The sequence below is a fragment of the Melospiza melodia genome, chromosome 22, assembly GCF_035770615.1.
Source record: "Melospiza melodia melodia isolate bMelMel2 chromosome 22, bMelMel2.pri, whole genome shotgun sequence".
NCBI classification, from domain to species: domain Eukaryota; kingdom Metazoa; phylum Chordata; class Aves; order Passeriformes; family Passerellidae; genus Melospiza; species Melospiza melodia.
Genome location: NC_086215.1, coordinates 2,146,743 through 2,255,557, shown reverse-complemented (window position 1 = coordinate 2,255,557; position 108,815 = coordinate 2,146,743). Strand labels below are relative to the sequence as shown.

General features: G+C 58.2%; 8 protein-coding genes across 16 annotated transcripts; 5 read left to right on the top strand and 3 right to left on the bottom strand.

Moving 5' to 3' along the window:
• The first annotated feature begins 6,007 nt into the window (after window positions 1–6,007).
• On the top strand, window positions 6,008–29,252 carry NPDC1 (neural proliferation, differentiation and control 1). Its single transcript, XM_063174465.1, has 9 exons — window positions 6,008–6,131; window positions 19,528–19,671; window positions 24,729–24,836; window positions 24,963–25,136; window positions 25,252–25,318; window positions 26,236–26,320; window positions 26,471–26,550; window positions 26,651–26,747; window positions 27,697–29,252. Exons 1-9 carry the CDS (start codon window positions 6,038–6,040, stop codon window positions 27,772–27,774), a joined length of 927 nt encoding a protein of 308 aa, XP_063030535.1. The 5' UTR covers window positions 6,008–6,037; the 3' UTR covers window positions 27,775–29,252.
• A 3,983-nt stretch (window positions 29,253–33,235) lies between these two features.
• LOC134428163 (POU domain, class 5, transcription factor 3-like) lies at window positions 33,236–37,925 on the top strand. The gene is made up of 5 exons (XM_063174605.1): window positions 33,236–33,739; window positions 35,285–35,396; window positions 35,798–35,928; window positions 36,439–36,603; window positions 37,352–37,925. The coding sequence occupies exons 1-5, from the start codon at window positions 33,236–33,238 to the stop codon at window positions 37,601–37,603; spliced, it is 1,164 nt and encodes a 387-aa protein (XP_063030675.1). The 3' UTR covers window positions 37,604–37,925.
• A 2,662-nt stretch (window positions 37,926–40,587) lies between these two features.
• FUT7 (fucosyltransferase 7) lies at window positions 40,588–43,740 on the bottom strand. Its single transcript, XM_063174495.1, has 2 exons — window positions 43,439–43,740; window positions 40,588–41,931 (listed from the first exon to the last, which is right to left on the bottom strand). The coding sequence occupies exon 2, from the start codon at window positions 41,885–41,887 to the stop codon at window positions 40,844–40,846; it is 1,044 nt and encodes a 347-aa protein (XP_063030565.1). The 5' UTR covers window positions 41,888–41,931; window positions 43,439–43,740; the 3' UTR covers window positions 40,588–40,843.
• Window positions 43,741–46,012: 2,272 nt separating this feature from the next.
• ABCA2 (ATP binding cassette subfamily A member 2) lies at window positions 46,013–81,060 on the top strand. Of its 5 annotated transcripts, none has more exons than XM_063174592.1 (49): window positions 46,013–46,253; window positions 54,139–54,232; window positions 56,531–56,642; window positions 57,064–57,230; window positions 57,433–57,560; window positions 57,729–57,833; window positions 58,302–58,487; window positions 58,569–58,787; window positions 59,400–59,734; window positions 59,974–60,133; window positions 60,345–60,473; window positions 60,754–60,921; window positions 61,654–61,750; window positions 62,101–62,274; window positions 62,355–62,457; window positions 63,007–63,121; window positions 63,456–63,646; window positions 63,878–64,028; window positions 64,327–64,531; window positions 64,988–65,152; window positions 65,457–65,640; window positions 65,909–66,121; window positions 66,437–66,633; window positions 66,714–66,896; window positions 67,318–67,496; window positions 67,585–67,705; window positions 68,442–68,729; window positions 69,769–69,987; window positions 70,140–70,242; window positions 70,583–70,908; window positions 71,364–71,577; window positions 71,756–71,861; window positions 72,157–72,268; window positions 72,690–72,750; window positions 73,006–73,180; window positions 73,266–73,381; window positions 73,829–73,976; window positions 74,180–74,303; window positions 75,132–75,264; window positions 75,426–75,543; window positions 75,663–75,841; window positions 76,146–76,287; window positions 76,626–76,760; window positions 76,938–77,041; window positions 77,308–77,400; window positions 77,689–77,791; window positions 77,927–78,064; window positions 78,273–78,479; window positions 78,699–81,060. In XM_063174592.1, the coding sequence occupies exons 1-49, from the start codon at window positions 46,080–46,082 to the stop codon at window positions 78,732–78,734; spliced, it is 7,635 nt and encodes a 2,544-aa protein (XP_063030662.1). In that variant the 5' UTR covers window positions 46,013–46,079; the 3' UTR covers window positions 78,735–81,060. The 5 variants fall into 5 exon arrangements, with proteins under 5 accessions (XP_063030662.1, XP_063030663.1, XP_063030664.1 ...); XM_063174593.1 differs by having other exon boundaries at window positions 46,014–46,253; window positions 65,460–65,640; XM_063174594.1 differs by having other exon boundaries at window positions 46,014–46,253; window positions 68,442–68,648.
• A 344-nt stretch (window positions 81,061–81,404) lies between these two features.
• On the top strand, window positions 81,405–84,790 carry CLIC3 (chloride intracellular channel 3). The gene is made up of 6 exons (XM_063174683.1): window positions 81,405–81,515; window positions 82,403–82,512; window positions 82,872–82,997; window positions 83,137–83,243; window positions 83,540–83,715; window positions 84,047–84,790. Exons 1-6 carry the CDS (start codon window positions 81,405–81,407, stop codon window positions 84,206–84,208), a joined length of 792 nt encoding a protein of 263 aa, XP_063030753.1. The 3' UTR covers window positions 84,209–84,790.
• A 282-nt stretch (window positions 84,791–85,072) lies between these two features.
• PAXX (PAXX non-homologous end joining factor) lies at window positions 85,073–87,447 on the bottom strand. Its single transcript, XM_063174684.1, is given in 6 exon segments — window positions 85,073–85,652; window positions 86,113–86,184; window positions 86,659–86,849; window positions 86,959–86,993; window positions 87,125–87,185; window positions 87,268–87,447. Coding segments are annotated over 6 exon segments (741 nt in total). The 5' UTR covers window positions 87,354–87,447; the 3' UTR covers window positions 85,073–85,356.
• On the top strand, window positions 87,393–89,060 carry TMEM141 (transmembrane protein 141). Of its 3 annotated transcripts, none has more exons than XM_063174688.1 (5): window positions 87,393–87,473; window positions 87,583–87,649; window positions 87,764–87,847; window positions 88,000–88,125; window positions 88,752–89,060. In XM_063174688.1, the coding sequence occupies exons 1-5, from the start codon at window positions 87,420–87,422 to the stop codon at window positions 88,829–88,831; spliced, it is 411 nt and encodes a 136-aa protein (XP_063030758.1). In that variant the 5' UTR covers window positions 87,393–87,419; the 3' UTR covers window positions 88,832–89,060. The 3 variants fall into 3 exon arrangements, with proteins under 3 accessions (XP_063030758.1, XP_063030757.1, XP_063030755.1); XM_063174687.1 differs by having other exon boundaries at window positions 87,994–88,125; XM_063174685.1 differs by having other exon boundaries at window positions 87,955–88,125.
• Window positions 89,061–90,577: 1,517 nt separating this feature from the next.
• ENTPD2 (ectonucleoside triphosphate diphosphohydrolase 2) lies at window positions 90,578–101,653 on the bottom strand. 3 transcript variants are annotated; one of them, XM_063174681.1, is made up of 9 exons: window positions 101,523–101,653; window positions 95,770–95,887; window positions 95,141–95,291; window positions 94,351–94,510; window positions 94,031–94,258; window positions 93,446–93,712; window positions 93,136–93,255; window positions 92,724–92,858; window positions 90,578–91,713 (listed from the first exon to the last, which is right to left on the bottom strand). In XM_063174681.1, exons 1-9 carry the CDS (start codon window positions 101,631–101,633, stop codon window positions 91,513–91,515), a joined length of 1,491 nt encoding a protein of 496 aa, XP_063030751.1. In that variant the 5' UTR covers window positions 101,634–101,653; the 3' UTR covers window positions 90,578–91,512. The 3 variants fall into 3 exon arrangements, with proteins under 3 accessions (XP_063030751.1, XP_063030750.1, XP_063030752.1); XM_063174680.1 differs by lacking the exon at window positions 101,523–101,653 and adding an exon at window positions 96,019–96,102; XM_063174682.1 differs by lacking the exons at window positions 93,446–93,712; window positions 101,523–101,653 and adding an exon at window positions 96,019–96,291.
• Window positions 101,654–108,815: the final 7,162 nt, after the last annotated feature.

The window sequence follows — 108,815 nt, the reverse complement described above, 5'->3', positions numbered from 1 at the left end:
TGCCACGGCAGCCATGCTCAGGCACTCCAGCCTTGGACTGGCTGCTCACGCACGCCCACCCAACTGCTGGGCACCAGGACAGACCCAGAGCCCCCCAGCCCTCTGCCTTGTGGAGCACATCCACAGTTGCCCTGTTCCCCCTCAGAGGGCCCTTGCAATGTTGTTTGAGGGTGCTCAATCCTCTCAGCCTGGCACCCACCTTCTCTTCACTCCTGGCAGATGTTCCCATTCTTCTCTCTGGAAGGACCTGAAGACAACTCTGTCAGCACCAGTAGGTTCTTACAGACTCATGTGAATCACTGATCGTCTCCTGGCCTGCTCCTCTTGCAAATTCAGTAGCTTTAGTTTCACAGTCAAAATATTCTGTGTCTCATCTTCATTTATCCTTAGGCTCCAGTTTCTTGTTATATCCAGAGCCTTTCCTGCAGGCCGATGTCTCTGCTTTTCCTTGCCACTCTCAAGCCTGCTGGAACCACAGTCACCTTTGGATGCCATTCTGGTCCTCCACACTCTCAGAGGTACCTGCTTCATGTTGTTTTCTCAGTGCAAACATGAGGTGACATCCCCAGTGCAGTATTGGCCAGCAGGCACTTTGTAACATTTAAAGATTCTTTTTTGTTTTAATGTCTGTTTCCACAATCTGTGATGGAGAGGGCAAGCCAGACACCTTTCTGTATCTTCACTAAAGGTGTAAAACCAATTTGTTCCCATGAAGGGCAGCAGCTTTTCATGTAGGGTCTGGCCTGTCACATTTTGTGGGATCTTTCAACCAATCTCCAGTTGCAGGCCAGGAAACCTGGAAGGAGGAGAGGAGCTACTGCATCTGTTCCCTGATCTCCTCCTACTACTGCAGTTGTTCTTGTTTAACAGTGTTTGGGACCATCAGGAGAGCCCTGTCTATGTCCACAATACAGTCCTGCTATGTTCTCAGATGTTAGAGATGTCACTTGTAGGAGTGACGGGGGTCACGCACGGTTGAGACGGACAGAGACGAGAGATCTCTGCAGCCAGGTCAGGAACTTGGGGTTTATTGCAAAGGGCCTGGGTGCAGGGCCCTGCTGGGAGCTGCCAGCCACAGCTCAGAGCTGTGAGAAGCTTCTCTCAGGGCTGAGAGAAGAGAGGGGGAGAGAGGATGAGAAGTAAGAATGTAAAAGCATAAGAGGGTAAATGGAAAGTAAGTAGGTGAGTGAGTGCGAAAGTAAGAAGAAGTGAGTAAGAAAGGGAAGAAGAAGAAGAAGAAGAAGAAGAAGAAGAAGAAGAAGAAGAAGAAGAAGAAGAAGAAGAAGAAGAAGAAGAAGTGAGCAAAGTTCCCGTTACAATATAATAAATCTTCTGTGTTGAATATTCTGATTCTCACTAACCAATCCAGTACAAGATACAAATCCTATAGCATTTCCATACAGCCTATAAGAATCACTACATTACATTTTAAACCCTAAGAACTCCTCTTTGGGCCCCTTCTGCCACGCTGGCAGGGTCTGCTGTGACCCTTGGACCTGCCTGCTTGCAGAGGGTATTGTTTCATCAAGAGGGGATTACCTTCAGCTGGCCACACCATTGTTTTCCAGTTGTTCAGTAACTAAGGGATCTCAAAACTTGCTTTAATTTCAATCTTGTTTATAGTTTCTATATTCTCAAAATCTTTTGCCAGGCAATCATATTTGTAAGGCTTTCCTGTTCCATCCTCCCCAACAGTCACTGAGGAAGCAGCTGAGTGACCTGAGACACTGAGCGACCCCCACGCTCGGAGCAGCAGGGACAGGTCTCTCAGTGACCCGGCACAGAGGAAGAGCCTGGGGGTGCTGGTCAGGCAGTGCTGGTGGGGGCACAGCTGGCAGCCTCTCACTCCCCCTCACCAGCACATCCAGACCTCTTACTGCCTGGGAGGACCCAGGGGCTGGGTCCCTAATTCACAGAATCCTCTCCCTGTGTGACTGAGAGCTGCCCACTGCTGGACGGTGCCAGCTCGAGAGAGCGCAGCTCTGCAGGCACAGCCCTTGATGGGTGAGGTGGGTCTCATCCCATCCATAAAGCCGGGCATCAGTGTGGAGCACTGCACAGCTCCTCATCCTCTCAGAGGGGTGGCAGAAGGATGGCATGTGGCATCCTCTGCGATAGACTAGGGGGGATTCTTTAACACTGCTAATTCTTTGGCCACAGGAGGTCTCGCAATAAACAATTCTGGGAACTCTTTCCATAAGAAATAAATACTGCCCAGATGGACAAACTGTGCCGGCTGTGCGCACATTGCTTTGGCACGCCGATGCCCTTGGTTAAGCCTTTTTTCTTTAATCATTTATCTACATGATGACTTTGTCAGGCTCCCTGGGAAGAGCTTTTATTCCCAAGCAGAGCCCTTTCTGAGGTGAGACAGTGCAAAGCATAGCAGTAATACTCAGCTGTTTGCACTTCTGGTAAGTGCTGGATAATCTTGTCGGGGCTCCACTTGCAGACACGGCAGAGCCGGATGTCTTTCCCTTAATGCAATAAAATATGTATAAGTAGGAAACCCATTGTCAGTGGACTGATCTTCATAGTTTCTGGAGTCGAAAGTTAATCCTGGGAACACGAAGCTGCTTCTACATGTGAAATGTCAATGAAGCAGGAGTGCAAGTGGGAGAGCAGATGGATCTGGTTCATGACGTGCCTTCAGGAAGGGTTCAGGGACTCTCAACACATGGAGCCAAGAGGGTACCTGGTGACTGTAAATAAAGGGGTGGAAATGGATGTTTTGCTCAGTGTGTGCAGGGAGATCCAGCCACAGATAAAGTGACATCTGTCCTCCTGGGACCTCAGCCCAGTGGGGATCACTTTACAAGCAAAACTCTGTAAGAATCCTACTGAGGAAAAATGATGGAAACTAGTGTTTTGTGATTGATGGAGCCAAGATTTCCCAGTGGGAACCCAATGTGCTTTATCCCACTCAGGTGAGGCTGCACTACATCCTCCCAGAAGACATGGACAAGGCAAGGCTAGGTGAGGAACCCAGATTTTAAGACACCTACAAAATCAGCAGCTCCTTTGGAAATAAAATAGGAATTTCCCATCCCTTTTTACCCATGATTCCCAGGGCAGGGGTGAGTCAGAGCAATCTGCAACCCCTTTGCTCTCCTATTGCCAGGGAAACGTGAGAGTTCATTGGTCATTCCTGCCAAGTGTAGCAGCTTTAGTACTGGGCTGGGAATGCACCTCTGGAGCCGATGGAGAATCCTCGTGGCAGGGAAGGACTGGGGACCATGAGTGCCGGCTGTGTCTGTGCTTAGCCTTCATCAACTCAAGACACTGACGGATGAGACCACACCACAGTACAGACCGGTGGAGCTTGCTGAAAGGACCAGCAGTGTCACCAGGGATAAAATAATCATGAATTCCTGTTCTGAGAGTTCAAGGGAGACCCCTGCTTCCTCCAGAGAAGCCAGGGTGCATGCAACTCCAGGGGTACACAGGGCAGCCCATCAGGGTGCAGGAGGAAAGTATATTTGGGCAAATATACTTTGGTGTTATATATTTAGTGCAAATATGTACAAATTAATAAACAAAATAAAATATTTTGAATGAGTGTTATTAAATCTTTATCTTATCCTTTTACAATGTCTATTCATGTGTATGTTCTACATTCTACATGTATATAACTTATGAATAAAGGGAGATGCCCCTGCCAGAGGGCAGGAAGTGCCTGCAGTCAGGGTAGAGGCACAGGTGGCTTCCCAAGTTTTCATCCACCAGGGTCTTGCAGGCCCCCAGGGTGGTGCCCATGGCTTTAGGGGGTCTCTGTCTAGCTCTCCCAGGAGATCAGGTCCCACCTTGCTGCCAGCCCTGCTTATCCTTGATGGATCAGTGCTGGAGGATCCAACTCAGCCCCACTGTGGTCGGGGCTCCCATGGCCTCATCCATCTTCCCACCCACCACTTGCTCCCAGATGAAGAAATAGTGCCCCTGTCCCATGGCTCAGTGTGATGCTGGGGAGTGCTGAGGTCCCTTCCCTAAATTCCTCCTATGTCGAGCTACGACAGGTCTCTACAGAAGTGCTGTGTCCAGTAAATGGTTTTTATCTCAACTCATATTTTTGTGCCTCCAGTTCTCAACTCCATTTCCATGGCAGGAAGAAGGCCATAGAAGTGGGAGGGGGAAGGGAGCAGGATCTGGTTTGGGAGAGTCTTGGGCAGGGGGCACTAAATTGAGGAGTGCCATTCCTAAACCATGACAGCAGCTTTTTCTTGGGGAAGTAAAATCTCAGACAGGGATTTTTTTTTTCACAATACCTTTCACAGGAGCAAAGGGCCAAGGAAATTAAGCAATAAAGAAAAATTAAGAGGTAACAATTCTGCTGGGAGCAGATGACATGGCTGGCCCCATGGCATGCTGTCACCCACCTCTACCTGGCACCTTCCTGCTCAGCCATGGTGGCAGGGGGAACCATGAGCAGGTGGCAATTCCTTCCAGAGCCACGCCTGACATCCCTGTCACACCACACCATGGCAGCTTGCTCTCAGCATTCCTTGGACAGTCCTGGAGCGGGCTGACAGCCTGCCAGGGCACCACTGAGGCTCTAATGGGGCTCCCACTGTGAGCGCCTGGGCTGGGGCTGAGCCCAGCCAGGCAGCAGAGCACAGCCACGGCAATCCCTACCCTGAGAATCAGGCAGGGCACAGGCACGGCAATCCCTACCCTGAGCCCAGCCAGGCAGCAGGGCACAGCCACGGCAATCCCTACCCTGAGCCCAGCCAGGCAGCAGGGCACAGCCATGGCAATCCCTACCCTGAGAATCAGGCAGGGCACAGCCACGGCAATCCCCACACTGAGAATCAGGCAGCACATGCTGGCTGGCAGGATCCCAGACAGCAGGTCCCATTCAGCATCATGTCATTTGTGTCTGTGCCAACGCCTCAGGTCTGTGCCCAGAGCATGGGGCCAGAGACTGGATGCCAGGATTTTGCAGAGCATCCCCTGACTCCATGGGGGAAAACCTTGGGTGGCCTGGGAGCTCTGCAGCAAACAGAGACAACCTAGCATCCCTGTTGGACATGGCTGTTGGTGTGACTGGGGTGTCCATGTGGCATCTCGGGGCCTTGTGGCTGTGGAGGCACATCACCACCAAGCATCCACTGTCCTGCAGCCAGATGGGACATTTGTACTTGAAGGGGACATAGGGGTTGAAAAGCAAATCCTAGAGATATGAGACTAATCCAGGATATGGAAAGAGGTTTTGCAAGGGAGTGGCCCAGGAATGTGGCTCTCACTGGGAAGGGAGGGGGTGCTTTGGCAGTGTACTCCTCTATCCAAAGCCAACGGCAGATGAGGTCTGACAAACGCAGCACTCAAAGCCAGGTGCCACAGCTGCAGAGCAGGCAGGGATGAGATACCTCCAGCCATCAGCCTAAACATTACCCCAGCAGCCACACGACTGACAGATGACATTCCCCAGCTCATCACTCCCAGAGTATGCCATTCATGGGGGACTGGGGGAATAACCAGACCCTAACACAGCATCACAGACTGCACTGGGGAGGAAGGGACCTTTCAAGGTCATATAGTCCAACACCTCTCTCATGGCAGAGACACCTGCCACTTGCTCAGAGCCCTGTCCAACCTGGCTTTGAACGTTTCCAGGGATGGGACAGCCACAGCTTCTTTGAGCAAACTCTGCCAGGGCCTTTCCCCTCTCATAGGGAAAAACTTCTTCCCAATATCCCATGTAACCCTGCCCTCTGGCAGTGGGAAGCCGTTCCCCCTTGTTCTGTCACTCCAGGCCCCTGTCCAAGGTCTGTGTCCAGCTCCCTGGAGCCGCGCTGGGCGCTGGGCCGGGCTCCGCAGCCCTGGGGGAGCCGCCGGCCCGCTGAGGCCCGAGCGCTCCCGCGGCGGCTGCGGGGCCGGGCCCTGGCGGCGGGGGTGGAGCCCAAACGGGCTGGAGCCCCGCCCTCCGCCTGGCCCCGCCCTCCGCCTGGCCCCGCCCCGCCGCCCGCAGCCGCCGCGGCCCCGCGCCCGCCCGTGTCCGTGTCCGTGCCCGTGTCCGTGTCCGTGTCCGTGGACGTGGACGATGGTGGCGGCCCGAGGCGCTGCCGCCCGCCGCGGAGCGCTGCTGCTGCTGCTCACCGCCCTCGGATCCTTCCGTCTGCGCCTCGCCCGTGCCGGTGAGTACCTCCTCGTCCCCCCCACTCCCGTCTCCGTGTCCTCTCCCTTCCCCCGCAGATGCTCGTGTCCTCTCCTACGGCGAACCCTGGTGCGGTTGCTCCCCTTCTTCTCCCTCATTATCCCCATCCCCACCAGAGATCAGCATCCGTGAGTGTTCGTGTTCTTGGGTGGAGCAAGACAGGAGATGCCCCCGTCACAAAGCTCCACGGGGGTTTCTCCCACCCCGCAGCGCTCCCCGGGGACCTCCCCGTCACTCTCCTGCCCGCTGCTGCCGGCAGGGGCCTGGCAGCGGGTGGCAGCGCCGCGGGGCTGGTCCCCAGCGGCTGTTTGAGGGGGCTGGAGGGACCCAAAGATGTGGATCCTGGAGTGGGGAAGGAGCACGTAGTCATGGGAGCGGCCTTCATGAAGCACCTTTATTGGGAGGAAAAAATTAAAACAACATCAAAAACCACAAAGAAAAAAATAAGGGCGCTGCAGTGACCCGGGGAGCCTCCGGGGCTGCGCTGGAGGGAGCCCTGTTTGTCCAGCTGCCTCATTGCCCCGGGAGCGGCCTCAGCACCGCCCCGTTACACCGGTGACGGTGACATTTCTGCTCTCCGCCGTGGCAGAAGGAATGGGTGGCCTTCGCGCCTTCCCGTGCAGCACCGCCCTGCTGTCTGCCGAAGGGTTGTTTCGGGGCGTTCAGGTTTAATTTGCTTGAGGTTCGGGGTCTGGGTTAGGACATTTCCCCTCCTGGGGCGTGTGGCACCGGACGTGCTCCGTGTCCCCTTGCGCCGTGCCCGCTGCTGGGGTGCGCAGAGCTGTGCTGGGCACCAACAGCGGCCCCACAGCCCCGGGCAGCCCCAGGCCCCGCTGCTGCCTGCGGGGAAGGCTGTGGCTGCCCGCTCCGGGAGGTGCCGTGTTCCTGCCTGGGTACGGCCTGTCTCGGGCAGGTGCTTTCCGCCTGGCTGGCGCAGGAGCCGGCAAGGGCCTCCTGGCTCCCAGCATTGTTTGCGAATCCGATATTGTTTCCCTCGTCGGGCTCCCGGCAGCGCGGACGCCGGGCCGGCGGACGCCGGGCGGGCAGCCTGCTGTCACCGGGACGGGGTGGCCTCTCCGTGCTTCTGAGGGGCGGCGGGAAGCTGCAATATCAAAGCGTCTGTGTGTTTCCACGTCGGAGGGCTGGAGGCAGAGGTGGGGATGCTCCTGCGCTCCCCCTCTTCCCACGAGCCAAGGCTGGGGGGGCGCAGCCAGAGGTGTTGCTAACACAGGCTGAGAGGAGAGGAAGGAGATCCGGGCTCAGATGAGCCACCAGTGATCCAGCATAATCTCTGCTCCTCCTGAATTTAGGGGTTAGTGTGGGATCATCTGGCCTGGCAGTGCTGGTTGGCTGGGTCACTTGAGGGGCTGCTGGGGTGGCTGTGCCCAGGTGCTGTCAGGGAGTGATGACAATTTCCTCTTCCCTTCCCCTCCCTTCCCAGCACTAGGAGGATGCTGGAGATGAGGTGAGCATGAGGGGCCTGGCGCCACATCAGCAGCCTGTTCCAGTGCTGGGATATTGCATGCTCTTGGCAGATGTGGGATTGGATTTTCAGCTCAACCTCTTTCCCCTGAGAGAAGCTGGGGATGGTGTCTTTGCACTGTTCCCGACAGCAGCATCCCATTGCCAGGAGTTTGAGGTTGTATGGCAGGTGGCAGTGGGGAGCTCCAGATAGGTTTCTCCTGAGGATGGCGGAAGAAAATGTCCCTAGGGTGCTGGGCAGGCAAAGGAGTCTCTGTCCCAGCCCCACCACCTTTCTGTGAGTGCAGTGGGGCACAGGAAGCATTGGCTGTTTCTTCTCACTTTATAATTGCCTTTCTGAGCAGATGGGGCCAAGATTGGCTTTCTCTGGGGGTGGCTGCAAGTGGAGGTGGCAAGCCCAGGAGCAGCTTCTGTGGTATGCTGGTGAAACTGGCTCCTGGCAAGGAGGGATCCAGGGAGAAGTCCTGCACCACCATACTCATGTCCTCCTGCCTCTGCAGCTCCATCAAAGCTTCTTCAGAAAGCTTCAGGAGGTTGGCATCTCCTCCTCCTCCTCACTTTCCTTGGCTGGCGCTGCGACCCAGAGCCCCTGCAGCAGATGCCATCTCCTGGGATGCAGCTGCACGTGGCTCAGTAACATCCTCATCTTGCTGTGAGCCTGATCCAAGCTGGAGAAAGGGCAGCAGTGCTTTGGAGGTGCTGCAGGTGGTTTAGGTTTGCTTGCTACTCCTCAGCTGGGCTTTTTTCTCCCACATGTCTCTATGCATCACACCAGGCTTTGGGCAGAGGGCCTGCCTTGCTTCGTTTTCTGGCTTCATTTCCTGGAACATGAGTGACAGCCATATTTCTCCCCACTTCTTGAGTAACTAGGTTGCCAAATTTCATCTATTATTATCATTGTTATTATTGTAAACAAAAAGACCCCAGTTTTCCAAAGGGGATGACAGGCTAGAACCCCATTTTTTTAATAATCCTGAACCCCGCTGCCGCAGCCACCCCACATCCCAGACATCTGGAGAAGATGCTCAGCAAAATCTGAGTTTTGTTTCCAGTCCAAGTGACCCATTTGGCCACGTTTGACCTGCTGGCTCTGCACTGCTGCTCCTCCTCATGCTGCTCTGCAGGGACGTGGGTGGGAGCACAGATGCTGCTGTTGATACTGGCTGCCCCTGCTCTGCAGTGGTGCAGGTACTGCTCAAAATTCCCAGCTGGGCATGGCTAGGCAGGAGCCATCCCCTAGGAAGTTCCCAGGCTGAGCCTGTGGTGGGACTGCCCATCTCTTAGCTTTTCCTCCTTGCCTGCTCGTCCATCGCTGCACTGGGAGCAGGGTTGGGACTCAGTGGGTGCAGTAGCCCCAGGGACCCCCATGCTGACCCCTGAAGCTGCTGCAGCTCCAAGCCACTCTTGGGAGCAAGACACTGGGACTGGTGCTGCGCCTGTGGTGCTTGCAGGGGCCTGGCTGCCTTGTCAGATGAAGGGAGTGATCTCAGCCCTGCAGCATTCTCTGGGTTGGTCTGCAGCTAGCAGCCCCAGTTTTTTCTTGAGGCACAGGAAAGGTTGTCTGGGTCCCCCTTGGGAGTGGTGGTGGGCAGTGATCCCATCCAGTCACCACATCCCTTCAAGCCTCCCGTGGTGGGGGGTCCTCTGCCACACTGGTGCAGGCCAGGTGTTTCTCCAGGCAGCAGCTAGGGTGCTGCCCATGTGGTTTTATTCTTGGAAATAATGTCTCCACCTTGTTATCTGGGGTTACTTGTGCTCAGCTGGTTCTTCCTGTGGGAAAGGAGCCCTTGTGGGCATGAGGTGTGGAGGAGCTGGGATGTGCACCACAGGCATCCCACAGGGCTCCAAGGAGCTGGTACCCATGCCAGGGACATGAGCAGGGCTCCGTCTGCAGGCCTGAGGGGGGGAAATGGGTGGAAAGATGTCTGATAATTCCAATTACAGAATCAGCATCAAGGAAGAGTTTATGGAAGAGATAGGGTGAAAATCCCTCATCCCTTTTGCTGTAGCTTTGTGGGGACTCACAAATCCATGTGCCCCCCAGCAATACCCTGGGGATGCCGATGCGTGGAGAGCTGGAGCTCAGGGTGGGGAGACTGGGATTCTGGAGCCAGGGGCCTGCTTGCACTGTGCGGGGTCCCGTCCTTTGGATCTGCAGTTTCCTGGCAGCTCTGGAGACTGTTCCCCCACCCCAGGGATCCCTCAGTTCCCAGAGAGCCTGAGTGTCCCCGCAGCTCGGGGAAGGTGCATCGATGTTTGCCTGAACTGTCTCTTCTGGGCCATGGGGGTATTAAGGGAGGAAATCGGCTTAGCCCTGCCGGCTGCTGCCGGGGGGGCACAGCATCGGGGGGTGACAGCCTGGGCAGGGCACTGGGGACACCGAGCTTGGTGGTAGATGCTGGAGACTAGAGGAGTGGTGGGGGCTATCAGGGGTGACAGTGTGGCAGGGGGAACAGAAGGGGTCACGGGATGCACAGTGTGCTGAGGACAGGAGAGGTGTGGCAATGCTGGAGACAGGAGTGACAGCACAGTGGGGACTCTGGAAGGAGAGAGTTAATGGGGGCTGCTGCACACAAGAGCGATGGGCGTGTTGTGAACAGGATGGGTGGTTTGGTGCGCAGGGACAAGAGGGCTGATGGGATGGCCTCTCCCCATGTGCAAGGTGCTGGGTCCCTGGCACAGGGTGCAGAAGCTGCCATCAGTTCCACCCGTGCATTAAATCCATAAACACTGTGCCCTGGTGCTGGGGCCCCACCAAGAGCTCTGGGTCTGGTCCTCGAAGGGAGTAGTGTCTCCCCTGGGCTGGCTGATCCCTAAACCCTTGGGGCTGGCCCCAATGCCACTGCCAGCACTGAGGTATCTCCCTCCTGTGCCTCGGCATAACCCAGCACTGCTGCTGCTCCAAATGGCAGCTGCAGGCCTGTAATTAGCCACTTTGTGAGCTAACGAGAATTGCAACAGGAAGAAACTGTCCGTTAAGTGCCTGGAGTGAGATTTGAATTGGTGGAAGGAAACGCAGCCAGAGCAGGTCCTGGTCCTGCCTTATCGAGCCCTGGAGCACCGTGGGCTGCAGCTGCCCCTGTTAACCCACGCACACTGTGGCACACGCTGGGCTGCTTCCTGCACAGATAGAGGATGGCAAAGCTTTTGAGAGGTGTTCCCTGTTTGGGTGGGAACTCATGGCACTAGGTGGGTGACATGTCAGTAGAGTGCTGTCAGGGACCCTGACTCATCAGGATACAGGGGTTCCCTGGGCTCCTGGCCTCTGTTCCCTTCCCACAGAAAGGAGACTGTGGTGGGGGTGGAGACAGGAGGTGTGGAAGGTGCAGGTCTCCAGTGCACCCATAGCACCCATGGCTGCTCTTGTGGGCAAGGAGCTGCTCTGCCTTGGGGACTTCATCATCTTGCACCTGTCAGAGGGAGTGAGAGGGCCCTAAATCAGAAGAGAGGGCAACCTGGTGAGCTGCTGTAATGTGACCCATCCTGCAGCAATCATTCCTGGCTAGGAAGGAGAGGGTTTCCCTGAGCTGACTCTTCCTATGCAGCATATACCCCAAAATCTCTAGGTCCAGCTCTTTTGGCACCATCTGCAGCCCTTTATCGAGAGCCCTTGGATGCTGCATGCACCAGCACCCCTAGGATGCAGCTGTGCATCCCATGGACACCCAGTTTCTGTGTTGATGGGGCCTCTCAGTTTCTGGGTTCTGCTCCATGGGGAACAATGGCCCTGCAGGTCTTTATCACTGGTGGTGGCTGAATGAGTGCAGGCATAGCTGTGGGTGCAGCCACAGCAGGGTGGATGCTGCAGCATTTCTGCCTGCCTCTGCTCTTGCATGCCCACCAACATGGAGGGTGCCCACCTGGAGTCCCCTTGATAGCCCTTGTTCCAAAGACTGTTGTTCCAAAGACGCTTCTTCTAAAGACTATTCCAACAGCTGTAAAGGTTGACCCCTACTGCTCCAGCACTCATGGGTGAGGAGCTATGTCCCCAGGCATCTGTTTCAGGGTCATGGGCTGGTGGGAGTACCAGGGCTGGTGCCAGGCAATGACTAGACAAAGGGAGCTGGACAGACAGACAGAATCCCCACCTTGAACAATGCCACCTCTGAGCCGCTGGAGGCATCAGCAAAATTTTGCTCGTGCCTCTTTGCCAAGGGCTACAAGATGTCTCTGGTGGTGGTGTGGAATGCTTTGGCTTTGCTAAAGAGCATCTTGGCCCTGGCAGGTGCAGTGGTGCTGCTGCTCTGGATGGATATTTCCAGCCGAGTAGTGAGAGTGCATGGGAGCCTGTGTCTGCTTTCACATGGCTGAGCTGTGGTGGCCCTGGCCTGGCAGCTCCTTGGGTGCCGAGCTGTGGGGTGGACTGCCCTCTCCCACCTCCCTGCCATCACACAGAGAGAGTTAACCCAGGGCTGTGACTCTGCTGTGGCTCAATGGGCAAGTGTGTACCCGTGGGGTGCTCTCCTGCTGCTGGGTCAGTGCCCAGGAATGCCCTTAGGAGGGAGCTGGACCCCACTCCCTTCCTTCCAGACTGCTCAGTGCTTCAGGTGGTGCTTGCTGTGCACCACAGCCCTGGCCACCACCTGCTTCACTTGTGATGTGGTGCAAAACTTGCCCAATAAGAAGGGAATTAAAGAACCCAACCCCAGCCCCAGCAGGCTCAGTGCATGTGCAAAGTTCATTGGTATTTACTTGAGAAAAACCTGATAAACAAGTCTCAAAGTGGGTGGTTCAGGCTGCAAAGAGCAGCCAGATGCACGGGGATGAGGTGGCACACTGGTGGCAGCCGGGGTCCCCAGCACAGGTGGGTGTGGGTGTGCATGGAGTGGAGCAAAGCCAGCAGCAGGTTGGGGTGGGTAGGCCTGGGTAAAGGGCGTATGGCACCTGGTTTGCCTTTGGATTTTTTAATTATTTCTTCTCTTCCTGAATGTCTGAAGCCACTTGTGGCCGGAGACCCCCTGGCACAGCAGGGACACAGGTGGGATGCAGTGGTGCACATCCTGGCTGTGGCAGCTCTGCAGGGCTGCACTTGGGGCTGTCAGCATTCGGGGTTCTTGAGGCTGGGATGCCCCTCACTGGCTTGATGCCTTCCACACCAGCCACAGGCAGGGAGAGCAATGTTCTCTGCTACTTCCTGGCTCTGCCCAGTCTCTGCTGGGGTCTGGATGTGGTTTGCTGGAGCAGTTTCCAACCATCCTGGTGCTATCTCCTGTTCCCACGGCCCTACCAATCCAGCAGGCTGCCAGGGCAGGGAACAGGGATGTTTCTGGCCTAGTTAAGTGCTTTGAGTAGTGATGGCACAAATTTCCATTCCCTCAGCCTGCTGGAGATTGCCTGGTTCTGCCCCAGCCTGGAATCACAGGAGCAACTTGGGATTTTGGGGTGCTTGTAGATGGGGTCTCCTCTAGAGCAGGGACAGACTCTGGGGGAACACTGATGTTTGGGAGGCAATGTGTTTGGAGATGCCGAGGGCTTGGCATCTCCCCACCTCTGCAGGAACCTGGCTCAGCTCCTCCTGGCCCTCCCTTTCCCCCTTGGCATTGAGCTTGAAGCAGGAAAGGCTCTGGAAGCCCATCCTGATGGACTCAGGGCTGCAGCATGGGTGCCCACCACACTGTGCTGCCCAGCCCAGGGCTCTGGGTTGGTGGCCCCAAAGCAGCAGCAGCTGGGTGAGGATGGGGGTGGGAGGTGGGAGGGGGGGGAGTGGTGAGGATGAGGCCTTTTTCCATTGTTCCTGGGTGGGGCTGTGTCTGGTGGCACTGTCCCATCAGTGGGACTGTCCCCTTGGTGGGAGCAGGGTGCAGTAGAGGTGTTCGCTGTGCAGGCATGGGGAATGCTCCCAGGGGTTCCCTACAGGTGTTCCCTGTCCCCAGTTTGTGGCACAAGGCTGCTGGCACTGTTTCTTGGCCATGCCAGAAACTGTGCTGGAGATCATCTCTGCCAGCTGGGCCAGACCTCAGCACCCACCAGCCAAAGCTGGGAGTCAGGACACAAGCCCTGGTGGCTTCAGGGATGGGAGCTGGTGACGTGTTGCATCTGCCTGACTAAATCTGCTGAAGCACAAAGAAGCATTTCCAGCTGCTCCCTTACTGGTGGAGCAGCACACAGCGGTGCTGCTGCAGGATACGGGGTCACACTGGTGCCACATGCTGTGTCCCCAGCGGTGACGTGATGTGACCGGCATCCCCCCAGTCCTGCTTTGCGGGGTCAGCGCTGCTCCGCTGTCTCTGGGGGAGAGGGGGCTTGGCTGCTGCGTTTTCGAGGGCAGGAGCACGGCAGTGACGTGAGCAGCTGCTGGCAGTGGCACAGGGACTGCCCCGGCAGTGATGCCAGCTGTGCCCAGGAGTGGGCATTGCTCCCGGGGTTCAGCCCAGTCCCCATCCACCTGCCTCCTAGTGCAAGAGACAGCAGGGCAGGTGGATGCAGCTGGGTCAGGAAGCCCACCAAGCTGCGGCCACCAGTGGAGCGTCCATCCTGCAGTCGCTCTGTGTGTCGCTTGTGACTGGTGTGTGTCACCTCTGCTTGGTGTGTCACCCGTGGCTGGTGTGCACAGCATCCAGCCTGGCGTTGCTACTGCAGCTGCTGGCAGTCCCTGCCGCTGACTCACTTCAGGAGCCACATCCCTGGGCGTGGGGCAGGGCAGGTGAGGTGCTGGGATACCTCAGCAAGCCCTGCTCCTGCCTGCTGCTGAACAGCAGCACTGCCCCTGCCCAGGGAGGCTCTGGACAGGGGGAAGTGAGACCTCGGGGGCTGAGGTCTGATGGGGGCATCATGCCAGCCTGCCTGCCTGATGTCTGCCCGCCAGCCTGCCCTGGGCCTGCTCCAGAGTCCTCCTTCAGAGCCAGGAGCACTTTGCAGAGCTGGGAGGGAGCCACGGCCAGTGCCAGCTGGCAGTGGAAGTACTGGGAGGGCAGGCTGCAGGCAGGGCCCTCAGCAGCTCCCACATTATCTGGCTGGAGGAGGATGAGGAAGAAGAGGAGAAGGAATGACCTTGGAGTGGAGCTGGCAGAGCCCACACCACTGCAGGCCCTGCGGGGGCTGCTGCCGCTGCTGGGCTTCTCTCATGGCCTTGCCGTGGTCCTGCCTCAGCCTCAGCCGGCATGCAGGGGCCCAGCGTGGGAGTGAGACTGGCACCCTGTTCCCCAGACACCCCAATATCCCCCCTCAGTTGCCCATGTCCCACCAGGGGCCCTGTCCTGCTGCCACAGAGGGGCCAGACCCAGTGGTCCTGGGCAGGCTGCTCTGTGCCCACGTGGCTGTGCAGCCAGAGCCCTGTGGGCTCAGCCCAGGCCCAGTGGGCTCTGCCAGCTCCCACTGTTGGCACCGGGGCTGGCAGCTGAGAGGGAGGCTGGGTGTTGGCGTTGCCAGGACCTTAAACATTCACAGCAGTGCTCGGTGCTAATTAATTATCCTCTTACGTTCACTTTTATCTCTCTATCTGCAGCAGTGACGCAGCGGGGGCAGTCCCTGCCTCCCTGGCCACACAAATGTCCTCCTTGGGTTTATTTTTGTTTCTTTTTCACCTGTATGTTTTGGCATGAGTATGGAAGAACTGCTCCACCCAGTCTGAGACTGCCGGTGGCTCTATGCCCTGCCTGGGCACTCCCTGTCACAAGCACTCTGCTGAGTGCCACCCTGGATGCCTGGCACAGCTCTCCCCAGGGTGAGTCCTTGGGGATGGAGCTTTGTGCTCAGCTTTCCCCCATGGATAACACATCCAGAGGCCTTGCTGCTCACCTGACCGTGTTTCCTCCTGGGCACAGGTCTGTTCCTGCTTACACGTGTCCCCAGCTGATGCCCACCTGCCCTGTCTGTGCCAGCTGCTGTGTCCCGCCGGCCTTGGGCTGGGGTCCTGCCTGCAGGGAGTCACTCAGCTCCTCCAGCACCAGCAGCTCAGCCCAGGCTTGAGCTTGGGTTAAGGGGTTACCCCAGTTGTGCTGTTCTGGCCTCCCTGCCCACCTGCACAGGAATTGAGCACCATGGCAGGGCAATATCAGCAATTGGAGCATCCCCCTCCTCTGAACACCCCTGGCACATCTGGACAGCAGCATCCTGGCTGGGCTGTGTCTGGTGCTGGCTGCACATTCCATATCATTCATTGCTTGCTCCTCTGCTCTGTACTGTCCTGCTGGCAGGACCATTCTGGGCTAGGGTCCTCACAGGACCACAGCTGCACCCCAGCTTGGGTCCCTCTGCCCATCCCACTTGTGGCCAGGCCATGCTGGGCTGCACTGGCGCTAAGCAGGGACTGTGGTCGGGGTGGGGGGATCCCAAACTCCCCAGATTCAGCAGCAGCCCTGCAGCTGCAGAGGCAAGACTGGGAGCTGCAGCAGGCACCCTGGCACTGTTACCAGGTGGGTGGCATGGTGGTGACATGGCCACAGCTGGGTGGAGTTGGGACCCACATACTGTGCCAGCCCAAGTACTCTGCCTCAAGGTGAGTGTTCAGGAGGGGGGCACCCATGGCCAAAGTCTTGGGGAACCCAACGTGTGCCTGCTCAAGCACTGGACAGGTGGCACCAGCCACAGGAATGCGTGAGTGTGCAAGGGTGGGGCAGCAGTGGGGCAGTGTAGTTTGACAGCCCCACAGGGTGGCAGCGGTCAGGGCTGGATGTGCCCATGTGGCACCTGGGTGGTGGCACACAGAGCGCTCGGTCCTCATCACCTAGCATGGCACTGAGGTGCCCACTCCCACCAACAAAGGATTCTCACTGCTGGGCTTTGAGGTGGGTCAGGGAGTAAAGCCCCTGTGAGCCCCCTCAATCCACCGGGTGCCCACGCAGTAATGCCAGCTCACCAGTCACTGGCTGGTGACACATGGGGAGCTCTGAATTGCAGCCAGTGACAGCTGGGCAAGCACAACTCATTCCTCAAACAGAGATAACAGCCTTCACTGGAATCCAGCCTGGGCTTTATGTACCCAGTTGCTGGGCTCTGGCTCGGGGCTCTGCGCCCACCACTCCTCACAAGGTGGCTCTGAGGCTCTTGTCGGTGTCTGGCTCTGTGGGGTGACCCACACTGGGGTCACTTCCTCCGCCAGTGATCAGCTTCTGGCAGCACCTGCTTTGGGAGGAAGTGTTTCCCTGAGCCTGTGGCACAGACAGGGGCCCCTACAGGTGTGTTCCCCACTGCCCCACGGGGCTGTGACATGTCCCCAGCCTAAGGCTGCACAGTGCCACGACCACCTCCTGCCCTGTTTTTTAAACAGAGTGGCCTTGAGAGTAACCCTGGGGAGGTGAAGCCAGGAGCCAAGTCCAGTTTCTGTGCTTAGACATCTGATTATGTGCCCATTAAGCACTAATTGCCCCCCAGCCACATGGCCAAGCCCCACACTATCCCCAGGGAACAAAGAGTCCAGCAAAAAACCCAGCTCCCATGGGCACAGTGGACACTTTCCCCCATCCTCTCCACACCCTCCAGGCAGCTGTGCCTGCTGTGGGGGTCAGCCAGCGCTGAAATTGCAGTTGGTGCACCCTTGCCAGTGGCAGCCAAGGTGGGGAAGGTGATGACTTCCTCATGGAGTGGTGTGGAGAGTTGCCTGGGCACAGGCTAGAGGTTCTTAGTAGCAGCTGCAGCCTCCAGGGAGCAGTTTGATGGTGAAATATGGCCATGCAAAAAGCAGGGGGTTGCATATCCCACTGGGGTGATATCTTTCCTGCACCCTTGCTGGGGGAGCAGAACTGTTATGCCTTCATGATTCGTCTTCTGCCGCCTCTGTCCTGTTTAGGGCTCTAAGCCATGTGCTTGGTGCTGCCCCATCAGTGCTGGAGTGCGCCAGGGCTGTGCCAGGTGTTGCCGTCCCTGGGGACAGGGGCAGGGACAGGGACAGGGACAGGGACAGGGACAGGGACAGGGACAGGGGCAGGGACAGGGACAGGGACAGGGACAGGGACAGGGGCAGGGACAGGGACTGGGACAGGGACAGGGACAGGGACAGGGACAGGGACAGGGGCAGGGGCAGGGACAGGGACTGGGACTGGGACAGGGGCAGGGACAGGGACAGGGGCAGGGGCAGGGACAGGGACAGGGGCAGGGGCAGGGACAGGGACAGGGGCAGGGGCAGGGGCAGGGACAGGGACAGGGACAGGGACAGGGACAGGGGCAGGGGCAGGGACAGGGACTGGGACAGGGACAGGGGCAGGGACAGGGACAGGGACTGGGACAGGGACAGGGACAGGGACTGGGGCAGGGGCAGGGGCAGGGACAGGGACTGGGACAGGGACAGGGACAGGGACAGGGACAGGGGCAGGGACAGGGACTGGGACTGGGACAGGGACTGGGACAGGGACAGGGGCAGGGACAGGGGCAGGGACTGGGGCAGGGACAGGGACTGGGACTGGGACAGGGACTGGGACAGGGACTGGGACAGGGACTGGGGCAGGGACAGGGGCAGGGGCAGGGGCAGGGGCAGGGACTGGGACAGGGGCAGGGACAGGGGCAGGGACTGGGACAGGGACAGGGGCAGGGACAGGGGCAGGGACTGGGACAGGGGCAGGGACAGGGGCAGGGGCAGGGACAGGGACAGGGGCAGGGACAGGGGCAGGGACAGGGGCAGGGGCAGGGGCAGGGGCAGGGACAGGCAGGTGGCCGGTGAGTTGCTGGTGCCAGTGTGGGCAGTGAGGGCTGCCAGGGACTGCTCGGGGTGCGTGGGCAGGTGCTGGGAGCCTGTTCCTGCTGTGATTCATTGCCAGCCTGGCCCTGCTCCCAGTGCAGCCCCACAGTGCTGCTCCCTGCCTGCTGCTGCCTGCGGGAATGCTCCGGAGTGGTGAGGGACAAGGTGAGGGGCAGATAGGGCAGCTGTGTGCCACACCCTCAGCCAGCTGTGCAACCCCATCTAGCTGTGGCCCTGTCCAGCTCTTCCTCCCACGCAGTTGTGCCCAGCCTGAGTGCTGGGTGGACTGAAGGGCACCTGATTCCACAGCGCCACCGCTTTTGAGGGAAAGACACTCCAAGCTGCAGCGGGACCAGCAGTGTCACCATCAAAGCTGGGACCCGGTTGCGCCCCAAAGAGCCCCCTGCCACCGGTGGTACCTGAGTGCTGGCCCCTTGTGTCACAGTTCCTGTCTGTCTCCAGCTCTGCACGTGGTTTGCCACCATCACCTGGCCCAGGACTCAGCTTTGTGTAGGACATGGGGACCTTGTGCCCAGAGAGGTCCACTTCCTGGGATGAAGACCCAGCCACGATGGCACTGCCGTGGCACAATGGGTTGGTGAGGCTGGACCTGGGGGACTCATGCCTGTACCCAGGGAGTGGCGTGAGATGCCCCATGAAACTGTGAGCGAGGTTTGGGGTGCAGTTCAGTGCCGGGGAGGGCTGGCTCCCGCTGCTTCCTGCAGGGAATCCTGAAGGGATGGGAGCCTAAGTCACAGCACTGTCACATCCTGCTGAGGCTTTGGGGGAGTTTGTGGCTTTTGATTCAACAGTCACCACACCAGCATCAGTCTGTGCTGGTTGGATTTCATCTCCCCATGCAGGGCAGGCAGCAGCAGGAGATCCTGGTGCTGCAGCACTTCCTCATGTGTCCCACAGGATGGTGGCACCCTGGGGCTGGGGACCCTTGGGGGGTATGGGCATTGCATGCTCATCACTGCAACTGCCTTGTGCGTGTCATGGAGTCACAGACTAGCTCAAGTTGGAAGGGACCCATGAAGATCATCGAGTCCAACTCCTCGGTAATTAAGCTCGTGGTTAATTCCAGGTGGTAATGGCCTTATGGAGGCAAGCTGGGGTCTTGTGGTGAAGCCCACTGATAGCTGGGAGCTGCAGCAGGGCAGCCATGGGCAGCCATGGGTAGCCCGGGGCAGCTGGGTGCCCCTTCAAAAAGCTGTGAACAGACCTGGGGGTGTGTTTGACCCCTGTCCCCCTCCTGAGCTGTTTTGTCCTGTCCCCACAGCAGCGTCGTGTCCCCGGAGCCTGGACTGTGCCCTGCAGCGCCGGGAGTTCTGCCCGCCAGGCTCAGGAGCCTGTGGGCCCTGCCTGCCCCCCTTCCAGGAGGACGACCACGGGCGCTGTGTCCAGAGGCAGCTCTCACCCAGTGGTAGGTGCACCCACCCTCCACCCCTGTGCCTGCACACCTGCCCTGCCCCTCTGCAGCTCTGGGAGGTTCTGTGCCCCAGGACAGCCCCCCAGCCCAGCAGCACCCCATGCTCTTCCTTCTTTCCATGGCAGCTGTATCTCTGTGGAGGCAGCTGCTCTTCTCCCTCTCATCCCACTCACCTCAGCTGGGGGGGTGGTTTTGGGCTGGCGAACCCGTGCTGCTCTGCGTGCATCCTGCTCTGGTGATTGGCCCTGTCAGCGCTGTGGGGAGCTCCAAGGACAGGAGTAGGACAGGCAGCTTCTGGGGATCTCCAGGATATTCACGGTCTGCCTGGCTCTTCCAGGGTTCAGGCTTTGCAGGAGCAGGGGAGCCGTCTTCAGCACACAGAGCAGTGACTTGTGCTGCCCGTGGCCTCACCCATCCCAGGGTGCCAGTGGGATTTCAGTGCCTGATTCCCTTTGGTTTGAGATATTGGTCGGTGGTTCAGGACTGCTGTTTCCTCCTTGGGTGATGCCCAGCATCCATGCTGGGAGGGCTGGAGTCAGCTGTGCCTGGGAGCACCAGTCCCTGGCTGCACACCAGGGCACCGAGGCTGTGCTGGGTGTCATTCCTGGCTCCGTCCCCGAAGGATCTGTGGGGCTGTGGCAGCCTGGGTGCAGCAGCCTGTGGTCAGCCATCCCACTGCTACTGCAGTGCTTGAAGGGTGCTCCCAGCGCGGCTGTGGCACCTGTGCCCCTGCTTCAGCTGCAAAGACAGTGCTGGGGGCCAGGCATAGGCATATTTCAGTGTGACAGTCAACTCTTCATGCAGCTTGGAAAGCTGTGGCAGAGTTATTTCTGTGCCCCCTTATGAGCTCACCTCACAGGTAAGTTAAGACCATAATTATGGCTCTACACAATTATTTATTGCTATAAAGTGGAGTGGCCTCTGTGGCTGGGGAAGAGGCCAGGACTGGCCACACCCTCAGGCTGTTCCTGGCAGGTTCTGCTGGGGACTGCCTGGATGCAAGGTACTCTGGAGCACCTGAGTCACCTCCTGGTGCAGAACCTATTGGTATCTCCCCCAGCCCACCCTTCTCCACCTGTTCTTCACTCTCGCTGCCCCCAAAAGTCTCCTGCTAAGGGGTTCCCAACTCCTGGGGAGCTTCTAAAAGCATGCAGGATGGACAAGCACTGGTCATTGAACCAGGGAAGCAGGTTCCCCTGCATCTGAACTCCATGCAGACATGGAGAGATCCTCTGAGTTTTAGGGGATTGCTTTGTGTTGTTGAGCATGTTCAGGGTCCTGCTGGGGGGCAGTTGGAGATATCCTTCACCTATGGCTCAGCCCAGGTGGGCACACGGACGATGTCAGAACCCAACATGCCTTCAGTGCCATTTCTCCTAGCAGGAGAATTACCCTGTGAATCAGAGGGGAGACCCCCAAAGCAAGACCCGTTGCCTGAAATGAGAGGGATGGCTGGGGGGATAAGAGGGGCTGGCACAGGAATAGGGTCTAGACTTGGTGTTTAACAGCAGTCAGTGCCCCTGCCACAGGTTCTTCATTCACTGGCACTGAATGCCTTTAGCAGTTGTTTATAGATCATTTTTTAATGTGGAGTCTTGAGAGCAAATTCCCCTCTCGCAAGGGCTGCACATGTGCTGGCATCTCCATAGCAACCCAGCTCCTTTCTGAAGGATGTGCCCACAGTTGCATCCTTATGCAGAGAGATGCAGGACCATGGTACCATCCTCTAAGGACCCACCATGGCAGGATGGTGACACCAAAGTCTCTCCCAGTCCTATCCTCTTGTCCCAAGCAATGCTGCTAGCTTGTGGCAGCAAAAGTGTGGGAACTGTGTTAAATAAAAAAAGGGGATCTCCTCCCAAATCCTTTGTTTTAGCATTCTGAGGATGCCCAGCTCCTCTTGGCAGGGAGGCACCATTTATTTTGTCATGGAGGCTTTCTTTCTCATCCTGCCTGTACCTTTACCTGGTAGCAGCCCTGGAGAGGGCTGTGAGGATGAAGAGGGGCTGTGATAGCTGCATTTAGGGGGAGATGCAAGGCAAACAGGGGGCCGCTGTAGCCCAAGGATGCCTAAGCCTTGAAGGGGATACCCATGCAGCCCTTTTGCTATGTAGGCAGACATTTTAAAGGGTTACACATCCTTGAGCCACTTGTGACTGCTGGTGACACCAATCCTGGGATCCTGCTGCTGTGCCATCCCCACTGCTGCTGGCAGGAGCCAGGGATCCTCTCCCAAAAGCAGCTTCTTGAGGTGAAATGCACCATTTGGGGTCTCAGGAGGGCATGTGAGTGTTCCTGCCATTATGTGTAGGGCTCTTGGCATACCTGGCACAGAGATGAGATGGGATGGATGGAATCTGGGTACACTGCATCCCACAGCTGGCTGTCTGCACCTGGCTGCTGCTGTCTTGCACAGGGCTCTGAGCTCCCCAAAATCCCATGCACTCCATGGTGCTGCATGTGTCTGTGCTGTGATGGGTTGGAGCGATGGGCTGTGTGATAGTTGGTCTTATCCTGCTTGTGCTTGACCAGCATGGAGCCCCACTGGGCTGCAGGACGCACTTTGGGAAAAGGGGCCTCAGCTCACAGACATGGATGTTCATCCTTCCCTGCTCGCTGTGCCACCAGCATCGAAGAGGACAGCAGCCATCCTGGGCAGGACTATAGCAGTTAGTGGATGTATAAGAATTTTGTGCCCTCGTGTGGACACTGTCAGTTACAGGTTTCCTCAGCCCAGGGCAGAAGCCTCATGTGTCTCTTCTTGGTCCCTGTTTCCCCAAACTGTCAGGGTAGGTGTGTGTCCCAAGGCTGAGCCCTGAGGAGCGCCAGGGGCAGAGCAGAGGGACTGGGGGGCTGTGTGCCAGCCTGGCCATGACATCCTGCTGCAGCACTGGTGGCAGCTACCATGAGGGGGCACCCAAACCCTGCACAGGCCCTGCCTGCTCCCCTGAGTGCCCCTGAGCATGGCCTGTGTGCCCTGTCCTGTCTGTGCCCTGTGTGCCCTCCCTGGACGCTGTTCCTCCCCTGCATCTCTGCTCCTGGGGCAGGAGCTGGGGCTCTCCTCGGCCCCCTGTTCCCTGGAGCAGCTCAGGGCAGCGTCTCACACACCCACAGTGCCTGGCAGGACCCAGCCCTCAGTGCCCTCAAAGGCCTGGTGGAAATTGTGGCATCACTGGGGGAGGCTTAGCTGCCACACAGAATGGGAGGCAGGCAGCTTTTAGCCACTTGAAGAGAATGTGATGATAAAGCTGGTTAGTGCAGGTAAGGAGCACAACCCAGGCCCTGCAGCAATGCCAGGACCCCAAACCACTGCCTCAGTTTCCAATGTGCCACTTGGCACACCCCCACAGGGTGGGAGAGTGAGGAGCCTGGCAGCTGCTCTGGCTGTTTTTTCAACTTTATTTTCCTTTTTCCAGTCACATCACATCCAACACCAGCACAGCCTGGTGGTGGCACACATGGGATGGACAGGGTTGTCCCCTATGGAGACAGACTTTTCCCAGAGTACAGAGGTGAGCTAGAGCCAAATGTCCCCCTCGCAGGCATTAGGGTGTCCCCTGGCACAGGGCTATCCCAATCCTGGGCACCAGGGTGTCCCCCTAAGGCACAGGGCTGTCACACTGGGTCCCATGCAACTCCCTTGCCCGTTGGGAGACGTTGGCCCTGTGCTAGCACCTTGTCACCATGGCACTCACCTATTGGGCACAGCACTGGCACAGCCCCAACCTGGCACTACTTGACCATGGCACTGCTCTGGGATGCAAAGAGCCAGGGAAACCCAGGGCTCTAGCTAAGGGTAGGAGGCTGGGGGCAGTTTGGAGACAGCAGAGCATGGAGGATGTAGGCACAGTGACTCTTGGTGCTTTTGTTTAAAGCAAGAGTGTCCCCCTTTTAAATTGTTTTTTTGGCTCATGTGGTTCTGAGTCATGGGGCAGCAAGGTGGCGGTTGTGCACGGCTCCAGAGGGAATCAAGGTTTATTTCCAAACACTGGATATGAGGACAGATTCCAGAGATGTAATTCTTATGAACTTGAATTATGTGCCAGTACCACCTTGCCTTAGTGTGTCTGGATTTAGGCCCCAGGGCTTCTCTAAGGGGACAGTCTGAATATGGGCAAAGGAAGCAGGGGAGGATGAGGATTGAGATGGGGACAGGGATGTCTACTGCCTTTGATGTTTGAGTTTAATTCTGTTAAAAGCAGTGGTGAGTGTCAGAGCTGGACTCTGCTTGATGAGCCTGAGAAGAGCGACTCCACTCTTGCTGCAATGCTGTCACCTCAGGCCAGAGTGGGATCCTGCCTGTGCCTAATGCTGCAGGAGACCCCTGAAGAGCAGATGTCCCTGGTGGGCACTGTGCTGGAACGTGGGCTTGGACAGCCACCTGTGAGATGCTGCTGGGGCCAGCCCCTGGGGGTACATCCCTTGCTCATGGGGCTCCCAGAGGAGATGCATCCCACAGGCGCTGGGCAAGAGCCAACCTCTCTGCTGGAGCAAGGGCTCCCATGCTCTGCTGAACAACCAAGCTGAGCTCTGCTCTGGACTGGCTCCAGCCACTCCGCTCTATAAAGGACCCTGGTCTATTTTTGAGGTGAAAACCAGTGTTTGGGGTGTCCCCTGACTGTAACTGTGCTGAAGCTGCCCCTCACCCCTGAGGCAGCAGGGCAGATGGGGAGTATCTGTCCTGGTCCAGCTCCCATCCTTCTTTCCTCGGAGCTGCTATGTAACCCCAGGGGCAGGTCCTGCACATTAGGTGCTGGCACCCTGCCCTCTCTCACAGAGTCTGCAGGACCTGCTGCCTCTGGCATGAAGGCAGATGCTGTTGCTCCTGATCCTCCAGCATTTGTGGGGTGAAAATCCCAGTGAACGCAGCAAGGACACGTGTGGGTCCCGGGGCCCAGCTTTCAGAGAGCTGCATCTGAGGGGCCTCAGACTGAACTCCTGTGTTTGCTGGAGCTGGGACAGGAGCCCCTTCTTGGGGGTACTGGTCTCGCCCTGGGGGTGGGCACACACCTGCACCCCACAGTGCCCATCTCACACCTGTTCTCCCCTAGGACGGACCTCTGTTCCCAGCTTGGAGGCAGAAATTGATTTTCTTGCGGATGTGCTGGCCAGGCAGGAGGCTCCTCGCCACCACCCACTACAGGATGGCAGACCCAGGAGTAAGTGCTCATCTCTGTTCCTGGCGGTGCCAGGGACCCCCTGGCAGCCAGACCCTGCACCCCTGGCAGGTTTGCCTTCTGGTGCTGCCTGGGCACCACTCACCACTGCTCTGTCTTCTCCTGCAGCCACCCTGGTGCCCAACAGTGGCAGACAGCGTGTGGCCAGTGGGCTGAGAGAGGGGCGTCTGCAGCAGGATCCCACCGGCGCCATGGCAGCCGCCACCCTCCCCACCACTGCCACCATCCAGAAGTACCCGGTGGAGGCGTCCCCCATCCCTGAAAATGACAACATGGTGCTCGGTGAGACCCTGGCGCTCAGAGGAAGAGGTTTCACATCCTCACCAGGGAAGCATGGGCTGGTGTCTCCATGCTGCCAGCTCACCTGCTGTCCCTTGCTGTCCTCTCCGCCTGGCAGGGCTGATCGTGGTGTGCACGGTGGCCGGGATCTCAGCGCTGATCGTGGCAGCCATCTGCTGGTACAGGTGAGCTGGGGCTCTGGCCAGTCCCTCAGTGACCCTGTGCCCAGGGCAGTGCATTCCCATGCTGCCCTGGCTTGGAAGAGGGGCAGGAGTCCTGCCAAGGCACGGCATCAGCTGGCTGGGGCAGGAGGACAGCAGGGAGACACCTGCGTGCCAGATGCAGGCTCCTGGGAGCAGATGGCACCTGGTGTGGGCATCGCTGTGGCACTGGGTGCTGACACTGCCCAGGCCCCGTGGGATGGAGGTGGTTCTGCCTGTCACAGCTGCCATCACAGGGAACAGGGCTGACCCTCCAAGGGTCACTGGCTCCTCAGTGGAGTCGTCTGCTCCTATGGCTCCCCACATCCTCTAGGATGAACTAGAGAAGTCATTGTGCCTACAGTGGGCACTGGTGAGGCACTTCAAATCCTGGGTTCAGTTTTGGGCCCCTCATGGCAGGAAAGACATTGCAGGGCAGGAGCATGTCCAGAGAAGGGAATGGAGCTGGTGAAGGGTCTGGAGCACAAGTCTTATGAGGAGCAGCTGAGTGAGCTGGGAGGGCTCAGCCCGGAGAAAGGCAGGCTCAGGGGGACAATCATGCTCTGAACAACTCCCTGACAGGAGGGGGCAGCCAAGGGAGGGTCAGTTCTGCTCCCAGGGAACAAGGGACAGGATGAGAGGAAATGGCCTCATGCTGTCTCAGGGGAGATATAGGTTGGATATTAGGGAAGATTCATGTAAAGGGTGGTCGGGCATTAGGCTTTAGGAAGGGCTGCCCAGGGAGGTGGTGGAGTCACCATCCCTGAAAGTGTTCAAAAAACATGTGGGTGTGGCACCTGGGGATGTGGTTTAGTTGTGGGCTTGCAGCGCTGGGTTAAGGGCTGGGCTTGATCTTAGAAAACTTTTCCAAGCTTTGTGATTCCAATGCCCCTTCCTGGCAGGCTGCAGAAGGAGGTCAGGCTGGCACAGAAAGCAGACTACTCAGCCCAGCGAGTAGCCAGCCCCCTGCCCTATGACAAGATCTCGGTAAGGTGCCCATGTCCCGCACCGTGAGGTGTTTGGCACACGGGACTCAGTGCTCTGCTGGAGGGATTCCCACACGGTGGAGGCCCTCCAGCAGCCAGCCTGAGGCCCTCCACAGCCCAGTCTCCACAGCTGTTCCTGCTCTCTCCACAGCCTGGGGACAAGACGCTGGCTCAGAGTGCCCAAATGTACCACTACCAGCACCAAAAGCAGCAGATGCTCTCCCTGGAGAAGTAAGCAGCCTGGTAGCAGACAACGTGTCCTGCCATTAACTGGGATGGTCCTCACCGTCCCACTGGGTTTCACCTCCTCTCTACATCTTCTTCTCCCCAGGCATAAAGAGGAGCCCAAGCTGCCGGACTCAGCATCATCTGATGAGGAGAATGAGGATGGAGACTTCACCGTGTATGAATGCCCGGGGCTGGCTCCGGTATGTGGGTGCAGGAGAGCCAGGGGTCCCTGTGCCTGTGGGGGTGTCCAGTAAGTGCCTGGGACGTGCACTTCAGTGTGAGGAGCCTTTTCCACGTGTTCTTCATCAAACTTATAAGTGGTCCAACCTCTGCCCCTCTGTTGCCCCCATGTCCCTGGCCAGCTCCCACTGAAGCTCTCCAGTGGGCAGGAATGCATGTCCTGGCACAAGGATTTCCTTGGGAGCAGATGACTGGAGCAGCCCTTGGCCCACCTGACCCACGGTCCCGCTGGCGACAGGGGCATGGTCACCCTAGGCACGGGGCTGGGGGGGCTCGTCCTTGTGCCCTCCCAAGGCCTGGAGCAGACATGAGACCCCTCACAGCCAGAGGGTGTTCTTGGCGAGCAGGGGACTCTGGGGACGGGCATAACAGCCCTGGCCACAAAGAGCACAAAGGGACGAAGAGGAGCCTTTTACATGGTAATAGCTGCCGAGCGCGGCCATCCGGGCCCAGATCCAGGGTCATCAGTGGGTCTATACAGGCCCATTAAAGGGCACTTGATCGCAGGCAGGCAGTCTGGACAGGGCATCCAATTCCTGCCAGCCGTGCTGTGGAGCCCATCCCGGGGTCCCCAGTCGGATCAAGAAATGTTCCTGCCAGCAGGGCTAGGACTGCTGTCCTGGGGTCCCCAGCCTAACTGTGGGGTCCCATCCCACCCAAAACCTTGGGTTTCACACATGACCCCACCTCATTCCCTCCTGCCAGGAAGGCAGCACCTTTCCAGGGTGACGGAAGTCCTGGTGTTTGTCATCCATTGCAGCCCACTTGGCAGCCCCCTTCCCCTCCTCCCTCCTCCCTGCCGCTCTGGGGATCAGACCCAAACCCCTTGGGCTGGGGCAGCTGAATCCCAACCTGCTTTCTGACCTCCCACCTTTTCTTTCCGCCATCCCTCTCCCGCCGCCGCGGCAGACCGGAGAAATGGAAGTGAGAAACCCGCTGTTCGACGACTCGTCCCTGCAGCCCTGCAGCCCCAAGCCGCAGCAGTAAGGCCCCGTGTCCTGCGCCCGGCGGGGCGGCCGAGCCGGGGAGCGCCCGCAGCTGGGCCGAGGGACGCTGCCAGACTGTTCGACGCCTGCCCAATAAACACCCACTAACAGCTATGGCGGGGGGATCGCCCCCGTTTCCAGCGTCCTTGTCCTCTTTGCTGCTGTGATCGCGTCCCTGCGTTGCCGTTTGCTCACAGCTCTCGCGGGCGCAGGGGGGCGGCTGCTTTGGCACAGAAACTGGTGGGGGAAGGGGGGGCTGCGGCGCTGTCCCTTTGTAGTTGGCTCTGAGGAGGGGGCTGCTGCCCTAGCTGAAGCTGGGCTGATGCATAGCAGCTGGGAAGGAGCCAGAGAGAAGGTCAGAAAGCAGAAGAGGGCCAGGAGGGCTGGGCACGCTCATGCCTGGCATCAGGGCTGCCAGCCTGCCCAGAGCACCTCTGCCACGGATGGAGCCTTTTCCTGGAGCAGGTGGCATCACTGAGGGCTTCAGTGCCCGTTCTCCTCCAGCCCTGCCTGGGCAGCTCCTGGCAGCAGGATAGAGCTCCAGGAGCCAACGGCAGGAGCAGCTCAAGCAGGCACTGGCATCAGTCCCCAGGCTGCTCCTTCAGATGCTGCCCTGTGCTCTGACCCCGGTAAGAGTGCTGGGCTTCAGGACAGTCCCAGTGCCACTGTGGCCTGGGAGCCATCAGTCTGTGCGAGCAGAGGATGGGCTCTCTCTTACCCCAGGCCTCAGCGGGGTAAAAGCTCAGAAAAAGTGTTCAAGGTTTTGTTTTTAAGCTTATGTGGCTGTGGGGGAGGAAGGAATGGGACTGGAGGGAGCTGGGGTGGCTTGAGGGGACTAGCCAAGGCATGGGGGCTTTGCTGTGCTGCGTCAAACCCCACAGAGCCCATGCCCGGGCAGCATACCTGTGGAGGCTGACACTGTGCATTCTCTGAGCATCCCTCTGTGGCAGGTGACAGTCTCCACTGCTCCATCCCAGGCACCTCTTGGGCCCCAGGCACTCCCTGCACCTCTTTGTTGCCCACGTCCAGCCTCACCAACATGTTCTTGCTTGGAGCCCAGTGCTGCTCCTCCAACCCTCCCGGGTGCGTAGGCCATGAACCCCTCCAGTGGAAGGCCCAGAACAGGGTCTGGGTTACTTTGCACACGCGTGGCTTCATGTCCAGGCCCTGTTGTGGACTGTCACGGACACAGGTCACCGTGTATGCTCACCGGAGCCATTGCACACTCAGGCAGGCATGGGCAGGGCAGGCAGCAGTGGCAGAGATGTGCTGGTGCGTGGTGGTGGCATGGGACTGTCCCTGTCCCTGTCCCTGTCCCTGGCGGGGTGGCTGACAGAGGCCATCACGGCACAGATTCTGTCCCCATGTCCTGCGCTCCCCCTCCCCTGGGCTGCTGCCACTCTTCCCACACCTCTCGTTGTTGTTGTATGAATTGTAGTTATTTTAAAAGGAGATTTTATTAAACGACCATGTTTGAGACCCATGCGAGTGTGTGGTGTGGGGCCCGAGGCTTGGGGGGCTCCTCTCGACAGTGGGGTGGGACAAGGGGACAAGAAGGGGGGATGCTGTGGTCCCCAAACCTTCCCTAGGGAACGGTGAGCAGCCATTCTGCTTCTGCAGCTGGAGTAGTGTTCAAATCCTTCCCAAGGGTTTCCCCAGGCACAGAAAGAGCCGGGGATAATTTTCTTGTCTCTCAGTATTTGCCAGGTTTCAGCAGGGAAAGGTCGGTGGGAGCCCCCGCACCCAGCCCTGCAGCACCCACCAGCCGCCCCCTCTGCCCCTTGCCCCCGGGGCCCTTAGCACCTCGGGGATGACAGATAAGGGCTATCGAGTCCCCGCATTGTGTGCAGCCCAGTTCCTTTGATCACGCCAGCCCCCCATCAAGCTGATACCATCTCTCCAGGTTTCAGCAGCCGGAGGTGGGTGCTGACTCACCGCCAAAGCACCCACCCAGGATGCTCCTCTCCTGGGAGTCTCCAGCTGCACCCCTGGGCAATGCACACCCCAAATAACCCGAGATGCCCCCAGGACTCAGTCCTGGGAAAACCCAGCCTAAAACCCACTCCTCTCTGCCGAGGTCCCCAAATTTGTCCTTCCTTTGTTCCCACAACCCAGCTGTCTCTCTTGGAGCACATCCAGACATTTTGGGAAGCTCTAGCTTACAGTAAAATTTGACTGTTCTGCTGGGAAGATCCCCTTGCTCCAGGCATGGAGGCCACAGGAGCCCTGTGTGCCCTGGGAATCCCTGTCCCTACCACACATCCAGGCATGGAAGAGTCATTTGTCCAGGACCAAGGGCCCCTGATGCAGACACCCAAGGCCTTCAGCCCCCACCTCACTTCCCACAGCTGTAACACAACAGGGTGAACTCACTGGTGTGTTCAGGCACTGTGATGGTGTGGGCAACACTCACATTATAGCCCAGGGCCTTCATAATAAGGGGACAGAACTGGACCAAAACACCCCCTGTGATTTTCCCCAGGGCCAGGTTTGGAAGCACTGACTCCATACTGTCCTCCTGGGCCAGCTGCAGCCCAGCAAGCTGTGCTGACAGGGACCAGATCGGTGTTCCTCCAGGCATGGGGTTTCTGGAGATGAACCCCCTGTCCAGCCCTCCTTGGATGGTCCTGGAGTGGCCCCCCCTCACCACAAGACCCCGACCCACCACATGCAGGACTGCAGCCCCCCTTCGGTGGGCACTCCGGGGTATCCAGCACAACCCTCCCAATGGCCCTGCCATCACTTGCCACAGAAAAGGGTGGTCTGACTGTGAATAAAACATCACACATACTCATCCACTCTCTTAAAATCCCAAGCAGCTGGAGCCACACCAGCACACTCAGCAGAGGAAGGATGGGCAGATGTACATCTCAGCCCACTCCAGCCTGCTGCCATCTCAGCAAAGCCAGTAAAGCAGATGCATTTCTTTCTGCTCTCATTTTCTTAGCGGGATCCCACTGATCCCCGGCTGCCTTAGGCAGAGACAGGCTAAGCCTGCAACACTAGCAGGTTCCAGATATGGGCTGATGGAAGGATGCATCTATCCATCTCCTCTGGAGCAGGCAGAAGAGATGTGGTCACTGGTGCTCGAAAACTCTACACAATAACTTCACACGGCTCCCCCCCTCCAAATCACCCAAAATCATTGAAATGTATGGGGGGGGGCACACACTGAGAAACCCCACTGACTGCTTCCACATCCCCCAGCTAAAACCATCACTGCCACAATGGGCCCCCGTGCCTACAAAGGGGCCGGTTCAAAGTCAACGTCTCCCTTCCCCTCTGTCTGTATATGAAAGGACAAGGAATGCGTTTGAGGGCCGGGGGGCTGGGGGGGGAATGGGGGGGAGGGGGGCCTGGGAGGCTTCCCGGGGGGATGGAGAGAAAAGTAGGTTGGCAGGAGGAGGGGTCCAGCCCGGGAACAATAAATCAAAGGGAAAGGGAGTTACTGCCTAGCCAAGGAGCTTCTGAAACGCTGGGCCGCAGCGGGAGCTCGGGAGGAGCGCGGCTGATGGCTGCCATCGGGGTCCCGCAGAGAGATTTCCTCTGCCCGCTGGCAGCGGGGCAGGCAGCAGCGCAGCGGGCAGAGGGCGGGTCTGCCCGCACAGCGCCGGGCTCAGCATCCTCAGCAGCGCGGTAAAGGAATCCCTCGGCAGAGTGAATCCAGCCCTGCTGGGCAAGGTGCTTCACCCTTCTGGGCATGGGATCCCCGAGGTCCAGAAGCCACAGGGCTCGCTCAGGGCTGCCCACGTACCCCTAACGGGGTTTTGGATCCTTAGATCATTTTCCTGGGGCTGCCCTCCCTCCTGGAGCAGTCTGGCACAGCCAGAATGGGCAGCCTGGTACATGTCCTGCCAGGCATCAGGAACATACTTTAATTTCAGCTCATCCATCGGGCCATTTTTTTTCCTACGAGGAATATCATCAGGACGCTTAGTTGTTCCACTTCTCCTGACATGCAGCAGTGCCATGTGCTGAGCCAGGGGCTGCTGCTGGCATTGCGGATGCCAGTCCCTGGATGCCAGCTGTGGGTGTAAGTCTCTGTCTGCCAGCCCTTGGGTGCCTGTCCCAGGCATTGCTCCCCGGGTGCCAATCCCCGGGTTCCAGCCGCCTCAGCAGCTGCTTCATAAACAGCATCAAGCACCTTCCCTGAGTTCCCCCGCCCACAGCCCCATTCCCATCCCGTCGCGGGGGAGGCTGCTCCAGCCTATCTCCTGGCCATATCTTCAGTGCGAGACGGCTGCAGCTCCCGGTAATCCGGGTTAATAAACAGGCAGCAGCGTCGGCAGCGGGATAACTCCCTGCCTTGCTTCGGATGGGATCACGGGGCGCTGGCTGGCAGAAAGAGCACTCCTCGCCTTGCTCCAGCTGAGGTCAGGGGTGCCCACCTATGCTGTTGGTACCTGCCAGTATGCAGGAAGAGGCATCGGGCAGGGCCAAGCAGAGGCTGATGTCGTGGCAGGGCTAAGATCGGGAAGCAGAGCCAGGAGGGAAGGAAAGAGGAAATGACTGGAGCAGAGCCAGCCCTGGTGAAGGCCCGTTGTGAAGGGCAGTGTGAAGGGAAAGTCTTTAAGACAGAGAAAATATGGAGCGTGCTTCAATGTGGAGCAAATGGACACAATAGTTGGGGCAGTAATTCCTTCTCAGGCAGCACACTTTGAGCTCTGAGGTCCCAGGGACAGACATGCTCCTCCAAGCCACAACCCTTCTCTGCAGAAAGAGGAGAGGAATGGTGAGACTGTAAGGGGCCTCGAGGGCCTCAGCTTTGTCCATGCTCCCCAAGAAGCTAAGGTCAGTAAAGAAGACCAGGCATTAAGAGGGGCAAGAGGTGCTGGTCAAGCCCTGGACCACCCCTGCTGCTGCACGATGACACCGGCATCTCTCGGCTTGTCCTCTGTACTGGGGACAAGCGGCTGCCACAGCCGGGTGGGCTGCCCTCACACCAGCCCCTGGCTGCTGTTCATGCCTCCAATAGCTGCCCAAAGCCATCCCGTTTCTTGTCTAGACACCGCAGCGCTGGGGGTTCCCAGGTGGGAAGACCCGTGGCTGCTGCTGTCCTAACACTGGCGCGGTGCCCTCCGAACAGCGTGGGGCCGGAGGGGTTGCGAGGGCCGTGGGTGTCCTCGAGTCCCCCGGGCCTGGAGGGGGTTGTGAGACCCTGCGGCAAGATCGGTGTCCTCCCCCTCCCAGTCCCATCGGGGCCGCCCCGTCCACCTCCCCGCCGGCGCTGGGTGCGGGCCGGCGCAGCCCCCTCCCACAGCACCTTTTCTCCGTGCCCCCCGCCCCCCTGGGGGATCAAGTTCACGCCCGACCCACCGATGCGGGGCCCAATGGGGCCGGGGCCCATCTCCATCCGGCCCGACCCGTCCGCGCCACTCTCAGAGGCCCCAGCGGCGCCCCAGGAGGGAGGCAGCGGCCGGCAGCCCCCGCATGGAGCCCTAGGGCAGCGGGCGGCGGGCAGCATGTTCAGCCCGGACGGGGGGCTGCCGGCCGCCCCCTTCGGCCTTCTGACCGACGCCGGGCCTCCCTTCCCCCGCGGCAGCTTCGACGGAGCGCCCGCTCAGCCGCTCTTCTTCCCCTTCGCCGCCACCGCCGAGCCCGAGCCCGCCCGCGACGCGCCGCCGGCCCGCGCCTGGCTGCCCCCGCCCGTGCCCGTGCCCGCGCCGCCCGCCAAGGTGGAGGCGCGCCCGGGCCGGCCCTGCAGCCAGCCCGAGCCCGAGCCCCGCGCCGCCGCTTGCTGCGGCCCGGCCTGGCCGCCCCCGCCCTGGGCCGGCCCGGCGCCCTCCGGCCCCGCCGCCCTGCCCGGGCCGCCCTTCCCCGGCCCGGCTGCCCCTGCCTTCCCCGGCCCCCAGCTCTGCCCCTCCGCGCTGCAGCCGGGCTCCGGCGGCCCGTCGGGGCTGGGCAGCAGCGGCAGCTCCAGCGGCGCCGCCAGCGAGGGCGGACACTCCAGCGACAGCGGTGAGGAGGTGAGACCCGACGGGACGGGGACGGGGCGGGTTGCCCTGCCCCGCTCCCGCCGGCTGCTGCACACGGTGTGCCCCTGGGGCTTTCCTTGCCGTCTGGAGCCGCGGTTCACCGCCCCGTCGGCAGGAGCTGCCCGGCTGCTCTCGTTTAGCGCCGAGACCTGCCGGTGCCGCCTGTCGGGGCCCGCCGTGGGCGCCACCGGGAGAAGCCCTGACCCAGCGCTGGGGCTCGTCCCGCATGTGGCAGAGTCTCCGCAGGCCGAGAGCCTTGGGGAGGCTGCTTTGGGGTAAGACCGGGAGTTTTAGGAACTTGGGAGAGCAGCTTCCCGTACGCGATGCGGCGGGGCCGTCCCGGGTAGCGACGTCGAAGGTCGGCTCCGGCGTGATACTCGAGGCAGCGCAGCGAGGTCACCGAGGGCTCCTGGCCAGCCCCCTCAGTCCCCTTCGGTCGGCTGCGTCCCCCGCGCCGCTCCCGGAGGTCCACGGGCACTGAAGTTTGCTGGGGCAGAGACAGCCTGGAGATGAGGGCGGAAGGAAGACGGGGGCAGCAGAGCTGGCTCCCGGCACGACTAATTTTGTGGTTTGGGCTAGTTTTGGTATTTAATATTTTTCAATGTTGACGTATCACGATCCCGCCCGGGGGAAAGCAGCGGCGGCCGATGCCGGGGAATGGCCCCTGACGGGGTTGGGAGGATTCGCACTGCCGCCAGCGGGTCGCAGCTGCGGGAGGTCCCACGCCACGATCGATACGTGTGTGTCCTCGGGCCGCTACCGGTCGCTCTGGGTGGGAAGAGGTCATGAATGGCATTTTCTAGCTGCGGGACGGTAATCTGGGACGGCACCCCTCCTCCACGGGGAGGGATGCTCTTGAGTTTACCGGTGCTGATTACACGCCAGAATTTACTAGCCGTGGCTCGGTGACAGGAAAAACTCATGAAGAACCCGTAACCCCGCTGAAAACGTGTAAATTGCGTAAAGAGCCTCATAATGACCCCGTTGAGGCTGAAGGCTGTTTGGCAGGAAGGTGGGGAAGCGCCTGGGTAGCCGCTTGCCAGAACCAAAGAGCTGGCTGGTAGCAAAGAGGCGCTTCAATTTAACGCGGTTCAGGGGCGCTTTTGTCTCTCTTAACGGGAGTCTTTCCTGCTCCGGATGCAGGAAAAGGGAGAGAGGCTGGTGAGGGGCTGCCTCAGCCCGAGAGCCATGGGGAAGTAAATCGGACAAACCAGGGACTCGGCCAACGTGATCATTGGTGCTGCCTCTGGCCAGGTCAGGGAGGCGCGAGCCAGAGGACAAAAGGGACATTTCCAAGGCGTGTTGAGGCAGAGCAGGAGCTCTTGGTGCCCTTGTGCTACCCTTGGCAGCCGCCGCGCCAGATCGGGTCGAGCTGAGCAGTGTGCGTGGCCGGGGTGGGTCCTGTGTGAGCTTGGTCGGTGTCAGTGCTCGAGGGCTCAGCCGAACCCTCCTCTGCCGCTGTCCTTCGGGAACCCAAACAGACCTCGGACCCTGGGCACGACTTGTCCCTTCTCAGTGTCTTTCTGCCCTTGCCAGGATGCGCCAACCTCAGGAGAGCTGGAGCAGTTCGCCAAGGACCTCAAGCACAAGCGCATCATGCTGGGCTTCACCCAGGCTGACGTGGGGCTGGCGCTGGGCACCCTCTACGGTGAGGGGTCGGGGTGGGGGGGAGGAAAGGCCCTGGTGTTACCCCACAGCCGGTGGGGAGGGAGAGGCCCGCGAGGGATTTGAAATTACTTGGGATGATGATTTCTGCTCCTTAACGACCTTCAAAGGAGGCATCAATCTCCAGTCCGGGGCTGGGGCTCCCGGAGGGGTATCTCCAGATCTGCGGTGAGAAGCTTCGAGCTCGCGGGAACTGGTTTAAAATAGCTGCTACAGTTGCTTATTGGGACGTATTTCAGGGCTTTAAATCCCTGTTAAAGGAACAGGGAGAATGCCTTTCCTGGTCTCCCAGGAACAGGGCAAGCTCGGGGGTGGTGATCCTGGGATGCTGCTGGCAAGGGAAGCTGTGTGGTGTGTAATGCCCTGCCTGCCTTGGTCGTGCAGGGAAGATGTTCAGCCAGACAACCATCTGCCGCTTCGAAGCGCTCCAGCTCAGCTTCAAGAACATGTGCAAGCTAAAGCCGCTGCTGCAGCGCTGGCTCAACGAGGCGGAGAACACGGACAACATGCAAGAGGTGCAGGGCTGAGGGGGCTGGGAGCCGGGTACCTGCAAGTCCTGAGCCACAGATTGTCCTCCCTCTCCCACGTGCTTTCAGGGAGAACAGAGAGGAACAGAAGGCATCTTGTGGCACAGCACCATCTTGCTGCATGGCTTAAGTCTGGCTTGAGGGCAAACCACTGGGTATCACCTTCTGTCAGGCTGGGGGGAGGAAGCCCAATCCTCCTGCAGACATGTGGTTATGACAGCTCCCATTTTGAGTAGCCAGGTCCTGTTGGAATCTCAGACAGGTTGTGCTGCTTGAGCTCCATGGGGAACCTGGGGAGGATGCAGAAAGATGTGTCCAGCCTCACTGCTGGCAGTGCTGGGACAGTGGGAATGGCCCCAGTCACAGTGGAATGATGCTCACTGGAGAGTCACAGGGACACAATCTGTGCCCCAAGCTCTGCAGCCAGCTACACGTGTTCTAAGCCTGGTGGAGACTCTTCCACCTGGTAAAAACACATATTCCCTCTCTCATTCCCAGATGTGCAATGCAGAGCAAGTACTAGCCCAAGCGCGGAAGAGAAAACGCAGGACCAGCATCGAGACCAACGTGAAAGGGACACTGGAGAGCTTCTTCCGCAAATGTGTGAAGCCCAGTCCCCAGGAGATCTCTCAGATCGCTGAGGACCTCAATCTGGATAAAGATGTAGGTTGGGAGGGTGGGGAGGGTGGATGCCCTAATGATGCCAGCTCCTGAGAGTTTGATACTTTAGATCAGAGCAAAAATGAAATACACATGTAGAGCTGTATAAAAACTGCCCTTTAGCCATGCCAGACAGTTAGGATATATATGGCTCATCAATATGAAAAAGAAAAACCCACTTGGTTCCAGAGAAGACTTTTGTTCACAGATTAAACATTTAAAACTTCAGAGAGACAAAAATAGTTCCCAGACCCAGCTACAGGCATCCGTGTTTGTGTGTATGTACATAAATATGTGAAAGTAATCGATAAAAGTAATCCTTTGATACTAATTCATCTCCGAAGAAGTTGATTTTTGATCCCAAGAACCCACATGGATAGTTACAATGTTTTTCCCCTGAAATGGAAATGCGCCAGAAGAGACAAACCACATCCCACTAACAATGCGCAAGTTTGCACACTGGCTTCATCTGGCTCTGCTACCAGCCTTTGGAGAGCAGCCTTTCTTTTGATTTGTTATCTTTTTTCCTATTTAACATTTGCCATTTTTGTCATCTTCAACTCTGGAAGCAGTGCAAAAATGGTCATGGCTGAAGTTTGTTTCAGCTGAGCCTAGCAAGGAGTTGTGACAGGGAGGGCGCTACACTGGCAGGTTGGGGTGCTGTGGAGATGCCACCAGCAGAAGGGTCTCCTTGTCACCTACATGGTGTGCCTGGGTCAGCCCTTATCCTTCTCTGTCTCCCTTCCCACAGGTGGTCCGGGTCTGGTTCTGCAACCGGCGTCAGAAAGGCAAACGGCTGCTGCTGCCCTACGGCAACGAGGCAGAGGGGATGATGTATGACATGAACCAGCCCCTGGTGCCCTCCACTCTGCCCATCCCAGTGACGTCCCAGGGCTACAGCCTGGCACCCTCCCCCCCTGTCTACATGCCGACCTTCCACAAAGCTGAGATGTTCCCACAAGCGCTGCAGCCTGGGCTCTCCATGAGTAACAGTGGCCACTGAACCAGGGGCTGTGGGCTCACTGCAGGTGGGCTGGTGCTCTGGGGCAGCCCCCCTTGCCTTTGGGTCACAAAGGCATAGCCCTGCTTCTGCTTGCTGGGCCGATGTGTGTGGCTTTTGGGGCGCAAGGGGCTGAGAGCCTGACCCAGGGATGGTGCCTGCTCTCTGCAGGTGCTCCCAGCCCTTCCCTGTTCTATGACATTACTGGTCCCAGCAGCGTGGCCCCCCCCCCGACCTCTCCTGGAGCCAGCTCCTCCTGCCCTACTGCACCCTCTGAAGCCACATGTGCCCAGTGCTCTTGAGCCCGTGCCTGGCCCCAGCCCAGCCGCTCTCCTGCAAGACGCAGAAAAAAATATTTTTTAGATTTTGGGAAGGGTGGGGGGAGGTGGCGGTTTTATTATTTTTTAAAAGGTTTTTTGTTGTAGTTTTTAAAAAGCAAAAGTTTTTGTAGTGATCTAGTTTCCCAGGTGTCTCCTTCCGCCCTGTCATGTAGAGAAGGGCTGGGGTGCCCATGCCCAGGCCAATGGCTCTGGTGGCTCTGCCTACCCTCCTGGGCGGCCAGGATGAGCCAAGGGCCAGGGCAAGGGGAGAAGGGGAGCCCCCCACCACCCCTCACCCTGTGGCACAGAAGAGCTTCACTGCTCTGTGGAGCAGCTGATAAGGTGTGTTCGGGATGGGGGGTCCTCCCCAGTGCTTTGTGCCCAGCATCACCCCCAGCCCCCCCCACTCTCCAGCCGCTGTCCCCCAGCCCAGCTGCCCAGAGACCACCTTTCCCTGGAGGGCCCAGCCCAGGGGGCCTACACCACCCTTTCCATGCTGCTAGCACCCCACGCCTTCCAGCCTGCTGTAGTTAATAATGATTTTTATATTTTTTGTTCTTAATCACATTCCCTCTGGCAGTGAAATAAACCTCAGAGTTCTTTGAGGCAAGAATGAGTTCAACATTTCCTAGCCTTCCTTGCATCCCTGCTCCTGCAGCCCAGCAGTTGGGGGTTGGCTGCATGCAGGAGCAGAACAGGGCTGGAGCAAGGCATCCTAAGAAGGTGGACATGTCCCTGTCATTGCCAGCACCATTCAGCTCTTGGCTGCCTGAAGCTTGGCCTCCCTCCATGACTGGTGGCAGCTTGGCCCTGGAGTGGTACCAGCTTGTCAGGGCTGTTTCCCCCTCAAAGCAGAGGGTATCAAAAGTGAAGGGAGGGGGTCATCTTCCACTCAGTTCAAGCTGCTGGTTTGCTGTAACTTTCTGGGAAGGTTGGAAGCAGTGTGAGCTTATTTGTAGACTGCTCCAGCAGCTGTCAGGGACAGAGCAGGACTAAGGGTGTAATGTAGCAGGGTAGGAAGTGAAGAGGTCTGGAAAGCTGGGGCTGTCCTCATTGTAGTATGGTGCTGACAGGGGAGGGATGGATGTTCCCATATGTGTGGTCTCTGGTGGGGTGATAACAACCCAGCCATGCAGGTCCGTTGGGCACTGGGAGCTGAACTGGTGGGAGTGGAGATGTCTGGGGGATGACCCTTCACTTTTTCCCACCACACTCTCTGTTGGCTGCTTGCTCCCAGTCCATTCTCTCAAGGCCCCTTCCCCAACCAAAGCTGTAGGGAAATCTGGAAAGCTCTGTTTTTTCAGCTTGATGGGTGATAGCTGGGGCTTTGCTCTCTAGGGCTTCCTGGAATAGGGGCAATGAAGGCAGCTGCTCACAGGGCACCTTGGGACCCTGCAAAAGGGCTGGGCTGCGCTAGATTCCAGACTTATGGGGCAGGGCCCCTCTGCATCCCTGCTTGCTCCCCAGAGCCTCCTAGTTGTCTGCCCACAGGGTAGGGGCACAGCCATGTGTGGCATCCATTGGAAACTGCCCCCTGTTGCGGCTGCCCAGTGCTGCCTGGCACTTGAGGGGTGCAGAAAACTGGCAGGGTAATATGAGACAGATGTAATCTCTCAAAGGTTTACTTCTCTCCACATTTCCACTATCTGGTTTTCTGCATGCAGCCACACAAGAGCTGCAGCCTACCATGGGACCCCACATCCTGCTACCTTGGCACCCCCTGCCCATGAGTACCCAGCATCTGTCTGTGGGCACCTGCAGCCCCTCCTGTTCCGCTTCTGGTTGACCCAGAAAACGAAGCGGAAATCTGAAGCCACAGAAGTCAGAAGAGCACAGCGTGCCCATCCAGCTGCCACCTCACCGGGGCTGTGCCAGGGAAGGGATGTCCCCTCTGCTGACTCTGGGTGCTGCCAGTCCTGGGCGCCCAGCAGCTTGCAGGGTGGTAGAGATGGGGTTTGGTGACTTAGGGGCCACAGGAAAGAAAACTGGAAAGGAAGCTTGTGACAAAAAGAATTGTTTACATCAAGGGAGTTAAAGGCACTGAGAAGGGGCAAATAGCAAGAGATGGAGCAGTAATGTCTTGCCCCTTGTCCTGGCGCTCAGCACTGACAGCACCACCGATCTCAGATGGGTACTTGGGATGCTGGTGGTGCAGGGTGCCCTCTGTGTCGGGTGTGCAGGGTTTCCCCAGTGCAATGCGTGCATGTGCAAGTTGCCCGCGAGACTGGCTTTGCTTCAGGGTTGTGCAAGCCTCCAGAGGCTGTCAGCTCACTGGCTTCCTGTCACAGCAGGGAGGGAGTGACAAACCACAGTGTCCCTCTGCCTGCCTGCCTGCCTGGCAGCACTGAGATTGCTCTGAGAGCATCCGCTGTCCTGCGGCTCCTCACTGGCACAGAGGCACCCATGGCTCGGGGTGGGGGACAGGAAATGGGTGTTACCAGGAAGAGGGGGAGCAGATGCTGTCCTTCCTCCCTGGCCATGGGGTAATGGACCCCCCTGGGTTGACGCCCACTCCAGCCCAGCCACAAATGTCGCCACAGGGCCTCTGCTGCCATGACTGGCACTCAGCAGGTGCTGGGGGGGGACATTAAGGATCATAGGAGCAGGTTGGGGAGCCCTGAACCACCCACCACCCCCCTGCCCTGTCCACACCGCATGCACAGCCTCAGCAGCACTATGCCATTTATTTCCAAAGCACCTTCTGGTTCTGCCAGCACCCTGGCAATGTGTTCAGTGTTAGGTTGGGGTGATAAGTCCTGTTTCACAAGAAGTGAAGTAATAAGTTGCTTGAAGTCCCAGTGTGACAACAGCTGGGTTAGGAGGAGAGTGGGGGCTCCTGTCGTTGCTTCACATCCTGTGTGCAGGTGGGTGCCTCACGCACCTCCCACCCCATCTGCATTCATCCCAAGGGTCCCAGCACACACTAGGAGTTGAACCAGCTCTGCAGGTCAGGATAGAGGTGGCCATGGCGCAGGCGGGGGTAGGCTGTGCAGATGGCACAGATCCGCTCCCTCCAGTCAGTGTAGAGTTTCACACTGAACCTCCTCTGCCAGGCAAAGAACTGCCGGTAGCGGCTGGAGTTCATGGTCTTCAGGAAAGTGGCCAGCTCCTCCAGGGAGCCAAAGTCATTTACATGGATGAAGGAGTCTGCAGGAACAAACTGCTCATAGTTGGCCCTGGATGGCCCCAGCACCACAGGCACGGTGCCGGCCAGCAGTGAGTTCCTCCAGAGTTTCTCTGTGATGTAGTCCCGGTGGATGGAGTTCTCAAAGGCCAGGTAGAACTTGGACTTGGATATTGTTGACAAGAGGCAGTCCTTGCAGAGGGGCTTGTTGTTTGCTTTCCCATATATATTCACATCGAGGTACCTGGAGAGGTTTTTGTAGACTTCGGCTCTTTTCTGAGTCCTGTGGTAGTTGCTGATAACCCAGGACACCAAGTTGGTCTTTGCAGGGATGTTCACAGTGGCTGACCGGTTGGGCACAAGCTTGCCATAGGGGATGAAGATGTCTGAATCCTGTCTGTAGGTCATCACCCAGTTGAAGGTCTTGTTCCATGCTGCTAGAGCTCTAGTGTTGGAGGGGGACTCCAGGGACACCCATACCCAGTTCTGCCCTGGCAGCCTCTCCTTGGGTAGTTTGTCCCGGCCAGGCTGGAGCCTGGAATGGGGGAACACCACCACATGGGCCTGGTGCAGGAGCTGCCGCTCTGTGGTGAGCTGGCAGCCTGTGATGCTGTACAGCTCACGGCACACGTCTCTGCTGACATTGGGGACCTGCTTGGAGGGCCATTCCCACACTAGGATCATCAATGGCTCCCTGTGTTTAGACACTTTTCCAGAGCCCTTGGAGGGGTCGAGGAAGCACCTCAAGTTCCAGAGGGTGGTTACAAACACCCCAGCAGTGACCAAGGCTTTCACACCAGGCCGTCCCCAGGGTGACCATCTCAGCGGCAATGCCCAGGGCATGCTGGTGGCTTGGCTATCGCCTCGTCGGATGACAGAGCTGACACCTGTGAGAGAGGAGAGGCTCCTGAGGACCATCAGCTCGGCTTGCCAGGGACGAGGGGTGATGGGGAGGCACTGTGGCCAGAGGGGCCAGAGAAAGGGCTTCTTCATGAAGCCTGGGCCTCTGCACCACCCCAGGACCCTCTGCTTCCCTGTGCCACAAAATTCCCCATGCACATGCTTTCACCCCAGGGTGGCCTTTGATAATGCTCTTGTAGCTCCTTGTGACTTTTGGGGGAGCACAAATGCTGCTGGGAGGTGCAGAGTTGATGGGAAGCAGCCACCTCTGCCCCTCTGCCCCGCCTGGCTGGCCCCACTACAGACAGTCCTTGCTTGCTCTGTGCCTCAGCTTCCCCACCAGACACACAACCACAGTCTCAGTCCTTCTTGCTTTGCCCAGAATAGGTCAAACCTGATAAGCAGCCAGCCTTGCCTCTGCTGTGCACCAAAGGACAAGAAGGAGTGTCCCAGTCCCAGCCGAATAGCCCCATGGTGACGCCTTAGCTGCAAAAAGGGGTGACTGACTCTGAAGTCCAAAACTCTGATGAGGGCCAAGTTTGGCAGTGCCCTGACCAAGAAGGGCCCACTCACCCCAGCATTCTCCTGTGACAATGGCAAGGAAATTGCCAGGCTCAGGGTGCCCTCCCCAAGTCAGGATGCACTCCCCAGTCCCTAAGGGCATCAGAAGCCCCAGCAGGCTGGGGCCCAAACACTCATATTTTATATTTAGGATGTCAGAGATGGCCAGTGCCCCACTGTGTGAGCACAGAGGAGAGGGAGGACAGGGAGAGCAGGGAGGACAGTGCAGCACTTGGGGCTGCCACTGGTGGGGCTCAGTTTGCAGGCACATGGGCCCCCCAGGTGTGGGATGTTCACCCTGCCAGGGTGCCCATCTGCCTGCCTCGGGCTTCTGTGGTTTAAGCAACAGCCCTGCTGGGAGCAGAGCCGTGGCAGAGGTGGACAGGGAGATGGCTGGCTGCACGGGGGACTAGCCACCAGCTTAAGCCCCCTCTGGAGGGCTGGTTCCACTGCAGGGCTCAAAGCACTCAGCACCACAGGTGGTTTCTCCTTTTGTGGAAACCTCTGGAAACATGTGGGCTGCCTGAGCCCTGTTGCCAGCTGGGGCTGAGCCAGTGCCTCCAGTATTGGGGTCTCCTGGAAAACAGTGCCCTACTTTCCCACCCACTGCAGCACTGCAGCTTGGCTGCAAAAAAATCCCTTCCCCACCTTGGCCCACTCCATCTGTCCTGCTAAAATGCATGAGCTAAGTTTAAGCTCCAGACAAATCTGGCATGGGAAGCAAAAGGGATGGGAAAGCTTTGCTGGTTCCCTGTACTGCACATCAGTGCTGCAGGTCTCTGTCCCCAGCAGCAGGAATGTTGCTTCTGTTTTGGGGATGTTGCCCCCATTTTGGGGATGCTCTGAAAGGAAAACCCCTGCTGTAGCAGTGGCAGGGGCCAACCCATTTCTCAGCCCCTCTCCCCTGGTCAGTAATGTTGGACTCAGACTTACTGTGGCAGAGGTGTGCGAGGTGCCAGCTTCGTCTGCCTGGGTGCTGCTGGGCTGGGGCACTTGAGGGCTTCCTCTTTTTTCAGTTTTGCCTTGTCCCAGCCCCACAGCAGGTCCTTCCTGCCCCATGTGTCAGCTGGCACACCCCGCTCCCAGCACTTCCCCTGCACTGTGCTGGGGGCGGGTGCCCTGTGACTGGGTGGGTGCCCCATGGTTGGGTGGGTACCTTCTGGCCAAATGGGCACCCCATAGCGGGTACATGGCCCAGAACGAGATGGGTGCCCCGTAAGTGCCCTCAGCCTTGACGAGGTGCCACCCATCTGCCACCCGCAGCTTAGTTGCAAACAGGATATCAACTCCCACTGACTCATCCTGAAACAATCAACTAACAGCCCAAAAGTGTCACTGAGTTCTGGGCACTGTCCTGTCTGGGATTTTTCCTGCCAAAAGGGGAAGCAGGCACATGTGAGCCTCAACAGTGTGTACACAGAGAGCTGCCTTCTCTGCCCCTGCCCCAGTTCTGCCCTGCTCCCTGTCTGGCTCAGTTTTGTCCTTTGCTGGCATTGCTGTTCAGGACCCAAGTCTCCATGAAAGCCCTGATAGGCAAAATGAGATGGGGAAACTGAGGCAGAGGCAAGAGAGGAGCATCGAAGTGTGCAGCACTGTCCCTGAAGCTGGTAAGGGTATGTCCTACACCTTGGCACACACGGAGCTGGGAACAGGGCTCCAAACTGCTCCCTGGTGGTTTTTCAGGCTGCTCCAGTACCCCTGGGATCTGCACCCTCAGTCCTGCTGGCTGCCAACCTCTTGGGATCCCTGTTGGGTACAATGCCATGCCACCATGCCACAGTATATCAGGGCTCTGTGGTTTTACTGACACCCCAGGAATCCTCAAAGGCCAACTGCAGCCCCAAGAGAGGGTGTTCCTTCTTCCACAGCCATGACCATTTCCTGTCATCTTTTCTCACTCCTTTTCTGCATTTCTTCCCCTGTATGATTGAGAGCGCAGACACTACAGTCCATTCCCAGGGCACCATTCTGAGCCTTGCCTGCCCCAGCCTTGCTGCCTGTGGTCAACAGTCCCTGCCTGGCTGGAGCACTCAGCATCATCCTGCTGCTGCCCCCTAGCCTGAGAACCCAGGGCCGCATGGGCTGGGGCCATTCCCCTCCTTGGAGGACAGCGCTGGAGACAGCATTTCCGTAGGGCATTGAGGATGGCTGGTAGAGCAGCAGGGAGCTTTTCCTTGGCACCTGATAGCTGTCATGTGCGGGTGCTGCCCCAAGACACCCTGTGTGCAGGGACAATGCCCTGCAAGGACATGCAGCCAGTGGATCCAAACACCCTGACCCTGTGGACCAAAGGACATGGCTCTGAGCCAGGCAGGGAGCCAGGGCCAGTGCTGCTTGGGGAGAGATCAAGGGCAGACATCAAGGCCAGAGGTCAGGCCATGAGACCATCAGGAATGCAGGACAGCACCAGCACAGAGCAGAGAGAAGTCTGTGTGTGGGTACTGCCATCTGCAGATGACTGCATACAGAGACAGGAGCTTGGCCACCCCACAAGGTAGTCCCCTGAAAGGTGCTCAGGGCTCCATGTTCTCAGGTCTTCAGGACCTTTTGTCCATGGAGGAGATGGGCCACAAGGTCTTTGGAGCTTCTAGACCAGGGAGGGGTTGGGCCTTGGGCATCAGGCCCTGGGTCCTTGGAGGATTTTTGCCACTGTGTCTCCGGGACTGTGCTGTCTCGTGGTACACTGCTGGATCTCTCTCTTGCTGGCTTCTTGGGGTTTCCATGGCCATGCCAAACAGAAGAGCAGTCGTGAAGCTCCCCCAGGGCACTCACCCAGGGGCAGCAGGAGGGAAAATGCAGGAGACCCAGGTCAGGGCTTTGACCCACCCATGGGTCCCGCCACTGTGCCCCTCCAAGTTGGGACAAACTCTGCTGCAGGACAGGGACTTGGAGATGCTCCTTGTGTGGGCTGTGGGCAAACCATGCACAATTCTTTGTGAGGAGTCTAGGGTGACTGCATCCCTCCTTCCCCAGGGACCTAGTAAAAGCCTAGCTCCCCTCAATTCTGGGCATCTCTGTTACCTGTAGCCCTGTCCGCCCACCCAGCAACCCTCTCACAAACCAATCACCCTCACCAGAGCATGGAGCTGGGCACACAGGGCCTCTCCACCACCACATCACCAGGCATCCTTTGTCCTCCTCCACCTCAGCAGTGTTTTGCCCAGAAGTTTGGGGAATAATGCTGCTTTGTGTTGGACAAGGGGAGCTTTTGTTAGCCCCAGGCAGCTGCCAAAGGGCCTGCCCTGAGCACAGTCACCCTTGGCAGCACCACTGCAGCTGGGACAGCCAGAGAGGGATTCACTGCTCCTGGCTACACTTGGCCCATGAAGAGCATGGAGAATGAGATGGTTACACAGAGCTGGAGGAAAGGAGAGGGAAGAGGGAGAGAAGGCTGAGGGAGAGCAGGAAGAGGGAGGGACAGGTGGGAAATGGAGAGAACCAGAGGAAAAGGAAAAGGGAGGGAAAGAAGGAGGGGGGAATGGATGAAAGCAAGGCCAGATGGAAAGAGGAAAAGATGGCAGGAAGGAGGAAAGGAAAGAAGAAAGGATGGAAGGAAGGATAGATGGGAGGATAGATGGACAGGTGCAAGAAAATGTGGATAAGAGGAAGGATGGATGAACGGCAGGAAAAAGGATGGATGGAAGAAGAGTGGATGGGATTAAGGAGGAGAGCTGGCCTGGTTCAGTCCTTACTGCTGAAGGCATCCAGCCCTGGGTTCAGAGCTGACAGGACACAGATGTGGCAGCAGGTTGGTCCTTCCAAAAACACCCGTGGACGCCCCAGCACATGCCTGTGGGACAGGTCAGGCAGGAGCAGGGTGGGCAGCGTACAAGAGAAGGGACAGCCGAGGCACCCTGGCACACAGGTCCCGCAGCCACGGGCCAGTCCTTCCTGCTCTGGGGGAGCATCAGGGGCAGAAGCGCGGAGTTGATTTGTGTATGGCTGAGGGGCGGGAGGGCGGCGGCTCGAGGGGAGCGAGGATTTCCCGGCCCCTGGGGCAGCAGCTCCCCTCTGCGCAGTCAGCACCGAGGCCACTGTTGCCGGGATGAGCCGGGCCCGGGCCGCGCTGGGCCGGGGCTGCCGTGCGGGCGCAGCGGGCGGATTCGGCGGCGCCTTTAAGGGGCGGCAGCGGCGGGCCGGGGGTGGTGCTGGTGCAGCGCAGGGTCGGGGCGGGTGCGGCGGAGCCAGGCCTGGGCCGAGGCCGCTTCGCATCCTCGCAACCTACGGCAAGCAGTAGACGCCGGCTGGGAGGGGATGGCGGTGGGCGGCGGGTGACCCCGGAGCTGAGCGCGACGCGGCCCTTTGGCGGGGCCGGCCCGACCCGACCATGGGCTTCCTGCATCAGCTCCATCTTCTGCTCTGGAAGAACGTGACACTGAAGCGGCGCAGCCCGGTGAGCGGGGACGGGGGGGGGGGGCCTGCAGCCCCGAGGGGCGAGGCCAGGCCCCGCGCGAAGGTGATGCCAGAGGGTCCCCCCAGTCCCTCGGCCCGGCGGTGTCCGCCTGCCTCGGGCCGCCCGTGCACGAATCCTCCGGCCCGGCGCCCCCGGGCCTCTGTGTGGCAGCAACAGTTGGGGCTCTCCCGCTTCGCTGTCGTGTCGGTGAGGCCACCCGGTCCCGGGGGCCGCAGGAGGAGGGGGGCTGGATGTCGCCTCCTCGGGGTGGGATCGCTCCCCAAGCCCCGATACCCACCGGGTATAAATAGATTCTCAGTCCATATGTGGGTCGGAGCCGCCTATCTTCCGTGGGCTGGAGAACAGGCAACTTCGTGGGGTTGGGGGCCGGGGGGCTGGTGTGTGTCCCTCCCGGGCTGGCAGAAGGGACAAGATGGCATCGACCGTGCTGGGGCCTCGGGGCCACTGCCACCCTGTCGCAGGCTCCCTGTGTGGGGTCATCCCTCGGCCCCCCGGGATCCTGCGCTGTGGGCCGGGGGTGGGTGCGCGGCCCGAGGGAGCCGGTTATTTTTTGCGGATGGGGGAGGGGAACGAGCTGCTGCTCGCAAGCTGGCATCGCTTTTCTTTTCCCTTCCCAATTATCCCGCAGGCCCGATCCTGCTGTTCCTCATCGGCAGCCACCAGCCCCAGACCCCGTGTCCCGGTAACCGGAGCAGCAGAGGCTCCTGTGACAGGAGCAGGGATGAGCCTGGCGCTGCAGGCAGATTTCCCTGGACTGACAGCCCCGGTGCCCCCAAAATGGATGAGGGGGATGATGCTGTTTGGCTGAGTCATCTCCCCTCTTTACCCTTAGCAGAGTTGCACGGCCACGGCAGGGGCTGTGCCGGACCCTTGCCTGCAAGGATGAGCAGCCTGGCACGGCTGGGCCCTGGCACACACCGGCTGACCTGGCCTTGGCTTCCATGGCCATTGGGTTACAGAGTGGGGGTGCACACAGCTTTTGGGGACCCATTTCTCCGTGACCCTCCTTACCAGCCCCGTGGGCAGTGTGGGGGTGCAGCACAGGAAGCTGTGGCCAGAGGAGGAGGATGAGGAGCCCAGGCCGCATCACCTCCATCTCTGTGGACTGTTGCTGGAGTGCCACTGCTTCAGGCAGGGAGGCAGGGTATGGAGCAGCCCCTCCTTGCCCACCCAGCGATGCTGCGAGTGCAGTGGACCAGCTGGGAGCCAGGATGAGAGCTGGTCCCAGTGCCGCGGGTGCTCATGGATGGATCTGATGCAGTCCCTAGGACAGCTGTGCCCTGTGTATGTCACCTCCTTCCTTGTGCTACTGCTGTGTGTGAATCCCAGAGCCACTTGGTGTCCCTGGTCTGCGCAGGGGCCATCATCCTGCCCGCTCTGTGGGGAGCTCTGCCCTCTCGGAGTAGTGCTGGGCTGAGCTGCCAGTGGTGACTGGCCAGGGCAGAGCCAGGTCCTGTGTGGTGGCTGTGCCTGGCACTCAGCAGTGGGTTCCCCAGTGCAAGTCTGTCCTGGCAATAGCCGCAGATGAATGTTCCATTATGAGAAACCAGCTCCAATTGGGGTGATCTTACTGCAGCAGCCAGAGGCTGGGGGACTGGAGCAGCTGCTGCCCCTGGTGTTCACCCAGGGGCAGGCAGAGCTGGGGGTTGCTGGGCCTCTCCCAGCCTCAGAGAAGGAGTGTGGGCACAGCAGCTGCCTTTTGGTCCATCCTAGTGCTGCAGGTGCTCCCCTGGCATCAGTCCTTGCCACCATGTGCTCCCCTCCCGGCAGTAGGTGGAGTAGGAAACCCAGTGCTGCAGGGGAGGGTGGGAAGCAGAGACCTCAGGTTTGACTGAGGGCTCTGACAACTGGAGCAGTTCTGTGTTCTGCCTATGAGTGTTGGTGGCCTGGGGGTGTCCCTATTGTCCCTGGCAGCAGGGGCTGTTCAGGAGCAGGATTGCAGTAGGGTACAGCCATGGTTTTGGGACAGACTTTATTCATAGTTTAGACAGACTTTCATATTCATGGGCATTTATTCATTATTAATATTCATTATTTAGGTGAGGACTTGGCCTGGCCACTTATGGGTGGGTGGTGGGTGCAGGGAGACCTGCAGCATGGCCAGGCACTGTCCCTGATCAGTGGCACCTCTGTAAGGCCTTGTTCCCAGCCCATGGTGGCTTTGGACCTTGCCTAGTGTGGCTGAGCTGTTCCAGGGACTGCTCTGGGGTTTGGCCATGATTTTATTCTTCCCAGAGCATAACCCTGGGATGATGGAGGTCTGAGCAGAACAGCATTGGTGGCTCTTGGCGGAGGGAAGCCCGGGCTGTGGGGTCCCCTGGTGGTGCCCATGGCAGCCCTGGGGATTGCTGGCTGTGCCTTGAATCTGGTGGGACAGGAATTGTTAAAGGATGGGCTCTCCCATGACTTTGGTATCTGGTTTAAGCCTATGTTAGATGTAAGATTTAGCAGGTGCTCTCTCAAAAGTCACCACAGGCACAGTTCAGGGTGTTCACCTTCCTGCCCTGGGGCTCTTTGTACCCATTCATTTGGGATGGGCAGGCAGCCACAGTGGAGCTCTCAGTGATGGAAGTGTGCTGCCAGTTTGCTTGGTCCTGGGGAAGGGTTGGTGGGTAAGTCAAGGCTGTTTTGTGGGAATGGTGGGAGTAGTTCTGTGCTGTTCTGGTGCTGCAGCGCACTGATGGGGCTCCTTGTGGCACAGGCCCTGGAATGAGGGAAGGGGTATAGGGAGAGCTGATAGCAGTGTGGTTGTTCTGCTCCATGCAGGATCTGTGCCTTCTGCACTTTGTCCTGAAGATGGAAAACTCTCCATACAGGAGCTGGCAGATCTGTCCTTTTCCCCTGGCTGGTGGCAGAGAGCTGGGGGGAAACTGATGCTGCCAGAAAATGAAAGGCTGAAATTTGGGGTGCTGGGGGGCTGTAGCACTGCCTCTGCTGGGGTGCAGTGTCCCTAGGACTGTGTGTGTGTGTGCCTGTGGCCCTGCCAGCTCCTGCTGGTACTGAATCCTGCAGCAGGAATCAGTTGGGTACTGCCCTGGCTGTGGGTGCTCTTTGCCCTCTCCTTGTCTGCAGCAGGTGTGGGGAGGGGAAGCGCGGGTTTGGCAGGGGTGTGGTGGCCCAGCAGTGTCTCTGTGAGTCCCTGTTGGCATGGCAGCCGGGGCGTACCCATTGTGGAACACCTTCATCCACACTGGCTGCTGGCATGACCCTGTGCTCAGGTTGGGCATCTTGTGCCAGTGGCAGGGTGGCCATGTCCCAGTGCTGTGTGGCCTTTGCAGAGGGCACTGACCATGATGTGCTCTCTTGGCCCAGCACACGGGTGCCTGGCTGACACTGCAGGAATGGGGAGAACCGTGGTGGTGTTCCTGGGTCCTCAGCTCAGGAGAGTTGTTGACAAACCCCAGCAAGAATTTCTCGCTCCTCCAGCCTCCCCAAGGCAGGACCCCAGGTTGCCGTGCCAGGGCTGTTGGGGGTGGGGATGTGTCCATGCTGGAGACAGGGGGTAGTGGGACAGATGGACATAACTGGAAGTGACCAGAGGCAGAGGTGAGGGTGGCCAGGCCTTGGCAGGATGGGAGTTGGCAGCCCCTGGACCTGGCCTTGTGTGTCCCTGTGGGGCAGGTGGCCTTGAGGGAAGCCTCTCAGGCCCCACCTGGGTGGTCAGAGTTCCACTGGAGCTGGGCAGCTTGGCACAGCCTCATGCATTTTGGGGCCTGTTTTGCCCCAGAGCTCTCAATCTCATCTTTCCCAGTGACCACAGCTTTACCTGCCTTTACTTTCTGGCTGTGGGCAAAAGTGGGCATCTAACAGTGATTAAAGTGTGGGACCATGAAAATTTAAAGGTATTTCTGCAGACTTAAAATGCTGTTGGAAAAGTTGGATCCTGCAGGACTTGAGAGCCCAATCCCTCAGGATTCCTGCCGGCCAACACCTATTGCCAGTTCCTGCTGGCACTGTGGGCAGCACTGGCATGAGCAGAGAGGCTGGCATGGAGTAGGCAGCAGCTCCTTCCTCCCATGAGGAGGACAGGCAGACCCTGCCCTGTCCTCTGAGGGGTACGTGCAGGGATTTTGGATGCTGTGTGTGATGCTGCTTCACCTGTGTTGGAGCCAATAAACCCTCTTGCAGGTGCCAGGCTGTGGGCAGGGGGACTGACATGGCAGGTGTGGGGAGCAGGGATGTCGCTGGAGATGCCAGCTTGAGCATCTTAGTATGGGGGTGCCCAGTCCCTGAGTGCCCCTCTCCCACACCATGCTGGCTGGAGGCTGTGGCTTGTGAGCATCAGACGATGCTGGGGGCACACATGAGAGAACTGAGTGGACTTTTGGGTGAGAGCCTTGGACAGGAAGAGCTGTCTCTGCCCGGCCTGGCTTGTCCCCATGAGGACTGCCCCCTGGGCTACTGGGACATGAGTGCTGCCACATCCTGGGGACACTAGTGGAGTTATGCAGTTGTTAGTGACCTGACGGCCGTGTCTGTGCTGACCCTGGTTCCAGCACATCTCCCAGCTGTCCCGGTGGACGCTGGAGAGTGGGCATGGTGGCACCGTTGTGCTGGGCCGGGCTGTTTACTCTGCTCTGTTTGTGTCACTGTCCTGTGGTACTTGTCTGGCCTTTTGACCTGGCTGTGTGGGAGCTGTGTGTCGCAGCAGGCGCTGCTGCCTCCTGCTCAGCCTCCTAGCAGCCTCTCGCTCCCATCTGACAGTGTGGCAGAGGATGGGCACAGGCAGTGAATCGCTGTCCCAGTGCTCCCGGAGGGACATGTGCCTCTGCCAGGGGCCAGCACCCTGCTGTAGCACCCACCCAGCTCTGCCTCCCTGCTGGGGGAGTTGGGCAGGAGCCCACCACCCCTGCCTCCGGCCAAGGACAGGGCTGAACGTGGAGCAAGTTACCCCACTGTCTGTAGGGTGGGAGGTGGACACCCAGCACTTGGGCAAATCTGAACAGCGCCTATGACCTCATCCTGCTCACAAACAACCAGGCTGAAATGAACATGTGGCAGGGGATGTGGAAGAAGAGAATGCCACCCAGGAGCTGTTCCTGGCCCAACAGCCATTGTCACCTGGTACCAGGGCTCCTGGGACCAGTGTCCCACCCTCAGTCCTGCACCTGTGCCCTTGTCAAGAGAGCAGCGGGGGCGGGGGATGGATGACAGAACAGGGCAGACTGGCTGGTGCACTCATGGCCGGCTGCTGGCAGGCACTGGCCCCTCTCCTCTCCTTGGCTCTTTCCTACCTACTGGGGAGCATTTCCTTCTCATCTGCTTGCATCCTGGCCTTTCTTCCTTGCTTCCTCACACAATCCCAAAATGTCCCTCAGTGTCTTGCACCTGCACGTGGGGACCCCACCATCCCCAGGCTGTCCAGGTGTCCTGGCCTGGTGCCTCGCTGGAAGTCTAAGGCTCTGTTGGGCCCCACTGCATGCCAGTGTCCCTGGGGACCAGGGGAGCAGGGTTGGTCCTAGAGGTGCAGCCTGGTAGATAGCCATCAGCTACCATGTCTGCCCATCACCATGCCACTGTGGGTGCCAAAGGTGTGGGACAGCCTGCTGTGACACTGGGATATGTGGGACAGAGGGTGGGGACAAGGGACATGTCTGGGGATGGAGATGAGCAAGAGTCAATGACCTTTGTCAAAAAAATAAATAACAACAAATAGATTCCAATAAGCTGTTGCCACCAAGGACAGTTCCCACACGAGCCTGGTACAGGCCAGCATGGGTGTGTGGGGATGGTTCCCCCAGTGCCTGGGCACAGAGGCCTTGTTGTGTGTCTGGTAAACAGGCAGGGGGTGGGGCAGGGGCCACGGGACAGCAGTGTGTGTCAGGGTGTCCCCTGCTATCCTGCTTTGTGCAGGACCAGTGACACCAGGGACTGTCGCTGGGACGGTGTTATCAGAAAGATGACGCTTCTCAGGCACTGCTCCTGGGGGCATTTTCCATCTCCTCCAGCTTTTCTTCCTCTTCCTTCCAGAGTTCCAAAACCAGGAACTCTGGCATGGCGAGTGCAGCATGGGCAGCACCCATGGGTACAGTTGTGCTCATCCCACAGAAGTAGCACTGTGGCCATTTGCTGGCAGGGATCTGGGTGCAGGGCTCCCTCTGCTTGCTGCCATTTGGAGCTGCTCTCACTTTTTTGACAGAGTGTTGGCAGCCCCTAAGTGAGGCAGCATGGAGGAGACACAGGGCCTGACCCTGTCACCTGTTGGCAGCTGCATCCTTCATATTAAAGTCTGTTCTTGCCTCTCCACGGGCTTGCCCATTGGCACTGGCCACTGGGAGGAGGCCAGTGTGGGTGGTGTCGAAAGCACCTTCCCAGCAGTGGAGCTGGGCCCTGCCATGCCCATGGGTGGCAGCAGTTTCAGGGTCTCAGCAGCTGCCTTGGGTCTGATTTGGCTCTGGATTGAGCCGAAGTTGGCTCACCTCACCCTGTGCCTCAGTTTCCAAGCCTGCAGTGGTTTCCTGCTGCTGGGCAGCGGGGCTGTGCCATTTCTGGGCCCTCCAGTGCAAAGTGGCAGCAGCTGTGCTGGCAGTGTGCCAGCTGCTTGCTCCTGCCCATAGCTGGAGATGCTGATGCCTATCCCCAGGGCCTCTGGGCACAGAGCCTAGCTGGGACTTCTGAGCCACTGTGGCCAGGAATTCCTGGGGATTTGCTGTTATTTGCCATATGCTGCCAGTGGAAATTCCTTGCAGTCAGAACCTTTTGGGAGGGCATGGAACGGGTACCAGGATGGCCCAGTTGTGCCTGGAACTAGTGCCAGGGCCTGGCTGAACTGAACTCTGCTGTTGGACTCAGCTATTGCTCCTTGTGAGATCCAGCAGTGGCACAGGTGCCAAGTGGGCATCATGCTGCTCCAGGCTGTGAGGGCACTAGCCTTCAGAACTAGAGCTCTTCTCCCTGGACAGGTCCAGCTATGGTGGACCTTTATGGCTGAGCTCAAGCCTCAGCAGCCTGTTTGCACTGCTGGAGGAGGTATCCATCCCCTCTGTGTACCCTGCCCTGCAGTGCTCTGGACAGGGTGGTGCAGGCAGGAGGTTGTGGGATGCCCAGGAACCTGTTTGCTGCTGGCTGAGCTGCGACAGAGCCACCAGCCATTTGCAATATGTGGACACAGTGCTGCACTGCACCAATGCCTGGGGACCCCAGTACTGCCTGTGCTTCTCCCAGGTGGCTGTGTTCTGTCCCTAAGCATCCTGTTCCCTCTGCTCTCTGTCATCCCCAGTGGGTACTGGCCTTCGAGATCTTCATCCCCCTGGTGCTCTTCTTCATCCTCCTGGGGCTGCGGCAGAAGAAGCCCACCATCCCTGTGAAGGAAGGTGAGTCCCAACAAGGCGGTGCTTGGGGCAGTCCCACACTTGGGGGCACCCTGAGGCCCTGGGGAGGTGCTCCAGCCTGGGGGCAGGGGGGACCTAGAGAGGCCTTTTGAGGGACATTGCACTGGGCAGGGGCCACAGCCAAGGACTGGTGGAAGTAGCAGAGTCTGTCCCAGCCTGGGGAGGCTCTCCTGGGGGTTGCAGCACCAACCAGCCTGTAGTTGTTATCAGCATGGATGTTTTGCATGGGGAAGGGCAAACTGGATGGTGCTGGAACAGCCACAGTCCCCCTAAGTTGTCGAGGGTCAGCTGGAGTGGCTCTGGAAAGGGCTCCCCAGTGGGGGGGAAAGTGACCTAGAGAAAGCCCTATGCCTGGCCCTGGTGTGCTCAGAGGCCTGGCAGGATGATAAACTGATGGGACTGGAGCTGAGGGCTCTGGGAGAATTCCAGCTGGAGCTTTGGCCTGGGTTGTGGTGACTGCGGGCTGTGCAGCTGGGAGGAGGCAGTGGAGTGAAGCTGTCAGCTCCCAAGGGCCCATCGATGCCCACCTTGGTGGGTGATGTGGTACAGATGGCACAGCAGGGCCAGGAGAGATGCTGGGCACTGGTGGTGACCCCATGTGACGATGGTTTGAGCCTGTGTTTCAGTGTGTCCCGGCGAGGGAGAGCCCAGCTGCTGGTGCCGTCCAGCTGCGGCAGGTGCTGCCGGGGTTCCCGCCTTGGTGCTGACATACACTCTGTGTTGTGTGGTTTTTCATTTGTTTTTTCGTTCTTTTTTGCTCATGTTTTCTTTTTCTTTCCCACCATTTCCCCTGCCCGCCTGCCCTTCATGCCTCAACTGCATGCGCCAGTCTGTAAGTTGGTGGGATGGGTGGGCGCCTCCTCCCATTCCCTTACCAGTGCTGGCCTCATAGTTTGGGGAGGAACAGCTTGGTTTAGATCAACTCACTCTGGCCTAATCTATGCCCCTGTAAACCCCTTGCCTTCCTCCACAGCTGGTGAAGATGAGCTCAGGCAGCATAGTATGGCCCCTGCCTGCTCCTCCCCAGGGACTTGACCAGTCATGATGGTGTACCCCCTTGGTTGATGGTGCTGGGTTCCCAGGTGCTGGGGTCACTGGTGGCCATGTCCCCGGCCTCCTGGGCTGCATAGGGCTCTCCAGCCAGGTGGAAGCTTGTCTTACTCCTTCTTGCTGCCTGCTTCCTGGAGCAAAGTCTGCTTGGTTCTGTCACCCATGTGGTTGCCTGTGGTCACCCAGTCTTGCCCAATCACCAAGGGGTTGGGGCTGGCTCCCACCCTGGCACCGCCACCAGGTCTCTGTCTTGGCCTCTCATGGCTGGGAGAAGCTGGAATGTGGCACTAGAGCCTCAAGGCCAGCAAGATGCCACGCACTGACTTCGTCACCAAACCGTGGCATGGCCACCAGTGTGGGTTCCACCACCCCAAGAGGCTGCTGGCCTATCCTGTGCTGCACCTGTTCCTTGTTTCTGCCAGAAGCTCATCTTCACCAGTGCCCACAGATTGTGGCCTTGTTAACAGCATTGACCTATCTCTAACCACAGGGTCTTTGGCAGGGTGGCGAAAGCAGGGTGCCTGCCTGGCACTGCCCGATGACAACCTGTGGTCCCCATTGGGCAGTGGCATTCTGGGCTTGCCCTGCCCTGGGGAAGGACATGGGAGGGTCCCAGCAGGGATGATGGCTCAGTGCCATTGGAGGGGGTGTGTGTGTGTGGGGGGGGGAGGGTTGCCAGCCCTTTGCTGTTTCTTGTTTCTCTCATCTCTGCACTCCGTGTCTCCATTTCCACCTACCTCCAGCTGCTGCACATTGGGGCAGCTGGGTTGAGGGGCAGGCTGGGGGCTCTGGGAACTGCAGATGACAAATCTATTTTCCCTGTTGTATTTGTCCTTCTTTTCCTCTGGAGATCCACCACTGCCTCTGAGGCTACTAACAGGGGTGACCGGGGGCCTGGAGGAGGTTGGTGGCCATCTTGGGGGCAAGTGGCAGCAATTGGCATTGTCATGGGGCACAAGGAAGCCATCACCCAGGGAAGAGTGGGTGGGGGCAAGAGGGCTGGAGCTGCCTGCAGCCCCACAGAGTCACCAGCCAGGACAACCCTGATGGGAAAGTTGCTGACTTCTGACTGTGGCCGCCAGCCTCCTGTGGGCTCACAGACCCCAGCGTGTGCTTTTCTGAATGGAATGTCTGTTTCTCTGGTGGCCCCTTCCCCCTCCCTGCCTCTTTGCCTCTCCTCCCTGCTGCCCGCGCTTTCCTTGGCCTCTTCTGCCCTCTTACTGGCTCCAGCTTTCTACACGGCGGCCCCGCTCACGTCAGCCGGGATCCTGCCGGTCATGCAGTCCCTGTGCCCTGACGGCCAGCGCGATGAGTTTGGCTTCCTGCAGTACTCCAACTCCACGTGAGTCTTGCCCTCACCAAGCACTTCCTCTCCCACCCCTCATGCTCCCACACAGAGCCCACCCCGTTCCACGCTGACATTGCCACCCTGGGCCTGAGGCAGAAGCTAGCATCTCCCAAAACTGCTTGGGTGCAGAGCATTATGTCCTTGGTGCAGAGGACACCTCAGTCTGTTCTGCTGTGGGCTCCCAGGTGTTCAGTGCTGGGAGGAGGACAGAGGTGGCTCTTGGAGACACCATGAGGTGCTGGGGCTCTCCTCTGAACCCTGGCACGCTGGATTCGGTGCGCAGGCAAGGCAGTGGTGCCCTGTTTGAGACAGCGCTGCTGTCCCCTGCACCTGAGGGGCTCTTTCCCCCAGAGCTCTGGGGAAGGTGTCCCCATCCCTCTGTCCCTGAAGCCAGGGCGGTGCTGGGCTCTCACAGGGTGACACAGATTCTGGAACACCTCAGCGAGGCAGTAGAGCAAAGCAGCCTCTTCGACCCGCAGCATCCAGGACTGGAGGAGGAGCTGGAGTCGCTGCGCCGGCACCTGGAGGCCCTCAGCAGCCCTGAGCCCAGCTCCATGGAGACCCACTTCAGCAGCCAAGCAGGTGGGTTGTGCTCTGCCTGCCCCCACTAACTCTTTGGCAGGGACAGATAGCACCAGCTGGCCCAGCACCCAGCAAAGTGATGGTGTGTGGCAGTGCCCTGCCACTGTCCCATGTCGCTGCATTGGGCAGGGCCAGCTCTGGTGCCATGCCGTGTCCCTCATGCTGGTGGGGTGCTCTGACCTCCCACCTTGTTCCTTGGTAGGGTCCAACTTCACACTGGCATGGGCAGCCAAAGACCAGGCTGAGCTGCGGCGCTTCCTGATGCAGAACCTGTCCCTCCCCAACAGCACAGCTGAGCTGCTCCTGGGCTCCAGCATTAACCTGCAGGAGGTGGGTGACCTCCGGGCTTTGCAGGGGTCTGTGCTACCCTGAGAATGGCACCCAGCTTGGATTTGTCCTACCCTGCCCCCCCATGCCAGGGCCTTGCTGGGCAAGGAGGTGCAGCACTGGTGCTCCACTTTTGGCACACCTGGCAGTTGTGCTCTCATCTTGGTGCAGGTGTACCGGCAGTTTTTTGATTCCTTTCCTTTGGTACCTGATGAGACCCATGAGCGAGACCTGTGGGATGGGTTTGGCCCCAGCAAGAAGATGACACAGCTGGAGGTGAGGAGCGGTGCTGCATGCAGGGGACATGGTAGAGTAAAGCTCATCCTCTTGTCCCCTCCATATCCCACCCCAGGTGATCTGGAGGTGTCTGTCCCAGTAGATGGGCCATGACAGAATATTTTCAGGGGGCAGAGCAGCAGCAGGGATGGCCAGGGTCCATCCTGGTGCTGCCACCAGCTCCCCCAGTTTTATGAGAGACACCAGTACCTATGCCTGGGTTTACCATTGCAGTGGGGGTTGGCGCTGCCTGGGTGGTGGCTGTGGAGGGGGCAGGGGAAATTGTTCCCCCCTTGCGTCTGGCATGCATGGAAACTCTGCTCCCTGCATCTGCCCATCCTTTTTCTTCCCCGCCCTGTGGAGACCATGGATGCTGTGAGGCTGTTCATGTATGCTCAGGGACACACAAGGAGGGGGACCTAGGGGGAGCCCCCATCCCACCAGCCATCCCCATTCTTCATCTTGCAGAAGAGTCTCCCCAGTGGCTGGAGGAGCCTGCAGGAAGGGCTGGTTCACAGGGTGCTGCGGGACCCAGTGGCAGCCCCACACCGTCCAGCACTGCTCCACATGCTCTCCCAGGCTCTGGGCCTCACCAGCACTGCTGTGGCACCTGCTATCTCTGATAGCCCCCAGGCCTTGGTCACCGAGATGGAGGTGAGCACCTCATGGGACACTCTGGGCTGCTCTGCCAGAGCAGGCACTGCAGCCCTGTCCCTACAACTTCCTGCCCTGTAGAATGTCCTCTTCACCGGGCCAGTGCTGGAGCAGCTGACATGTGAGCAGTACCCAGGGGGCCTGCACCGCCTCCTGCGCGTGTCTCCCAGGCAGCAGCCACTGCTGGCAGCATACCGGGCACTGGCCTGCAATGGCAGCCGAACCATCCGCCAGGAGCGCTTTGCCCAGCTGGCCTCCGAGCTCCAGAAGCAGCTGGACACCCCCAAGATAGTTAGCAGGGTGAGTGCTGGGCAGGTGGGGTAGGCTGGTGGCAGGGATGAAACTTGGAAGGATTTTCAAACTCAGCTGGTGTTGTATTGGGATTGGGAACAGTTCAATGGCCCGGCTTCCCTTGGTCACCCCCTTCTCTGACATGAGTACCCCCCTCCCACCTGGCTCCATAGTAAGATCTCAGGTGATTTCCCCTCTAGCACTTGCTTGGACACTGCCTATTGGATGGGACTGGGTGTCCCCAGCATCTTCCTAGGTGTCCTTAGGAAGCCAGCTTCTCTCCCCAGGACCAGCAAAGCCCTTGCTGGCACAGCTCAAGCCTGACTTTGAGGTCCCACTCCTTGTCCCACCCAAGCTCGATGTGTCCTTTGTAGGAACAGAGGACCACCCTTCCTGTCTTGAGTTGTATCTCGTGTCCTCACGCAAGTCCCTGCCAGCATTTGCCACCATAGGCACAGATGCACAGCAATGAGTCCAGGGCCCTAACCTTGGCACAGCTCCAACCCTTTAACCAAGAAAGTGGAGTTGCTACTCCTTGAGGTCCTCATTGGTCCCTTCCTAAAGGCAGGAAGACCCTGTTGTCCTAGCAATGAGTAACTCCTTGTCCACGCATACTCACAGCTGAAGCTGGAGGAAGTGAACAGCACAGCCACTCAGCATCGGCTCCGTGCCCTCCTCGAGGACTTGGTGGAGATGGAGAAGGTTCTCCAAGACATGAACATCCTCTCAGCACTGGCTAAGTTGCTGCCCAGAGGAGCCTGTGCCAGCAAGGCCGTGCCACCCATGGCCAACAGCACCAGCTGGGCCACCACCAATGCCACGGCTGGCAATGCCACGGCAGAGGAGGAAGAGGGCGCCGGGGAGAGCCCATCTGGCATTGACAACCCGCAGGGGCAGTTCTCAGCATTTGTGCAGCTCTGGGCAGGGCTGCAGCCCATCCTTTGCGGCAACAACCGGTAGGAGCACTGGGGGATGGCTCCAGGTTCTCCTTGCTGTGCTGTCACCCCTTGCTGAGCAGGCAGGATGAGTGCTGTACTGCAGCCTTGTCCTGCAGCCAAGGATGCTCTCTGTGTTGGGTAGCACTACGCAGGGACTGGAGTCAGTTTGAAGGCCTGTCACGGGCAGGGGTGGGTGCTGCCTTCAGCAAGGGGTGCTGAGCCTGAAGCAGAGTAGAAAGCCTGAGCTCCCTTTGCAGGACCATCGAGCCTGAGGCATTGAAGCAGGGCAACATGAGCTCACTGGGCTTCACCAGCAAGGAGCAGCGAAACTTGGGCCTCCTTGTGCATCTGATGACCAGCAACCCCAAAATCCTGTATGCACCTGTGGGCACCGAAGTTGACAAGGTCATCCTGAAGGTGAGGATGCATAGGTTGGGACCCCTGTCGTTCTTCTCCCACCATCCTGCTCTGCAGATGGGCTGTGTGGCAGGGAAGAGGTTGACTGCCAGACACAGGGAGCTCCCACAGGCTGTGGGAGGTGGGCAGGTATCTCCATGACTGCTAGTCATCCCAGAGAGTGGGAAGCCCCTGCCTCTGCCCACTGTATGACTTTCTGCCTGGCCCCCAGGCCAACGAGACCTTCGCCTTTGTGGGCAATGTCACCCACTACGCCAAGGCATGGCTGAACATCTCCCCTGAGATCCGAGCCTACCTGGAGGAGGGCAGGCTGCAGAGGCGCATCCACTGGCTCCAGCAGGTAGGATAGTGGGGTGAGGATGAACCTGCCTGGGATTTACTACCCTGGCAGTGGAGAAGGGGTTGTCCACTCCCCAGAGACCGTGTAACTTCTTCATGGGGTACTCCCTAGTATTCACCTTCTCTTGTGGAGACTAATCTGGATTCCTGCACAGTGTGCACGCTGCTCCTCATCCCCAGGAGGAGCTTTGGGTCCTGCCTGTGTCTGTGGGGGTGGACAGTGACCTGAGAGGCAAGGCATACCCCAACTTCTCCCTCCCATGTCTTCCTCTCTGTCTCAGTTGACTGCTGACCTCCACAAGCACCCAGAGATTCTGAATGTCTCTGACAGTGATGTTCTTCACAACTTTCTCAATGGCAACTTCTCCCTGCCCAATGCCAGCATCCTGCTCCAGCAGCTGGATACCATTGACAATGCTGCCTGCGGCTGGGTCCGCTTCATGGCCAAGGTGAGGTGGAGCACATCTGTGGGAAGGTTGAACCACCAACAGCCAGCCTCTGTTGGGCTGAAGAGGGTCAGATCCGCTGAGACCTTTTTAAGAGCATGGGACAGGACCTCTAGGGAAGGTGGTGGTTCCTGCAGTGTCCAGAGCTTTGGGATAGATGTCTAGGGTGGAGGTGCTCACACACTGTTGATTTCAGGGACTGGAGTTGGCTTTGGGTGGTGCATGCTGTACTGTCTGCAGGCTCTGTATGCTAGACACATCCAGGGCCTTGGGATCTCACTAGCCTGCTGGAGCATGTCCAGAGAAGGGCAGTGGAACCAGGGAACGTTTTGGAGCACAAGTCTGATGAGGCGGGACTGAGAGCTCAGGGAGCTCAGCCTGGAGAACGGGAAGCTCAGGAGGGATCTTCTAAGTCTCTGCAATACCTAGAAGGGTGTTGCAGCCAGGTGGGGGCTGGTCTTTTCTCCCATGTGACAGGACAACAGGAAACAGCCTAACATTTGTAGCAGGGCAGGTTTAGGTTGGATTTTACAGAAAATTTCTTCACTGAAAGAGTGGTTAGCACTGGGACAGTCTGACCAGAGCGGTGGTACTACCCCTGTGTTCAGAAAATGTATGAATTTCACACTTGGGGGTGTGGTTTAGTGCTGGGCTTGATAGTGTTTGGGTTAATGGACTCAATGATCTTGGAGGGCTTTTCCAGTCTTAGTGATTCTACGATTCTCCTCTGACTAGGTCAGCGTGGACATCTTCAAAGGCTTCCCAGATGAGGAGAGCATTGTCAACTACACGCTGAACCAGGCCTATCAGGACAATGTCACGGTCTTTGCCAGTATGTCCCTGGGAACCAGCTGTTCTCAGGGTCCCCGAAGCTTTGCCCTTCTCCAGCTGTGCCCTGAAGCCACTGGCTTCAGGATGTGGGTCCCTTGGTGCACATGTTGGGTGGATGAGGTGGTGCCAATATAGTGCCCATCCTCTGCCCCAGGCTGCTGTCCTGGCTCTCCTACTGACATGGCCTGCTGTCTGTGTGCCTTTGTATCCCATGGATGTCCACATCCCCAGCCATGCCACCCGTCTCATCCATGGCAACGCTCGCGGTACCCTCCCCATCCCTGCCTGTTGCCATGGGCTGGCTGATGTGGCTGGCCCCTGTGGACTCCCTGCTTCTTCTGCTGCCCACAGGTGTCATTTTCCAGACCAACAGGGATGGCTCGTTGCCTCCCCATGTCATGTACAAGATCCGGCAGAATTCCAGCTTCACAGAGAAGACCAACGAGATCCGGCGGGCATACTGGCGGCCTGGCCCCAACACCGGCGGCCGCTTCTACTTCCTCTATGGCTTTGTCTGGATCCAGGGTAAGTGTCAGTGCTCTGCCACAGCTGCCCATGGCCTTGGCCTTTCTGCGCTCAGCCTGGCCTCTCCTTCTCTTCCACAGACATGATGGAGCGTGCCCTTATCAACACATTTGTTGGCCACGATGTGGTGGAGCCTGGCAACTATGTACAGATGTTCCCGTACCCGTGTTATACCCGGGATGAGTGAGTAACACTCACCTGCAGGACCTTCCTTCTTCCACTTTGCAGGCCAAGATACTTTAGCTGGGAAAAGAGAACAAGTTTGGGGGCCAGAATGAGATTGGTGACCCTGGGAGTGATGGGCAGCCAGTTAAGTCCAATTCCTTGGACTACCAGGCTCAGGAAGGCACGGGAAAGTAAAGAAATGGCACATGGATCTGTTGGCAATTATGGATTACAGTGGTCTGGAGGCAGCACCTGTAGAAGTCCCAGAGCCACCAACACTCCTGGGCAGGAGGTTGAAGAGAGCCCCATCCACACCAGGGTAGCTACGGCCCTGGGTGGAGCCTGTGGCTACTACTTGCCTGCAAAGGCTGCCGGCCATGACACTGGATTGTCCTGTGGACTCACTGGAGAAGTTCTTTCTTAGGGCACTAAGGAGGAGCAGGGTTAGAGACTAGTTGTCCCGAAGCAGTGGGAGAGCCCCTCCAAGGCCCCTTGCCCCAGGGTCTCTGCAGGTCTCTGTGGCAGTGCCATCATCCAGTTCTCCCCTCTCTTCTTCTACCCCATCAGCTTTCTCTTTGTCATCGAGCACATGATGCCTCTCTGCATGGTGATCTCCTGGGTCTACTCAGTGGCCATGATGATCCAGCACATCGTGACAGAGAAGGAGCATCGCCTGAAAGAGGTAGGGATGGTGGAAGGGATTCTTGGGGAGGAGTGGGCATATCTGCGCCCTACATTCTGTGCTGTGTCCCTGGTCACCTTCCTTGTATTTCTGGGTTACATGAACTAGGGCAAGTGCAGATCCAAAATCCCTGGGCAGAGCTGGTCCTTCTGAGTGTCCCCAGCATGAGATGATCCCTGGCCAGCCCTGGAGGGAACTGAGCTCCTTGGTACCCCAATAGAGGGTGCTGTGTCCTGCCCCTTGGTGCTACCCCTTGCCTTCCTAGCCCAGCGAGAATAGAAGCAGGGGTTCACAGGGTTGGGGACAGTCCTGCTGAGTAGTTTTGGCCTCACAGGTGATGAAGATGATGGGCCTGAACAATGCGGTGCACTGGGTGGCTTGGTTCATCACTGGCTTTGTCCAGCTCTCCATCTCGGTCACAGCACTCACTGCCATTCTCAAGTACGGCAAGGTCCTGATGCATAGCGACGTCCTCATCATATGGCTCTTCCTTGCCATCTATGCTGTGGCCACCATCATGTTCTGGTGAGCTGCCTGCTCTGTGCTGGGCAGTAAAGGGGCATGGGCAGTGCCACATTCTTGTGCCATGGAGCGAGGGTGCTGGAAGCTGTGTGGGCAAGGGCCAGTGGAGGGGCACAAGTCCCTCTAAGCCACTGATTCGGGGAGCCAGTTTATTGCCTCAACACCACCAAAACTAGATGGTGTGGGGAAAGTCCTGGTGGGGTGGGATCCAAGGAAATGCTGTCCTTCCCGCAGCTTTCTGGTGTCGGTGCTCTACTCCAAGGCCAAGCTGGCCTCTGCCTGTGGTGGCATCATCTACTTCCTCAGCTACGTGCCCTACATGTATGTGGCCATCCGGGAGGAGGTAGCCCATGACAAGATCACAGCCTTTGAGAAGTGCATTGCGGTGAGTTGGCTGCAGCAGCTGGGGACACACTTGGTCCCAGGTTTGCCTCAGGTACCTCATGTCCAGTACAAAGCCACCAAACTGTCACCAAGCCCTAGGCAAGCCATTGCCTGTATGAACCAACTCCTTGTGGGGCTTTGGAGGTATCTCCAGAAGGTTTGGTGCCTCTCAGGTCCAGGAGCATTTCCATGGGGTTGGGTGGGGCAGCACTAGGTAGGAATTCACCCAAACCTGTTCTTCTGGAGTTGGCTTGCGGTTCCTGCTGACCTCCCATTCCCTTCCCTCTACCTCTTCACAGTCTCTCATGTCCACCACCGCCTTTGGGTTGGGCTCCAAGTACTTTGCACTGTATGAGGTGGCTGGCGTGGGTATCCAGTGGCACACCTTCAGCCAGTCACCTGTGGAAGGAGATGACTTCAACCTCCTGCTGTCCATGATGATGCTGGTCGTGGATGCCATGGTGTATGGGGTGCTCACGTGGTACATCGAGGCTGTGCACCCGGGTACGTGTGGGCAGAGGGGCATGAGGGCCCCCCAGACCTTACAGGAGCCTCTTTGCTGGGGGACACCTCCCACATGTTCTTATCTGCTGGTGTCAGCCAGGTGTCTCAATTCAGGGGCTGGCTGTAGCAAAGCCAGATGTCCGCAGCTGAGATACCAATCTCCTTTATCCCGGCCCTTGTGGAAGCATCTCAGTTGCTCCTTGATTTTTTCGTTGTAAAGCTGAAGCATGAGCCAACCCAACCTGAATCCCAAGGGAATTTGTTTCCTGGCACAGCCCACAGAGCTACCCTGAGCCCAGTCAGCTGGAGTGTTCACAGCCCCCACCCTGCCGTGGTGACCTGACCTGGGAAAACTCCCAAGCCCTTGCCCATGCCAAGCTCTGACCCAGTCCTCAGCAGCTTCTGCATGGGCCTGGGTGTAGGGTTGGCCCTGACTCCCTGGGGCTGTGGTTGCAGGCATGTTCGGCCTGCCACGGCCCTGGTACTTCCCTTTCCAGAAGTCTTACTGGCTGGGCAATGGGCGCGTGGAGACCTGGGAGTGGACCTGGCCATGGTCACGCAACACCCGCCTCAGCATCATGGAGGAGGATCAGGCCTGTGCCATGGAGAGCCGGAGGCTGGGTGAGGGCAGCTGCGGGTGGCAGTGGGTGGCACAAGGGGGACCCTGACTCTGCCGCAGGGTCTTGCCTTGGCCATGGACCCCTGTGCTCTTGTCAGGGCAGGATACTGGACCAAACACTGTGGCCTCTCTGGGAGCTGCCACTGTGGTGTGGGAGGGGGAAAATTGGCAAGAAGCAGAGGGGAAGGGACCACAGGCCAGCATAGCCACCATGGGATGGAGGAGGGTTGATTCATTCCTGGGGAACTCCACTCAAGGCCTGGTTTCCCTGCCCTCCCCTGGCTCCTCACCATCCTACTGTCACAGCAGAGGAGACAAGGGGCATCGAGGAGGAGCCAACCCACCTCCCCTTGGTCGTCTGCATTGACAAGCTCACCAAAGTCTACAAGACAGACAAGAAGCTGGCGCTAAACAAGCTGAGCCTCAACCTCTACGAGAACCAGGTTGTGTCCTTCCTGGGGCACAATGGTGCAGGCAAGACCACCACCATGTGAGTGCCTGTCCAGGCAGAGAGAGTCCATGTTCCTCTGGCCAGCTGCAGGGTGTGAGGCAGGGGCCTGTGGCTGCTGGTACCATGCCCAGAGGGCAGCAGTGTGGGTGTGGGGCTGGCACAAACATGGGACAGGACTAGACTCGTGGCGCTGTGCTGATACTGCTCTGCCTGGGGCCCAGCAGGTGCTCCCAGAGGTGTTGGGACTGGGGCCAGACTAGGGCCTGTATGAGCTCCCTCACACTGTTGCCTTTCTCCATCCATCCAGGTCCATCCTCACTGGCTTGTTCCCTCCAACATCGGGCTCTGCTACCATCTATGGCCATGATATCCGTACGGAGATGGACAAGATCCGGAAGAACTTGGGCATGTGTCCCCAGCATAACGTGCTCTTTGACAGGCTGACGGTGGAGGAGCATCTCTGGTTCTACTCGCAGCTCAAGAGCATGGCAGAGGAGGAGATCCGCAAGGAGATGGACAAGTAGGCACTCTCCAGCTCCTTTGTCTTCCTCCATGCCTTTGGCATGAGTGAGTCTCCTTCCTGCTGGCTGTGCTATGGGGGGCAATCTGGTGGCAGTGGTTTCCCATGGAGCAGCTCCACCAGCTGTTTTCCCACCCTTGGGGTGTCAGGCTGTGGAAGTGAGCAGAAGATTCCCATAGCCTGACTGCAGCTGGGCAGTCCCAGCAGCTGAAGGCTGCAGATACCATGTGGGGAAGAGCCATTACATACCCCCCACAGGCACTGGGCACCAGCACAGCCCCCACAGCATTCCTGGTGCTTCTGCCCTCTCCCCAGGATGATTGAGGACCTGGAACTTTCCAATAAACGGCACTGCCAGGTGCAGACTCTCTCAGGTGGCATGAAGAGGAAGCTGTCAGTGGCCATTGCCTTTGTGGGTGGGTCGCGAGCTGTTATCTTGGATGAGCCCACAGCTGGTGTGGACCCATATGCCCGAAGGGCCATCTGGGACCTCATCCTCAAGTACAAGCCAGGTGAGCAGAGCTGGGCAGAGCCTAGCATGCTCCTCTGTGGCAGCCATGGCCCCTGTGCTGAGGCTTTGTGCTGCCGTCAGGGAGGACCATATTGCTCTCCACACACCACATGGATGAGGCTGACCTGCTGGGGGACCGCATTGCCATCATCTCCCATGGCAAGCTCAAGTGCTGTGGTTCTCCATTGTTCCTCAAGAGCACCTATGGTGATGGCTACAAGTTGACAGTGGTGAAGAAGCAGTCGGACACCAGGAATGGCACAGGTCTGGGGAGCAGTGGGACCCTTTGTTAAAGGAGTAGATGGCACCCGCCTTCTTCAGCCCAGGAAAGGAGAGGTCAACACCCAAGTGTTCCCATCCTGAGTCTCCTTAGGCCACATGGAGGGCAGAAGGGATGGGGCAGGGGTGTAGGAGGCCCCATTGCTCAGCATTAGTTTTTCCCAACTGAGTCCTTGGCCAGACCTTACACAGCAGTGGCATTTTTCTCCAGGTGCTGGTTCTCTTGAGCCTGTGGGTTGCCCTGTGCGTTGAGATGTCCAGTGTGGGCCACATTGCAGAAGACCGTCCCCAGGCCAGTCAGGGTGACAGGGAAGGTCCTATGGCACTGGGGAGTAGGGGAGATGTGGGGGGTCTTGGAGGGAGGCCTGGTGTGAGCTGACTGATGGGTACTGTCTCTCTGCTTCAGAGACAGGCCACAGCCCCCTGAGCCACTCCTCTGTCAGCCCCTGCTCTGAGCCTCGTGTCTCCCAGTTCATCAAGAAGTATGTGGCTTCCTGCCTCCTCATCTCAGACACCAACACAGAGCTCTCCTACATCCTGCCCAGTGAGGCTGTCAAGAAGGGCTGCTTTGAGAGGCTCTTCCAGGTACCTGCAGGGGCTGGCAGAGTTGGCAGGCACGGGGCTGTGGCACTGTGGACATCTGCCCTCCTCACACAGCACTTTGCTCCCACAGCACTTGGAGCAGAGCCTGGAAGAGCTAGACCTCACCAGTTTTGGGTTGATGGACACCACGCTGGAGGAAGTCTTCCTGAAGGTGTCTGAGGAGGATCAGTCTCTGGAGAACAGTGACGCCGGTACGGGTGTTTGGGGGGGCACAAGGTACTGCGGGGCTAGTGAGGGGCTCTGTGATCTTGCTGGGCTTGGTGGCTGCAGGAATCTCCTATCCCAGGTGAAGGAGAGATTTCCAGCAGAGCCTATCTTGGCCAAAGGCAGCCAGCCTCTGCTCCACTCTGGCTTTACTCTCACCTGGACTAGTGGCTAGCTCTGGTGTCCTCAGCACAGGTCTCCAGAGGACAACATGGAGACTGGAGATGCTCTGAGGGCTGGCACACCTCTGCCATGGAGCCAGGCTGGAAGAGCTGCAGGTGTTGACCAGGAGAAGAGAAGGCTCCAGGGAGAGCTTATGGCACCTTCTAGTGCCTAAAGGAGGCTTGAAAAAATTGGAGAGAGGGATTTTAAATGGACAGATAGTGTTAAAACAAGGGGGGCATGGTTTTAAACGAAAAGAGAAGTTTAGATTAGATGTTAGAAGGAAATTCTCCCCTGTGAGGGTGGTGAGGCCCTGGCACAGGTAATGCAGAAGAGCTATGGGTGCACCATCCCTGGAAGTGTTCAACGCCAGGTTGGATGGGGCTTGGAGCAACTTGGTCTAGTAAAAGGTCTCCCTGCACTTGGCAAGGGGCTGGAATGAGATGGGGTCCCTTCCAACCTGAACCAATCTGTGATTCTGTGGTACAATCCATTCCCAGTCTGTGCTGTGCTGCAGCGTAGAGTAGCCTGGCTGGTGGCAACCCACATTTTTTCTTCCAGACATGAAGGACTCCAAGGATGCCCTGCAACCACCTGCCTCTGAGCTGGGCCCAAAGTCTGAAGCCAATGGGGAGTCCCTGGCTGAAGCAGCCATGCCAGAGAAACCCGAGGTGGAGCTCAGCAACCTGGTGACCTGCTCCAAGCTGGCGCAGTCGCAAGCATCCCTGCGCTCAGCGTCCTCGGTGGGCTCCGTGCGTGGTGATGAAGGTGGGGCTTATTCTGAATTCTTTGGGGATTACGTGCCCCTGTTCGATAACCGGCAGGACCCCGATAACATCAGTCTGCAAGGTTGGTGCTGCTGGTGCCTGGCCAGTGGCAGGGGCCGGGGGTGGCACTTAGCTGGGATGTGGAGGGTTCGCCCCGGGTGGGCAAAGCTGACCCGGTCCCTCAGGGTATCTGGTTGTGACTGAGATGGGTGGCTGTGACTGCTGGGATGAGAGCCCATGGGGAGGGGGCTGATGGGGCATCCAGCAACACAGCAACCAGAGAGCCACAGCCTGGGTGGGAGGGCTGGGAACAGGCTCTTTCCATGAGTTTGCACCCCATGCTGGTAGGGTGTGCCATGACGGTCTTATGCCAAGGCGTGAAGCCAGTGAGCGCAGCCAGTGTTGGCTCTGCCTCTGCCTCCTGTGGGTCTCCAGTGCCACCTTGCAGACTTGCCCCACTAACATGGCCTCTTCCCACCTGTCACCAGTTGGGGTTCTCCTCTTGGTCCTTGGGCACAGAATCACCTTCCAGGTGATGGCTTCACCAGTCATACCCTGCCCCAGCTGCAAGGCTCTCCCCGCATGGATGGTGGGATTGCTGTATAGAGAGGGTGCAATCAGGTGCCTTGAAGTTATTGCTGTAGTCAGAGATCCTGTTCTGGGTTATCTCACAACTCATGTGACTAATTTAGGGATGTGCCACCTCTTCCTTCCACCAGGGGTGTGGGAGGCAGAGGTGAGATAGTGCTGTGACAGAGCTCCCACTGTCTCATTGGGACTCCCACCTGTGTCTTGTCCCTTGTTCCTGTGTGTGCTGACCCCCCACCAGCTGGCAGAGCTGATGGGAAAATGGAGGAGTCCTAGAAAAAAGCACCAAATTAGGTTGTTTTTTTTTTTAAACTATTGTCTAAATTTTCCTTTTGGGGCCAAGAGGAACCTGCCAGCCAGATACCATGCTCCTGACTGCACTGCTGCTGTGGCTTGGTGGCAGACTTGGGGTTGGGTGCTGCTCTTACCCTTGGGGTGGTTGAGCTGGGCTGGATATCTGGCTCAGCTTCCTGGGAGCCCAGGCAGGTGTGGGAGTAACTGTGCCAGAGGGCTGATGTTCCCCTCCGTCCCAGAGCAAGAAGCAGAGGTGGAAGCAGAGGATCGTGACCTGGCAGGTCGGGGAAGCTTCAAGCTGGAAGGCTCGTGGCTGAAGCTGCGCCAGTTCCATGGGCTGATCGTCAAACGCTTCCACTGCGCCAAGCGCAACACCAAGGCCCTCTTCTCGCAGATCCTGCTGCCCGCCTTTTTCGTCTGCGTGGCCATGACTGTGGCGCTCTCTGTGCCCGAAATAGGTGCGTGCAAGCCACCTACCTACCTGCATGCTGGGCGACCTGTTCTGCCTCTTCCAGTGTGGCCACTGGCTGCAGGAGGACAAGGCCAGGACAGTCTCCCTGTGTGCAGTGCTGCTGTGGGTATGAGCAGCTTCCTGTCCTTGTCCCCACAGGTGACCTGCCACCCCTCATCCTCTCGCCATCCCAATACCACAACTACACTCAGCCCAAGGGTAACTTCATTCCTTACGCCAATGAGGAGCGGCGTGAGTACCGGTGAGAGCTGCGCTGCTGGTGACCAGCACCCTGTGCCCAAGGCCCCTCCATGGGACTGTAAGGGGGGCAAGTGGGGAGGGCAGCCCACAGAAGGCCTAGTGCCAGGGCTGGCTCAGGCCTGGAGCAGAGTCTGGCTGGTGCCATGTCCCCTGATAGAAAACAATCTCTGTCCTGGACAGCGTGTCTCCAGGAGATGTGTGAGCCCTGACACTGTGATTAGCAGCTCAGTCATGCCAGGCATAGGCTGTGTGTGCCCATGATCAGTGCCAAGGCCTCAGGGAGGTTCCAGAAGAAGATAGCCGTGGTGCTGAGATCTGTTTCCTACACCTTGCTTCTGCAGCATTAGGCTGTCTCCTGATGCCAGCCCTCAGCAGCTGGTGAACACTTTCCATCTTCCTTCTGGTGTGGGGGCCACCTGCGTGCTCAAGACACCCTTTAACAACACGCTGGACCAACCCATGCAGACCCTCAACCTCAATAGCAATGAGTCCAAAATGCTGGCAGCCAAGTACTTTGATGCCATGTGCATCGACTCCTTCACCCAGGGCCTTCCACTTTCCAACTTTGTGCCACCACCTCCATCCCCGGCTCCCTCTGACTACCCCATGTCAGTGGATGAGGACCTGCTCCATGCCTGGAACTCCACAACTTTCTCCACTCTTAAAGGTATTACCTATGCTGGGTGCTCTTGTGTCTGGGATTTGTCTCCAGCAGGGAGACAATGCCTCTCCTCACAGAAGTGGCTCCAGGGACCTCTGGGAGTACCTGTTAGTCTGGCCTGGCCACGCAGCAGAGCTCTGTTGGGCAGAAAATGTGGCTTTGACCCTGGAACGCTGTCCCCATTGAGCCCCAGCCATGCCAGTAGAGCCCCTTGGATGGTGACACTGTCACAAAGCCCCTTGGCCAGCCTTGCGTCAGCTTTGCTGGATGTGGTCCCCAGCCCTTTCTTTCTCCACCCTTGTCTCATGGCCCATCTCTGAATCTCTGTCCCCCCAAAGCTTTTTGTACATTCATCTCTTGGTCACCAGGACCCTGCCTGCCCAACCACCCCACCCTCATGCTGTCCCCAGCAGCTGGGGCAGGCAGGAGCCTGGCTGTGAGCCCCCCCTTCTGCTCCTCAGGGACCGTGACCTCAGCCCCTGCCCTGCCCCACATCATCCATGAGCCCATCAAGTGCACCTGCTCCATGCAGGGGACTGGCTTCTCCTGCCCTAGTGGCGTGGGGGGCCATCCCCCACAGATGAAGGTGGTGACAGGAGACATCCTGACAGACATCACAGGGCGCAACGTCTCTGAGTATCTTCTCTACACCTCGGACCGCTTCCGGCTGCACAGGCAAGAGGGGAGGCCGGGAGGGTCTGTCCTGCACCACAGAGCAGGGATGAGAACCAGGGGTCTGGAGACACCTGCCCCAGGGTGCTGGCTGGATTCAGCAACATGCTCAAGCATGGTTCCACCCCTGGAGGTGGGGGGCAGCCAGTTGCAGCTTCCTCAGCAGTGCCTTGTCCCACAGGTATGGGGCACTCACATTTGGAAATGTCCAGAAATCCATCCCGGCCTCCTTCGGAGCCAGGGCTCCGGCCACAGTGCGCAAGATTGCCGTGCGGAGAACGGCCCAGGTGGGACAGCACTGCACCTCAGGGCAGGGCAGATAGGTGGGGAGGAAAGGGGGCAGCAGGAACCCCTGGGACTGCTCTTCTGCATCTCCCCAAGTGCTTTGGGAGGCTCCAGCCACAGGGGAATGGTCAGCAGCTCTGGCCCAGCACAGCCAGCAATGGCCTGTTCTCCCTACAGCCTTGAGCACAGGATGCCTGCCCCGTGCGTGGCTGTCCATCCCATTGTATCCTTCTCTCCCAGTACATGTTTGGGCCCAGCTCTCTTGCCATGTCCCACTGTTCCTCTCTCCTCCTCCAGGTCTTCTACAACAACAAGGGCTACCACAGCATGCCCACTTACCTCAATGCCCTCAACAATGCCATCCTGAGAGCCAACCTGCCCAAGAGCAAGGGCAACCCTGCTGCCTATGGTGAGGATCTGCGGGTGCTTGAGAGCAGGAGCATGTCAGGAACAGCATTAGGGTATAGTCCAACCAGGCTCCAAAGTGCAGTGTCCACCTTGGGCCAAGCAGGCTAGTGTCCAGCTGGAACAGGGGTTCACACACCTCAGCTCTGAGATATGAGAGCTGGGACGAGCTCTTTGCCAGGCCTGGGCTGGACTGTCCCAAAGTGCTGCCTGGAAGTGCCTGGACTTGTGACATGTCTAGGGGTGCTCTCCAGTGAGGGAAGGGCTTGGCACTGAGGTGCTGAGTTGCTTCAGAGAGCCCAGCTCCTCTTGAGCTTCAGGGTGGAAGCCCATCCTGCTCAGAGCCAGGACCAGGCAGATGTGGGACAGGGCTCTGTGTCCCAAGCCAGTTTTCATGCTTCCATGTTTCTTCTTGGTCGTTGCAGGCATCACAGTCACAAATCACCCCATGAACAAAACGAGTGCCAGCCTGTCCCTGGATTACCTGTAGGTCCAAGGAGAGGGTCTGAGGGAGGGTGGCTGTCCCATGGGAGGTAGGGGGCTTTTTACTGGTGGTTGCATGGGAAGATGGAGGCTTCTGCTTCACAGGCTGCATGGTGGGGAGAGACAGGGTGGCTGTGATGTGGGAGTCCATGTTCCATGCCCTGATCTGTGCACAGTGACTGTCCCACACCAGGGTGGGTGGCCCTTCCCAGGCAACTGAGGGTGATGGATTCTATATTCTCCTTGCTCCCCATCCAGCCTGCAAGGCACAGATGTGGTGATTGCCATCTTCATCATTGTGGCCATGTCCTTCGTCCCAGCCAGCTTTGTGGTATTCCTGGTGGCCGAAAAGGCCACCAAGGCCAAACACCTGCAGTTTGTGAGTGGCTGTGACCCTGTCATCTACTGGTTGGCCAACTACATGTGGGACATGGTAAGTGGGACACGTGGCCCCACTGGCCTGGCCTCCGGGGCTGTGTCAGGGAGTGGGCAGTCACAGATGTTTCTGTCTTCTCCAGCTAAACTACCTGGTGCCAGCCACGTGCTGCATCATCATCCTGTTCGTGTTTGACCTCCCAGCATATACCTCTCCCACCAACTTCCCTGCTGTCCTGTCCCTCTTCCTGCTCTATGGGTATGTTGCTCAGAGGGCGGTAGTCAGGAGGCACCAGGGATGCCTCCAGAGTCTTATGGGGTGGTGGTTTTAAACTAAAAGATAGCCATTTAGACCAGATATTAAGAAGAAATTTTTCATTATGGGATCAGTGAGGCCTTGGCACAGATTGCCCAGAGAAGCTATGGCTGCCCCATTCATGGAAATGTCCAAGGCCAGGTTGGACAGCTTGGAGCACTAGTGGAAGGTGTCCCTGCCCATGGCCAGGGACTGGATTAGATGTCCTTGAAAGGTCCTTTCCAATCCAAACCATTCTGTGATATTCTGCAGCCCCCATAGCTGGTTGGAGTGCAGTGGCTGTGAGGGCTGGCATGGGAGAGCCTGGGAACAGCAGGATGAAGATGGGCAGTGCCAAGGCTGCCCCTCTGCTGCCATACTGATGTGTGCTGCTTCTTCTCACCTCCCCAGCTGGTCCATCACCCCTATCATGTACCCAGCCTCCTTCTGGTTTGAGGTGCCCAGCTCTGCTTACGTCTTCCTCATCGTCATCAATCTCTTCATTGGCATCACAGCCACTGTCGCCACGTTTCTGCTGCAGCTCTTTGAGCACGACAAGGTACGGCATTCACAGCTCTGCCACCAGGAAGGGAGATGCTGCCATTCTGTCTGTGAGGCAGCTCAGGCCAGGAGGGACCTCAGGAGGTTTCTGTTTCCAGCAGGATCAGCCATGAGACCTGACTGGGCTGGATCTTGGGGATCCTGCTCCTACCACTCACTTGGGGTTGGTGGATGGTTGTGTTCTCTCTGCTGTCCCCACAGGACCTGAAGTTGGTGAACAGCTACCTGAAGAGCTGCTTCCTCGTGTTCCCTAACTACAACCTGGGCCATGGCCTGATGGAGATGGCCTACAATGAATACATCAATGAGTACTATGCAAAGATTGGTATGGCCTCTTATTCTCTCCTTCCCTTGTGCCAGGGCATGTGGAGCTGGAGGGGACCCTGATGCTGGCACATCCCCTCTGCCTGCCCCATGGGGGTGTCCCAAGGCCCAGAGCAACCTGGAGCAAAAAGCCAAGGGGGTGGTTTAGATGGGGCACAGAAGAAGACACAGCTGAGGCTCAGCTGTGGCATGGTGCCAGCATTTCTGAAAGTGGTTCCTTGGGCCATCCCAAATAGCAGCCCCATGGGGAGAAGACGGTGTGAGCCCTGACAGAGGTGTGTGGTTCTGCTGCTGCTGCACACTGCCTGTGGTGGGCCATGGCAAGGCTATGGTGGATCTCATTGGCAGCATAGTGTAGCTGTGGTGGGCCATGGTGGGTCTGTGCTGTGACAGGAGGGATGGAGGCTGCCGGGATTCTCCTTATAGACAGGGTTTCTTTGGGTCTGCACTGCCCAACCAACATAAGCCTTTTGCCACTTACAGCTTCATCCTGGCCTCAGAAGCTCCCCTGCTCTCTGTTTTTTGAGCAGCTTCTGTACATAATCCGGGTGCTGCTGACATTGTGAGGGACAGTTTTGGGTCAGGGTTTGACAAATCCCTCTGATTCCGCTCTCAGCTGGGTTGATTCATCCCAATGAGGTTGAAAACTTGCCAGACGATTTCCACAGCACCCATGCTCTGAGAGGGCATTGTGTTATGATCAGCCCAGGCAGCTGTGGTGGGTGAGCATGGGAGCGGTGTCATTGTCATAGGTCAACTCAGGAGGGACAACCAAGCTGTCTCCATGGGAAGGTGTCCCCAGCTGCTCTATGCTCTTCCTCCTCTTCAGGGCAGTTTGATAAAATGAAATCACCCTTCGAATGGGACATCGTGACACGGGGGCTTGTTGCCATGACAATTGAAGGCTTTGTTGGCTTCTTCATCACCATCATGTGCCAGTACAATTTCTTCCGGAAGCCCCAGTGAGTGTGGCACAGGGCAGGGATGTTGGGGTAAAGATTTGCCGTTGGCACCCTTGAGCTTCAGGCTGCCTTTCTGGCAGTGTTGAGTGGGAGCTGCCTGGTCCTGTCAGGGGTGCAGCTCCTGGTCCCACATTCCCCCCTGCCTCTGCTCCCTCCCACAGGCGCCTGCCCGTCTCCACCAAACCCATTGAGGATGACATTGATGTGGCCAATGAGAGGCACCGGGTCCTGCGTGGTGACGCCGACAATGACATGCTAAAGATTGAGAACCTCACGAAGGTGGGGGCTGCATCAGGCTGCAAGGAGATTCCAGGGACCAGCCCAGCCCAGGGATGTGGGTGGGGCAATGGGTCCAGATGGCTTCTGGTGTGCTGAGTCCCCATCCCCTTCCCTGCCAGGTGTACAAGTCCCGCAAAATTGGGCGCATCCTGGCTGTGGACCGGCTGTGTGTGGGTGTGCGCCCTGGGGAGTGCTTTGGGTTGCTGGGTGTCAACGGTGCAGGCAAGACCACAACATTCAAGATGCTGACAGGGGATGAGAGCACCACAGGTGGAGAGGCCTTCATTAACGGACACAGGTAAGGTGGGCCTGGGGGCTGCCTGCTTTCCTGGGGATGGGATGGGGTCTGCTTGGAAAGCTTCCAGGGTAAAGCAGCATGAGTGAGCTTGTGTGTCCCAGTGGGACTCGGCAACTTTGTGTCCTCCTGGGTGATCATCTGCCTGGGATGTGGGTCAAGAGACAGTGGCCCTGTGCTGAGGCTGCCCAGTGGGGTTTTACTTGGGGGAAGATGCTCCAGTGTAAAGGCATGTGAAAGGGGGCTCAGCAGCAGTCCTCACAAGAAGAATTCTTTCTTCCCACAAACGCTCATTCCTTTCCCACAGCATCCTGAAGGAGCTCCTGCAGGTCCAGCAGAGCTTGGGCTACTGCCCCCAGTTCGACGCGCTCTTTGATGAGCTGACAGCCCAGGAGCACCTGGAGCTCTACACCCGCCTGCGTGGCATCCCCTGGAAGGATGAGGAACGGGTAGGGCTCTGGGCAAGCAGTTGGCAGCATCCGAGGGCTGGTGCTGTGCCACAGGGATGGCATCTCACTGGACAGCAGTGGCAGCCTGAGCCAGTGCTGCTGCTCTCGTGGCAGTGCCACCCTAGCAGTGTGCCCACGTGGGCTGCCAGGGCCAGGCACATGCACTTGCAGGTCCCCACCAGTGCTCATGGCTCTGCCAGGGGCTGCCGTGGGGCTTCCCTGATTGGAACTTGGCTAGTAGTCCCCTCAGCAGCTGATGTGCCACGGAGCCCAACCCCTGCCTGTTCTGCCAGCCCTGTGGCCTTGGCAGGATGACAGCAGTCCCCCATGCCTTGCAGGTGGTCAAGTGGGCACTGAAGAAGCTGGAGTTGACCAAGTATGCAGACAAGCCTGCCAGCACCTACAGTGGGGGCAACAAGAGGAAGCTATCCACAGCCATTGCGCTCATTGGATACCCAGCCTTCATCTTCTTGGTGCGCTCTGAGGGTAGAAAAATTACTCCAGGTGGGAGGTGCCCAATCCCCTTCTTCACCACACACCATGCATCTCCTGGAGTGTGGGATGGTGGCCTGAGCTGGACTCAGGACAGGAAGGGAGTGGCAGGGTCCGTCCCAAGGCTCGCATGTCTGAGGGTGCTGTCTATCCCCCAGGATGAACCAACCACAGGGATGGACCCCAAGGCACGGCGCTTCCTCTGGAACCTCATCCTGGATGTCATCAAAACGGGTCGCTCCGTGGTGCTCACGTCTCACAGGTCCAGAGGGGTTTTGTGCTCATGATGCCTCCAAGCCTGAGGTGCTGTGTGGGAGGGAGAGGGCTCCCCAGCATTTGGCTCCCCAGTCCCTGGCATGAGGAGCAAGGGGAGCCTGGGACACACCCTCTGTTGCATTCTCTCATCCCTGGTGGTGGGGCCATTGCACTTGGGTGATGGCCTGGGAGGCCCAGCTCTCCACCTACCCCCACCACAGCCCTGGCACTGTTCTCCAATGCCCTCCTCTGAACCCTCCCTTGTCACCTCAGCATGGAGGAGTGCGAGGCCCTCTGCACCCGCCTGGCCATCATGGTGAACGGGCGGCTCAAGTGTCTTGGCAGCATTCAGCACCTGAAGAACAGGTAAGAGCCTGGCAAGAGCTCAGAATGCCTGCATGGGGCCCAGCAGCCTGTGTTCCACTGGGCAGGAGGGGGCTGGATCCCCATCGTTCGGTGACAGTGTGGCATCTGTGACAAGATACCAGCCCTCTGTGTGGGTGCTGCTCTAGAGGTGGGCAGGAGTAGGGTCACTGAAGTGCCCTGCCACTGACCTGGTGTCCAGTAGTGGCTGAGAGCATGGTCCCCTTCCATAGGGTCATGGGGGAGCAGATGAGAGGACAGGTCCTCATTTGGTGCCTTGTTCCTGTGCAGGTTTGGTGATGGCTACATGATCACAGTGCGCACCAAGTCCAGCCTCAATGTCAAGGAGGTGGTGAGGTTCTTCAACCGTAACTTCCCTGAGGCTGTCCTCAAGGTGAGCTGCCCATGGTGGCCATGCTGTCCCCTGCCAGCCCCCACTTCAGGGCAGAAGCAGCCTTCATCCTCCATCAGGTGATGGGAGGGAGTCAGGGAGTGAGGGCTCAGTGTCCCCTCTGTGATCGCCTCCCAGGAGCGTCATCACACCAAGGCCCAGTACCAGCTGAAGTCAGACCAGATCTCACTGGCACAGGTCTTCAGCAAGATGGAGCAGGTGGTAGATGTGCTGGGCATTGAAGACTACTCTGTCAGCCAAACCACACTGGACAATGTAAGACTGGGGACAGCATGGGCAGCTGGATGCTTCTCCCCGGGGAGTGCCAACGTGCCAGGCAGGATTTGCCTTTGGGGCAGGGGTTGGAGCTAGATGGGGAGTATGGTGACGGCCACCACACAGCAGGATGCCCTGGGTCCTGACCTTGCAAGCATGGGATGGAGGTGCTTGCAAATACCTGAGTCTCCTGCCCCTTTGTCCTCAGGTGTTTGTGAATTTTGCCAAGAAGCAAAGTGACAACCTGGAGCAGCAGGAGACCAGCCCCAGCTGTGTCCTGCAGTCCCCCCTGGAGCGTGTGCTGAGCCTGCTGCGCCCCCGCACCGCCCCCACTGAGCTGCGGGCCCTCGTGGTGGAGGAGCAGGAGGACCTGGAGACTGATGACGAAGGCCTCATCAGCTTTGAGGAGGAGAGGGTGAGAGGTTGTCCCCAGATCTGGGTGTTCCTGGTCCCACCTGTGTCTGTATCACAGGCCCTGGGACTCAGTGCTGTGACACCACAGAGGTGACAAAATGGAGTGGCTGGGCCTGGGAGGGGTGGGGGCTCCCTGCTCTGCCGCCTGTGCCAGACTCTGATGCCCTGGGTATGCTGGCTGAGTGGGCAGCCCCTGAGCCCTGCCTATCTCCCTGCCCAGGCTCAGCTCTCCTTCAACACGGACACGCTGTGCTGAGACCCCAGGGACAGCTGTGTTGTCAAGCCACCAAACCCTTTTGGCCTCTCCCCTCCCTTTGCCCCGTGGAGTGGAGTTGCCACAGCTGGAGCCACATGCCAGGGAGGACACAGTGGGTACGGCAATGCCTGGATGGACCTTGGAAGCCACCACTGGGGTGGCTGTTTCCCCCTTCAGCTCTGGAGCAGCATCACCACATGGTGCTGGGGGCATAGTCCTCAACATGCCATGAATGGAGACTCAGAAGGAAAGGACCTGGCTTGCTGCCAGCACTGCCAGCCCCACTCACTTTGGGGCAGACACACAGGCCTGTGAGCAGTGCCTTTGGACACTCCTGTTGCACTGACTCTGGGGACCTTTGGCTGTAGGTACCTCCCCAGGCCTGGCCCCATGGAGCTAGAAGAAGGATGGCTGCATCCACATCCCCCTGGCTGATGCTGCCCTGGGCACCACTGGGCAGGTGCTCTGGTCCTTCACCCATAATTGATTTCTGTCACCAGCGGGATGTCACTGGGAGTCTTGGCCTCACTGGTACGTCCTGCCCACCCTGGGGTCTGTTCGCCCTGGCCCTGCCTGGCCTTGGGCACTGGCTTCGTCCCCAGGCAGCAGTGCTGTTGCAGAGGCATGTGGCAGCGTAGAGGGGTGGGTATTTCACAGGGTATTTCACATGCTGGCACCAGCTGTTTCTCCCCTCTGCCCCTAGTCATGTCACCCACCCTCAAGTCTCTGATCCTGCCTCCTGCCTGCCCTCACCACTTGCTTCCCCTATCACAGGGCATTGCTGCAGCTCTGCCACCTTTCTGCTGTGTCCCTTTCCACTTCACTTGTGTCCTGACACTTGTTCCTCAGTGTCCAGCCCTGTACGGGAACCAGCTGCACTAGGTTCTTATTGTTGGGTCACTGGTGGTACTGGGAGAGGGGTTGCAGCACCCCAGCTTGGCTTTGGAAGCTGGTGGTGGAGTGGCCTTAAGGTACGAGGTCGGGACAGTCGCGGTGGGTGCCAGCAGCCTGGCCGTGGTGCCTGGGGTGGTGGGGAGGGAAGGATGGACTGCAGAAGTGGGACTGGCAGTGTCACTGGCCAGCAGTGGGCACCCCCTTAGTCAGCAGTGCTCCTCCTTTTTGCAGAGGGTCCTGCTGCCCTGTCACCCACAGGGACCATGGCTGGCGCCTGCAGCTCTCAACAAGTTGCAGCTGTGCCCAGAGGTGGGCCTGTGATGCTGACCTGCTCCCCTGCTGGGTGCCACAGTCTTTGGCAATCCCCCAGGGCGGCTGTGCACCTTCCTGGGGAGCAGCCATGGTCTGTCTGCCCTGTGCTCCGATGCCCTTTCTGCCTTCCTGGCACAGGCTTGGCTGGAGGCCCTGAAGAGCACCAGGCACCTCAGCTGGTTGCTATGGGAGGTGGAGAGAGGCTGGCTCTGGCCCCCCTTGGGCATAGGAGCAGGGCCTGACCTCAACTGTCCCCATGCCCCCTGGTCCTATCAGGCCCATATACCACCTGCTATGGATTGTGATACAATATACAGTATTTTCGATAGGGGGAAAACTGGGAGAAGAAGCTCTATTTTCAGATTTTTCAGACCATTTTTTTAAATGGCATATGGGAAACTGGCTGGATCTGGGATGGGTTGGAGGGCACAGGGGTGCAGCCCCCACCAATGTGCCCCTGCTCCTATGCTTGCCACACTCTGCCTTCCCCAGGGGATGCTGGGGGACAAGCCAGCTCAAAGTTTGCCGTTTGCCATCAGGGAGAGGGGATAGTGTCATCTCTGAGTCCCCAGCTGTCACCTTGGTGGCACCCTGGAGCACCCCAGAGTGGGCAGTGCTGTTATGCTCTGGGCTTTATCCTTGCCCCATACCTGCCACAGTACACTCTTGTTCCAGGTTCCAGAAGAGCACTGGCACCCAGTCACAGTGTCTTCCCTGTCCACCCAGTCTTCCCCCTGCCACCATGCCATCATTTGCATGGCTTCTGAGGGTCAGTGGAGGTGCCCACACAGCCTGGGTGGCCACAGTGGCCGACCTGCCCGGGCACAGTCGCTGTGCTAGAGTCAGTCCAAGGGTGGAGCAGGAAGGTAGCACCCCAGGGCAGGGGTGGCTGCTGCCTTAACACTGTTCACTTGATTGAGTTTGGCCCCGCTTCCAGCCTTGCCTCCCCCTCCACGTCCTTGGCCACCAGCCGCGGGCATGGCGCCAGTGCCATGCTCAGCCGCGGGCGTGGGGCCCCTGGGGGTGGGGACATCTTGGAGCTGCCTGTATATTGCTACCAAACAAAAAGAAGATGAAATGTGAAAATAATGACCGTTTTAAATAAAAAATAATAACTGAATCCATTGAGGCTGTGTAGTTGGGCATGGGGGGAATGGCAGGGCTGGGTACCTGGGAGGGCCTGGGCTGAGGAGGAGAGTGGCAGTGCCCAGGGTGGGGGTTCAGGATCCTGCTATGGGCAGCGTGTGCTGGGGCACAACACAGGTCTGTGCCCAGTGCTTGTCGTCATTCAAGCACTGTGGGGTGGTTGGGGGTACAGGCAGGAGTGGCAGCAGCTGGCAATGCCACCAGCTGCATTACCGGCCTGGGGTTGGCAGCAGCCACCGTGGCAGGGCCCCACAGCAGGGCGTCCTGTCCATGCCATGGGGCCAGGCGTGGGTGGGAGCGGGTGCACCCTGAGGAGGAATGTGGGCTGGGAGGGGCCGTGGTTTCAGCTGCGGCACTCGGAGTACAGCAGTACAGCAGCAGCCGCCGCGCAGCATGGCCGAAAAACCCCAAATCCAGCTCTTCATCAAGGTGAGGGGGGTCCTCAGGTCAGTGCCCCAGGCCGCTGGTAGCTCTGGCAACCAACTCTGGCAGTGCTGTGGTGGGGTGGCTGGGCTGCCCCTGTCCACTGCAGTGCCCAGATGTGGGCACTGGGCAGGCAGGGGGGCAGATAGCGGGCAGTGGGTCAGGCACTGGGTAGGCAGTGGGGCTGACAACAGACAGTGGGGCAGGAAGGGGACAGCAGGCAGGTGGGGGGGATAGGCAGCAGAACAGGCAGCAGGCAGCTCGGGCTCTTTTCCAGGGCACGCTGCTTGCCCTGGAGGCACAGGGGCTGTGGGTGCTAAACCTGGGGAGGTTGGACCAGGTTCCCCCTGAAAACAAGGCCCAGCAGGCCAGCACCACAGCATCTGCCTGCACCTGCCAGGCCCTTCCCTGCCACCACCTGGCTAGGGCAGTCTGTCTGGCTGTGCAGGCCAGGACAGAATTCACATGGGATTGTGGCTGGGGTTGGCAGGGCCACCGGTCTCTCTGTTACCTTCCTCTGGCACATCTCTGCTGCTGGACTGTCCTCTGCTACTGCCACCCCTGCTGCCACACCTGCTCTCAAGTCCTTGTCCTGCTGACACTGTGAGGCTGTCGCAGCCTGGATGTCCTTGTCCCCAGAGGGTGCCAGGGCCAGCACTTGCTGTGCCATGTGGCTGCTCTGGGGTGTGGCACTGAGGCTCAGCGAGCAGGCAGGGTCAGGCACAGGAGCTGGCGCCTTACCGTGCGTGGCAGGTGCCATGGACAGCAGCACAGCTTGCCAGGCTGGGCTGGGGCATGTGCCCTATCATCTTCACCCTGTACCCTCTGGGACAGACCCCACTGAGACCATGCCAGGGCGAAAGGGCAGCTGAGCTCTCCTTCTGTGCCCACAGGCAAGCGAGGACGGGGAGAGCGTAGGGCACTGCCCCTTCTGCCAGCGGCTCTTCATGGTGCTGCTGCTCAAAGGGGTGCCCTTCACCCTCACCACTGTGGACGTGAAGAGGTGAGTGGTGGCCCTCTCCCAAGGGGTGCCAGCCCTGGGGCCAGGATCATGGATCAGGATCAGGGTGGGAGGTTGGTAGGTCCCCACCACTCTGGGAAGGGATGTGAAGGGTGGGGCATTATGGGATGCAGGGAGCTTTTTGTACCTCCCCAGGTGACCACTGGTGCTTGGGGGAGGTTGGCAGGTATTCCCTTGGCCACACACTGAGGCAGGAGGGGCCTGAGGGCACCACCTTGTGCACCAGCCCACCAGAACTCCCTTTGCTCGGGACACGTGCACAGTATGAACACACACACACACACAGTGCCCTGCAGAACCCTGGACATGCCAGGCATCAGTGGTTTACCCATCTCCCACAGGGCACTGGACGTGCTGAAGGACTTCGCTCCAGGTGCCCAGCTGCCCGTCCTCCTCTACAACGGCGAGCCCAAGACCGACACCATCACCATTGAGGAGTTCCTGGAGGACCAGCTGAGCCCCCCCCTGTCAGTGGCTGGTGCCGCCTTGAGAGGAGGAAGGGGCTCCCCTAGAGAAGGGCAGGACAAGCTGGGGGATGAGGGGGCTGACAGCACATGAGCCTGTCAGCCTCTGGTACCTGCCTCAGCTGTGCCCATATCCCCGCAGGTGCCCCAGTCTGGTCCCACAGTACCCGGAGTCAAGCCTGGCTGGGAATGACATTTTCCACAAATTCTCTGCCTTCATCAAGAACCCGGTACCTGCCCAGGACGAGGGTGAGGAGCGGGTGGGGGACCACCCCATGCAACCTCTCGGGTGCCACACCCCAAAGCTTAGCCGGGTCACACTGAGCTTTCCCAGTCCCCCCACCGAGTCCACAGTCAGGTCTGTCCAGGCACTGCCCTCTCTATACGGGCTATGCCAGGCCTCTGTGGGAGGGCAGAGGCAGGTGCCACCCTGAGCCAGGTGGGAAGAGGCTGACAGGTGCTGCCTGGACACCTGGGCTGGGCTGGCCTGGCAGGAGGCCACAGCAGAGCAGGGCTGTACTGTGACCTGGCCACCCTCCCTGCAGCGCTGCAGCGGAGCCTGCTGCGGGCCTTGCTGAAGCTGGATGAGTACCTGAGTGCCCCTCTGGAGCACGAGCTGGCCCAGGACCCCCACCTCCGGGTCTCCCAGCGCCATTTCCTCGATGGAGACCACCTCACACTGGCTGACTGCAACCTGCTGCCAAAGCTCAACATTGTTCAGGTAAGCCACGGGCATCCCAGCACCATGCCCTTCTCCTTTCCCTGACATCCCTATGCCCTGACTTTCCTCTTGGTACCTACAGCAAGCCCCTGCTCCTTTCCCAGTTGCTCTCAGTTCTGTGCCCTCCAGCATTCCTCTCCCTGGGAGCTTGGCCCAGCACCATGCCCTCCCACAGATCCCACTCCTCTCTGCATCCCGAGTGCCAGCCCTCCACTGTGCAGTGCCATGAATGTCCCTGGCTCCCTGCCACCCTTCCCAGCTGGTGCCTGCCCTGGTGGTAGTGGCCTCCTTGGCACAGCGTCAGGCAAGTCTCCCCCGTTGGTACCCACAGGTTGTGTGCCAGCACTACCGCCGCTTTGGGATCCCCAAGGACTTGCGGGGCGTGTGGCGGTACCTCAACAGTGCCAGCGAAACCAAGGAGTTCAAATACACCTGCCCCAATAGCCAGGAGATCATCCAGGCCTATCGTTCTGTGGTCCGGGCACCGCAGTGAGCCGGGCACGTGCCCTGGTGGGTGCCAAGGCTGGGGTCCGGCAGGAGGTCAGCGCCCACCCTGCCCCTGCCTGCTCAGGAGAGCTCTGCCACTCGCACCCAAATTCCCTCCACTGGCACACAGGTGCTGGCAGCAATCTGCAGCGCACTCAGCCCCTCTTGTGCCACCCACCCTTCCTCACAACCAGGACAAGCTCTGTGGCCCCTCGAGCATCAGGATGAGGGCAAACGGGCACGGCCATGGGCACCATCGGTGCCATAGCTGTGCCCAGCTGAAGGCAGGGGCAGAGTTGGGGACAGCAAGCTGCCCTGCAGCCACTTGCACAGGCAGGCAGACTGTGTCACCCACCTGGGCAGCAGGCACCACAGGGTGCCCTCACACCTGCACCAGGTAAGAGGACCTGGCACAGCCATAGAGACCTATGAAGGGAGCTGGAGGGGGATAGCACAGGTAATGGACACAGGTCAGTTCCCCCCAAAACTCACTATTAGGAAGCTCTCAACAGACTTTGGGGTTGTGAAGCAGGGAAAGCACAAGTAAAGCTTCAGAGTTCCTGGAAATCAATAAAAGCTTTGCAAGTAAGACCAGTGTGAGTCTGGAGTGACCACCCCAGCAGCTTCTCCCTCACAAGGCTTCGTACTGACATCCTCATCCTCTGCCAGTGCCCAGCAAGGCAGAGCCCATCCTCCCAGCTCTCCAGAGGGGCTGACCAAGTCCCAACCACACACCTGTCAGCCTACTTGCAAAAAGCTGGCTGGGAAGGGAACTTCTCTGAGGCTCAGACATCTGGGTTTAGCTGAAACAGGCCCAAGGCTTCCTGAAAAGGGAGAGGCAGAATAGACAGACGCACTCAGAGAGAGCAGCTGGCTAAAAACACCTTTACTGGCAAGAAGCAAAGCACAGGTGATCTTTCCATGGTATCAAAGCTCCATCCAAACTCCACCAGTTTGTGGTAAGTGAAGTCAGGAGCTGGTCCCTGCCAGCAGGGAAGAGCTGCAGGGGATAAACCCACCATGCTGGTGTCCCCTCTGCTCCATCTGTCCCCCCAAAGGGGAAAGCTGGGGGCTGGCTGCCAGGTACTGCTGCCTCTGTTGTCTCCCTGGGTTGAGGAGCTCAGCAGGTCCAGAACAACAGGGACACCTCCTCGCTCAGACACAGGGGACCATAGGGCTGTCATCAGGGCACAGGACAGCACCCATCAGGAGTCCTCGAAATTCACTCCAGATGGTGCCTTCTTGCTGGAAGGAGAGGGAGGAAACATCAGTCACAAGCCCCAAGCCCTGCTGTCACATAACTTTGGAGCAGAGCCCACAGGGTGCCCAGCGAGCAGCATCCAGCCCCAGCACTGACCTTTTGAAACCAGGGTTAATGAGAGACTCCCCCGGTACCTTCCTTTTGCCTGGCAAAGCTGAGCCAGAAGCCTTACTCTTCCTGGGGCTGGGGTCTGCCTCAGTGAGGAACAGGCAGGACACAGATTACAGGTTACCCAGGAGCTCTGGCTGCCCTGCCGGTCCCTCCACGGTTGGGGGGAGCCTCCGGGAGCCCAGCCTGGCAGGACCAGCAGCCACAGAGGGCAAGAAAGGGCCAGACTTGGCCTCCTCTCCCAAAAGGAGCCATGGATCCACACAGCCTCCAGTCTGGAAGCAAAGGAAAGCCTGCCCTCCTCCTGAGGCTGGCAATGCCCAGCCTTTGACCTGAGCATCCCAGACACCCTGAGAGCCACCACACTAAGCCCTGCCCCTGCTCTGCCTGGAAGAGCACCAGGACAACAGGTGGCTGCCAGCAGCCAGAGCTGAGGGCACTCAGAGTGTCCTGGAGAGCACGTGGATACAGGACCAGCAGCCTCCAGGAGGGAGAAGACAAAAGACTGCAGGAGCAGGGCAGGTGCCCCTGGCAGTGCCTACCTGGCAGGAAGAGCTGCTGGCTCCGGGCAGCGTTCTTCTCGGGGCTGCAGGAAGATGCTAACGTCTGCACTGCTACTGAGACAGGGGCCAGAGCCGAAGCTTGTGACAACGCCCCCTAATTCCGCATGCAGCAATTCAAGCCTCCCTCAGTGAGCTCCCTCCACAGCCAAACTGAGCCCCATTCTCCTCTCAGCACTTCCATCCAGACTGCTGCTGCTCCAAAATCTTTCCAGACCCCTCAGACAAAAATATCTATAAGGCGACCCTGACATTCAGGATGCTAGTGTGGTGCTGGCCATGAGAACAAGGGCTGTGTTTCCACACAGAGACAGAGCACCGTGTCCTCCCGGCCTAGCCCCAACAGGGAAGTGACGGGCAGCAGCTTTTCCGCCGATCTACTGGGACCGGTGAGAAGAAACCACCTGGGTTGAAGCCCTCTCCTGCTGCGGCTGAACTGGGGCACCTCGGGCACGTTAGGTGGGGGTGACGATCCCATGAAGGTGGCAGGAGCTGCTAGCCCTCCCCTCTTCTAAACCCACCACGCACCTTCCAGGCGCCTCTGCAGGCTCTCGATGCAGCCGGCCATGCCGAAGAGCAGAGCCTGCAGCTGGCTGCGCGCCTCGGCGGCGGGCAGCTGGGCAAGGGCCAGGGCCGGGCACTGCGGCTCCTCCGGCAGCCGCAGCGTGGCCGAACCCGGGCCCAGGCTCAGCGCGGCGGCTCCGTGATCCAGGGCGGCCCTGCGGGGAGCGAGAGTAAGGGGAGCAGGAGAGAGAGGGGCTCCGGGCGAGGTGGGCCTAGGGTGGGGGGTGCCCGTAGCGAGGGAGGTCCCAGGGCGGCGGCACCCACCTGAGCATCACGCCGTGCTCCTCCGGCGGGCACCGCTGCAGAGGGACAGGAGGAGGAGAGCGAGTCCAACACGGCCCAGCCTGGGTGCAGATCCCTCCCTGCCCCTCCGGCACCCCGGTCTCAGCCCCGGGCTCTCCCGCCTCCCCCTGTTCCCCCCGGTACATACAAAGCCGAGCGCCGGGCAGCCACCGAGCTCCCCGGCCCAGACCTCCATCGCGTCGGTCACACTGCAGGAGGAAGCAGCTCAGGCCAGGGCTGCTCGATCCCAGCCCGCCCCCCACCTGCTCCTTCTCCCGCCCCAGCTCTCACTAGACGGCGCCGTCGGGTCCGCAATAGCAGAGGAACCGGCCTGTCCCGGTTCGGAGCACATGAAAGGGCCCCGCCGGTTCCGCCATGGCCGCGGCGGAAGGGGCGGGTGGCAGGGGCGGGTTCTGCCCCGGGCCGGGTCCGGCAGCCTCGCCATGGTGAACCTGGGCGTGCGGCGGGTGGAGGACGATGTGGCCGCCAGGCACCCGGTGCGCCCCGCGGGGGACGGGCTGGGGGGCCTGGGGGTGCGGGGGGAAGGGGGTCGGGACTGAAGGGGTCGGGTGGGCCTCCGGCCCTCGCGCTGATGCCTCCCCGCAGGCGCTGCAGCAGTACGCGGCTTGCCAGTCTCACGCCTTCATGAAGGGCATCGGCACCTTCTTGGCAGGTACGGGCCGGTGCAGCCACCCCGGCATCCCCCGGGCTGTCCTTGGCCGCTCCGCGGGGGCAGTGGGGATCCCGTTCCGGCCGTGTCCGGTAACCCCGGCCTCGGTCTCGGCAGGCAGCGGGGCCGCCTTCGCGGTGCAGAGGATGGCGCGGCAGAAGCTGCCGTACAGCCTGCAGTGGAGCCTGCTGTTGGCTGCGGGTAAGCGCCCAGCCCGAGCGGTACAGAGTGGTGTTTGCCACTGTTATGGGGGCTCGTCTCTGGCTCCAGCCCCGGTCCCCAGGGCTCAGGAGGGTTCGGGGCAGCAGGTGCTGCTGGCACTCCCAGGAGCACCTCGGCTGCCCCAGCTGCAGGGTCCCTCGGAAGCTACGTGGTAACCAGAGCTGAGACGCAGAAATGCTCCAACTTCTGGATTTATCTGGAGACAGGCAAGTCCCCACAACAGTTCGCCGTGACTGGTGGATTGTCTCAACCCGCAGGTACAGTCATATCTTCCTACTGCTTTGCCTGAGCTTGTTGTGCCTGGTTCTTCCCTGCTGCAATAATTACTTTGCTGTCCTGTAATTTAGCTGGTGACCGTGTCATTGCCAAAATCTCATTATATAAGTCCCACACTGGCACCCTGCAGCCAAGGGGTGCGAGCAGGAGCACCCATGGCAGGTGGAGCTCCTTACCTAGTTTCATGTCTCCCCTGTCCCTCTGTGCACCTGGCACAGTGGGTTCCTGAGCAGGGCTGGCGATGTGGGCTGGGTGCGCTTGCTGCTGCCTTCTGCCCTGCCTGCTTTGGGTATTCACAAAAGCCAGCACAAATGGCTCATTTGCTGGAAGAGGAAGGAGAAGGTAAGGGATGGAGAGAGCAACTGAGGTGTGGAGGGATTTGCTGCCCAGTAGGGTGGGCAGAATTGGAGGGGCATCAAGACAGCAACTGCTGGACAATTCTCATTGGTGCTTGCTGATTTCTCCCATACATACCTTGAGCTTCCAAAGCTAGGCCAACTTGAAGAGGCTTTACGTGCTTCACCAAGGCTCTGTGGTTCTTTGCCCACGTTTGGCAAACCCACCAGGGTAGTTGGAGGTCCAGGGAACTTGTACTTTCTTGTTGCAGAAAACCTCTCTAGTGCAGAAGAAAGGGACGGCGCTGCAACACTGGTGAGGAGGAACAGGTACGGTGACGTGGTGGAGTAGCCAGCAGAGCATAGCCTGCCGTGCCCATGTCCCACTTCACCCCTCCCTGTCTGCCCAACCTGACACTGCCCATGCTGACTGTGAGGGTGGTGGGCTTGGTGACACTTCTGGAAAGCTCTGAGGACTTGATCCTGCCAGAGACAGCATGGTGGAGGCACCTCAGGGATTGCTGCCTGCCCCATGGCCTCTGCACATTGCACTTGGGGTACAATAAAAGTTGAGAGCTGAATGCACTTGTTGTGGATGAGGTGAAGGGCAGAGCAGGTGGCGAATGTCAACCTGAGGCAACCTCTGCAGTGAATGTTGGAGCAGAGAGCTCTGGTCCCTCTGTGGTGATGGCAGTCACAGCCAGTACTTGGATTGCTCTGAGACTGCAGGTGCAGACCGGTCTGGCTGTGTCACCTGTTTCCTGAGCCCAGCCAGTCCCCATGTGCCTTCCACCATAGCAGCAAGGCTTTTCATACCTACCTGAACAGGCCAGAGCTGAGTCCCACAGCTGGGTGGCCTCTGGGGTGTCCCCTTCCCCTGCAACAGAGCTGACCATGTGCCCAAAGCCCCTCTCTGCAGTGCTCACCTGTCACTGGCTAGTCCCAGATTGCCCATCCGGATCCATAACTACAAGGTGATGGTACTGTCTCAAATCCTGTGCACACAGTGGGGCATGTGGGGTTTTTCCATGTCAGACTCCGAGTCTTGACTAGGTCAATTGTCTGCTCTTGGTGGACGTCCAGCTCTGATTCAGCCGCAGCTGAGTTTCTTAGAAGAGGAAACTCAGCCTGAATTCTGGGAGCTGCCCAGGTTCTTAGAGCAGTGTTTCAGCTTCAGGAACCAGAAGTGCCTTCTCCATATGACATACATAGACAGGCCCTGAACATCACCACAGGAGGGAGTCCCTGTGCTGAGGAGATGAGCTTGTGGGGGAAGCTGGGCTTGGAGGTTCACAGCATCCTCTGAACTGGAATCAGGTTTGCCCTGTGCAGAGAGATGGGGAGCAGCCAGTGGAAGAGCTGAAAGCAAAGTGCTGCAGGGAACAGGTGTGTTAAGTCAAGCATGGTATTCCAGGAGTTCAGCTGGAGCAGGGAAGGGTGTTGGGAAGCGAGCAAACCCACGGAGCAGAGTTGGCACTGCCAACAGGAGCAAAGAGGGCAGTGAGAAACAGCAGCTCCCCGCAGCTATTCCTCTCTAGTGTTCGTGGAAAGGGCAGGGCAGGGGAAGGCTTCCAAAAGGATTGGAGAGCTTGGACCAGTCCCATGCAGCTGCTGAGCACTGCAGTGTGTGTTCTGGTGTCTGAGCTGCCAGCGACTGCAGCAGCAAATGTGAGCTACTTTGCTGGTGCCCTTGAGCACCAGAGCTGGGCCCTGGCAGTGGAGGCTGCTGGCTCCTGGCTGCTGGCAGGTTCTTTTGCTGGGGGCTGTGGCAGTGAGGGACAGCTTGAGCTGCCTGCTTTGGCCTTGGGGTGACTACCTCCAGCATTGGGGAAGCATGAGCTTGGTGACTGGCTGGCTGGAGCTCCTCCACCTCCAGGTGGGTCTGGGTCTGGTGTCAGGTTTCCAGCCCACCTTGGTCTATTTGAGGTCATCTCCAGGCTGGTAGAGCCCACAGAGCTGTGACGGTGTCTCAGCACTGGACAGGCTGCAAGGGCTGAGACCTTTGGGCAGAGCCTGGCCTGTGGATGTGGCTGAGGGCTTCTGCCCCCATGGGACAGCCAGGCTGAATGCCTGTTGCTGATCACAAGCCACTAAGCCATTGTAGTGGTTACAAAGGTTTATTTCAGATTATTTTTAAAAATCAAGCAAAACCAAACCTTCTTCATGTTTGTACATCCCTGTTCTTACTCAACTGGAAAAGAAGGTGCATCCTCCTAGCTGCCTGGTGTGGGGTGATGCCAGGCTCAAATCTCAGTGCAGAGCAAAGCCCCACAGTGTGGGAGCCTGTTGGCTCTGTGCCAGCATGGCCATGTACCACAGGGCAGCAGGAACCGGGGTGTGCAGGAGTCTTTGAATGTGGCAAAGACAAGTCTAGCATAGGAACCATGGGGGTAGTGAAGGCATTATGTCTGGTTGTTGAAGTGGGACCTGTAAGCTGCCATCTTCCCACATGTGGTTGTTGCTAAGTCCTTACCCAAAGCTGAGGCCGATGGCCAAGGAAAAGACCTTACCTTCAGGAAGGTCACTGGGGTTTGTACATCAGGCAGAAAGACGTGAGCTTCAGGTGATGCCCAGAGCTCCCCAGGAGGCAGGGCTGATGCTCCAGGGACAGGCTAGCAAGGTTCGCGGTTGGCTGTAAGGACTAGTGTAAGTAATGTTCCCCATTCATACACATACACATGTAAATTAATCCTCTTGTTGCTTCGGCTCATTGGCTCAGTTCAGCTCAGCTCTGGTGGCAGAAAGATGCCCTAGCTCTGAATGTCCCATTTCCAAGCCTGCTTCAGGGTCCATCCCTGAGTAGTGCAGGGAAACATTTAAGCCCTTCTCCCACAGGGCCAGTGTTCCTCTTCTTCCTTTCCCGCAGCTAGAGGGCAAAGGGAAGGCGAAAGGACACAGCTAATCTTCTGGGATGGTGTCAGGTTTTGGAGGAGGACATTGAGCACTTGCCACATCCCAAGCATTCAGAGCATGGAGCCTCCAGCAGGTAGGATGGTGCTGGTCCTGCAGTTACGGCCTACCCTGTCCCTGCCATCAGATTATGCTGGACTTGCTGTGCCGGAGCAGGCAGATAGCAGTCACCAGGGATGTCAGGGTGGTGACCACGAAGAGCAGGATGAGGATGACCCAGTAATTATACAGCATGCTCTTGTGGGAGGAGGGCTTCTCTGCTGGGATCATGTTGGTGAGGTTCAGCATGTAGCCCAGGGCCCAGCCAATGGAGGTTTCTCCTGCCTGTGGAAACAGCATGGCATGGTCACCATCCAGCCAGCCCAGCTGCATGGGCCTCAGGAGACCATAGAATCATGGAATCACTGAAGTTGGAAAAGACAACTAAGATCATGGAGTCCAACCAGTAACAGCAGCACTGCCAAGGCCACCACTAAACCATGTCCCCCAAGTGCCACATCCGCACATGTTCTAAATCCCTCCAGGGATGGTAACTACTCCATCTGTGGGCAGCCTGTTCCAATGCCTGACCACACTTTACATGAAGCAATTTTTCCTGAAATATAACTGAAACTTCCCCTGGCACAATTTGAGGCCATTTCCTTGTCCTGTGACATGTTAACCTGTGAGAAATGACCAACCCTCTCCTGGCTACAACCTCCTGTCAGGGTGTTATAGAGAGTGAGAAGGTCCCTCTTGAGCTTCCTTTTCTCCAGGCTGAGTTCCCCCAGCTCTTTCAGCTGCTCCTCATAAGACTTGTGTTCCAGACCCTTCTGGGACAGCTTCAGTGTCAGCCCAAGGGAGAAGAGTGTGGGGGAAGCTGCAGCCCCCTTGAGCCTCTGCTTGTGCACAGGTCCAGCCAGCCCAGGGACAGAGCAGTGACCATCTTGTGCAGAACTGGGCTCATCCCCTGGGAGTAAAACCTTGTATGCTCAGGCCAGTCCTGATCTCCTTGCACATCCCATAGCAGGTGCAGACAAAAGTACCTCCTGCCCTGAGGTAACTTCCCAAAAAGCCTCAGCAAACCATTGTTTGGGATGGCTGGTGTCTTAAAAGCCAAGGAAGGGCTGAAGGATGTGATCCCATGACCACCCCAATAGCCAGTTCAGCTCATTTGTTTCCATCCCCTAGGAGATCCCTCCAAAACCTGAGAGTTCCATCCTGCCCCTGTTCACTGAGATATTCCTTTATTCTGCTTTGCTCTTTTTCCATGAGGGATCATCTCTTCTGCAGAGTTCTTTGGCCTAACTCCAAAGAGATGCCATGGGATGGGGATGGATTTTGGTGCTACCCACCTTCTTCTGGAAGGCAATGTTGGGGAAGGAGTGGTTGTTGAAGCTGTAGCCTTTGGTGGTGAGCAAATACACAAATGTGCTGATGGCACAGTAATCTGGCAGCCTCTTCTCCAGCTTTGGGGCTTTCAGGAGCAGCTGGGTGGGATGCACAGAGGGAAAGAGAAGAGAGGTCAAGCCAGCAATGGCCAGGCTTGTGTCTGTGGCCTGAAGCTCAGGGTGGTTACATCCGTGAGGCCAAGGCTACCCCTGCCCACCTGAGCCCTCTCCCAGTTCCATGTTGGAGCCATCAATTGCCTTCCCCCTACTCCACTGGTGCCAGGAAACCCCGTGACCTCCAAGGGCTTCTCTCAAAGCCTGGGTGATACCCCACATGAAGCAGCCCCCTTCTTCCCATGATGCCCAGGGAGCCCACCTCACTCCAGCTGGTGGCACAGATGGTCTCTGCAGCATCCTTCAGGTCGCTGGGCAGGTGCACGGGTCTTCCCATCACAGTCTGTATGAAATCCACGGTGTAGAAGAAGGCAGAGAAGGCCTGATGGAGGGAAAGGAGCAGCTGTGAGACAGGCTCGGAGTAAACTCTGATCATGAGCAGACACTCTGGGCCATGTGGTGGGCACCAACAACTGCTGTTGCAGAGCTGGAGGTCTGATTTTGCTGCCACATGATGCTGGGGAGCTGCCCGGCCCCCAGCCGAGTCACCACCCTCCTCTTAGGGGACTTACAATGAAGCTTCCTGAAACCTTCGGCTGGAAAACACCATCAAAGGAGCAGTGGGAGAAGGAGCAGTTGGTGAAGTCAAAGAGCTTGCTGACATGCAGAGTGCAGAGGTTCCCATTCCCAGTGCCAACCAAGGTAACGGTGGTGTTGAGGGCAAGGCTTGGTCTCTCCTTCTCCGTGCAGGGGCTGTCATAGATGCTGCTCAGCAACAGGCTCTTGTTGTAGCCCATAGGCCAGCAGGAATGGAAGACAGTTTCTTGGTAGCGCTCAGCCTGCCAGAGGAGGGACACAGGGGGTGCATGAGCTGTGCATAGCACAGCTTCCCCAGAGCTTGAGCAGCCACACACAGAGCAGTTGACAAAAGTGTCTCAAAATGGCTTGCGGTGTCTTGGTTCTAGCCAAGAGCTGCATCATCTAGTGGAGATAGTGGGAGAAAGCCCTGGGAACACAGGAAAGGGTTGGGGGCAAAACCCAAGTTGGCTGGTAAAGGTGTGCAGCTGGTCCAGGGCTGAGGGACAGTGTAAACACCGAGGTGAGGGGGCAGCTGTGGGGTCATGGCAGCCAGCGTCCACATCAAGCACACACTGTACCTGGAGGAACTTGGAGAGCAGCCTCTTGAGGACCTGGTCCCTCCCATAGCAGAGGAAGCTGTGTGTGTACACTTTGTATGCCTGGCCATACAGTTTCAGCATCACCTCATTTCTGGGGTTTTCAATCGTGTCCCTGGTTTCAAAGGTGATCTGTGTGGAAGCACCTCCAAAGTCCATGGCCCCCAGGGTCTTCTTCTGAGGCTGGATCCATTCTCCGAGCCATCCACGCTGAGCCAAGGAGGACAAGAGCAGGCATAGGCGTATGAGGAGCTGCCCAGCCACCACAGCCATCCCACTGGATGTCACTATCCTCAGCTCACCTTGATGAAGTTCTCCAGGAGATAGTTGGCAGTGACCCAGCCAAAGACCCCTTCCTCTTCCCCTGACAGGATCTTTGCTCCCCGGAAATCAAAGGGGTGTGTCTTCAGTGTGGCTGCTACAGCTCTGAGGACAGCGTCCGACGCCTGCGGGTCCGCAATGCTGTGGGCCAAGTGAGAGGGCGGAGTGACAGACCTGTGCCACAGTGCTGCAGAGCCCTCCCTGTCCCAACTATAAATAACCCTTAAAGGTCAGCACTGCCATAGCAGGGCCCAGGAGGAGAGGTGAGCCATTGCCTGGGTACTCATAGGCATGTCCCAAAAAACCACTAGCTAATTCCCCTTGTCTCTGCTGGAGGAGGCAGGTAGCAGGGATGAGGTGTGCTCCTCACTGCTGGGACAATGGAATCCATCCTGCCTGGGCTGAGTGAGGGGAGCACGACTGCTCCCCCGTGTGCTTTTTGAGGGGTGTTTATTCTCACTGTGTCCCATCAGGCTGGCAGTGGGTGCAAGGGATTTTCCTCCTAGCATCCAAAAAGTCTGGGTGGGTTATCCTGGTGCTGGCCCTCCACCAGCCCCCACTAGCACTGTGCTGGCTGTGCCCTGTAGAGTGTATCCTGCTCTGAAAGGCAGGACCACTTCTGCAAGGGACACAGCACTGGGCAGGTGGGTGGTCAAGAGCTTTGCCCAGGAAAAGAGCAACACTTCAGCCATCCTTCACCACCTCCACCCCTGCTGTGTGTAGCAAGCTGGCATGTTAGAGTGGCACAACAGGGCACCCCTGAGCACTCACTTGAGCAGACGCATGCCAGCCGTGGCACCCAGGTAAAGTGGGGTGCCTGCATGCTTCTCCTTGGGCACATCTCTCAGGGCCTGGCTCAGGCAGTGCTCCAAGCTTGTCCCAGCTGCCAGAGGGTTTGAGCTGTAGCTGGAGATGCCAGGACCTGTGAAGAGGAAAAAGCATTGCTCCCTGCTGGTGAGGGGAGGGGATGGTGCTCAGTGGGAAAATGCCTGGTGAGCAGCTTTGCCCCTTCCAGGCTGTCCAAAAGGCAGTTTTCTGTAGGTGTGGAGCCATCCAGGGTCCAGCCACATCTCTCTGCCCACGCTGCGTCCTCTACTGGCTGACAGTCTGGGAAAGGTCGATAAATAGAGAGTGAAAGACCAACCCTGGCTCCTCAATGGGCTAGGCAGGGAGCTGGATTGCTCCCTGGTGGTTCAGTACCTGGAAAAGACAAACCAAAGCACGCACAGCTGCAAGCCTTGGGGGGGTTGGGAGATATTTTAGGAATAGAGCGGAATACTTTAGAACATGTCACTACACTGCTGAATACAGAGGGAGGCAGCTGGGCATGGCAGGGGCACTCACACCATGCTGCCCTGCCACAGGGATGCAACAGACACCGCCACCAGGCAAGCTCTTACCCTCCACATCGCACATGCTGTGCTCGCTGACCACCCCGGTGTCATTCTCCTTGTCTGCAGGCCACTTGTAGATGAACATGGCGGTGTGGGAGGACCCAGCGTCCAGCACGATGCCGTACTGCAGGGGGAAGGCAGTGGGTAAGGCCTGGAGGCTGAAGGGCCCCTGGGTGCTCCAGCCCTTACCAAGGGAAGGCACTGGGGCTCAGTGCACAACCCGTCCACACGCCGACCCTCAGCCCACACTCCTACCCTGTCGGTGCCCAGCAGCTCTGCAGTATCATCTGGCAGAGGCAGGCTTTGCCCAGCCCAGCCTGGCATTGCTGGGCCCACACCTGCCCAAAGAGGGCACTCCCTGGCACGTGACTGGGAGTGGGATACTGGCCGTTCTGGAATGCTGTTTGGAACAGCACAGGGACTCCAGTTTTTTGGGTAAGGGGACCCCGTTGAGTGCAGCTCAGGGGCTCTTCCCCCACTGCAGGTTACCATCACTCCTGGCTGCCTGCTGAGCATGCTAGCCAGTCCCTGGGACTGGTGGTGGGGAGAGACACCTGAAATGGCTCTTTGGGATGCTCTTGGCCAAAGAAGGGCAGCCAGGCCCCTCATCCCTCCTGCCCTTGTATGGCTTGGCTATTCTCTGGCTATAAATAACCCTGCTCCTCCTGCCAAACAAGGTTACCCAGCTCCTCGGGAGGGGACACCATACATGCTGCCTGCAGCACCCCTGGGTGTAGCCCTCTGCCTGACCCCTGCTGCCCGTGGTCTTGAGGTTGCCCATGCTGGCCCCCACTGTGCCCCCTCAGGGCTGTGAGTTTGGGGGGAAAGCAGGGCAGGACCCAGAACCACCCCAGCTGAGCATCTCTGGGGTGAATCCCTCTAAGGCTTAAACCTCCTATGAGTCTCTGTCTGCTCCTGCCCTACCCAGATTCAATACAGCCAAGGGCTGGAGTAGGCAGCTCCTCTCCCTGCCCGGAAGCCACCCCAGCCCTGCCTGCCATGAGTGCCCCATGCTACCCCTCTCCCTATCACCTGGTTTTCACCAGCACAGGCAACAGAAGTGTCAAGGACACCCGAGGTCCCCACTTATGGGTAGCCTCAATTACACCATGAACCCATGGCCCTGCACCAGTGGTACCTCCTGCTCCCTCAGAGGACCATCTCACACAGGTGACCCTCCCAGACTCACCCAGTGATTTGCTCATGCCCTGGGCCAAAAACTACAAGCCAGCAGAGAATCCCCCTCTGTGGCCAGGCTGGAGCAGTGGAGTAGCTTCAGCTCCTGACAAACACTGCAGAGAGGAGGAAAAAGGCTGACAACTCTGTCCAACACCTCTCCCCAGCCTCCTGGGCTGGGTGCTGGGGTGAGTGTTCCGGGCAGGCTGAGAGGGCTCTCAACACCTTCTTTGCCCAGCACGTGGCATCCCAGTCTGTTCTTGGCAGAGCAACCTCTGCCTTGCCTTGCCTCCCTGGGATCCTGTCACCCCCATGTCCCCAGATGAGCAGTCACTGACCAAGCACAGGAGAGTCTGAGGAGGGTCCAGCCCTAGGGGACCCCCTCTGTCCACCTCAGTGGCACATGTGTCCACGCCCTCTGTAGTCACCATGCAGATGTCTCTGATTTGCTCGCAAGGCACTGCATTACCCCAGATATCACCTGGAGTGACACTAGCAGGAGCAGGTTGACAAGGCTGTCCGCATCAGGAAAGCATCCGTAGGTCATCCCCAAACTTGGGGCTGAGCACAGCCAAGACCCTAGGAGTACTCTCCAGTGTGGAGATGCCATGGAGGGGCTGAAGTCCACAGAGAGGGACAAGGTTAGAGACAGGGATATCTACAGGAGGGCAAGGGCTGAGAGATGCTGTAGTATGAAACAATAAGGATGACCTGCAGTGCCAGGGATACCTGGTGCCACCCACCAGGAGTGGGGTCAGCCTGGGAGGGGTATGCTGGGGATGCCAGACTCACCCCATGGCAGGAAGGGACATGGCCACATGGCTGGCTCTAGGGTGAGCAGGAGACCCACCACCCGTGACAGGAGGAAGGCTGTTTCCCAGGGTTTCTTCCTGCATTCAGCAGGGCTGACTTGGCTGTGCCCCACTTCCCACCCCATGGAGAGCTGGTACCAGGATGTATTCATGGGGGTACATACCTGGGGTGGAGTTGCACATGTAAAGAGATGCACAAATGTATGTGCACATGTGCATGCATATATGTGTGCATGTGTGCATGTGGTCTACATGTTGCAGGAGTGTGCATGTTTGTGTGTGGGTGCATGGGCATACAAAGGTGTGTGCAACTTTAGGTGTGGATGCTTACACGTGGGTGTGCACGGGTGAGGTGTGCATGCACATAGGTGTGCCAGTGTGTGTGCACGTGTCTCTGCACACATGCATTTAGGAGGGGTGTGTGCATAGGTGTGCGTGGGCACACATACCGTATTGCGTGCCCAGGGAAGTGCAGGCAATGAGAGGCAGCACGGAGCCTACACCCAGAGTAAGCCCCACGCAGACGTGACATGTTGGGGTGACAGCTGGGGCAGGATGCAGAACTGGCTGCACATGTAGGCACATCCTAGTGCCCTTTGCTGCCAACACCTGTGAGTCGGGGTTTGGGGTATCTCCTCTTGGACCCCCAGCGCATTACCACCAGGTGTGGAGTGGTGGGTGAGGCGCATCCAATGGGTCCCCCAGCCTTGGCAGTGGCAGCAGCAGCGCTGGGCCTGGCTGAGGTGAGGTGCTGCAACACGATGGTGCTGCCTCTGCAGAGAGTGCCTGGTGAACTGCTCCCACAGCTCACCCCACAGCCACCCCAGCAGGAGAGGAGTCACCGCAGCCTCGTGCCAGCCCCTCCTGAGGGCCCTGGATTTGGCACCCCAGCTTGTCCCTGTGGAGAAGACATCCTTGCCTGGGAGTGGTAAGCAGTGGTGAGAATCGTGCGCATGGTCCACGAAGGCACCGAGGCAGACATGGGCAGCCTAGTATGTTCCCAGTGATGAAGAAATGTCATCTCCTCCAGTCTCAAGGGTACCTCATGCCTCCAGCATTCACACAGAAATCCTGAATGGGATAACCTACAGTGGTGTGTAATGGTGCCAGCTCCTAGCCCCAGATCCTGTCCCTGTCTTAGCTTCTGTCCCTGCCTAGAGCCTGGGCATGGGCATCGGAGCCACTGCATTCCCCAGAGCAGAGAGTGCTGCTGTGTGGCTCTGAGTCATGGCTGAGCCATGGACATGGGCAGGTAGGCTCCAGGGGCCCTACAGGTGGGAAGCCCCAGGAGGGAGGATAAAAGCCCACCCCAAAAGTGATTTGCAGTGTAAGTGCGGCCCTCAGCTCTGCCAGCTGAGCTGCCCTGTGCCTGCTAACAAGTACACTGCAAATGAGGGCTGGGGAGACACAGGGGTGCCCTGGCGCACTCCCACACCAGCACCTGGCTCCCATCACCCCTCTCATCTGCCTTGCCATGTTTGCCTACTGGCACCCAGGGCTTTGGCAGGGCCTCATGCATGAGACACAGTCCCCACCACCAGCATCTCCTGGTAGCACAGGGACCCTGGTGATGCTGCAGGCAGGGGGGGCACAGAGGGGTCTCCATTGTGGCTCCACACTGGGACAGTTTTCCAATGCCAGCCCTATCTCTGCTGCCTCCTAGGTCACTCATGGTCCCAAGGGCTCTGCCCCAGTGCAACATCACTCAGGCCAGCCCCATTCAGGGCTGCTCAGTCCTGAAGCCCCTGCAGAGGGGGCACAGAAGACAGTCATGTTCCCAAAGGCCGTGCATGAGTAGTGCTTGGGGCTCCTGATCAGTCTGTGGCTCTGCCCAGAGGAGGACGCAGATGGGGACATTGAGAATGCCCCATGTGCTGCTGCCTGGCACTGTGCTCCATGGCCATTCCACAGGACCTCCAGGCTGTCCCATGTCACATGAGGGGCTCATCCCTGGCCTCCCACCGTTCTGCCTTTCTGAAGGGTGGTGAGGTCATGCAGCACTCAGGTTTGCAGTGAGATGTGGCAGGTTTCCTTCCTGCTGCAGTAGCCACAGCAGCCACAGGACGTAGAAATTGCCAGAGATACTTTGCCAAAAGACGAAAGAAAAGGGCTGTCAAGAGCAGGACACAGCTCAGGGCAGTCAGGCCATAACCTCCACTGCAGACCCATGAGGGGAGGATCAGTCCCTCAGCAGCAAGGTAATGAATCCAGGGTGGTTTTAGGGCTATATTCCATGCAAAGGAGCTGGAAAGGGAAAATGTGGAGCTGTAGTTCAGCAACGAACAGCACTATCCAGCAGCTAACGTGGACTGACTCAGCAAGGACCACATCTTGTCCAGGCCATCAGAAGATGTGCCCAGGGTCTCCCATAGCAGGAGTGACCTCTAAACCACACGGGCATCTTTTGGGCTGAGTTAAAATAACACAAAGTACTGCATGGTCACAACAGCACTGGACTTCGTGTGAAAGCAAGTCCTCAACACCTTCCTGGTGCCAGCCTCGTGGGAACAGGCACTGCTGGACACCGAAGCACACACCATGCTGGACCTCATTGCTCTTGGCATATCCAGGAGCACTGAGTCCCTGGGCCAGGCCTTGTGCAGAGCAGGGTCAGGACCCAGGTGGGTGTTCAGGAATGCTTGGTCCCAAACTGCAGCAGTGCCTGCAGACTAGAAGGTGCTAGCATTCAGAGGGAGAAAAAGCATCCAAAAGGCACAAGAAAAAAAGTTTCTGGGAATTAATTTGGTTTAAAACCAAAGGTCCATCTTGGAACCAGGGAGAAGAAAGGCTTTCCAGGCTGATCCAAGGGCTACATATGGGAGTCTTGGTACCGATCTAATTCCTTCATGTTCCAAAAGATAAAATCCACTTTGAAACCAGCTCAGTGCACTGCCCAAGATGGCCCAGCATGTGGTAACAGGTGGACAAAACAGGTGTCACAGAGAAGGAGTTAAAAATTAGTAGTTATACTAAGAGCAAAAAGGGTCATCTTGGCTAAGCCTGCTTGTCTTCATTACATCTGACAAACCCAGAGAGAAGGCAGCAGCACATCTGGCATGCAGGCTGGCTCAGAAAGTTTCCAAGTAAGTTGCTTGGGATGAGAAAAACGGGGTTTTAGATGAAATACTTTTCAGGACAAGAGCCTGGGACTATTTTAAAACAAAAGACTTGTCCTACAAAAGGAGTGCTTGGCCAAAAAGAAATTGTTCAGGAATGTCCTTCATCATCCGAATTTACGACAAAAAAAGGGGGAAAAGCAGCTTGTATTCAAAGGAAAGTGCATTTGTCACCCAGCAGCACTGGCTCAGGCAATGCAGTGGAGCCCGGGGAGATGCTGGGGTGCGCAAGGAAGCCCTGGCCCAGGCAGAGCGGCGGCAGATGCTGACTCGGCTGCTCTGACCTGGGGGGCCGCTATCTTTCAGTGTGTCCGACGGATTCCCCTCCCAAAGCGCACGTCCCAAGGCACAACGGATGGACGGCCGAGGGTCCCGCAGCCGGCGGGTCTCGCTACTGGGGCAGCTCCGTCCCTGCGCACCCGGCGGGAGCTGCTTCCTGCGACCCTCCCCGCCCAGGAGGGATCCCTCAGCCCTGGCGCCTCCCGTGACGCTGGGGATCCTCGGATGCCGGCGTCTGTCCCCCAGCAGTATTCCTGCACACCGAGAATGCCGCACACCGACGTGCCCACGGCGGCTGCCCCAGCCCCCGGCAGCCCAGCGCCTCCCGGTGCCCGCCGCCCCTCCGCGCCCGGTACCCCCGCGCCGCCCCGCTCACCTTGAAGCCCGGCGGGCCCCGTGTGTCCCCAGAGCCGAGGAGGAGGAGGAGGACGCCCAGCAGGCAGCCGAGGGCCAGAAGCAGGAGCAGGGCGGCCAGGCGGCGGGCCATGGCGGAGCCGGGCAGGTGAGCGGCTCGGCAGCGGCGGCGGCGGCTCCTGCCGCTCCTCCTCCCCCGCCTCCTCCTCGCCCGCCTCTCCCGGCTGAGTCACCGCCGCCCCGGCCCACCCGGGCGGGACACCGGGCTCCGGGGCACTGCCGGGGCGGCCCGGGCTGCGAGTCCTGCGGCTGCCCCGGACCCGCACTCAGATCTTCCTGCCCCCTCCGCCCCGCGAGCAGACCGATCTGCCTCCCCCAGGCACTGTTCTTATGCCCAGGATCAGCCCCAGCCCGGCCCCTCAGGCACCGCCCCGGCCCTAGAATCGGCTTTGTCCCTCGAGCATCACCGTTACCGAGAGGGCTCAGCCCAATCTTGTCCCTCATCCCTGGGCACAGCCCGTGTCCTTGGGATCGGCCCCATCTACCCCTCCGGGCAAGGTCCCCAGGCTCAACCCCATCCTGCCCCCTCCCGAGGGCTTAGCCCTTAGATGGGTTCAGTGGGATGTGGGAACATCCTGAGATACAGAAAAGTTCCAAGAACCTCTCATCTACAATGATTAACAGCTGTGGTTGCGTTCCTGCTTTTAATCATCACAAGAACTTCATGACAGCCCTGAGGAGCCCAGATGTATATTGAGGCTGTTTTCAATAAGGTCACAAGTGAATAATGTGATGCATTTGCATAGTGAGCACTGAGCCAAAGGAGGTTTAGTTCCTTCCTCTGAGAAGGATATTTGCAGCTTGCATACACAGTGGAATACAACAATGAACAAAATAATAAACAAGGAGAGAAGGATGGAGGTCAGCTCCTAGAGCAGCTGAGTTGCAGGCTGCGGGTCACAGCCTCACACTGATGGTGTGAGCTGAGGCTCCTCATGCCTCTCTCCTCAATACTTTCTTGAAGCAAGGAGCTTTCCTGCTGCTCACAGCTGACCCATGCACAGCACACATTGCACCTTCTGCAGAGCTCCCTGCCCATCACTGTGGTATTGGGGCACGGAGGTGCTCATGGGGCTAAGCTTTTGCCCAGGGCTTGTGGTGCAGGAGCCTCCAGCCCTGATGCACCACTCCATTGCACAGGTTCTGCAGCTGGAGGTCCCACAAAGGATGAACTCCGGTGCTGTCCCCACTTTCACCCTGGCAATGCCCATCACTGTGGAGCAGGGCTTCTCTGCAGGACTGCTGTGAGTCTGTTTGCAGGGGTTTACCTCCTCACTTCAATTCATTAATCACTTAACTCTGGAAAATCCTTGTTAATCTATTCCATACATTAATATATTAATTGATGTGAAAAAATATTTGCTTTTGCTGCTGATTATGGCACAGGAAAACACAGTCCTGTCCCTGAAGCTCAGCATAGCATCATTTCCACTGCCTTTCTGCCTCCCCAGGCTGACTCTTCTCAAGTTTCTATGGGAAAAATACCTGCCTACTACTGACTCTTCATGCTGCCCATCTCACCTTCTGAGGCAGTGGTCTGCCATCCTGTACAGTGCAACTGCACCAGTGATTATCATAGAGAGATCTTTTCTGGATTGCACTTAATCCCTTTCTCAAACCTCCTGCTTCACCTTTAGATTGACAGGCAACGAGGTCTTCAAATACTAAAAAGGAACAAAAAAAATCTCTTTTGTGGATGGTGGGGAGCAGAAACAGGGTTGGAGGAGCCCTGTGGGAGTAGGGATGGTCCCCTTGCACCTCATCCTTCTTTTGGTTTTGGGGACTTTGGAGGAAGTTCCTATCTGTCAGGTGGTCCTTGTTGTGGTGGGACCCATCCTGGGAGATGTGTGTCCTCCATACCTTGGTCTTGTGCAGACTTGGCCATCCTATTCCCGGGCTGTCCATAGGTGGCTTTGAAAGGGGGGCTGGAATCCCTTCCCTCCCCAGGGTGGCCTGCTCCTCCTCTTCGTGGGGTCACTTTTGCCACCCTCTTTCCAGCCCCAAGGGAATAGGAGCTGAGGTCTGAGGGAGCCTGTGCCATGCCCTAGACAATCACTGGTGTCCCAGGATACTCAGCTTCCAGTGCAAACAGGAAGGCACCAAAAGCTTGGACATGCTGGCATGGAAATACTGCCATTCCCAGGGGAATGTCAGGCAGACAAACACGTGTATAGACAGACAAATACCCGAATACCCTGTGACAGTATGTTCAGGCAGGGAGCACCCCAACACGGCTGTCTGAGCTCAGCCCAGCCAGGGTCAGGCATTGCCAGCTGCTGCCCCAATAAGGGGGGTGGGAGGGGTGGGGGGGCTCACGTCAGTTTTCCTTTCCCATGTAGCCCTGTCAAGGCACCATAGGCTGGAGAGCAGGGCACCGAGGGTGGCAGTGCCTCTGCTTGTGGTGTGTGGGCAGCCCCAGGCACTCACCGGGAACCCAGCTCCATCCCTGGGAGGAGCAGGTGTCTGCACTGAGGTGGCTGCCCCAGGTGGGCAGTGCCTGAGCTCCAGGCACAAGAACGTTCAGTGAGAAAAAGCGAGGGGCAGGGAAGGCTTTCTTTGCCATGGAAGACAAAGCAGGCAACTTGCTCCAATGGCAGGAGGCAAGAACAGCCTTGTTTGTCTGAGGAAACAGGGATGTGGATTTTGGGCACTATCAAAGAAGGCAAGAACAGATGTCACCTCTGCAGGACTTGGGTTGTGAAGCATACAATCTACCCCAATGAACAGGTTCAATGAACAAGCAGCTGTGTGGGGAGCCAGCCCAGCACAGCTGGCTTGCCCTGCCACACTATCACTCTGCTGCCTTTCTACCTGCCACGCTGTCACCTGTCTGCCTGCTACCCTGCTTACCATCTGTCTGCCTGCCAGTGTCTTACCTCTGTCACCTCTGTTGATGTCCACAGCACTGCTCTCCATGCATTCATCTGGCCTTGATCATTCCCAGGGACAGAGGCATGCCGTGAATTTTTAGGGAACTGCTTTGATAGTGGGATGGACAGATCCCCTCAGCATAACCAGATATGAAAATGGCATTGAAACCTGAAATAACCAGACAACCCACTGGGTGCAGGAGCAGGGTTTGCTGTGGGGCAGCAATAAGTTCCCCACAATTTAATGTCAAATTTTCATTATTATTACAGCCTGTGTCACCACCGTGATGGGGCCACAGCAGCAAGGGACCAGGTTAACCTGCCTGATCTCACAGGAGAGATCTCTCAGGAGCCCAAACTCCCTGCTGTGCTGGTGTCTTTGGATCACCCCATACCTGCATAAACACAGAGAGCTTAATCTCAGGTAACGCTGGATGAGGATGCTGGTCACCAGCATGCCTGACACACCTGAAGACTCTTGTCTATATTTCTACATCCCCTGCAGCTGGTGTGGACATGGGCTTCAGCTCTGTGACTCAGGGAGACATGGCCTTCCTCCAAGGAGAGAGACAAACTCTCAGGAAAGACAGGGAATGCTGGCACCCATCCCAGCTGGGCAGAAAAGCTTGTCCCCACCATGAAGCAGGGGAAACAATCCCTGGGGGCAGAGTGCAATGTGAATACAAAGAGGAGGTGGAGAGTGTATTAGTCACCCAGCAGTGCAGGGGACCTCCACTTCCCCAGACAAAGGAGAGAGTTTTTCTAATCTATCTCTTCCAACAAAAGGCTCGGAGGTGGGGCCACCTGGGTGAGGGTTGCAGGGTTGAATGAGGGATCAAAGGAGACACTGGAGCAGGAGAAGGAACTCGCTGGTGGCTCTGAGAGGTGGAGTTTGCTGGTTGTGGGACTCAGGGCTTCTCAGTGGCTTTGTAAAATATGAGCACATCTGGGAGCTCTGGTGGGCGGCCCTGCAGCTCCATATGTGGTTGGGGAATAACAAGAAGAACACAATGAGCCTGTAGACACTGTAACAGGCTGCGGTCCAAAGGGAGGGGTTAGGGACGGGATTCTCTGCTCCCATCTGCGAGCTCCTCAGCAAGTGCCCGGGGCCATTCAATCCAGAAACATTCAACAATTTTGGGATTGGTCCAGTGCAGGCCAGCCCTGAGCAATGCACAAACAATCCCACAACATACTCCAGAGCTGCTCCAGCACCACGTTGGCCTCAGCCCTGGCAGAAGCCCCAGGGGTCCTGACTTGCTCCTGAGGGAGCACTGGAAGCCAGTGGGGTTCCTCTGCAGAGGCACTGTCCTGGTTTAGGGCAAATTTGGGAGAAAACTTCCGAAAGGAGGCCCCCCAGAAAGCAAATCCATATGGCCCCACCCCCCAACTGGTTTGGGAAAAAATTCCTCGGAGAGAAGTGGAAAGAACCTGTTTATTTAACAGGCAAAGCACTCCCCAGCACAAAAGATTAACAATACCAGACAAAAAAACTCATTCACTGCTCTGAAGAGATGACAAATTCAGAAAGTCTCTCCTGTGGATGCTCGCTCTGTTATCAATTCCTCTGGCACTGGGAAAGGCTGCTGCCCAGAGCAGGCCTCCATAGGCCACAAAGTGCAAGCTCTCAGTGCTCCCCAGGCCCCAGTCCAGAGCAGGTTTGAACAGTTCCAAGAAAAGGGAAAGGACAAAAGACAGTCCAGAGACAACTCTGCCTCAGCCAGCTAAACTAACTGAAAAGCAAAGGAGCTCTCTGTTCTGCTCTGTCAGTGTCCGGACAACACAGCGCAGCACAGAATGTGGAGCAGTGTTGCTTTTAGAAGAGTGAGTGCAGCCTCTGATAACAAACTCCATGCTTCTTCTTCTCCCCACCTTTGCTCTCAGAACCAGTCTTGAAGGCAGAGAGTATAACATCCAGCATTAACAGAACAGATGACTGGGGATACAAGCATCAAAAAGTCACCCTAGGACAGGCACTCAGACCAGGAACCATCAAGGACAGAGACGGGCTGGCTGGAGGGAAGCCTGTAGCAGCCAGGACATTTGGGACAGCATGAGGCTGCAAAGGTGCTCCCAGAAGGAGCACAGACCCCATCTGCCTCTGAAGCACAGACCAAGGAATAAGGGCAGGGATTTGTTCCTTTGGTCTCAGGTTGGGCTGAGGCTGCTCACAGGTCCACAGGTTGTGCTCCATGAGAGGAATCCCCCAGCCCTGTTCTCAGTCTAGATCCCAACCCCACTCCCATTCCCAATCTCAGCTCTGCCTGGGAGCTGCACTGGAGGCACAGCCAGAGAAAGGAGTGGGAAGCTGCTCCCAGGACTCTTTGACTCCAGTCAGGACCCAGACTGATGAACCCTGGGACTCAGCTGAGGCATCAGGTGTATTTTTCAGCGAGTGCAGGGCAATGCAGACCACTGTGCAAGCACAGAGGTGCCTTTTCCTCAGGGGCCTCCAGGCAAGGTGAGTCCTGCACCAGCCAAAGGACTTGGACACCCAGGCTTCCCCAGCTGCTGGGGCTGACTTCCCAGTATCTTGTTGCCTTGCATGGAGGAATCATAACACTGTGTGGGGTATCAGGAAACCTCCCAGCTGCCTGAACTGCTGTTGGGTCTATCCTACATTCCAGCAGAGATGTGTGAACCTGGACCCAGAAAGATGCTTTTGCTCAGGGTGCATTTACCCACATCTCCACCTGCACGAAGTTGGAGTCAGACAGGACTGGAATGGAAGCAAGGATCTGTCAGGAATTTCTGGGGATGCCCACACCAGTCCCAGTGCTGAGTAAGGCCACAGCACACACATATGAGGCATTTTGGGGTGTTTTTGAGTCTGTAGCCAGTGAAGTTGCAAATCCAATCAGTATTTACACTGGCAGAGTAAAAAAATAAGGGAATGCAACAACCTCCCTCAGTCAGGAGTGAGCTCCTGACTGAGTGCAGCTCCTGCTGAACCTCTGCACCCTGTGAGTGGGAGCCCACTGATGTATTCCAGCCTCGGCTCCAAGCCCAGATCTTGTCCTCTTAGAGACATTGAAAGTCTGGAAGGATCTTGGTGTATCCAAAGCTATAATCCCCCTCCTGGCAAGGATCTTTGCCTGGAAGGAAAATCAAACCCAAGTACAAATCTCTATTCTTGCCTCACTTTCTAAACCCTTTTTTGTCTCCTGTTTTCCAGGACAGTGTCTGTGTGATGCAAGCCCTGAGGGGGTCCATGGGCAGAGATCCCTGTTGTCCTGGCATTGAACCAGCCAGGAAATAAGTAGCTTTTACAGAAAAGCCCCATTGGTTTCTCCTGGTTGTTTTGCCCAGAGCCCTCTCCTGCCAGGACAGAGGGTCGGGAAGCATTGAGGCACAGGGCAGCCCCTCAGGCTGGCAGCCGTGTTCCCACAGCCCTGGCACGACAACTGACAAGCTCTCTGCCCAAGCTTGTGACATGAGCCTGTGGATGCTGGCACAGGACAGGACACCTGCCAGCAGAACATCTGTCCCCTATGCTGTGGCCCCAAGGCAGGGGTGTCCTTGGCACATGGAGGCCCAGGGTCATGGTCACATCCTGCTGGCTCCATGCAGCCACTGCAGGCTCACCTGTCCCTAAGCCTGGTGGGACAGGTTGGCTGAACACGAGCAAAGCACGTGACCTAGAGGAAGGGACCACCACATGCAGATCCTCCTGGGCAGCCTTGTGGCAAGGGGCTGATCCCCATCCTCAGCGTGAGGGAGGGGATGGTGGTGGGGTGGGGACAGAGCTGGCAGGATGGAGGGGAAAATAATCTTCTGCTTGGAATAAAGGAGGGAACTGCTTGTCACTTTTCTTAAACTGGCAAACGCTACCCACAGGCTCCAATTCCAAGTGAGAAACCACATTTTGAACAATCTCAGCTCATCCCCACAAGCACTAATGTGGCTCCGGGGTTTTCGGGGTCTCCCCAACCCCGGCTGCCGTGGACGTCCCAGACAGTGAAGTCTAGTTAAGCACAACCTGTCCGGGCCCCTCATGCAAGCTCCTAGCTGGCAATCTTAGCAAGCTCACCTCTTACGTGATTTTAAGAGATCAGCTCTTAAGAGATCAGCTCTTTGGTGATTTCAGCTCTTTGCTTGCTAAGTGCCTTTGGCAGACGCAGGGAGAGAGAGGAGAAGGCTGTGTGAGGTTCTGCAGAGGCGTCTTTATTGGTATCTTCTGCAAAGAGTCCCAGTGACAGCTCTTCTGCCGAACTGGGCAGAAATAGGGGTTTATATAGGGTATAGGAGTTTTGGGAAACAGTCCAATAGTAAGGGTCAAGGCAAAAGTGACCTATTGTTTTACAGAGATGACAAGGGTCTGAGGGCAGAAGAGGGGTTCCTCAGGTCCAGTCACCATGACCAGGCATTTCCTGTCTTGGGGAACT

Coding starts and splice junctions, on each gene's coding strand:
- NPDC1 (XM_063174465.1), top strand. CDS start 6,038: ATGGTGGCGGCCCGAGGCGCTGCCGCCCGCCGCGGAGCGCTGCTGCTG. Junction 25,137..25,251: donor AAATGACAACATGGTGCTCG/GTGAGACCCTGG, acceptor TCCGCCTGGCAG/GGCTGATCGTGGTGTGCACG. Junction 25,319..26,235: donor GCAGCCATCTGCTGGTACAG/GTGAGCTGGGGC, acceptor CCTTCCTGGCAG/GCTGCAGAAGGAGGTCAGGC.
- LOC134428163 (XM_063174605.1), top strand. CDS start 33,236: ATGTTCAGCCCGGACGGGGGGCTGCCGGCCGCCCCCTTCGGCCTTCTG. Junction 33,740..35,284: donor CCAGCGACAGCGGTGAGGAG/GTGAGACCCGAC, acceptor TGCCCTTGCCAG/GATGCGCCAACCTCAGGAGA. Junction 36,604..37,351: donor ACCTCAATCTGGATAAAGAT/GTAGGTTGGGAG, acceptor CCCTTCCCACAG/GTGGTCCGGGTCTGGTTCTG.
- FUT7 (XM_063174495.1), bottom strand. CDS start 41,887: ATGCCCTGGGCATTGCCGCTGAGATGGTCACCCTGGGGACGGCCTGGT.
- ABCA2 (XM_063174592.1), top strand. CDS start 46,080: ATGGACAGGTGCAAGAAAATGTGGATAAGAGGAAGGATGGATGAACGG. Junction 57,834..58,301: donor AGAAGATGACACAGCTGGAG/GTGAGGAGCGGT, acceptor TTCATCTTGCAG/AAGAGTCTCCCCAGTGGCTG. Junction 73,977..74,179: donor AGCTCTTTGAGCACGACAAG/GTACGGCATTCA, acceptor CTGTCCCCACAG/GACCTGAAGTTGGTGAACAG.
- CLIC3 (XM_063174683.1), top strand. CDS start 81,405: ATGTGGGCTGGGAGGGGCCGTGGTTTCAGCTGCGGCACTCGGAGTACA. Junction 82,998..83,136: donor GACCAGCTGAGCCCCCCCCT/GTCAGTGGCTGG, acceptor ATATCCCCGCAG/GTGCCCCAGTCTGGTCCCAC. Junction 83,244..83,539: donor GGTACCTGCCCAGGACGAGG/GTGAGGAGCGGG, acceptor CCCTCCCTGCAG/CGCTGCAGCGGAGCCTGCTG.
- TMEM141 (XM_063174685.1), top strand. CDS start 87,420: ATGGTGAACCTGGGCGTGCGGCGGGTGGAGGACGATGTGGCCGCCAGG. Junction 87,474..87,582: donor ATGTGGCCGCCAGGCACCCG/GTGCGCCCCGCG, acceptor GCCTCCCCGCAG/GCGCTGCAGCAGTACGCGGC. Junction 88,126..88,751: donor TGGATTGTCTCAACCCGCAG/GTACAGTCATAT, acceptor TTCTTGTTGCAG/AAAACCTCTCTAGTGCAGAA.
- ENTPD2 (XM_063174681.1), bottom strand. CDS start 101,633: ATGGCCCGCCGCCTGGCCGCCCTGCTCCTGCTTCTGGCCCTCGGCTGC. Junction 94,259..94,350: donor TCCTGGAGAACTTCATCAAG/GTGAGCTGAGGA, acceptor TCCTTGGCTCAG/CGTGGATGGCTCGGAGAATG. Junction 93,256..93,445: donor AGGTTTCAGGAAGCTTCATT/GTAAGTCCCCTA, acceptor TCCCTCCATCAG/GCCTTCTCTGCCTTCTTCTA.